The 131101-nt window shown below is 43.8% G+C and overlaps 4 protein-coding genes and 3 long non-coding RNA genes across 30 annotated transcripts in view; 3 read left to right on the top strand and 4 right to left on the bottom strand.

Annotated features, from left to right (window-relative positions):
* Positions 1-3739: 3739 nt before the first annotated feature.
* PHYH (phytanoyl-CoA 2-hydroxylase) lies at positions 3740-13005 on the bottom strand. The gene is made up of 9 exons (XM_064421801.1): positions 12821-13005; positions 10613-10668; positions 10378-10488; positions 10128-10293; positions 9475-9556; positions 8347-8528; positions 7436-7585; positions 6316-6447; positions 3740-4726 (listed from the first exon to the last, which is right to left on the bottom strand). The coding sequence occupies exons 1-9, from the start codon at positions 12917-12919 to the stop codon at positions 4673-4675; spliced, it is 1032 nt and encodes a 343-aa protein (XP_064277871.1). The 5' UTR covers positions 12920-13005; the 3' UTR covers positions 3740-4672.
* Positions 13006-18613: 5608 nt separating this feature from the next.
* Positions 18614-38965, bottom strand: SEPHS1 (selenophosphate synthetase 1). The gene is made up of 8 exons (XM_064421796.1): positions 38773-38965; positions 35633-35736; positions 31074-31181; positions 30158-30312; positions 29256-29346; positions 26300-26399; positions 24550-24762; positions 18614-19947 (listed from the first exon to the last, which is right to left on the bottom strand). Exons 1-8 carry the CDS (start codon positions 38963-38965, stop codon positions 19733-19735), a joined length of 1179 nt encoding a protein of 392 aa, XP_064277866.1. The 3' UTR covers positions 18614-19732.
* On the top strand, positions 34382-38903 carry LOC135301583 (uncharacterized). Its single transcript, XR_010363345.1, has 3 exons — positions 34382-34498; positions 36005-36041; positions 38109-38903. It is a non-coding gene; the product is annotated as an uncharacterized LOC135301583 (long non-coding RNA).
* Positions 38966-41504: 2539 nt separating the features above from the next.
* On the top strand, positions 41505-68370 carry LOC135301581 (uncharacterized). Of its 13 annotated transcripts, none has more exons than XR_010363332.1 (5): positions 41505-41636; positions 44160-49674; positions 50087-50236; positions 60195-63722; positions 67310-68370. It is a non-coding gene; the product is annotated as an uncharacterized LOC135301581 (long non-coding RNA). The 13 variants fall into 13 exon arrangements; XR_010363335.1 differs by having other exon boundaries at positions 60195-62558; positions 67310-68369; XR_010363337.1 differs by lacking the exons at positions 60195-63722; positions 67310-68370 and adding an exon at positions 59000-59178 and having other exon boundaries at positions 44160-49207; positions 49503-49674.
* Positions 56535-104645, bottom strand: BEND7 (BEN domain containing 7). 8 transcript variants are annotated; one of them, XM_064421795.1, is made up of 10 exons: positions 103439-104642; positions 102454-102510; positions 99588-99671; positions 90341-90640; positions 84512-84634; positions 81388-81653; positions 76296-76521; positions 71294-71413; positions 63181-63231; positions 56535-58426 (listed from the first exon to the last, which is right to left on the bottom strand). In XM_064421795.1, exons 1-10 carry the CDS (start codon positions 103914-103916, stop codon positions 58368-58370), a joined length of 1764 nt encoding a protein of 587 aa, XP_064277865.1. In that variant the 5' UTR covers positions 103917-104642; the 3' UTR covers positions 56535-58367. The 8 variants fall into 8 exon arrangements, 7 of the variants coding, with proteins under 7 accessions (XP_064277865.1, XP_064277864.1, XP_064277859.1 ...); XM_064421794.1 differs by lacking the exon at positions 103439-104642 and adding an exon at positions 102853-103159; XR_010363328.1 differs by lacking the exon at positions 102454-102510 and having other exon boundaries at positions 76296-76517; positions 103439-104643.
* Positions 104646-108544: 3899 nt separating this feature from the next.
* On the bottom strand, positions 108545-110928 carry LOC135301582 (uncharacterized). Of its 2 annotated transcripts, none has more exons than XR_010363343.1 (3): positions 110852-110928; positions 109518-109640; positions 108545-108649 (listed from the first exon to the last, which is right to left on the bottom strand). It is a non-coding gene; the product is annotated as an uncharacterized LOC135301582 (long non-coding RNA). The 2 variants fall into 2 exon arrangements; XR_010363344.1 differs by lacking the exon at positions 108545-108649 and adding an exon at positions 108752-108887.
* Positions 110929-115483: 4555 nt separating this feature from the next.
* The window catches only part of PRPF18 (pre-mRNA processing factor 18), a 16534-nt gene continuing 916 nt past the window's right edge, over positions 115484-131101 (top strand). Inside the window, exons 1-11 of one of the 4 annotated variants that reach the window (XM_064421800.1) lie at positions 115565-115642; positions 117046-117101; positions 117174-117251; positions 117392-117418; positions 120181-120285; positions 121531-121644; positions 123422-123568; positions 125260-125328; positions 126072-126212; positions 126645-126716; positions 128849-129004. In XM_064421800.1, coding sequence (XP_064277870.1) covers positions 120265-120285; positions 121531-121644; positions 123422-123568; positions 125260-125328; positions 126072-126212; positions 126645-126716; positions 128849-129004 — 720 coding nt within the window. In that variant the 5' untranslated portion in view covers positions 115565-115642; positions 117046-117101; positions 117174-117251; positions 117392-117418; positions 120181-120264. Of the gene's footprint in view, positions 115643-117045; positions 117102-117173; positions 117252-117391; positions 117419-120180; positions 120286-121530; positions 121645-123421; positions 123569-125259; positions 125329-126071; positions 126213-126644; positions 126717-128848; positions 129005-131101 lie in introns of all 4 variants that reach the window. The other 3 variants (XM_064421797.1, XM_064421799.1, XM_064421798.1) reach the window with 3 other exon arrangements.

Raw genomic sequence — 131101 nt, forward strand, 5'->3', positions numbered from 1 at the left:
TTAAAATGTCAAAGGAGGATTAATGTTTAATTTTCATAAATGCCCCCAGGACTGGGATATGTAAGACATATCTCCATGGAAGTGAAAGCAATGTTTGTATGCAAAAATAGGGTGAAGAAACCAAACCAGTTCCTTTGCTTAAGCTCTAGCAGTAAACAAGGAGTGGGGGAGATGGATGTATTGGAATTTGTGTGCCTCACTATTCTGGATGCTTTTCTTGTGCCAGAGGTGCACTGCTACCCTGATTCCTGAACACTCGGCTCTAACAGCAGGGAAGCTGGGATCAGTCAGGATGGTCACAGCCAGGAGATGAGGAGATACTGGCAGGTGCTTTGCCCAAAGCTGTCTCCAAAAGGGGCTTGGCCCAAACACCTGCAGGACCAGCAGTTATTGGATTTTTGGGTGAGCCTCAGCTGCAGCACCCTGATGTTTGCCTCAGACCCAGCACCTGCCTTTCCAGGGTTCACTTTGATTGTTCAGCCACACAAAGCACAACGGAATTTCTGAGCCACAGAAATAATCCAGTGCAGCCATTAAAGCTGTTTTTTCTACAATTTAATCATTATTTAAAAACAAAATAAAATCCACATTCTTCATCAGCTGTACCAATCACTTCCCATATAAACTCACACTGAAACTGATTCATTGGTTGATTTTGAGCTGAAGGATGTTAAAACCCTTAAACACATAATTAATTACACATGGAATTTTATGTCAGTATGATTTTACCAACTATATTATTAGTAACCTTACATTAACAGAGTGTCAGCCCAAAAGTATATCAAGAGAATGACTAGAAAAAATAAGTAATGCACAACTCATCATAATCTTTGATTACCTGAAGTAGCTGCAGCAATCTGATTTTGTAGGTCAGGTTTTCTTTGAAGTGCATCAGGTGTTCAGCCTTGCTGCATCTATTTTGTATTAGCATGAAATACTTTTGTAATGCAGCATTTGGGGCAAGTTCCTTACACAGGGGGCAAAAAGCACATGGATCTGGCTCCTCAAGCTCCTGCTTAGACACAGGTTTCCCATCCTGCTCTTTAGAGGTCACTTTAAAAATTGATTCTTTTTCCTTACACTACCTTTGCTCATTTCTTCCTAGCTACCTGCATTTTAAAAAAACCAAAAAAACCCAGCAACAGCAAACCTAGAGAGCAGCATCTTTGAATGCAGTGTTTGCTGCTTCTTCCTGGTATGAGCAGATCTGTATTAACTTATTCACTGCCTCTTCAAAGTCTCAAACAGAAATGGACAGACAACACTAAATGAAATGAAAAGCTACAAGCTCCAAGGCACAAAACCCTGCCTGGTGTAAGCCAAAAGGCTCGTTGGATTGATGTGGTGAGCAGAGAAGGTGCTCAGATGGGTGTTTTATAAACTGTGTCCTCTTCTTGCAAATCCTGTTATAGAAGGATTGAATAACAGCCTCTCCCATCTAAATACCTGCTGGCACAAACTCGTCCTACCTGGGTTGATTTTCACTGAAAAGATAGCAAAGAACATGGATGAAATCAAATTTGGCAGCCCAGAGGTGGGAATAGTGATGAGTAGAGGTGGATTTGCAGAGCTCCTGGGCTGATTTCCAGGGATGTGAAGGGGCTGTCTGTGGAGCAAAGATACTTCGCCAGCATAGGCAGGCAGCAAGAAACCTTATCAGCAGAAAGGCCAAAATTACTTGTGAGTTACAAGATAAAGCAGTGATTTAAGATTAGCACGAGGTCTGGAGCAGAAACTGTTTTATATTTTGCATGTCCAAATTCAATTACTTCTTTCTCCAGCTGCTCTTGGATCATGTTCTTAACATCCCTGTAGTAGCACTCTAAGCCAGTGAGGTGACAGCTGTGAGGACATTGGGCATCACTCACTGCCACTCTGATTACAAATGACTGCTGGAAAAGGATCTCCTACATCCCAGATCAGCTTATAGAGTCAAATCTACTTTGAAAAAACTGTAATGTAGTTAATTAAACTTGCTTTTCCTCCCTATTTCTCTTGCATGAAGACTTTGATCTACAGCACTAGAAGCCAAAGCTGGGATTCAAAATCCTTCCTTTGGCACCTACCCAGTGTCTTCACATCAAAGCGCTGAGCGTGCAGCCGCTGTCAGCAAGGTCAGGAGTCAGACTAAATCTGACATTTCTGAACTGCTAGTCTGGAAAATAGCACATAAATTCTGAGCAAAAGATCTTCTCTGTGTTTATTGTCTTTTACCAAGCTCCAGGAAGCCTTTGTTTCCAACACATGTGAAATGTCAAGGCAGAAAAAAATGTGTCTGAAACACTGGGGCTTCATGCAACTGCAGATGGCCAAACAAGCAGCCAGATGTCTAATTATACATGGCCCTTTTTGAAATTGGGATGCTGCTATTAAAAAAAAATGTCCAAGAAGGGCTAACATGGTTAAGCTAACCTGCAGGACCATGAAGTTAGTTGGAAAGAAAGTTTTAGATATAACATGCTGTTACATCAATTTAGGAGCACACACACACCCCCAACATGTGAACCTGAACACTTACAGCAAACCAAATTGTAAAAAACATCCCACTAAGCCAGGGCTAAACTAAACACACTATTACTAAAATAAATATTTTGCTTTTAATTTGATTCAATTCAAGCAACTTTTCTAATAGGGTAAATTGCCGCTTCACTAAAATACCCAGCAACCCAAGCATTTCAACAGCTTCTGCATTTCCCTGTCTCTTGAAGCTCTGCCTAATGGAGTTGGAAGTTTATTTCTCAAAGGTATTATTGCTGCAGAGATGTCCAGAAACACCACACATCCATTCTGGGAGAATCCAGCTTCATCCAATCGTTTCTGCACAGCAGAAGGAGCACAGCCTGCCCCAGAGGGCAGTTACCCAACAGTGTGGGAAGGAATGAGGACACAGGTCTCTTATCAGCTGGGACAGCTGCTGAGTTTAGATGATCTCCAAGGGCGTTGATGGGTTTGTTCTTCTGAAAGAGGCAATTGTAAGCTGAAACCAATAGGCAGAGGTGCACAAATTTTTAAAAACAAAGGTAAACTTCTTCCTTTTCTTCTCTTTCCTAGCTATAGTAAGAGAAACTCAAGTCTTGAAACTGGGAATGTGACACCTATAGCTCTTCTCCGTGGTCACAGCTCCCTCTGCAGTCAACCCAGCTCCACCAGTGACGCCAGACAGGGAAATCTCCATCAATCCTGTGCTGTGAACCAGACAGAACACACCAAGTTCTCATGAAAATCCCATGGAGAGGACTCAGCAGAACCAGCAGAGGGATCTCCAACTCACTGGAAATCATCCACCTGGGCCCATGCTCTCCAGGAGCTGATCAGTGCCAGGGTTCTAGAGGGCACGGGGAACCAGGACACCCAAAATCACCCACTGAGCCCTCACCAGACTTCTTGGTGTTGTGGTCAAACCAGAGGCTGCTGAGAGGTTATGTCTGGCTCCAGGTGGGAACCACAGCCCAGACTCCTCACTCCAGCACCAAGGGTGTAGGACCTATACATAACTGTGCTCAAACCTCATTTTCTTTAAAGAACAAACAAGAAAACCTAGATATGCTGCACGAAGATGAAGAATCACAAAACAAGGCAGAAGGTGCCACAAGAGCCCATCACTGCAGCCTTTGGTCCTTTTTGGGTGGACTGGGGAGGAGTGGAAACAAGCTGAGCGTTGGTGCTTTGGCCTGGGGTGTTCAACAACACCCCCAGCACGGTTTCTGAGCAGCAGCAATGACACCACACAGCCCTCAAGTGCAGTTTTGCTCTGGTTTAGTCTTTATTTCAAAAAATAGATTCTGAAAACGAAAGAATCTTTCAGAAAGCAAGGAATAACACTGTCAAAAGCAAGAGGATCATTTCAGTGTGCATCACTCCACCCTGCCACCACTGCGTCCCGGGGAGCATCCAAACACTTCCTCAGCCTGGCAGCAGCAGAAGGCACCTTTTCCCAGACCTGCCACACTCAAAGGATTCCCTCACTTCACACAGCCTTGCATCAGTTGTGCAAGGCCAGTGGGAGGCTGCTTTGTTGGCCCAGTAGCTCCCAACACTGTCAGACTCATATTTCACCTGTGCCAGAGCTGCCTGGTCAGGAATGATGCCATGCCAAGCCAAGCTTGAGGAGCTCTACCAGCAATCATATTCCTGTCCATAAACCCCATTTTCTCTGTGAGTGGCTGCTGCTTTCTCTTTAGCCACTTCCTTACACCACTGCACCCACATCTTCATCAGCTACACTAGTAACTCCCCATGTCACTGAGGGCTTGTCTAAAACTCTTTTTTTTTTTTTGGCACAGGAAAACAAGTTGGAAATACTAGAAATTCTTGCATAAAATCCTACATTGGTATAGCATCATTCTAAAGGTGTGTCATGTTAAAAACTTCTAAGAAACAAGAATGAAAACACCAAGAAAATCAAGGTGTTCTTTCAAGACTGATTTGATTGTCTAAGACACCTGCAGCAAATCTGTTTTTCTAGGTTAGGTTTCCTTTGACATACATCAGCCACCCAAGCTCAGTGCAATTATTCTGAATTAGCATAGAACGATTTTGCAGTGCAGCATTTGGCTAAGTTACCATTACAGAGATCAGCAAAGGGAATTCTGCCTGCCCAGGGTCTGTGTTCTTCCCCCAGAGAAGCTCATTCTCAGGTCCATGTTTCCCATCCTGCTCTTCACAGGGTCTTCTATAGGTTGATTCTTTCCCCTTGCACCAGCCGTGCTCGGAAGTTCCAAATATCCTTCAAAACAAAAATGAGACAAAGGAAAAGCAGCTTGAGGGCCAGAAAAAAGTGACCAGGATTCCAGTTTACAGAGATGAAAATAGAGGATTGCTTAGTTCTTATCATCTTGTGAAGGTGAAATAAGACCTGGGCACTCCTCTGGGAGAAAACTCCAACTCTGGCTAAAAAAAATCCTTAAAGCTACACAAGAACACAGAGACTTCTCTGTGGGTTTGTAAGAACAACCTCATTTAGGGGTTTGTAAGAAAAACCTCATTTCCACTCAGGAGGAGAGACTTCACATCCCTTTGGATTTCACCAAGCATCTAAATAACCCCAGGAACTGAAAGCCAAGCAAGCTGTGGCTTTACAGACATGAAAGATCAGCTTGCAAAACACAGCTGGGCACCCCACCACACCCAGGCACACTGGGGAAACACACAGAACAACACAAATCACCAAGGGTGAAACGTGGCAGCAGCTCTCAGGCCACAGAGAGCAACAGGCACAACCTTGCCAGGCATCGTCCTGGGAAAGGCTGTGAGAAGATCAGAGAAAAGAATGAGAAACAATTCTTATCTTCACTTGCTGTACCTGTTACTGTGGACATGTGGAGTGTGTTATGGAGATTTGTTTACCAAAGGGTGGTTTCTTAATTGGCCAGTGGTGATGGTGTTTGGATTGAAGGACCAGTTGGGTCCACCTGTATCGTGACTGTCTGTAAGGATGATGGATTTCTTAATAAGTCCAGTGTAATAAAGTGATTGATCAGCCTTCTGAGAATCATGGAGTCAATGCTAATTAATACCTGCCTGGGGGCCTGCAGTGACAGTGACAGTTTCCCCCCCCCAGATATTGTAAAACATGTACTTTTTAAAATAAAATTGCTGCTTTTACATCCAGACTTTACTGCTTTGATACTGGCTTTGCACACACTTGGGAACTGCTGTGGATTAAGATATTCAGAACTTTTTCACCCCAGTAAAAAGGTTTATTTATCTTTCAGTGGCTGTATCCCTGAAGAATTTACATTTGCTTTCTATTTTACTCAATGGTCTCAGTTATTCAGCAAGAGTCCATTAGTCCCATTTTTTTTTGAGGCAGAGGTATATCACTGCTGACAAACCTGCTATAGCCTCAAGTATCAACAACTGATGTGGGATTATATTTAAGCAAAAAAAAAAAAAATCCATTTGTTATTGTGATCAGGTGTGGCTACTTCTTTTAAAAGGAAAATCCACCCACCATTGGGGGGGAACTGTGAGAACTGTAGACATAAAAACTGGACAAGCACTGAATTTATTCCAACTTACAGTTTTGAATTTGGAGCAATTTTTTTATTTATAAGCAGAGCTTCTGAAGGAATTTCTGGAGATCATAGGATGTGAGGAAGCTGCCAGTGAACAAGGCATTATGAGGAAAAAGGCCCCAAAAAAGCCTGCCAGTCATGCTCTGAACATCAGGTCTTTTATCCTGCCAAGCACCTCTGCCTGGTACAGCCTGATCTGCCAAGCTAGGCACAGCAAAGAGCACCAATGTGCCACAGGAGAGACTTGGGAAAGGGAACTGACCTGGTTTGTAACAAAGGGCACTGAGCCAAGTCTCACCTTGAGGTCCACAGAAGTTGCATTGTATTTCTTCCAAACCATTTCCTGCAGCTCCTTCTCCAGGTGCTCCTGAGTTGTGTTCTTGACATCAATGTAGTGACACTCTGAGCTGGCAAAGTGGCAGCTGATGCTCTGTGTGAGGAAAGTGGGTGTCACTCACTGTCACACTGACAACAAACAACTGCTGGGGAAAAACTCATGCATTCCAGATTGTGGACACATCACTCCTTCCTTACAGATCATGCCAGCACAACCCTTCCTCCTTTCCGAGTGTTCCCTTGGAGAAACACTCTTGCTGCTGATTTCCTTCTCTTCTTCCTTCCCTTCTCCCCCTCACTGCCTCAGCACAAGCTGAACTACTTGACCCCAGAATATCAGCAGCTGGAGGGAAAACAGGGAGAGCCAGGGCTGGGGCAGACCTCTGTGCTCTGAAAGGGCTCTCAGTTCCTGCACCCAGAGGGTCACAACCCACTTAGATTAAATCCACCAACAAACTGCCACAGGGGCTGAAAGAACAAGCTACACAACAGGCAAACCAAAATAAAACAGAGCAGCCCATGCTGCAGTGCCTGGATGAATCCCTTCTGAGGGACCAGGCCTCCAAAGGAGGGCACTTCTGCCTGTTTCAGTTAAATAATCATGCATGTCAACAAATCTTTTATAGAAAAATGGCTTGTGCAATCATATAAATAAATATTATTTATTGAATGATGGAGACTCTTGTTATCCAGAGATAACAGGATACCAAGAAAACAGGGAAAAAAGGTAAAGTCCTGATATCTGGGACAGCTGAAAGGAACTTTCAGAAAAGCAAGTACAGCCAGACAGGCTTTAATTTAAACATGGATTCAACATCTAATTCCTACTCCTGTTCTGTTTTTCCCAAGCAGCTGCACAGCATGCTCTTCTTACAGAAGACAGATGTTTAAAAATAAAATAATAAATAACCAAGAGAGTGCTGAAGTATATTAGGAAGATAAAAACTCTAAAACATTCATCAACATATTCATGAACTGAGAAAGCGTTCAAAGGGGGTGGGGGATAAAAATAGAGGGATAGTTGGGTAATTTTTTTTTTTAATCAAGAATATAAAAAACTTTATCAAGAGATGTTTCCCTACCTTTCGGAAACCTGATGTCCTGTTTATCCCAGAGCCATGAATGAGCAGGGGGTGGAAGAACACTGTGTCTCCCTTCTCCATGACAAGGTGAACCTTGGGAATCTTCTCATCCTCCTCAAGTAGCCCATGGAAAAGTTTGTTGGTCTTACCCTAAGGAAGAAAAAGGCTGAACTGAAATCACTCAGAATTAGAGGAAGTGCTGATTCTCAGAGCACAGCAGGGACAGCTATGGATCTGCTTTCCCTGGAGAGAATATTCCATATGCCAAGCTAAAAATCTGACTATTGTCTACTAGTCCTTCTATCTCAAGCCTGACATCCAGAAAAAATGATACTTTCTATATTTTCTGCAGCTGGATTTGGACAATGACATTCTCAGCTGGAGAGAACAGAGAAGAGCACTGGGAAACCCCACAAGGGTGGCCTGATGCCATTGCTGGAGTCCAGCCTTCTGCTCCTGGTACAACCACACCAATGACAGCCAGGCCACAAAACACACTGAAGAGGAAGATATCACTTGGTATTTTATTCCATCCAGCTGTTTACTGACAGACTTCTCCTCTTTGGGAGGAGACAGTACACCTGCTACCAGGCAGGAACACGCTGACAGGAGGAGACAGAGCCCCCACACTTGGCAAGGGCAGTGGAAAATGTTGGCATGTGTTTATACTGTCATGCCACAACGTGCTGGACATTTTCCAGGTGAAGGTGGGAACAGAGGCAAACCTACCCTTGTCACATGGAGTGAGGTCACCCAAGAAACCCTCTCCCAAATCAATGCAAATATTTGCATAAACAGAACAAAAAAAATCACTGAAAACCTCAGCTTTGACCTGCACATGCTCCCCTTACAGTGAGTCCAAAACACACCCCCTTCCTGCACGCCCTTCCCAAGCCCTCCATACTCTCTACCTCCAGCTCTGGATAACCATGGGGCTTCAGGGCTGTCCTGTGTGTCCCTGGCTGCACGACCAGGCAGCCGTTGTCCCGGTGAGCGCTCTCCATGGCGGTCCAGGCGCACACGATGCGCGACGCAGGCCGGAAGGGGAAGTAGTGCAGGTCCTGATGCATGGGGTGCAGAAAGGTCTGCTTGTCTGCAACACAGGTTCACAAACCTCCAGCACCACCAAATGTGACACAGCCTTCTCCTTCTGTTAAACCACTGTGGCACATGCTAAGGAGCTGCTGCTTCCTGCTGGAGATGCCTGGTGCACTCAGTGCCTGCCCCAGCCCAGCCATGGAAGCCAAGCAGGTGAGCTGCCACCAGCCCAAAATGGGCCATGGTGTGGGTCACACAGGGAAAGCCAGGAGGCTGCTTAAGCTCTGTGACCCCTCAGAAGTCTCCTTTTGCTGGCCTTTACCACCAGGACACATTTTTCATCCTCATTTTGGCTGCTCTCCAGTTTTGAGAACTTTACCCAGCACAGTGTTGCACAAACCTCCTGAGCACAAAGACCTTCCAACAGCTGTGCTGTCTGCAGGCACGGGATGTACTGCTGTGACACAAACAGAATCACCCTGTCTGTGCTGCACCCTGCTCGTGTTTATTTCGCTTTCTCTTTAAAAGAGGGGGGGAAAAAAATCTCAGTTTATGGACTGCAGCCTCCACAGAGAGTCTCTGCCCCAGAGGCTCTCTTCCATGAAGTCTAAACATAAATAAATATTCTTGACGTTTTGCTTGTTATTTTTTCCCCCTATGGAAATGGAAACAAATCCACACCAGAAGAGCCTTTTATATATAATTTATGTACTTATTTGGCCATTGATTTTGCTTCTTAAATAGATACAGTTAGGATATTTCTACTTGCCTCATTTGCCATACTATTTAGACTTTGTGCAGCCTCAAAAACTCTCCTGTGTTTTCTCATCTTGTCTCATTAAACCAAGGTAAAAAGCAAACAAACCATCACCAAAATGGCTTTGTAAATTTTCAATGTTATTTGGGTTTAATTTTTTTTACAGCTTTTCTAAAACACTAACTTCAGTTCTGGCACACACACAATAATTCACCCATTTTCCTCTAATCCAAGTTTTCCTTACCAGAATCTGGAAGCTTATTTATCAGCATGGTGTGCATTGCCATGATGTTTGGCCCTGTGAAGCACTCAACATATCTGAGGACCTACAAAGAAGAAAGCATTAGGGAAAAAAAATCAGAAACATGAAAAACAAGAGGAAATATTGCTGAGGAAGCACTGGGAGCTGGATGTTTGGCTGAGGACAAGGGTACAGGAGGAGATCAGAGAGGATGGAGGGATGCAGGACACAAGGGAGGGAGGGATTGGCACGCAAATGGGAATGGTGGGAGGAAGCCAAGAGGGAAGCAGGCTGCTGAGAAGATGGGGAGGGTGCTCCCACACAGCTCCATCTGCCACATGAATACTGGCTGCAAGGCTGGACCTGCCCAGGGACAGATGTTTGCCTGGATAAAACACATTCAGAACGAGTGGCTGATCTGCCCCTCTAGCCTGGCATGGTTTGGCCAAGTCACATTCCTGACTGGCTCCACACCAGGGGAAGAGCAGCACTGCTTTAAGTCTTGTGCCCCAGCCTCCATCCATGCCCTGCTCATGCAGAACACTCTTAAAGGCTGACTTATCTTCCTTCCTCACTCTAATGTTTATGGGAGTGACCTGCAGGGTCAGACACCTCCATACAGGCTCTTCCACCACCACCACCACCCTTTGTTTTACCTCAGGCAGTGTGCAGTATCTGAACAGCTCTTCATCTTCCTGGAAGTCCTGCACTTTATTAACCACGTTTTCAGACTGACCAAACTGGGATTTCCGGGACTCATCCTTCATAATCATAACTCCTGGTGGCTTCACCTCTCTTTTGCAGATCCTTGTGAACTCCTTCCTGCAAACCAGAGGGAACATCCATGTTGGAACAATCTCCAGCTCCCCAGAGCTGTCCCCAGCCCGTGAGGCGAGTGCCTGGTACCTGAAGCGCTCGATGTCCTGGTGGGAAACGAGGCCCTTGATGAGCAGGTAGCCATTGTCCTCATAGAACTGCCTCTGCTCTGTGCTCAGCACATCGTTGTCCAGGGTGTAGCTGGGACACAGGGGGACACGTTAGCCACGCCTGGTGACCAACTAGGGGCCTGTGTTTAGGGCAAAAAGAGCTGAGCTCTGAAGGTTGTTTTGCTTTCATCTCTACCAAGGAAGATGGAGCTTACCAAAACCTCCCTTCATGAGGAGCAACACTGACTTGGGCTGAAGTAGGAATGCTTATCTGGAGTGGGAATTAAGGAATATACAACCAAGAAAATAGATTAGAACATTATCTACAGGTACAAGTCCTTGATCCTACAGTGCTGTTCATCTTAAAGGCAGGTGCTGTGCTGGACACTCAATCCACGTTCTTCTTCATTTTGTTTCCTTAATAATAAATTATAACAAAAAATATTCTAAAAATTAAAAGACTCTAAAACAACAAAGCAATAGGACTAAATCAGAGGTTTCACATTCTCATACAGTGTTCCAAACCCTCACCATCTCTCCAGTTACTGCAGAGATCAGCTCCCTTCCAAATGACAGGAACAGCAGGAAGAGAGGAGAGCTTTAGGCTTGTCCTCCACTTCAAGTAATTTCAACAGGTTTTAAAAAAGCTTTTTTTTTCCCCTTATGCAGAGACACATTCTCATCAACAGGGTAATTAAACCACACTTGCTAAAGAAGCCTCACAAGAGCTTTATGCATGGTATTGAAGTGTCATCCATAACAAAAATGAGCATTTTCATGCTGATCTTTTGGTCTGCATAGGCATGTTTGCTTCAGGGTTTTATGAAAACCACTGACTTTCCTCTACTGCTCATAAAACCATGAATGCTTTGGGAATAAGAAATAGGTTTCATCACAGCAGCTGTGTCCATGATCCCCACACCAGAAAGCTTAAACATTATCTTGTCAAGAGTCACATACAGCGGGAGAAGAACAACACATGCAAAAACGTGTGGCAAAAATGACGAGCCAGGGGGAGGAAAAGGTGCTGGGGACTGGATGGAGGACAGAGAGAAGAACACGGGGAGACCAGCTGGCAACTGCCACAGCAGGTCCCAGAGTAAGAAACCCCCAACTGAGGGCACCAGTGCTTCACACACCACATTTCAGGCCTAGTTTCAGTGAATATGGGACTCCTGATCACTCAGGCTCCCGAATGTCCACAGACAGCTGATGGAGACACAGGCACTGGCTGAACCCCAGCACGGGCCCTCCTCAGCACCTCCACCTCCCCAGTGGGGGGACAGCACACAAGGCTGCACTCCATTTCAGCACCTTCCTCCCAGGCTTTGCAGTGCCTCCTCCTCTCACTGGTTTTGCTCTTGACACTTTGCAACATTCAGAGAACAAGTCTGGGCTGCCTGGACAACTGAAACCACGAGGTGCAGATATTAAAACAAAACCAGTGAACCAATGTACCATTTGATGTATCAAATAAATCATTCTTATTAGAGTCTGTAATTTACTTTACCCACACACCTTGTTGCTCCAGCCCAGATGTGTTTTGGTCCAAAGCTATTTGCATCATGACCCAGATTCAAACACAAACAGGTTGTGCAGCACCTCTCCTTACTTCCTGTATGTTACAACCAGGGTGTTTTTCCTAAAATTTATTCCTGATTTTGTGTTCCTACTTGTGTTATGTCAGTCTGAGTCAACAACTATCCATCTGCCTTCTTATTTTTAATCAATTTGAGGACTTCTACATCCTGTTTGATCGCATCGTCTTCTATGTATTATAATTCAGAGGTAACTTGTCAGCATTGCGTTCTGAGAAAAAGTTCTTTTTTAAAAGCAACATTTATGACATTTATCCACTTAACTTTTGGAACCACGGGACATATCAACGCAAAAACTTATTTCTACCCAGTTTTCCTTTGCCTTATGTTGGCAGCCTCCAACATTTCCACCTCTGTTCCCCCTCACAAACCAAACCTTGATGTTTTTCCTGCTGCTGCTCTACCAGTCGACTCTGTACCTTTCAACGACATCTGTGACTTGCCGTGCAACTTCCCAGTCATGCGGGGTTGAATTTCTAGGAGGAAAACTCGCTGCAGGGAATCCTCTGGCTCGGTGCTGGGGGGCTGTGCCGAGATCCACATCCCAGCTGCCCACAGCCCGCGGGGCTCAGGGAGAGGCTTTGGGGCGCGTCAGCTACTGACCCCGAAATTCCACGGGAGCGCTGTCCTCCAGCACCAGGACACAGGGCAGGGCTCGCCCCGCGTGTCCCTGCCAGGCCGGTGTCCCTGCCGGACAAACCACGGGCCCACAAGGGCGCGGGGAGCGAGGGGCAAAGCGCGCCGGGCTGGGCGAAGCGGAGCCCCGACCCGCGGGGAGCCAACGCGCTGCACCGCCCCTTCCCGACCCCACACCCGCAAGGATACAGGAGCCGGGGCCGCTGCCAGCCGCGGGGAGAGGTGCCGCAGGATGGTGTCCAGCCGGGCTGCCGAGCGCTTGCCGAGCCGCTCCCCGAGCCGCTCCATGACGCCCAGGCGGCCGCCGCGCTGTCCCGGCCGGGGCGGAGCCGCCGCATGCTCAGAGCCCGAGCGCCCTCAGGGCCCCGGGTCAGCCGGGAGGCACGGCGGTGGGAAGGGCCTGAGGGAAGCCGGGGCGGAGCCGGTGCTGTCAGAGCCCGGATCCCGGCGGGCGCGGCGGGTGTGCGGGGCGGGAGGCGGCCGTGAGGGAGCGGCGGCCGTGAGGGAGCGGCGGCCGTGAGGGAGCGGCGGCCGTGAGGGAGCGGCGGCCGTGAGGGAGCGGCGGCCGTGAGGGGGCGGCGGCCGTGAGGGAGCGGCGGCCGTGAGGGAGCGGCGGCCGTGAGGGAGCAGCGCCCTCAGAGCGCCGGAGCCGCGGACCCGCAGCACCCCCGGGCGGAACGCGCCTGAGGGAGGCCAGGCCGGGCGTGCGGAGAGCTTGGAATTTTCCCTGCTGATTTCATCCTCCCACTTCCCCTCTTTTTCCCGTTCTCTGCCATCAGTGAATTTCATCAGCCCCGTGTGGAGAGCAGCGCTTGGCACAATGCGCTCCTGAGGCCGGCATGGATCGATGCCTTATCTCCTGTCTCTAAGGAGACCGTCAGAGTTTGCCTCATCCCTCCATGAAAACGTTTGGAGAGATTGTTGCAGCCCCAGTGTGAAAACAGCTCTCACACCTGCCGGGTTGTCCATAAAACCCTCGCTGATGAGCAGTCCAGGGCCTGTTCCCAAAGAGGCACCATCACAAGTCTCCTGTAGCTCCAGGCAGGCCCATGGTGACAGGGTGTGCAGCAAAATTCTGCTTACAGCTGCTTCTGGAAGTTCAGCTCCCATTCTGCAACAGGTTTTCTGGAAACTGGGGTGATGTGTTGGTGGATCAAAAACTCAGCTGTCAATACACTAAGCTTTGTGTTAGTGCTGCAAATGGACAGAAGCCAAGGCATGGGTAGGAAGGGTTTCTGTACATAACCTCTATCCTGGAAACTGGTTCCCTTTAAAACTCAGTGGCAAAACTCCCATTGCTTTAAATAAACTGCAGCAGGTTTATAAACTGCTCTGATCTGTGGTGCATTCATGTTTATGGCTCTTACAATATGCTTGGTGGACTCACTCCCTTCAGAGGCATAACAGAACAGGCTGTTCACAGAAGTGGGACAAACAAGGTTGGGAACCCAGGAAAAAACCCTCTCTTAATGATTTTGTATAGTGACAGAGGCAAGAGTACAGGCACTGTGAAGGTACAACAGCAGCAGCAGTGACAGCACCCTTCATTGCCAATAAAATCAGACCTTTGACTTCTGAGCCATAGGAAAACTCTTAGTCATATGAAAACAGAAAGTTAAAAGTCCCTCAAATCAAACTAGTGAGGGGGAACAGGAAAAAAAAAAGCAACTAGAGTAATAGCTTTATTACTGAACTCCTAATTACAACTGCATTGAAAGGCCTATATATAATTTAGACCTATGCTGCAATTGCTTTCACAATCCAAACTGAAACAGGAACCTCAATAAATCTCATCTGTTTCAAAGTTTAGGTAAAAGCCCTAACAAAGAGATGAAGCAGAATAATACTACACATGCCTGTTGTGGCATGGACCTGTTTGCAATGTAGATATTTCTTCCACAGGTACGTGTTTGGCAATATCTTATGCAAAGGTGTCTTTCATACCTGTAAAAAATGAACAAAAAGGGATTTGGCTGTACTGATTTAGGAGAACTAAGATGCTTTTATGTATACATAATACACACTTTCATAAATATATATAGAACCATAGAACATCCTGAGTTGGAAAGGACCCACAAGGACCACCAGTCCAACTCCTGAAGTCCAGCACAAGACAAGCCCAAGGATCTCACCCTGTGCCTGAGAATGTTGTCCGAAGGCTTCTTGAACTCTGTCAGCCTTGGTGCTGTGATACTTCCCTGGGGAGCCTGTCCCAGTGCCCAGCCATCCTCTGGGTGAAGAATCCTTTCCTAATATATGCTTTTTTAAACAAGAAGAGTCTCAAAACCCTCTAATATGTCTGTGCATTAAATACCATGATTCCTTTTTACATACAGCCTCTGGCAATCTCGACAGCAGTGTCACTGGCCCGCCCCGTTGTATTCTGTCACACGCCAAAGAATTCAGCAGCCTCGCCCACCTTGGCAGGAGCAGCGGGTGGCTGAGGTCACTGCCCTGTATTTGTACCCTCCCGCTGATGGATCGAACTTTAACACAACAAAAGATCGATCTGCTGGCACCACACAGGGACGCGGAGGCTGCTGTGGTGTAGCCACACCCCCGAGAATTAGAAGTGTGTGGACACCTGAAAAAACCACCCCATCCTTTGCACGTAAACAGCCCAGAGGGAATAATTTTCAAATCCATTGATAAGCATCACTGAAATACAGGCTGAATCTCATGAACCCAGGAAAAGAAACAAGGGAGAAATTTTCTTTGTTAAGGAAACTGATGGTAGCATTAATCATTGTATTAATATGGATGGCATTTAAGAGAGGCTGTGTCTTTTCAAAGTACTTTTACAGCTATGTCTGTCAGTTTCCTGAATTTTATAGAACATTTTCATACAGATGGTTTGCATTTGGCTTTTTGTTTTAATGTTTTCTGTTCATTAAATCACAAAACTAATAAAAACTAAACGATTGAGATTCCTCCAGCAGCACAGGAACATTCCTAATGCACAGTCTTATAATTTAATAAGCATCTCAATTGACTATTAAAATCCACATTATGATCAGAACTGTAATTCCAAAGATGAGGTCTTCTGAAAGCTTAATTTACTGTGGTGGGAAGTGGCAGCTGCTCCAACTCAGCAAAATTAGCTTTTTTAACTGAGATGCCAGGGAAAACAGATGTTGATGAGACAATAACAACAAAATCCACGACCAACATGCAGGTTCATTTCTCATCACCAGAGTCAAGAAGGGCTTCTATGGATGGTAGAAGGGAGAAGGAGGGAAAGGGAGATATGGATTAATCAGAGACCAGAACAAGGGGCATAGTGACAAAGGACGTGGAAAGGGTCAAGGGTCTTGATGACTTCTCTGCCTTGGCCTTTGCTTTAGCTCCTGACTGAATTCCCTTAGTTCCTCTGCTGAATTCCAAGGTTAGGCCAACCCTCATCCTAAGGAGGAGCTACTGCCAGGCTCCTCTGCAGCTGTCCCAAACTTCTCAGCTGGGGGTGCCCACCCATTCCTTATTGACACATCCCTTTGGAAATACCAGAGACAGCTGGATCCACCAGTGCTCTGAGCAGAGGGTGTAAAAACCCCAGTTGTGTTGGCTCTTCCAGTGCCAGCCCACCTTGGCAACCAGTGATCCAGAAAGGAAAAGTCTCCCTCACGGAAATGTTGCTCTTATTCATGTCCACAGCTCCCGAAAGGGATCCCATTCTCCCTCATGACCACCCAGCTGGGAAAAAACACCTTCCAAAGGGCTGAACAAGAGGGTGTTTTATTATTTATTTGCCCTTTTGAAGCACCAGTCACAGGGGCTGCAATCACACCTCGTGGTCAGAGTGCAGACATGAGCTCAGGTGGCTCTTCCCAGTGTTCACCTGACTTCCAGTGGGACACCAGTGAAGCACTGAAGATCAGCCACCATGCCCACCCACCCTCTCACTGCAGCAGTCACATTAACTTTCATTATCTCCTCATTAGAAAAGGTTCAATCCTGAGTTTAGAGCAGAATGTGAAATCAAGAAATACCTAACAAAAAGGACCAAATTATTCTGGCTTTATATACTGCCACAGATTTAAAGTGTTGTTTTTCCCTGATGCAAGGGGGAAAGCAAAACACTGAAGAAAACATCAGGCTAAAGAGCAACAACTGTTACAAATTTTCCAAAAATATATGCTGTTTATCAAATGTGTTGATTAGCCTAGTGAATATTTCGATTATTAAATGCTTTCTTTGCAAAGAAAGATTTTTTTTCCCACTCTTTTCACAACTTGGATGGAGTTCTACAAACAGGAACGGGAGCTGGTGCATGCAGAAATTCCTGTGTAAACGAACAAAGTACGTTAGGTTTGTATAAATGATTGGATGTGGCTACTAAAACCAGCTTTTCACTGTTGATTTCTCACAGCTTTTTGACACCAGCATCTCAAAACCCCTTCATTTGAGAGGAATCTCTAAGTGTCTTGCTTAATAGTGAAGCAGTGCCTTACAATATACCCTCCTACAGCTCACTGGGATCTACAATCTCAGATTTAGCAAAACAAATCGCAAAACTTCGTCAACAAAGGTGATGCCCACAGAGGATTTCCTAAGTTATCACCCACTCAGCGGAGCACCAGGAAGCGCTTTGGGATGTAAATTCCAGCCATCAGGAAGCATTGGAGAGAGGTTTTTAGATCGGCTCACCGTGAGGTTCTCGTTGTAGCTGCCTCTTGGGGCCGCGGCTGGAAATCTTGCTCCTCAAGTCCAGAGAGAAGCAGCCTCCTTCAGACACCTTCCCTTGGAGAGGAACCTTCAGCCATTCGGGGCACGTCTAGGCAAGGACAAGTGTTGGTTCCACACCTGGCTGATGAAGCCATTACCACAACTGAAAAAACCCAACAGCATCCGACAAGAACCTTCTTCTGCTGGAGGGGAATTGACACACATCCAGTGCCAGTTTCAACTACAACTGACCTTTCTGCATGCACTTCCATGTAGAAGAACTCAACTGTTCTGCACCCATTTGATTAGGGTTTTTTAAAACTAAAATAACCTATATAGATACAATCTTGCCCACGACCATAGAGAAAATGAACAGAACAAACATCACAAAACAGCAGGGGAAAAAAAAAAGAATTAAATCAGTATTTTTTGCACAACTGGGTTTTGATACTTTATTTTCAGAACTGCCATGAAATACCTAACAGTTTTTTGTTTTGTTTTTTTTTTTTTTTCCCAAAGCAAAGTCAAAAACTTGGTTACTGCTTTGAGGTTTTGTGGTGAACCCACAACTCTCAGACTTCTTTTCCAGGAAAAGGAGCGTGAGGAACTGTGTGGTTTAAGCTACTCAAAAGGGAGGAATTCAAAAAAAACACTCTAGCTTTGCAAAAGGTGCCTGTTGAAAACACTACTGAGTGGAAAAAAGATGAGCCAAGGTTTGCCAGAGATGCTATTATGAGGAAGACTGGAAATTTAAACTGTGCGTGATGCAAGACTCGATCTGAACCAGCAATTCGTTTTTTACAGATGGAAGCTTTGTAATTCCTGCTGCAGTAACAATTATCCAAGATTTTCTTCTTGCTGGTCTGAATATCAAGGAGGAAATTCCAGAACCTGGGAGAAGCTCCACGAGCAGGTTCAGCACAGTTCAGGGCAGCAGGGAGTGTCTGGGCAGAGTGGGGTCAGCGGCGAGGCTGCTCCCTGTGCAAACAGGGCTCCAGCATCCATTCCACCAGCCCTCCTCTTGCTGACAGCAGGCACAGAGCACTTGCAGGGGAAACAATTCAAAATGTTGCAGACTTGGTGCTGGTAAGTAAAATAAACAAAATCAAGTGGGTAATACACTTGGAGATAACCTACTTGCCCTCAGCTTTACTCGAGGTTGCCACTGGACATCACAGCTTGAAGAACTGATTCAAGGAATGATCACAATCATCAACATAATCACACATGCAATAATTTTTTTGAAATTTTGATTTCTCCTCTTTCTAGTGAATAATTCAGATAGGAATCAAAAAAGTTCATGCACTTATACAAGAGCAATAAAAAAAATTAAATATTTATTTTGAATAACAAGCTTAAGTTCAAGCTGCATTGTTGGCAATGTTGGTTTTAAACACAGATCACAAAAGCGTGCAGAAAATTGTATTTGAGCAAAGAACAAAATAATACTAAGAATTATACTAAACAGCTGCTGATTTTTAAAGAAACAAAAAGGCTTGTAATCACTATACAAAATATAAAATGTATTAAACACTACCATCCACAGAACAGAGGTTTATTTTAGTTTGATTATATTTAAAAATTATTTGTGTAGTTATTTATATAGTGAATTGTAAATGAATATTATACAGTAACCTCCTTTTGGTCTGCAAAACCTTTGTTGCACTATAGCACATCCAATCACGTTGCAAAAAAAAAAAAATATTTATTTGTCGTTACTATCAATAAAGAAAACAATCATTGATAATACAGTAAATATTGTCAGGTCTACAAATAATGAAATTCAAAATGACTCCTTCGACTCTGAAGCGCTTTCCATGCAAAAAGTCAGCACTTGCTGTTTAAACTGAGTGCACTACCAAGCAATGTCCAGGGTCGTAGATGCTCTTGGTAAGACTAAACTTTACAAAAAAATTTTGAAAATAAAATAAAATAATTTTTTTTTTCTTAAAAATCGAAGATTGAATGCAATCATGCAACCTCTTACTACTGGGTAACCCACTGTGTCTCCTGTCAATTTATTGCCTTTCTGGAATATCACTCAAGGCATCAAAATTAGATTCATGATAAATATACACATAATGAAAGGACACGAACTGCTATTCGACACTACGACTGGTAATGTCTGTGCTACGTGAAAGCACCTTTAAAAAGAGCCTATGCGGCAAGAGATAAGTGTCTAAAGATTCAAAATGAATCAACAGTATTGGATAACAATATAATTCTCAACTCAGAAGCTGCCTCAAGATTAGGTGCATCTTCAGTTAATGTAACAGGAAAAAAAGGCAATGGATTTTATTATTTGTATCCACTCATAAACTGACCTAAGGCCACCAGATGTGCAGACACAACAAGTTTTCTTTTCTTTTTACAGTTCTTTAAATTGTAGGATGATAAGGGAATAGATCTATTGAAAAACAAACAGCTATTTCATCTCTATTAAGAGGTGGCACCGGGCGTGGGGTTCACGTTCTGAGTGGCCACCTGTGGTGCCACCTCAATGATCCGGGGTTTGTCGATAATCCTGGCCGTGCGGTTGCCCTTCTCCACGATGCCGATGATCCACGCCTGGTGGCCTTCGCCGTATTTCGGGGACTTGATCTCGGCGCAGAAACGCGCTGCCTGCTCTCGGGGTAAGCAGATGAGGAGGCCTCCTGCAAAGAAAGAGAGCAGAGCGTCAGAACATCTGACTGAAAAGTATGTCAGCCTTGGTCTGCCAGAGCCCTACTTGGACAAGCTCTTGGTGACTTCAGTGGAGTCTGCTGAACTCCAAAGACTCCAAGAAAAGACACAGAAATCCAAGCTCTTGCTCTACTGCAAGATGTCTGCGCCTGAATGCAGTGTTTAGTTTCATATAAATGAAGCCAAATACACACAAAAGATGCTGGCAAGAGGACGTGGTATTGATGCCAACAAATGACATACTGAAACAACACCAGCATTGTAACCTTCCTCACAGGACTGCAGAGTGCCTCTACACAGAAACATTTTGGATAAAGGTCATATGCAGATACCTGTAAGCACATATTGGTGGCAGCTGATTCTGTGAGTAATCCTGTTGCCTGCAATGAAATCATTCATCAAAGCAGGGACCACTGCCCTGCTGAGAATGCAAGAGGCAGAACATGAAGCACAGGCCTGATCCAGTGCTCCCTGTGACTTCCCTTGTGACCCCTTTGTCTGACAATTTTCTAACCTTTTTAGCCTTTCCTGTAAGTTTTTTTTTCTCAGACATAATACTTCATTTACTAACGAAGGCTATCAGAAGCAGCACAGCAATGAGTTAGCAAGCTCACCATTCCACAATTAAACCCAAAAGCACTTCCAATTCTTAGAATCCCAAAGCACTGAAAAAGATAGATTGGCAAGTGAATTGAAAATGTTTGGAGAACATAGGGAGAGAGTAGATACACACACTGGAATTTGGGCACATGCTGAGCCTCACTTCTCTTTGACCCAAAGCGTTCTCATCCTCACAAGTTCTGCCTCCAGCTCTGAGCCAGCCTGGGGCAAAGGGCTGGAGCTGAGCAGGTCGCCCTGGGCTCGGGTGCCACATCCTCCTCCTCCACAGGCAACTCCTCAGCACAGTGGGTACCTTGATGTTTGCTTTTCTGGGCACACAGTCCCCTCGGTGGTGACTAAAGACACTTTTCATTTGGGGCCATGAAGAAGCAGCTAGTGAACATGAGGGGTTAATTAAAAGGGTGAGTGAAGTGTGAAAGTGATTTTCTTTTTTTAATTCTGTAAAATTTAATTCTGTAAAATTTAATTCTGAAGAAAAGTGTGCCAGCCAAAAAAAATGCCTACCTCTTTTGACATTTCAAAATAACATCCTGGTATTTCCATCAAACACAACAACAAAAACCCATAAGCTTGAGTGACAGTGGCTGTAACTACTCCAGATGTAACAGACAAATCAATTGCAAAGGAATTATGTGACATTCCCATGGAAGGCTCTAAATCCAACTGAAGTGAAATTTATGTCATGGTGCAAGTGAGTCAGGGGAGATGTGCAAGTATGGTAAAAAAAGGAAACAAGAAACAGCAGAAAAGCAATCTTCACTCGATTTTTCACACACACAGAGGCTCTTCCTGCAATTTTGTGTCACTTGTACACATACCCCCTTATCATTCTCTGTCAAGACCAAAAAAAAAAAAGAAATAAAATCACTCCCCACCTGCTGGCTACATCCCAGTCTGATCAATAATGCTTAAAAAGGCTATGGGCTACTCTCAACCAGCAGCAAGCTTCCTGTATACAGGGATTATAGTTATTTCTCTGGTACACTGACCAGTCTCTTTAACCCTTTGGGTAAATCCTTAAGGTGTTTTTTAGGCTAGTCTGTGTTCTTGGCACCCCCAGCTGCTCTGCTTTTTGGGGACTGAAAGGATGTAGATACTTGGTGGCTGTCCTGGCTTATCTTTGTAAGAACAAAAGGGTTTTCTTCTAAGAGGCTTTGAACATTGCTGGCTTTGACAAGTAGTATTTCAAGCAGGGAAGTAGACACAGAACACTTCAAAAGCCAGCCAGACAAAGCTCTGTAATTAAGAGCAGAGATACAAATAGTTCATGAATCAAAACCAAGTCCTTGCTCCTGCTAATGGCTTTCTCCGCAGTGAGAAAGCAGGATGACATCATTAGCCTTGCTTCTTGTCAGGCACTGACACAGCCCTTCTTTTCCATCCATCTGCCTATTTCCACCCAGTCTCCACAAACACCAAGCCGCTGAGATACCTCTACTACAAGAAGAGAGTCATCTGACACCATCCAAAAGTTATTAGGAGTGAAAAATACATACATGTATCAATGTCCCAAACAGAGTAACTCTGACTTATCTCTGCAAGTAGCCACTCTAACAAACAACTCATTCTTTTGAAACCAAATGCCCAGCTGCAACTTTAACCATTACCAACCAAGGAGTTCCCTAAAAGAGAGTGCAGAATCATATAAAAGTGCCATTTTAGGAGACTACACCATTAGCAAGACTGCCTGAAGGATGGACTAGATGACATAATATGTCTTTTCAACACTGTCTTTTGTCAACAGGTGCCCAGCAAATGCACATAGGGGAAAAAAACCCCAACACAATAACCTTAAAATCCATTCAAATAGTTTTCCAGTAGATTTCTTACTGCCTGTGCACTCTGCTGGAAAACATCTGTTCCCAGATGAAGAAGCTGCAGACAGAGCATGTCTAGAAGCTGAAGCCAACAGAGAAGAAGTGTCAGAGTAAGCAGAGCCTTGAGCAGCCCCAGCAGGCCTCCCCACAGCTGGGTATCAGGCACAGCAAGGCAGGTTCCACATAAATCAAGCCCAGGACAGGAGGTGTGCAGACAGCCTGCTCTGAATGCTAAGGAGCCGTGCCAGCACAGCCTGCCCAGCTCACACTGCTGACACACACCAGGCCCTGCTGTGTGCCAGCAGCGTGAGCCCAAAGCCTGGGGGTGGTTATTCAGCTTCCTGGCCAGTGTATCCACGTGGCTACGGATCTTTTGGGGATCTGGCAAACACTGCCCTGTGACAAATCCCTGTGGCCACCTCTAATGCGAGAAACACAGCACTGTGATCAAATCAGACAGATGTGTTTGGAGGCACCCGCAGTTCACCACCAACCAGATCTGTCTCACTGTTTTTCCCATCATCATCCATCTCTGCACAATGCAAGCTGCTCAGCATTTCAAAGACCTCTTGCTCTCACTCCCAGAAGAGATCCTGAAGTCAAGCATTTCCCACTTCCTGGCAGTGCATCCATCTGCACTGTTTTACATTCCTGCAGTGAAAAGAGAATTGGGTATCCCCAAGGTGCAGGACAGGCAGCTCTGAAGACGTAAGCACTTGGTTTGCAGCTAAAACATTCCCACCAACTGCTACCCAAACCTCTACTACAGCCACTCACCTGGAAGAGCACCTTGCAGTTCCAGCTCTGTATCATGCTATTTTTGGGGCTTTTTCCAAATAATAAATGCTAGTGGCACTCCAGCTATGTGGGCTCCTGGGTTCTAAGAATCTGACTGGTATAACCAACCTTACTGACACAGCTTGCCAAGCTGCCACCAGATACTTCTGCTCCCTTCTGACTGACTCTGGATTTGGAAAGGGTTCACGTCCCATATCCCGTTACACATCATCTGAGCCACACAGTCTCTGTAGGACAGAGTGTCTGCTCCAGCACAGAGGGCCAAGGAACAACTCAGCAGATCAGAGTAAGTTATGTATTCACTAGGGGAAAAGTTTATTGCTCTCACTGTGATGCTCTTTTCCAAATCTTCGACTGTTTTGCTTCAAGGGGCCCCTTCTGCTGTGAACTGCAGAGAACATGCATAATACTTCTGAAGAGCCAGAAGATGGCAGGGAAATTAAATAAGAGAAAAAGACAGATTCGTTGCTACATCTCTCCATTTCCCAAAGAGAAAGAAGAGTCAGACTAAATTAGTAAAAATAGAATTAAACAGAAGATTCAAGACAAAAGTTAAGTAGAAAGACATCCAGCAGATGACAATGATCATGCTCATCAGAGAAGAGCCTACTCTAAATAAGGCAACTTAAAAACCATCAGAAGTTCTCATCAAACACTGATGACTCTGTGGTTCTGTCCACAGCCAGACTTCCAGTGCAGTCTGTTGTACTCACTGTCACTGCAAGTGGCAGCTTTATTGAATTACTGAAGTAATAAATGGGTCAGAAAGCAACATTTATTTTTCTGCTGCTTGTCACAATCCCTGAAGTCAGATTTAATAAAAGTAAAGGAGAAAAGCTGTAAGCTATATTCTTGGATGTCTGTATGCTGTGGACAGAGGAGGCCTCAGTTGCCAACACTGTCCCACCCAACACTAAATTTTATAGTAACAAACCAAACACCATCCTTTGTTAGGCAAAACTACTGCCAGTGGCTTTGCTTTTGAGAAAACTGTGCCAGACACGGTGGAATTTCCAGATATCCACTGTTCTGGGGTTAGCAGAGAAAAGCAGGTGTCAAAAGAATTCAGAATCATCACTAACTTCTAACTGCAAACTGGAGGGTTACAGGGTTTCTGTAATAGTGTTCCCTGTGGGAGCAGAAGACATTCAGGACAGGATGGGGGTTTGAAGTCCAGCTGAAGGAATCAGCTGTGAACAGCTGTGTGGCTGCTGCTCATCAGCCTGGCCAGGTGCCAAACCAACTGTGACTCTGAACACACAGCACCAATTTGTGTTTGAAATGGAATTCTGAGGTGCAGGTGTAGGGAAGGAAGAAGGTGGCTCAGCTGTGACCTACCTGAAGTCTCTGGACAAGTCCCGTGCATGAGGCCGAACATGTTGCCACAGGCCTTGCTGACAGCAGCCATCTTGGCCAGCACAGGGAGGTTGTGGATGACAAAGGACACCTCGTTCCGCTGCTGCTTGGCAAGGTTCTGTGCATGGCCCAGGATCCCAAACCCTGTGATGTCTGTGGCTGCATGTGCATTGAACGTGTGCATGAGTCCAGCAGCTACAGGAGAGGGAGGGGGAAAGAACACCACCACATCAGAAAATACCCAATGACCAGGAGAGTGCTTTAACAATATTGTGCACAGTCCAAATGAAGTTGCATACCTTTAATGCAAGCCAGGTTGGGTTAAATAAATAAAATAAATGAAATCGTGCTTGAAGAGAACTGGAATTCACCAATAGTGCACGTAACACTTAAAAAATTCAATTTGTATTTAAGACATTAAATCATGCTGAAAATCTGTCATGGAAGTTGCATTTATGAGCATGGGCTATTAGACACGTGCTACTCATTTATACTGGCAGTCTAAAACAGGGGTTTGCTTTAGACCCAAACTTCCCAAAGCTGGGGGCCAGCGAGGTTCTGAGCTCAGCTTTGCTCCACTAAGGGCAAGGACCAGACACGCTCAGTTTTCTCACACCTCCTCCCCTGCCGCCCGGCCACGGCGACATCAGAACTTGAGATGTGGACACTCCGAGTTTGAGAGCTGAAGAACAAAGCCTGCGGCTGTGGGGGAAGGGCCCCAGCCTCCCCACCTATACATTCATGAAATTCCTGCACATTTGCAGCTCCAGGGTGGGAAACGGGCACCCGTGCATGCAGGACAACAGCACCAGTTAGGAGTATTTAAGTGTTGTTAAAGGTGTCTGACAAGAGTAGAGAATAACAAAACCGAGACCCCTTTGACTTTCTTTGGGTGCTGCCCGATAGGGGAGCAGGACCGAGTTCTTTTCCATGAGACAATGCTGGTCATTTATCTTTCCTGGAAGGCTTTGACAAAGAATGAGAAACCAGGGGGATGACATAAGAAATGAAAACTGAATAAACGGGAAAAGAGATATTTAACTATGCCTGTTCCTTCAACTGAGAAGTAAGTAAGGAAACACTTAATTCTCCACTCTGCCAAAAGATACTTTGAATAAAGAAGGGAAATCCTGGATTAAAACTTCTAGGGTAAAAGCAGAACCTTCCCTCTACCAAAATTCAAAGAAAAAAAAAATCAAAACAAAAGACCCACTACAGGAACAGGAAAAAGACAAACAGAAAAAAAAAATATATATTCCACATACGTACTCCACACTGTGGAAAACATAGTACAAGACAGAATTAGAACAAGGTAAAATTTTTTTTTAAATCAAAATTTAAATTAAAGCTTACGTAAGTTTAGAGCTTTTCCTTTTTTTATTCTATTTCAAATTCTTTTAATCTTATCACAGCCAGGTCTTCTCTATGCAAGAAAATAAGGAACAAATCCAACATTTTTCGCTTTAAAACATTTTTAACTCACTGGGATGTTACTTGCAGCACTCACATGAGCCACAATCATATCCAGCAGCTTTGTGTTTTTGCTGTATAATTACAAGAGGGCGTTTGATATTAATTTACTGGTTTTGCTAACAGTGAAGAGCAGAGAAATGGGGCAGAATGAAAGGGACATAGTGGCTGTGTCACAATTCCCCAAGGCAGTGAAATGAAGTTGATATGGAATTGAAAATACTCACAATCCCTCCTCTCCAACACACACATCTCTGCTTACCTGTCCTGTTCAGCCGTGCCATATTCATCATTGCCTCCTGATATGCCAGTTCTACATCTTCCTGTGTTACCACGAGTTTGATTTTATTCCACTTTTCAGGCTAATGGATAACATAAAAAAAATTCTTTTAGATTTTCAGCTGTACATTTTAAAGCACATCCTGACCACTTAAAAAACCCCAAACCCTTAATTAAAAATGTACCTTTTTTAACAAGTTCAAGAGGGGAAAAATATTCCAGTCTGATGTGCTCCTTAGTCTGCTGTACCTCAGCAAAGCTCATGTAAAGATCTCTTAGGCACTAAGTACCTCAAATCCTACTTTCAGCAGCTGAGGTGAGCGGAATAAACTACCCCTGGGAAAGGACTTCTTCAAGGCAACTCTGGATTGAACTCCCACAGCCAAATTAAAAAAAAAAAAACCTTTGTTGCTGGATGTTGAGATTTGTAATTTCTGTCTTCTTGGGTTTTTAAAGATTGTTCTTGATTTCACACCTGGGAACTTTGATCAGACCACTGATATCCACCAGTCCTGGTCAGAGGAATGCTTGCTAAGGCAGGATATAATCACTCTAGTTTAGGATTAAGGCAATTTCATAAGCCCCCTTTACAATTTAATACCAGCATCTTCCACCCATTCTCCAGTGTCTGGCATGGTCTCATCCCTTCACCATATTCCCATAAATGCTCTTCATTCCAGAAGGGTTTCACAACAATTTAGGAAACAGTACCTTTATAAAGTGTAATTGTTTTATTCAAAGCTGAAGTGATTCCAGATCCAGAATGAAACAAAGCAACTACTTTGTTTTTAAAAACCACACTACAACTGATTTAACTTTTTTTTTTGCAATGAAAATAAAATTACAGAGAACTTAAAGTCAGAAAACACAGGATTTTTGAGGCCACAATACTTACACTGCCATTCCATAGAGTAAATGTATAGAACAAACATCTTACTTAACAAAAGGTGCAGGAAGTACTAAGAAATGGTAGGTGATGCTACACTGGGAAGGATCATGTCTTAACAAATGAGTGCTGACTTCAAGGGGTGTAAGAGAATCCAGAAATGGCAAAAGGGGGAAAGACTCATCAGCCAAAATAAATAAATTGTTAAAGAGCAAGGAATGATGGCAGTGGGACCAGAGTTTCTGATATTAGGTTGAACTGGATCTACCAATTGAACAAAGGCATTTTTGTTTACACAAATGAGAGACCAAGTGAAAAAATAAAATGTGGCTGTTACAGAGATGACAGGTATTGATTATTCTTACTCTGGGAATGACTGAAAAAAATCTGAGCAGTCATTCTGCCTTAGGTTTCACAAACAGTTCTGAGGCTGATCCCAGGACAGAAACTGGTCGGATGATGGCAATGGAAATCACAAATTATGTGGAAGCAGAACTCAAGGCTGAAGGTAGAAGAGCCACAAACACAGGTAAGATATGAATTGGAGGAAGATGCCTCTCCACTACAGCAATCAAGATACTGGGGTTAGTCAACAGGGAATTAGGGCAGAAAAATTTGCAAAAACTTCCAAACAGGTTGTAAAAGCAAGACTGGATTTCCTCATGGGAAGGGTCTGTAGACAACAGCAAAGAATTTCTTGTCTACGCATAAATTTCCTATACTATACCCTCTCCCACACACTTTTTAATATGAAGTCCAATTCCCCACCAAAATTTCATTTACAGATGGGTTTTGTGATGGGTAATTAATTCTAGCTTCACTTTCCCTGCGTTTTCAGAAAACAAAGCTAAATAAAAGGTAGCTCAGCTACTCAGACATTTTCCTACCACAATCAAAGATATATTCTATTTACATATAATAATAGCAGTATTGATTTCCTGGCTGTCCTCATTTTTCAGACCAGGTTTTTCTGTTTGACAGTTGAGGAAATTAGTAGCATTTGAAATACGTGGAAATTCAGAATAGCCTTAATTTGCAAGTCTGCTCATCAGTACAACAAGGAGACATGTTAAGAAGATAGATTATGGCCACAAAACATACTGTGGAATTAGGATCTTGTTTCACGTCATTTTCATATCAAGATTATCTGAGGCCCTGATCCTTGTATCTGTGGAAAACACAGGATTCTGAAGAGGTCAAACTTGCTAGGCCAGACCATATGAAGAAGGAGAAAAATATTTTTCCCTTGTTGCTCACACTTCAGACACCAATGAAGTTTTAAGCTGGTTCTCTCCCACTTTGCTAACACTAGCTGCATTAATTAGAATTCATCTGACAATGCAGTGGCCAACAGCCAAACCAAAGTAGATTCCAGCTCACTCCTCTGCCAGTCTTTTGGCTCAGGAGTCCCAAAAGTAGAAAAGATGCATCTTTTTAGGGTGTAAACTGAGCAGTTCTAATTCGGAAGTCACGTACTGGGAGCCAGACAACATAAGCAGATGCCAATTTTGCAGTTACTTTTCAGTTCAGTAGTTACATTTTTGCCTGAAGAAACAGATGGAAGTATGTCTACATCCATAATGCTGCTAGAAATACTCTTACTGAATGCACAGGGCAGTACATGTGAAACGCAGATAAACTTCCATGTACACAAGCAGAAAGCCCAAGAACACAGAGAGAGCATTCTTGGCCTAATTGCCATCAGCAAGTGTTGCCAATTACTTTGGCAGGTGGAGTAGGGCATAATGTTGCCCAGGCTGATAGTCTGTTGTTCTGTTAGTAAACAATTTTGGTTATTACAGCAATGTCTGAGAAATAACTAAGAATTAGGTGCAATTAAGATGGGCTCACTAAGCACAAAATTGCAAATTGCCTTGATTCCAAAGGAATGTTGCACACAAGTAGGGAAGGCTGGAGCATATCAAGGAGGAAGGAGGAGGGAGATGACAGATGACTCCCATCTGAGCTGAACTTTGTCACATTGAGGGAATGAGGAAGGTCATCTTTATACCTCTTCCCCTCTCCCCTATTTCTTTTTTTGCAGTGTACTCACAATATCTAGCCACTGGTGGACAGCTACAGCCACTTGTGTTCCCAAGGGTTTAGTTAATACAAGCACATCTCCTGGCACTGCATTGTCTGGCCTGGAAACAAAGAATTCATATATTAACTACACAGCGAGATTCAAACATGTTATTAAGAATAAGTGCTGATGATTACATTTTCACAAACCCACACATCTTACTGCACAGTTAAAAAACTGACTAATTGCAGAATTACCCTTTGAGATTCATTGCCATGCAATATTATTGAGGAAAATGCTGCAAACTTGTTTAAAAAGTGCTAATCCTTCTTTCTTGGAAAAAACAATGCTTGCAGTCAGACACATCAAATTACACTTCTTCTTTCAAATTTTTTGAGACATAAGAGAGGATAAGGCAAAAAATTTACCTTTTTTTACCCAGGGTATAAGATATCCAGGATTAGGATCATAAACAGGTTCATTTGTATAGACTAACATGCCACAATGGGACATTCAAAATCACCTACTGTTAAATGGACAGAATGCTCCAAACACAGCAGTTCTGTAGTTCTCTACAGCCATTAACAGGATAACTGGGACATGGTTTAGAAATGTATGTATAAGTGTGGCAGAAATTTATGTTCAAAACAATTTCCACTACCTTTAAAGATTAGATGCTTAATTCTCCTGTCAAAAGGAGAACAGGATCAAAAAGGATGGGGGGGTGGGGAGAAGTAAAAGGACATTCTGTTTAAAAAAAAGCAAATATGTACAAAGAGATGTGGCATCTTGTTGAGTGCTAAGGACAAATGCAAGCAGAAGGTGCTGCTTTATTCATCAGAGACACACCACAAGATCACAACACAGTGCTTAAAGGATTTTTACTGTATCCCTCAGACCAGTGCCTTTGATTGTTTAGTGATTGAACTTACATTATAAATTCATTAGGCTGACAGACTGTCGTGGCCACTCCTCCTAAAACAATCCAGGGATTTAACACTGTTTGGCCACCAGTAACAGATGTTCCTGCCTCTTCTGCTGCATCTTTGAAACCCTGGATAATTAGAGGCATCACTTTGTCTCTTTCCTAGAGATCAAAACAGAAGTCAGAGTTCCATACACAGCAGTGCTAGTCATTACAAGACTGGTCCAAGGCTTTAACCACTCCAAACAAATGCCCTCGTGGCAAATAGACAGAAAAGGAACCCTTAGGAAGAGTCTGGCCTCCTGGAAACTGCATGTTATCCCACAGAGTTACAGTTTTACAGCTCTGTGTAGAAGAGGTGCAAAGACACTCTTACACTGAAGAAACATTGTTCAAAAGGTCATGCAAGAGTAATCAGAGTTCTGGAAACTCAGAACAATTATCCTGCTGCTGCAATCAGGTACAGCCACAGCAGAGCAGTGCTAAAAGGCAACATTTAACCAAGACGGCATTTGGGCTCCATTGACCATAAAAGCTTCAACTTACATCCTTCTAAGAATAAACGTTCCTTTTTTACTACAGCAAAACAAAAAGCAGCAAAACCAACCCATAATCATAATTTATCCAGATTGATAGATGAACTGGCAATCAAATGCTGGCCTTTGAGAGAAGGAGGCACCCCATTTTGGTGGGGATGAAGGCAGCAGATCACAATACCACAGAAAACTGAACTTTTAGCACATGACCTCACAATGCTTATGAGGCAAGATCCTATGAACTAAGCCACTCAGTAAGACCATCTCTTCTTTACACAGCTTCAAACTTTGAGGAGAAAATACACTAAATTTACACTAAAGTAAATACATTCTGAGCACATTTAGATGTTTGACTCTTCCTTCAAGAAAAAGTGTCAGAAGTCTTACCCTATCTGTCATTTTATTGCTGATTCCAAGGAGCATCAACATGTTGTCACATTCTGTGACCCCCATGGCATAAAGGTCACTTAGGACATTGGCACACGCTATTCGTCCCTGAAAAACAAAGAGAGACAAGAAAAAAAATCTGCAGCACTCTTAGTGAATGTTTAAACATTTTCCACAAGCAGTTTCCAGTGTGAGTTTGCACTCTGACACAGCTTCTTACTCCACAGCATTAAGAAACCCAGCTAGAGATGTGGTATGATCCATTATGGGCTATGTGCCCACCTAGAAGTGCAGGTATCCTTCCTTTTACAGCCAAGCAGAGAATTCATCCCAGCTGTCTTGGTCAGCACACTCTCCCAGACTCCATAGGAATCCCAGAGTTCAGACTGGATGCCCAATCTGAGAGGCTGAAGTGAAGATCAACTGTCTGTCCCTGATCACAAGCTCTGTTTACTTAACATGGTGTATTCCTGGTAACTTTATTCCAGCACAAACCTGTATATCCTGAGAGAGATGGCCACGGCATGGAACTCACAACTTATAGGAAGTTAATCCTAAAAGTACATATTGCTGAACTTGTGCATCAGAATATGCAGAAAATGGGTCCTTGATGAGAAAGATGTTTCTTCCCTGCCCTACTCTGGGGCCATGTCTGCAATGCTCAGTTTCTAGGACAGAACTCCTCTTCCCCGAGGATACAGCTGTGCTGCCAGCACACACCCACACTGGGCTGTTCCTCTGCTCTGGGGATGACAGCATGTGCAGGGAATAGAGAAGCTCAGAACTCCCAGGGACTGGATTTGCCACCACTGAGGAAGCTGTGTACTCCCACCACTCACATAGTGAGAGAGATGTGTTTATCTGTCACTTTCCAGGTGACAAGATCAAGCTGAATTTTGCTACAGCACCAACAACTTTACTGACTGTTGTGTGTACATGTGAGTATTTCCACTAACAAAAATTTGTACAAGAGGCAAAACTGTCTGCTGAAGATTCCTCTACGAAGTCAGGAAGCTGACAGGACTGAGAAGCCATCACTCACATGGCATGAGGTTAGTTACTCTAATTTTACTAAATTGATGGATCTGAGGTATGGACCCAGCACAGGTAAAACATCAAGTTTCCTGATGAAGATGCAGAACTTCCTCATACAGGGTGTGTCCTAAGGGACAGCAAGATATTTTAAAATACAGGACAAATTCTGTTGTGTTACTCTGGAAGACTCCATGCATTCTATGAAAGTTGTTTTACGTTTACAGCTGCAGAACTGTAACCAACACCTGGCTTTATGATTTTAAGTCTGTGCTTTTCATTATATTCAAAGGCAACAGCACCATGGTAAAAGCAACAACAGTCTTATTTGATACAGTTTGCAAATAGGTAATATTTTCAGGCAGTTACTTCACTTGCTCATGACATGAAACAACATCTCTGAATCACAAATAAATATAATACAGTTTTTCATAAATTTAAGAATTTTCAGTGGCATCAGGGGAATCCCTGACATTTGGAACTGGAATATCCTTTAATTTAAATTTTAAACTATTAAGAAGAGATTTGTGTACTGCACTATTTGATGGATATTAGCTGTTAAATTTCTATAGGCCTGCCATTTCCCTTTTGTGGAACTATCAAGCCATTCTCTGTTATCTTCAGTATTTACCAAGCAAACTGCTGGTTAGTGCCCTGTTAGGAATGACAGATAAGTTTTTAAAAGCATAAGGACAATACCTCTGATAGTCAGAGGTCAGTCTAATAATGCTTTTGCCAACTGCCAAAACCACTATGGAAACAAACTCAGGGAAGTGCAATTCCCAAGTCTGAAGGAGCAGAGAGAACAACACAGGGCTCTTGTGAACACCAGCCAACCCCACAGGGCTCACGGACAGGGGTCAGCCTGGCCAGGTCCTGCAGGTCACCTGCCTGCTTGCACAGTGCCTGGAACACAAAGACCTGTGTGCAATACTAAGAATTATTTGTAAGGGCAAAGGATAAAGAATCAGACACCCGTCTTCAGTGAAGGCTCTTAAAACAGCAACAAAAAGGGACCTGGATGGAAGGGGAAAGATGTACTCTCCCAAAGCAGCCAGTTCCCTGCTCCTGTACTCAAACATGTATCTCCACAGTGCTACCACAGAGGCCAGTATCCAATACTAGTCCCAGTGGATGGATTGATACTTATAATGAAACCTTTTTTTGATTGCTTGTAGCTTTTCTAAAAGCCATTTAAGCTAAATAAATCCTATCCTTGATACCAATTTTACAGGTGTACATCCTAGGGATAATTTTCCCCATGGACTGAGTGTTTTTCAAGGACAAAGTGAAAGTGAAGGAGAAAGAGGAAAAGAAGGAAGAATGATTTTGCATATAACTGCAGAACTTAGTTTTAAAATAAGCAGTATGAGAGTGAAAGCTGTTTTCTGGAGCAGAAATAGGAAGTTCAGCTGAGTCCACAAGCAGTTTTGCCTTCCTCAGCTGTTTCCTAATCCCTTCTGTCGCACCCAGCTTGGGAGTTCATTTGCACTTCTGGCTTTCCCTCTTTGCTTCCTCTCCTCCAATTAGGAAGAGATCAGATAAGAAGCTGCAGGTAAACCCTATGCACAGGGAAAGGAAGAGACTCTACATCAGGGAACACCCACTCAAAACCAGACTAGAAGTGCCTGGGTAAGGAGACTGAGGGGAAGGGCAAGGAGAGTGTGCACTGCAGGTGAGTGATGCTGGTACCACAGTGACAACAGGCGTGGGTCTGGGGACACCTGGACTTGAAGCAGGGTAGCAGTAGTGTGTCTTGAGCACAGGAGGCCAGAGCACACCCCTTTATACAGCCTGGACACAGACTCAAAATTCCCAAGTCTCACAATTCCTCTGCTTGTAACAGCCATCCATAAACCCCGTGGCAAACTGTATTTGACTGTCCTCTGACCAATGTTGGTCCACACAAGTAAGAGGTAATCTATACTGCCCCTTGGGGTAATCTTGTCCTCAAATGAGAGGTCTGAGCAGAGGGTCCAGGAGCAACATCCTGCTGGATCATCACTGGTGGTATCAGCAAGAAGGCTGGAGACAGAATCCCCACCCTCAGTTAGCTCTTAGGAAGAAATACACATATGTAAACAGATTAGGAAGTGGCCAGCCACCAGATTAAAATAAATGCCCTCAAGAATGAAAAGTGAAGGACTTGAGAGTTAGACAGCACCAAGGTTACAGCTGCTGGTGCATGTGGATCACAGCACAGACTGTAACTATGATGCAACCACTGAAGCTGGACTAAGGCCAAATTTACATTCCACTCCTACCACACTGACCTAAACCTCATCTGGGCACAGGCCCATCTATCTACTCCTGTGGCATTTGTATCTCCAAACAAAGCAACCCTCCCCCTTCACCACAGCCTTCAACACTGCCCCTCAAGTTTTTGTTACAAGGTGAAAAGAGAGGGTCTCAAATGATGAATTTGAACACAGATCTCCAAAACATTTTTGCTCCTCTGGTCCCTGACAAGTTCCCACATGACATTAAAGCAACCTGCTTGAATCAAATTTCTCAGGAGAGCTCAACAACTCCATACTCCAGAGGCCAGCCTGAGATTTTTGGCTGCTCAGTTTGCAGAAAGAGAGCTCTCCTGGAAGAGAAATTACAGGAGCTAGGCTTACATATGTGCACAGCACGTGGTCAAGCATGCTAAAAAAAAACCAAAAAAAAAAAAAGCCCCAATTTCAAACTGTGTCCAAAACCTACCAGAGAGGTCTTGCAGAGCAAACAAACTAACAGCAGCACATAAAACATTCAGTCACACCAGCAAGAAAAGCAATGAATCACATCCAAACCACAGAAAATATGAATTCTAGCACCTTTCATTTTACATTTCCTTATAGCTTTATTAAAGTATTTTTTAAAGCTCATTTGTTTCCCAGGATCTGTTCAAATCAATACTGATCACTGCCACACGTACAGGAATCTCAGCTGAGACAGACTAAATGTGACAGGAACACAGAATGAACCAAGGCCAAAGTGCACAGACCTTCCAACCAGCCATTTCTGTGTGTCCATGGTCAAGTGGAGTAGCACCACAGGAGAGCTGGTGTTCACAAGGCACTCTGAAATTGCCAGGTGCTTCTGCCAACTACTGACATTAGGTATTTCCAGTTCTAATGGGTTACCTGGTTATTTCAATACCTCAAAAAAGGCCAATTACAATGTGGTTCTGCTTGTAAATGGAGTTCATTCTCTGCTACTTCACAGGCTGCTCTCTTTCCCCCTTTTGGGCTTTTCAAACCAAATCCCACAGAACAAGAGATGAAGGGAAATCTGAATTAAAGGTGGCAGTTCTCCCAACTTTCACCTACACGGAAAGCAGCACTGCAGCATTCCTGACCAACATGGGAGATTCCAGGATCAAATTATGCCTTTCCCTCTTCATGTCTACTTAGGAAATACTCTGAATGCAATTAATCACACAAATAGCACCACACATCTAGAAGAAAATGTGAGAATTGCCATCAGGTTGGTGAGAAGCCCAAATCAGCAACAGACCCAAGAACCAAGTTTAGCCAACTTACCATCATATAAGGGTCATCCACAATAGGATAAATATAATCTGTTGTCTGGACTAATGACAAACCTCCATGTCTTAATGGAATAACACAAGTGTCCATCCCAATTCCTGCAAAGACAGAAATCCATGAGTGAGGTGGGTAACTGTGCCCTAAATTATCTGTTGCTCTTAACAAAAGAGTTCATAAAACATGTCTGAGAAATACAACTCCTAACATTGCCTAAACAGACAAGGCAAATTCCTTTGCCAGAAAAAGCACACAGCACAAGTAAGAGGGAAAAACAAGCAAAGAAAGAAAACTCCTGGTTGGAACTGAACATAAGTGCAAATGGCTGAAGGCAAGAACTAAACTACAATGTTTTTTATTCTTTTGCAGCAGCATAACAGCACATCAAAAACATCTGTGCTTTTATGTAAGTACATTTAAAGTTAAGAGGAACTAAGTACACTGATATTGCCAAAAGCAAATAGGTTTTCCTGTCACTCTGATCTCAACAAAAACACAGTGACAGTTGTGAAGGGACACAGCATCTCATAAAGGACAGAAGGAACAAGAACTCCACAAGCCACAGCCCAGGCCCTTGGTGAAAGATGATTCACCCACCTTAGCCTTGCCTGGCACAGCTGGAAGGTTGCAGACCACCTGACAGATACAGAACTCCTTGGAGAAAACCACAGCTCTGAGCACCACAACCTTTTCCCTGGCAGTGGATATTTCAAACACAACATGTGCTATGAGAACCCCCCAGCACTTGCTGCCACAGAAGAGCCCACACCAAAGGGGCAGGTGACAAATCACAACATGCTGGCTGACCACACTCCCCTGTGGATAGCCTGTGCCTGCAGCAATGGCAGGAAGCTCACCTCCTTCCTGGGCTGGCAGCAAGCTACCTGGAATTACTCTGCATGCCCCACAGGACAGGAGTCTTCAAAATAGCCCATTTTTAGGGAGCAGATGTCACAAGGGAACTTTTCACCATGTATTAATGAAACACACTACCCTAGCAAGAGCTACAAACCAGAGTTTGGCAGTGTCCTGTACAGGGATGGAACAAGCTGCTGTCATCTGAGGGGACAGAGGTCTGCCAGGCAATCACTGTACAGGTGGAGAGGATCTCCTGCCTAGAGAGGAAGGAGATCTTGCCTTGGAAGAGAACACATACTAACAAGCTCCCAAGCAGTAATTTAGGATTGCTCAAACTCCAGAGAAGCTCCCAAGCCACTATGCCTGACATCCAGTGCCTCCAGGGAAGGGCACAAGCAGTTACAGAGAAGTGGCCCAGGTGCAGGAGCTGTTTTGCCCCCAGTTCACCTGTTCACGCCATAATGCTGCAAAACCAACTCTGACAGACAGACACACCAAGGGGCTGGGATGATGGTCCTTCTGAGGCTGTGTTAATGTTCCACCAAAACAGGTCTGAATAACAAGTGGCTCTGTTCAGAGCCATGACTGATTTCAGATCCATAACAGCTCTGAGAATAAACATCAGATTAAAAAGTTTCTTACCCACAGCTGTATTTAAGTTTGCTCTGGGTAACATCTCTTGCAGAACTAAAAGGGGAGAGCTTGAACCTGCTGCTGGCAACCTCCCTCCTGACTGTATTTCAAAAGTATGATGCCCATGCACAGGTGCAAAGTTACGTGTCTATACCTTCTAAGCACAAGACATCAAAGGCAAATCTCACACCAAACTTACCCAAAGACACATTTGCTAAAGGGATGCTCATCACAAAAGCATATTTTAAAAGAGATCTGAACTCTTCACCTATTATTAACAGGTTTTCTGTTACATAGTATCACACCTACACACTGAAGGCTTAAATCGACTTTTATATATTTTCATATAGCTGTAGAAGAAAAGTCTACTAGCAGTTCCATTATTGTTTAGAGCCTGTAAGTTTAAGAGAAAAGAAATCTAAACCAAACTACTGCTGATTTTAGAAAATTGCCAAACTGAAATGCTGCTGTGAACAGCTTACTTAATATAGAAAAATACATATAAATAGCAGTTTGGGGATGAAAAAAAGATGGAAGTGTCCTCTATCAGGGAATATTAAATGATAGTGCCACCCCAGCTTCACACACAATTGCTGCTTAGATACTTCATACAAAGATCCCCATTGTTTAAGCAAGAGCATGGGTGCCTTACTAATCTCTGATTATATTCAATCTCTACCAGAATAGTGGGTTGCAACCTGTTAGCCTGCTAATAGACAATTAGCAATGTCAATATAATTTTAAATAAGGTTATTGAACACTAAACTGATAATAACTTAGGAATATCAATGGAGCATTTATTCTGAAGTTGAGGGGAAAAACCATTCTGCACTGCAAAGAGACTGAATATGCAGGGCTGAGTAAATAGACAAACAGAATTAAAAATGTCATTAAACACATTATCTACATTAATTTATCTATATCAATATTAGGTACAGTAGCTGGTATCAAAATACCTACGTTTGCCCTGTTCCCCATGTAGGTGGCTTGTGCAGGTTGTTTTCCCTTATTGCTTGCATCATTGTGCAAATATCAAAGAGAAAGTGAAGCTGGCAAGAACACAGAGGTCTTGGAAAGGCAGCCTTTCCCAGGCAGCTTCTACAGGTGAGCAAAAGAGTTAGAGTGGGGAACAAGGAAAGGACTCAAAGGAATAATGACAATTGTGAAACAATTTGCTCCCAGTCAGCTGAAGCAAGGAAGTTCTCTTGCTCACTTTCTGTGACCCAGGAACAGAGGGGAGGGAGATGGGAAATTCACCTGGGAGTCATCCAAATGCATTCATCCATTGCATCAAATTCCAAATGCAATGCATGAACATAAAAGTCTAGAAATTAACTGAGAGGATTTCAGTTTGCACAGCATCTACTGACTAATACCTAAGCATGTTCCAGCACAATGGCCATTCCTGAGTGTTTTGCCTTTGTAGTTGAGTGCACTGCAGGATGTTAAATAATTAAGATAATATTCTTGTATCCCAGATGCCAACAAATGACAGCATGAGATTCACTGTTCAGCTTTCTGGATGCTGTTCATGCATTATACAACACATAATTTTCAAACTGGTTAAACAAACCACAAATGTGATCGTGTCACCAAGTAAACCGAGCTGAAGGACAACCAGTGTGTCCAGAGCAGCAACTACTTACCCAACCTGGGCATAACTGCCCCCAGGAACTGTTCATCTTCCTGAAAATGGTTTTCTTGCAGAGATTCAAGCAGTTTCTGTAAGACATCCTGCGGCACTTTGCAGCCTGTGCCCTTCAGTTCAGTGAATCGGGTCAGACGGAAGCTCTTGTCCAGTTCGTAACTTTCTGGGTTAAAGGACTCCCGAACAGACATGGTTCTCTCCCACAGACTGCCGGCCTCTCCCACCCCACAGCAACGGGATCAGTTTCTCTGCTGATCAGTCTTGTTGAAAAATAAAAATAACAATTAAAAAAAAAAGGAACATTGGAAAGTCCTGTGACCTGCAAGAAAACGTGTTTTCCACATGGTGCAAGTGCTCGTTATGCCTGCTCACCTAAGACAGGTGTGCACATCTCACATAACTCATTTCCCTACGACTACAAAGGGATGACTTCTCATCCTACCTTCTGACATTTAAAACTATAACTCTGCCAGGTGAATCAGAGAGTTAAGTTCTTTTCCAGATATGCTGTGTAAGGTTTTCATTTAAAAAGAATCTAACACACTTACCGTCCTCATTTAACACAGAGGTAATGAAAGAAATAATAGTTCCCAGAGCACAGAGGCCAACTTCCAAAAGGCAGCCTGGGCCCTGATCCTGCAGCATGCTCAGCAGAGACATCTGTTTGCACTCAGCTCAGTGTGGGGTCATAATTTTAGCCATTAACATATTAATCTCAAAAATAGGATGCTTTTCAAATAATGGCTCTGCTTCAGTCCTGAAATAAGAAGCTGAAGTTTCATAATACACCTGTTCTCCTTGGGAGAAAACACAGTCCTGGTGTTCTGTTGGTACAGGTAGCAGAAGAACAAAGAGGCTGTATTTAAGCAGAGTGGCTCACCTACAAGCATGCCAGTTTACCTTTTAGCATGTTCACAGACAAAAAAATGCTGAAAAGTTTCTTGTCTCTTTAGCCCTTTTTTAGTCAACTAATGATATGGAAAATCAGAAATTGTCCATTAAAATAGTAATGTAAAAAGACACTGATGCAATTCATTTAATAAAATTCTTAACAATGCATGTCTAATTTTAGAACGTTTTTCCACTCTGACTCACATCCACCACACTCCAAAACTAATAAGAGGCCTAACTGAGACACTGACTTCTAAACAGGAACGGCTGTGATAAAACACAATTCATCTTTCTCAGAGAACAAGTTTTCAGGAATTACCCAAAGCAATCTGTCTAGCAGTAGTTTCTTAGAAAGCAAAGATCCTATGTAATAGCAACAAGAACAGAGTTCAGAGGCATCACTGACAAAACCTGATACTGATGGTCATGCCCTAATGAGGTTAAGCTGAAAAGAAGAATTCAAGGGACTCGTATTTGCCAAGTTCAACTTTGTTAAATGAAGGAAAGAAGTAAATCTACAGACTGTGCTGTATCTGCCCTCCATGGCACTTATTAACAAGCACATCTGTTCCATAAACCTTTGAGTCAATTTATTGTCTGTAATTTGTAAGAACTGAAGTTTTAAGTTCCCTGAGAACTTTTGATGTGGAGCCCAACTCCCCTTCACTGTGCTTTCCCTCCTTCTCTGGGAGGTGTGGCACTTATTTAAAACAAATCTTCCAAAGCCTAGGCTCGGGCAGAAATCCAAACTCTAGTTACAAGAACGTGTCTTGGATGAGCAATGAATTCAGTTCCTAGCCGTTGTCTTCCAATGCAAGACACTAAGCACTTGCAAAAAAAAAAAAAGTGTCTGGAAAACAACCTGTCAACAGAAATAGGAGACAAAAGCTTTTCAAGGAGGGGGGGGATTTTTTTTTATTTCATTCTTTTTTAACGCTTCATTCTAATTAATTCCAGAAAACTATAAAAAGCAGCTTGCCACACAAGAGAAACATCTTCCTTCATCTAACCAATAAGTGCAATAAGCTTAGCACCCCCTGCTTACTTTCACAGGGATGGATGCAGAGGCCACAGCCTACCAGGAAATTTTTGAACCCTTGAGGACTGTAAGGACACAGATCCCCTGTTTGGCAACAACTCGTGAAACAAACAACATGATTTCATTTAATGGAAAACATCCCCAGTGCAACAATACGGTAACTTTTCAAATAAAGATCTGATTAAAGCTGCGTGCAACTGTGTAATTCGCAGACTCCCATGGGAGCAACATTCCAAGTTTTGGTGACTTCGGTGGTCACAGCACCGAGCCTTGCAGAGTTCACCAAGAGTTTGGACAACTCTCAGGCACAAGGTGTGATTCTTGGGGCTGTCTTGTGCAGAGCCAGCAGCTGGACTGATGGCACTTGAGAGTCCCTTGCAACTCAGAACATTCTGCGATTCTGGCAGTCCCTGCAGCACTGCGATGTGAGTGACAAGCATCCCTCCCCAGCAGCCGACAACACCTCCTAACCCAGACGTTCCTTACTTTAAAAGAGCGGCATAATAAATATTAAAAGCTAAAGTTTAACCCTTGCCTTCCTAAAGAGCAGAGAGAGGGGAGCACAGGAGCCAAAAGGGGGGGAGGGAGGGAGAACGGGAGCCAGCTACATACCCCAAACAAACCCCAGCGCACCCACCGCCAGCCCGAGCGCCCGAGACACACGAGGCGAGGCGCTGCAGCCACCATCGATCCGGGGAATGCGGCGGGGAGCGCTGCGGGCAGACATGGCTCCGGGACACCTTAAATTTTCAGCCGCTGCCTTTAGAGGCAAACCCGGGGCCTTCGCTGCCGCTCTTTGTGCGGCCGGGGAAGAGGACGAGCAGGAAGAAGCTGCGCGCGGAGCGGCGGTGCCAGCGGCGCCTTCCCGGGGGGCGGCGGGGACGGAGCCCGCGGGTGTCCGGCCGCGGTGTCCCCCGTGTCCCCACGTGCAGGTACGGTGTCACCGGGGCGGGGTTCACCCCTCGCCGGCGGGGACGGCCGGTGGGATGTTGGGAGCAGCCACCCCCCCACGCCGACACTCCGTACCGGGGAGGGAGAGAAGCACGGGGGTGGGGGGGCAGGAATGGGGGGGGGAGAAAAGGAGGGAAACGGGGGAAAAAAAAATGTCGGCGGGCGAAAAATTTAACCCGTCCGCTGCCGGCGGCCGGATTTTTTTAAAGCGGCCGCATCGCGGTGAGGCGCTGCCCCCCCATCCCCGCTCCTTCCTCCGCCCTTCCCCCGGGGCCGGGCCGAGGGAGGGCGGCGGGGCCCGGGCCAGGCGGGCACCCCGCGCCCCGGCCGCGCCGCGCCGCCCCCCGCGCCCGGCCCGGCGGGAACGGCGGAGGCGAATTCCCCTTTAAATCTCCCCGCCTTGCACCCCCCCTCCTCCTCCTCCTCCCTCCTCAGGTCTCCCTCTCACCGGCTCTCGCCGCCTCCTCGCCCTCCGCCTCCTCCCGCGAACGGGACTCCCAGCGCGGTCCCACAATGCACCGGGCGCGACGGGCTCGCTCAGCGCCGCCTGAATAGAAAATGCCGCCGCCGGGCACGGGGGGGTTAAACCCCCCCCCCCTTTCCTCCCTTTCCCTGCTTTTCCCTCCCTTTCCCTCCCGCCTTCCCGCCCCCTCCCGCTCCCCCTCACGCCGCATCCCACGCGCGTTCCCGCGCGGGGGCGCGCGCCGCTGCAGCGCGACATGTCGCGACAGCGCCTCCCCCCCCCCCGCCCCTCAGCTGGGCTCGTGTGGGCAGCCCGGGCGTGTGTGAGGAGGGGTCTGGTCCCTTCGTGCAATCCCCGAATGTCGAGGCTGGGAGAGACCTTTAAGATGGAGCGGTCCGAGCCAGCGCTGCCGCTGTAACCCCTTAGGTGCTAAAGCTCGTCAGCCAGCGCCCGGCCCGGGCAACTCCCGAACTTCGGGGACCGTGACTCCGCCACCTGCCTGGGCAACAGAACGGGGAAAAATACTTCTTTAGTATCTCATCTGGATCTCCCCTGTCTCTGTTTAAGGCCATTTCCCCTAATTGATTAGAAATTCTAATCAATTTCTAATCCCAGAATTGATTAGAAATCGTTTGGGAAAGACCTCTGAGATCGAGTCCGGCCTGTGACCAAACCCCGCCTTGTCAACCAGCCCGTGGCACTGGGTGCTGCTTCCAGGCTGTCCTTAAACACCTCCAGGAGTGGTGACTCCACCGCCTCCTTGGGAACCTGCCCTCACGGCTAATCGTCCTTGCTATGGAGAAATTCTTCCTCACACACACAGGCTGATGTTTCCCCTGAGAAGCACGAGTCTGCCTGTCAAATTCCTTGCTCGGACACCTTCAATATGAAAACTTTGAGCTCGGGTACAATTTGAGAAATTTAACCAGAGCTGAGGAGAAATTTAACCAGAGCTGAGGAGAAATTTAACCAGAGCTGAGGAGACCTGGTACCTGCAGAGCCGGGCCCTCCACCGATGCTGAATTTGCCCAGAAACTGGACAAAACATCATATTTGATCCATGTCACACCAAAATGTTGGACAAGAAGGAAAGTGAGGGGGTCAAATGGACCTTACAATGGGCAAAATTTGATCAGCATCAAATTTTTCTGAGTGCAGAGCCAAGACTGTGGCCCCAGGGAGACAGAGCTGTCATTTCCTCAGATGCCATCTCCAAGGGGTTTGTTTGATCAGTGTGTAGCCCGTGGAAGGCTGCAGGTACCACAGCAGGAGCACTGCAATGTGGCTGGTTGTGTCAGCTGGTGACTTTTTTTACCCAGAATGTGTTTTTGAGCATGCTTCAGGAAAAATGTTATCCTGTTTTGCAGCAGGTGGTGATGGGTTCAGCACAACTCCAGGAAGCTGTGCTGTGTTTTAGTAGCCAACAGCCAGGATTGTCACAGACTGCTTGCTCAAGTCAACCCTTTTCCATCACTGATTTGCAAAGCATCCCATTTTTTCTTATGCATTTAATATACAGATCACTGGAATACAACATGTCTTTAACATGTCTGATTTCCAGTGTCTTCTCAGTTCGTTTTTCTCCCTGAAAGTGGTTTTTGTGCTTCCAAAGACTCTTTTCCCAAATGATTAAAGTCAGGATTCAGATGAGTCTCTTGCTTTATGTGCAAGACAAGTTTTCTCTAGAAAGGAGGGAATTTCTGTGTTAGGGATAGCACAGGGCCCAGATTACATTTCCAAATAGATAAAACAGGCACTTTGCTTCATGTCATTTGCAGTTAAGCACCTAATTAAGTAATTGCCTGTTAATTCAAAGATTGCTTTTCCTGCAACTGGCTTTGAAAAAGTCTTGTCTAAAAACAAGCAGAAAGAGAAAAAAAATAAACTGTTGCTTTCCCTGCCTGATTTTAATTACTCTTTTTATCTCCCAGAGATGTAGTGCCCCAGGACTGTGGTGCAGGGGACCAGAGGTGCATGGGAGCTCCCGGCACTGAGCACATTTAGGAAGTCACTAATATTTGTATAATTAATTGATTTTCAGGCTCCTCTGTGTTGCTCTCTGAAAGCATTTCAAGCTCGACACACAGAAGCTGTTTCTCAGTGAGCAGCTGTGGGGCATTTGGCTGATGGTTTTGACAGCAGAGATGAATTGAGGACGTGGCATCTGCAGTCCTGACCTGGAATTTGAACCCTTCAGTGCCTCTCCCTCCTCCCAGATGGAGAGGAGGCGGAAGATCTCGGAATCTTCTGATTGCCATCGATCTGATTTTGCTGAGCACTGGCCTCGTATCACGTCTGTGTGTTCCTTGAGAGATGATTTCAATCTGAAAAAAAACCCTGTAAGTATCTTGAGAGCTGGAAATCAGATGCTCTGATCTAACATTTCTCCAGCATTTAGCCATTACCTCTACCACGAGCACCTCATTTAAAAAAAAAACAAACCAAACATGAAGCATAAGGAAAACTGTGAGATAACATTGCTGATTTTGAGCCCTGACTTACATGATTTCCTTTCTGATATTTTTGGAGGGAAGAGGGAATTGGATCATATTTTTGTCTTTCCCCCCCCCCCCCCACATCTGTAAGGACTAGACATTTTTTTAACAGAGGGGAAAATAAAATAAATTGAGATCTCCAGGTGGTAACATGGCTGAAAGAAAACATGAATACTTGGAAATTCATGCTCATTAGTACTGGCACAGATGTGACTCTGTAGAGCTGAAGCTAACCCGAACCAGGATATAGAGATAAGAACTGCACATAATTGAAGCCCTGATTAATTAAAAGCAGTTTCTTGGCACAGACAATGATGGAGCACCCTTGAGTGGATCTGCACATGTCCCTGTGGACGTGTGCCCCAGGCCCTGCTGCCTGTGCTGGGGTGAGGCTTTGTGGGGGTGGGCAAGGGGTAGAAAAGTGGCTTTGTCAAGGAAGCCAAGCCAAGAGGAGCAGTGAGCCCCCTCTCCACTGCAGCCTCAGGTGCTTCTCCAGGGGCCCCACGCTTGGAGCAGCTGCTGGAGGAAGTGTGGCATCAGGATGGGAATCCTGTGCACACAGGGGAATGTCCTTTTCATGCAGAGTCATAAACAAACCCCTGAAAGAGTAGGGGATGGATCCAGCAGCCCTGGGGAGGCCCCACACTGCTGGAACCAACAGCTTCATGGAACATTTTCCTGGAGTCCAATAGTGGTTTTCTAGACTTAAAAACTGATCACATTTCCTTTCCTCCCTCCCTCCCAAAGGCTTTTTTGTCATCTGTGTCCAAAACCTCCAGCAGAAACTCCATGATTGGAGCAATTTGGTCCAATGCCATGAGAAGGGACTGCTCCGCACACTTTAGGAAGAGCAAAAAGGAGAAAGAAAAGAAGGTAGAGCCCTCTGTGCTGTGCCTGATCACTGATCAAAGCCAGCTGCCTCCTGTGCTGGCTTGAGGACGTGACAGATGTCTGTAGCCTTTACAGGTGCAGGGCCTGCATTTCATCAGTCTTTTTTCCACGGATGACCTGGGGTGTGGATTATTAGCAGCTCAGATTTCTTTGGCCAAGGTGCTTTGTTGTGTACACATCCGGGTTAAATCTAAGCAATATTTCTGATCCATGTAGGCTTCTGACTCAGTCCTGCATCTTTGGTGTTTACAAAATGATCAGAGTTTGAACTCTCCCTGTTGTTTCTTAAATGTCAGCAGAATTTTTTTTTTTTTTAATAAAACAATGCAGCCTTCCCCTGCAGTGTTTGTGACCAAGAAACTGTGGCATCACAAGAGCATGAGGAAATACTGGCTGATTAAAACCAGGGTAAGAAATGACAGCGAAAGTGTTTGTCTTCTTTCTTTTTTTTTTCCCCTCATTTCAGAATTCACAATGAAGTGGCTGGTAAAATGGGACCAGCTGGTTCAGCCCCACTTGGGCTGAATACGATGTTTAATGTGCTGAAACTACTTCCACTGGCAAACTTTAGTGTGATAATTTAATTTCTCATGTAAAGCACATCTCACAGCATGGCTTTTTCCCTACCTCCTTCTGTTTTGACAAAGTAAAGTAAGTTTGGGCTATTGTTGGTTTTCTTTGCCTTGTTTTTTGTCTTTTTCCTGCCTCTCATTAATATACAAGTGGTATTAAATAGTAATGATGCCAGTATTGACCTCTGCTGTGCCTTGCTGTTGGCTCATTTTTGCTTCAAGGAGCAGATGTTCTCTGTCTTTGTTTTCTGTTGCCAAATGGGGACTTTGCCCCTTTAACCTTTGATAAGGTGCTTTAATAATCTCTGATGTGAGATTTTATCAAAAGCCAAGTAAATCATACCTGCCTGGCAGCTTCTTTTAAACATTCCCATCGTGGTTTACAGCAGCTCAAGAAAGTGCAGTTTCCTCTGTGTTTTTGCAGGCTGTATTTATCCCCTGCACCCAGCTGAGCATCCTCCATGGAGGGAGCACCCACGGCAGGGATCCTGGGGTTCTGCTCCTGGATGATGCTCCAGCACCAGACCCTTGCCAGCCTCCAGCAGTCAAACAGGGTGATGTTGTCTGTCAGGGATCTGTGGGTCTGACTAGACTCGCCTGGACCCCCTTTTCCATCAGTTGCTGAGGTGGAATGGGGAGGTGGTGTCTACACAGCTGCTGCTGGGGTCTTGGTGCTTGTTCCCTTGCTGTGTGCCCAGAGAGGAGCTCCTGGCTGCTTTGGCACCAGCATTTAAACACCACTGTGCTATAAAGCTGCTCCAACCCTTCCTATGAAGAGGCACCCTCACAACATCTGTCTCTTCCTCATCCCTTTTGCAGCATTTCATACTTTGTTCCTGCACTTGGCCACCCCAAAAGCCACAAGGGAAAGTCCACTTCCCAGTTTCTATTTGTTTTTTTTTTTGCCCAGAACCCTACATGACTTGTACAAGCAGCCACCATCCCTGGGGTGGGTAGGCTGAGTTGTACCTCAGGTGGAAGCATGCCTGGCTCTGGGAAGCCTTGTGGGCAGTTTGGGAAGGTGGCATTTTGTGTCTGAGAATGCCTGTGTGCTCTCCCATGGCCTCTTGCAGCATTCTGCTTCTGCTGAACCCCTCTTGGATTTACACACATCTCTGCAAAACTGCATTGGATTTGTTATTCCCGCCCTGCCTTTGCTCTCTTGGCCTGTCACATCCTCACGGTGTCACATGAGGGGGAAACATTTCATCAAGCCCCTTTGTTCTGCTGGTCTGGGGCAGCAGGCACAGCACAGCTGCTCTTTGTTACTGGCCACCACACAGAAAATAAAACAATCACAGGGGCCTTGGTGAGGCAGCAGCCTCTGCCACCCTCTCCTCAGTGCCACTGCCCAGCCTGTGTGGGAACCACCTCCTTCCCCCTCCAGACCTGGAAGTTCACCTGTGCTGACAACACCTGCACTGGGGACAAGCCTCGTGCTTTATGTTCCTTGTGTCCTTCTCCCTTTGCAGGGCTTCGTGTCCCTCAGCCACATCCCACCACACTGAGCCTGGGCATTCCCAAATATTTCCCACTTCCTTTGGCAGGGGTGTGCCCTGGGCAGAGCTGCTCCTGCAGTGTGGATGGCAGGGACACAACCCCATCCCCACCACCATGGCCTTTGGTCCCAAGCACAGCCAGCTTTTCTGTGCTGGGGTTTTCCCAAGGCTGGAGCCTGTAAATAATCCAGGAGTGTCTCCTCCTGCCCAGCTCTGCACTCTGCTCCCTCTCTTTGTTTCAGAGTGAGCTGTGTGGTTCTGCCAGCCAGAGCTGCAGCCACCTGATACAGGCTCCCTTGGGATGAGCCTCCAACACTGACTTCCCAAATTAGTCTGGAGCGATGGGTGCAGCCGAGCTGAGCCAGCAATCCTATTCCAGCTGCTGGCACGTGCCAAAACATCTGCCTGCCTGTGCTGTGCTTGTTGATGGAGCTGTGAGCAGCTCCCAGCATGTCATTTGAGAATATAAATTGAGTTCCTCTGAGCTGGAACCACCTGCTTCAGATAATTTCTCTGGCAAGGAGTCTTCTTTTTCATCATCCAGGATTTTCCTGCTTTCCTCTGCTGCCAGCTCTGTGCAGTAGCTGCGGGGGTTGGTACTGATGGGTGGGGATTTAGGTGAATCCAGAGGGGAAATGTCCTGCTGCCAAAGCACAGCAGAGGGCAAATGTGCTGTTTAAACCACAGAATTTTAGAATCCCTGACTGGTTTGAGTTGAAAGGGACCTTTAAAGTTCATCTAGTCCAAACCCCTGCCATGGACAGGGACAGCTTTTGGTATATTGAGTTTCTCAAGGCCAACCTGGCCTTGAACACTTCCAGGGATGGGGCACCCTCAGCTTTTTGAGATGCCAGGCACTTGATCCCACTAAGGCTGGTGGGATGCACAAGCAGGGAAACAAACAGCTCCCTGGGAAAACAGGTGGCTTTTGCAAGGAGCAAAATGACCTGAGCAAACCTGGAAACCAGGGGTGTGGGAGTGAAGGATACTGCTGCTCCCAGCTTCCCTTTTCTATCCCTAGGGTGACATGCAGCCAGCCCTCCAGGTCTGTCCCTGTCCCTTCTCCTGCCCCAGCAGTATCCATTAGCTGAGTATGTAATTAGGATCCCCTAAACACAGCTAAATTGTTGTCCATTGAAACAAAGCTGAATCCCACCCAGAATTATGCCAACCAGGCACTTAAAACTTGAGCAAATGGGGAAAAGTGGTTTATATGGGAAACAGGTGTAACATCAGCAAAGTGCTCTCAGAGCTGCAGGTGAGCTGCCCTGCAAGGGACCAGGTGTGCCCAACACCACCTCTCATCTCCTCGGGGATAACCGCTCTGCAATGGTGTGTTTTCCCCGTTGGAAAAGCAAAAATAAACCAAACCCAAGCCCCTGAGCAGGGCTGGGTGGTTTGATCTCCTTGAGGGGTTGGATGTGAGTGTGTTGCCATAACAGTCTCACAGCAGAGGAGGCTCTGAAACATCTCTCCTGCTCCCAGTCCAAGCTAGCAGGAGGAATGAGGATTGCTGAGCCCAGAGGCAGTGGCTCCCCCAAGAAAAAACTCCTGGAAAGCCCCTGATTTACATACACCAAGACATGCAAAGGCTGTTTCAATGGAGTAATGGATGCCTGGAGCTGCCAGGAGGTGAGACCCCTCTGGTGGGACTGGCTGGGATGTGGGGGTGGATGGAGGAGGCTGTCAGGGTTCCTCATATCCCTGTACCCCCAAATGCAGCCCTGCACTCAGCAGATGCACCTGGTAGTAGTGGGAAGTGCTGTAATGTGGTGTTCCACATTCTCCTAAAGGGCTTTCCCCCAGCATTTAAAAGTAAAACCCACAAAATCCCACAGGGAGGGAAACGATCACACATTAATTCTTCCCATTTCTCCATTTCTTTCCCATTCCCTGCATCCCACTGCTCCTCCTCCCCTCCCTGCAGCCAGATTTGAGTGTGTTTTCCCAGGATTTGTGCCCAGCATTGGCATTAAGTAAACTCTCCCCAGCAGCATCTGCCTTTGCAGGACCTCACCCTTGGACAGCGGGATGAAGCTGTGGAAAGGGACAAATGCTTGGAGCGACCTGGGGGTCCCTGGGGAGAGACATCCCTCCAGGTGAGGCATTTCCCTGTGCAAAGCCGGCTGATGGCAGCGCCTGGGGGAGGCAAAGAGCAGCAGACAGCCCCGTGCCGGCTGCTTTGATTTCCACAAAGACAATTAACACCCGCCCGATGCAGCTCCATTCCAGAGAGCAAAGCAGCAGGAAATAGCTGCTCTTCCCAAAGGCAAAGCATTGCCCCAAGCCCCGTCTGCTGCCAGCTTGAGTGATCCCTGTGGAGCCCTAGGAGTCACAGCAGAGCCAAGGCTGAGCTCTGTTTTTAACTCGGTTTTTGATTTAATCCAAGCTGCAGAGCTGCATCTCGCTATGACCAATATCCTTAGCATTATCCATATAGCTAGAGTGTAACTGATGGGTCAGGGAATAGATGTGTGCTCCAAAAAATGGAGTTTTTCCACTTTATTTTAGGGCATAAGCTGCTGTGAATGTGGGAGCATGAGGAGTGGAGGAAGGATGGATGGATTGCAGCAGAGGAACAGGGAGCTGGGGCTGGTCTGCTGCTGCCACTGAAGCTGCCACCAAACATCAGCTCCATGTGCACCTCCTGACACTCAGCAGGTAACAGTGGGGCCAAAGAAGTGAACCCTTCCCATTCCTGCCGCTTTGGACAAAATCCATAGGCACTGGAATGTCTCTTGTTCACAGAATCAGAGAATGGTTTGGGTTGGAAGGCGCCTTTAGAAGTCATCTGGTTCCAAACCCTCTGCCATGAACAGGGACATCTTCAACTAAATCAGGTTGTTCAGAGCCCCACAAAGCTGACTGTGAATGTTTCCAGGCATGGGGCATGTACCACTTCTCTGGGCAACCTCTTGCAGTGTTTCATCACTTTCATTATAGAAAATATTTCCCTTCTATCAAGTCTGCCATCCCCAAGGTGATTTCTGTGGTGCACAACACAGGTGGTCATGGTGGTCCTGCACTGCTGGTGGTGCCATCTTGCATCGCACCCTCAGCATCCCACCTGGGTGGGACCATTGGCATGACAGAGACAGGCAGGGTTTGATCCAAGGGAATTCCCACTCCCAGGAGGTGCCTGCAGTGCTCATGAGAGTCCAGATATCTCATTGAGTGAGTCACCTGCTCCTAGAAGCAAATACTGTGTGCAGTTTTGGGCACCACAATATGAGAGAGATATTAAACTGTTAGAGAGTGTGCAAAGCAAGGCCACGAGGATGGTGAAGGGTCTGGAGGGGGAAGCTGTATGTGTAGGTGCTGAGGTAATTTGGTTTGTTCAGCCTGCAGAAAGTTGAGACCGAGGGGAGGCCTCGTTGTGCTCTTCAACATCCTCACGAGGGGCCGTGGAAGGGCGGGCATTGAACTCTTCTCTGTGGTGACAGTGACAGCACTGGAGGGAATGGCCTGAAGTTGTGTAAGGGGAGGTGAGGGTGGATAATACAAAAAGGTTCTTCACCCAGGGGGTGGTTGGGCACTGGAAGAGGCTCCCAGGGCAGTGGTCAGAGCACCAAGCCTGACAAAGTTCAAGAAGTGTTTGGACAATGCTCTCAGACACAGGGTGTGACTATTGGGGTGTCCTGTGCAGGGCCAGGAGCTGGGCTTGATAATCCCTGTGGGTCCCTTCCAACTGAGCATATTCTGTGATAGTATTTTAAAGGTGATCTTGAACAGGGGACAATATTCCAGTGAGTTATTGACTGAGGAGGCACAGTTTGGGGTAAAAAATTGCTTATAAGTTCAGCCATTTAGGATATCAGCATTAGTTTTGCTTCTAAAACTTCCCAAGTGTGAGCAAGAATCACCTCACCCACCCACACTCACTAAATATTTAGTCATTTTTAACAAGTTAAACAAAGCCCTTTGATTGGATTTATGCTAATGGCTCCTCCGTAGGCATTTCTGATTCATTTACATTTCATTTTAAAATTGCCTGTGTACACTGCTGATTCTCACCAACACCATTAGCAGATAAAAGGAACAAGTAACGGGTCACAGACGCCACAAGATGGCAATAGTTGAAGAGCAATTTGTTTCTGGAGGAAGAGATCTGGGGTTCTGGCTGGGAGGGCAGCGCTGCTGTGCATTAACCTCGCAGAGGGGTCTGTGGCCCACCAGAGCAGAGTGGTTCGTGTGGGGGGTGGGTGGGTTCACCTCCCCCCCTCGCAGGAGGATGGAGAACACGGGAGAGCTGCTCAAGGTCGGCCCAGCCGCGTTCTGCCTCACGGTTTCAAGGACCAAAACTTGCAGCATGAAGCAGAGAGGGTTTGCACGCCCCGGCACGGAGCCTCTGAGCCCTGGCTCTGCATGCCAAGGCTGGGTTTTGCTGGGTCAGAGCCTCTCAGGGGTGTTGCTGTGCCAGCATCCTGTGTGAATCTGCAGCAGCTGATTTGCCAGGTCAGGAGAAGAGGTCTCAGCCCCACAGCAGGCCTAGATCCAGCACAGAGGTGTTTCAGTGGGTGGGAGTGTCTCTGACTCTGTGACGGGGTAAAGTCTGCGTGAGACAGGCTGCCACCTGATTTCTCTTCAAATGGTGTTGGATCCTGTACGACCTACAAGCCACAGCAATGGGGTTCAGGCTTCTGTAAGGCTTTTGATGTGGTCATTCCCCATCACTTTGGCCTTGAGATGGAGAGGTATGAGTTTGATGGAGGGGCTGTTAGGTGGATAAGGAGCTGGCTGGATGGTCATGTCCAAAGAGCTCAGTCACATTTCATGCCCACATGGAAACCAGTAAGGAGTGGTGTTCCTTAAGGGCTTGTACCAAAACTAATATTGTCATCAGCAACACAGGCACTGGTTTCTAGAGCACCCTCAGCAGGTTTGCAGGTGACACCAGGCTGAGTGGTGCTGCTGATGTGCTGGAGGGAGGGGATGTCATCCAGAGGGACTTGCACAGGCTTGAGGAGTGGGTCTGTGTGAACCTCATGAGGTTCAACAAGGCCAAGTGCAAGGTCTGGCATCTGGGTCAGGGCAATCCCCAGGGACACCATCCCACTGGCATTGGTGCTGGGGGCCTGCATGAGGCAGGAATCTCCACTGCTCCAAGGCCTTCCCAAAGGGACTTTAAATGAGGGGTGGGAGATGATGCACCATGCTCTATGAAAGGCAGCAGAGGAGCCATGTGGGAGCCCATTTGTAATGAATGTCAAATGTAAAATCTGTGTTAATGCACTGGTGTTTGGCACTCTGTGCTGCCCAGGAGATGAAGCTGGGAATGTGATGCCCTGATGAGCAGAGGATCTAGGAAGCAGAGGTCTCAGAGCAGTGCTCCATCTCTGGGATGCAGCACATCCATGCCATTCCTTGAGGGCTGGCAGCAGCACCTGGGTGTGCAGGGTGGCCATGGGCTGCTCAGGAGCCTCTGTCTGTGTTTTAGCCCCCAGGGGATGGAGTGAAGGCAGCAGGATCTCCAAGCAGGATGGGACTATGTGGTGTCAGATCACATGTGGTACCCTGGACCAGAGGGACAGAAAGGACAAATCCACAGCGAGTCATCGACTGTCACTGATGCTGTTCTGTTGTCCAGCCAGACCGTGGTGATTGGGCAAATTTTATGCAGGCAAAGGTTACTTCTAACCCTGAGGCAAACCCCATTCCCTGCAGGGTGTCCAGCCCAGTCTTGGCTCTCCTTACAGCATCAGAGCAGTACATGAAGAGATGCAGAAAGTGGATACCCCACTGGTGCTGCCAGCATCAGGCCAGGGAGGTGGAGGTCTGTCAGTTTTGAGGATGGAGCCATCAGGAAAGTCAGGAAAACAAAGGGTGGATGATGTCACCATTATCACCAGCCAAAAAGTGAGGCAGGGCCTACCACAGCTGTCAGGAGGCAGGGATGTGGCAGTGGGGAGAGCTGGGCACTGAGGGCCTGTGCAGGAACTCAGGAAAAGGGAAATCAGGAGGGAGCAGAGGTCCAGCTAAGAGCAGAGCAGTTTACACACATCCCCTGTGCCGTGATGAATGGAGACATGAGATACAGTTGGTGAATCCTGAAATCTCTCAGGATTAAATGATTACATTAATCTTTTCTTTCTCTAAGCCGTGGTAATGGCAGTAGCCACATGCTGGTTCCAGTTCAGATCCATCCCTGCTAACTTCCTGGGGACTCCTTGGGGAGCTGGCACAGGGTCACGCTGTCCTGACACACAAATGCCCCCTCATCCTTCTCTAGCTGACTCCCCTTTCACCTGGTGATTCCAGGGCAGTGCTGGGCATGGCACAAAAGTAGAGCAGGGGTCCTGTGGTGTGGCAGCATTGCTGCCAGCGTGGTTTTTTAAAGTCTCCTGGACTGATTTCCTTTGCTGGAGTGCACACTCAGTCTGTATGCTTTGCTGAACCATCCTGGGGCAGGAAAGATCCTCCAGGCCACCTGAGGGTCAGTGGATGACAGAACTATGTGGGCTGTGGCTTTTCCATCCACCCCAACCTGTCCAGGAAATGACATTTCTCCTGGGTGTGCTGGAGATGGACACGGCCAGGGGACATCTCTGCCCATGGTTATGGTTGCCACTCCAAGGTGGCCCTGTGGCCAGGCTGCAGCAGGAGCCGTGGGCCACCATGGTACTCTGACCTGTCTCTTGCTGGACACAGGTGGATGAAGCTCTTCACCCCATGCTTGTTGGTAGCTTCAGGGCAACGGTGGTGTTGTGAACACTTGAACGTGAAGTTACTGCCCTTGTTATCAGCTGGGTGTAACAACATATGCATGGAGGGGCTAGAAAAAGCTGATGGAATTATTTAGGTTTATTTTTTAAACCCAGAATTGATGTTTACACACTGAAGCTAAATTATTTATACACATAATGTTACAGGTTTCACATCAGTGGCTTTTATTAGCAGTCAGTGGATGAGAAATCATACCTGACCTACTTGTACAAACTCCTCTCGTGCCTCTCTATGATGACAGCGTGGCAGGAAGGAGTGAAGGTGCTGAAGGTGCTTACCCCAGCCCAGCTGTGGGGATGCTCAAGCAGTGGGAGAGCCAGTGGGGGGAGAAGAGAGATCTCAGCACCTCCTACAAGGCATTTTGCTGCTTTAGGTTTGGGGGAGAACATGCACAAGGGGGTTATTTTTGAAAAGTCTTGCAAAATGCTGGCAACATCTGTTTCTCCAGGAGGATGTGGCCCCATGGGGTTTTTCCTAGGACTATGCCCCCCTCCCTTCCCCAGTGAAGGAGAAATGTGCTTCCCAGTGAGGCCTCAGCAGAGGGCAGGCTTTTTGGGGAGAAGGTTTCTCTGGAGGAGGGGTGGCTGCATCAGGACCACCCATCCCTAAACCACTCTGATATGACAGAGTGTGTTTCCCCCAAAAGACTCAGCCAGCCGTTTCTAAACCAACATGTCACAGGCACTTGAGATGACTTTCTTCTTCTCTCGCAATTAATGCATTTTTTATAAAGCCCAGGCTTCAGTTTCCTTTCATGTTACCAGGAGGATATCCTTTTTCCTCTTCAGCTTCAGAAGGATTTTTTTTCACCCAAAGTATTAATCTCCAGTGTCCTGTACACAGGACAGAGGGATGCACTGGGCCAGCAAGGTGGCAGGAGCGTGGCTGGAGCTCAGGTGTGGGTGCTGGCAGTCACTTGCTCCATCCCAAAGCTGTTCCAGCAGCACACAGGAACATTTCTTGCTCATAATTATACCTTAAACTCAATTTAAGGTGCTCCACTTAAGTGTTGCAAAGAACAGTGTATTAACTTGGTCCCTGTTTTTTAAAACACAAGCCAAACAAAGCCACGCTTTAACATCCTGGGCTGTATCAGCAGGACCAAGACAGTGATTGTCCCCCCTGAACTTGGCACTGGTAACATCTTGAATCCTGGGGACACTTTTGAGTTCCCCACCACAACAAAGACATTGAGGTGCTGGAGCATGTCCAGAGAAGGGAGAACAGAGCTGAGGGGCTCAGCCCCGAGAAAAGGAAACTTAGAGTGGCGTTTCAGTACTTAAAGGGGGCTTGTAGGAAAGACAGAGAGGGACTGTAGGGGCAGGACAAGGGGCAGCAGTTTTAAACTAAAAGAGGGTTAGATTTACATTAGCTATTAAGAAAAACAATTTTACAATGAGAATGGTTTACAGTGAGGCTCTGTGACAGACTGCCCCAAGAAGCTGTGGATGCTCCATCCCTGGAGTGTTCAAGACCAGTTTGGAGGGGCTTTGGCCAACCTCATCTTGTACAAGATGCTCCTGCCCATGGCAGGGGCTGGAGCTTTCAAGGTCCCTTCTACCCTAAACCACTCTGTGATCTGTGCCCGAGATGCTCTTTCAGCACCCCCCAGAGGGGAGGGCCTGCACTGGCTCCTGTCACACCACAGGGATGCAGGATGAGCACCAGGCTTCAGCCGATCTGAGCAGCCTCTGAAATGTGAAGGAAGCTCTCTTGGGACTTTTTACCAGCAGTGTCTCCATAGTGCTCCCTGTATAAAGCCAAAAAGGTGTGGTGAGCTGCTGCTTCACTTCACTGGCTCCTTGGAATTGACAGAAGATTACCAGGAACATGTTTTTGCAGGAAGTATTTTCTAAGGCTAAACATTTGATGAGGGTGTGATAATGAATTACCAAGCATATATCTTTGCAGCTACTCCAACCTGTGAGTATTGGTTTGTCCTTCCTGTGTGTTGTTTCCATAGAAGCAGAGCTTAACCTTTTAAGAGCAGATTATAAAGGCACCTAATTCAATTAAAATTAGACTTCAAGCATATCAGTTTGTAATACTCAAGAGTTATTACACAATTGGATATAGATGTTGTTGTGATTGGCAAGGCCAGTGTGGTTTCTGGCTGAGCCAGCTGGAAAAATAGCATCCTGGTGGGAACTTTCAGGATTTTCCTATGTGTAGTCCACTGGTGGCAAAGTAATTCCTCTAAAATATGGGAATCCAGCATAGAACACAGGAACACACATGCAATTAAAGTTATTTATTGTAGGTTTTCTTTTCTGAACTGACAAAGAGGATTTCCCAGAGATCGGTAACACGACACAATGTTATACACCATTTCACAACTAGTCCCTTGTCGCTTTATTAAGAACATAGTAATTTAAAAATATCTAAATATTTACATATTAATAAAACATATATACAGAAGATTGAGACATTTTTACCTAAATATGGAATGATTTTTTTTCTTCTCTCTAATAAACCCTATAAAAAGATTTCTGAAGAAAGTCTGAACAGTAGTCACAGTAAGTAAACACAAATGCAATCTTCCAAATTTACAAAACGCTGATTTCATTGCTGAAGGGTTACAACACAACGGACTGGTGCCCCCTGCCCAATGCAGGCAACTCCAAGCCATGAAGGAAGGAAAGACTCAAAATTTAAGGTTTGCAGTGCACATTCAATCTATTCCACAGTTTCAGAGAGAACATGGTCATTCCTAAAAGTCCATGGAAGGCGGGCGGGGAACAGCTGGGAGCCTGGTTTCTCAGGTGCCAACAGAACAAACTGTTCATGTTGGCTTCAGTGTTACTTGTGGGTATTCTGTGACACCTGAGAAACAGGCATTAGGATTGTTAAAAAAAGAGGTTGAGCGTTTTGAAAACCATCCCACTCTGTAATAGCACTTCTGTTGAGACACTCAAAGGCCAAGTAGTTTCCAAAAAATAAAAAAGTACCTAAGATAAGATACACATGGGAATGGAAACACAATGGCAAAGGCTCTAGCAAGCTCTCCCTCAATTGCAGGACACATGCTCAAACTGCCTGGTGATCAATAGGTGTTGCAGGTAAGACCTTCCAGATTTCTTTGTGACATTTTTAAAGTGAATTTAGTGCTGATGAAAGGTGCAGAAATGAAGGTTTGCAGGGAGGGCTGCACACAGTTTTACCTTAGCCCTGACCTGATCATTTCAGTGTCTAAGAAGGTAGTGCAATTTCTTGATCAATTCACTTGTCTTAACTGCTGAGATATCAATATAGTACCAGTTGAAAGGTGACTGGTATTGTTGTCAAGGACAGTGGCTGAAAAATCACAGTGAGGAGACCCTCTTTTTAGAAAACAGAAAATTAATACATTTGAGGTGATTGAGCAAGCTGGGGGCAACAGTGAGGGGGAAATGACCACCTCCAGCAATCTGCACTACAAAGATGTTCAGGAGCCATCCCACTAGGACTACGTAGGAGAAATTGTTTGAGGAATAGCTTCTCCTTGCTATAACTAGGAACTGGGCACTGCTGGGAGAAATCCTGCTTTATTCCCTCCTAAACCCAGAAAGGACTTTTTAATCAGAGCTGTGTGTGACTGGTCATTGGTACCACAGCAGCCAGGAAAGGAAAAGTGGGTCTGCAGAAGCAAAGAGCTTCACCAAGTCAGATGCTCATTGAGCCCCCAGGGTTCATGGTGGAGAAAGATGCCACCCTGGTCCCTGGGGGCAATAAGAGTCACAACTTCTTGTGGTTTAAGATGAGACACTGCTGGCAAGCATACAAACATGTGGACAAGTACAATCATGGAGGAGAAACACAGGCAAGAGAATGACCTCAGAGTGGGTACCCCGCTAGTTCAGTAATGCATGGGATGTGGAGGGAAATCATCTTAATTAAGATGAAGAACAATGAAGCAATCTGGTGGTTTCATTACTTGAGGTTACATGGAAAAAACATAGACTTGTAAGAAAAACTGTATGGATGCCCACGTCTTGTAGTACACTGAAGTTCTCGTGCTGAGCTTGCAGGAACATTACTCAAAGGAGAGGATGTTTCTATCGGCTAAGAACACTGATGCAGGATGTGAAATTCAAACTGAAAAATCTGGGTTTGCATCTATCAGATGGTCTGTGGTGTCGAAAAGGTTACCTGAAGGGAGAAAGAGTTTGAAGGAATCAGTTAAAAAAATATAAGAATTTAAGATATCAGTAATTTGAAACAAAAAAAAAATAGTATTTTAGAATTATGGAAATAATGTATTCGAGTTTTAATTTCAATTAGTGATGAGGCTGAACTGCTGGTGTGCACACAGGCAGTGCTGCTGAATTCCATTTAGAGTAGAGCTCAATTGGCTAAAGAAAAGCAAATTAAATAGATTTTTCTGAATACAAAATTTGCCAGCCAAGTTTTTCACACAACATACAGTGCAGCCCACTTCAGATGTAAAGCGCTCCATTAGTCTTCAGCACAAACTGCACTGCTCGCTCACCCCTTTGAAGTTTAGGTTCTGAAGAAGTGAAAAAAGCACCCCATGAATTTTAAACCTTGAGTACATACTTTGGGATCTTATTTGGTAAAAACCCCCACCACTCCACAGCAGTCTAAATGCATATAGGAGAAAATATATAAATATATATATACACACACACCTATAAAAGGTGCACTGTGTGATTGTATCCCATCTTTTTAAAAGCCCTTTAAGAATGTGCTTTTTCTAAACAGAACAATGAAAAGATGGACAGAAGAATTACAACGAGGGTGCTAAGAACACAGGGCAAAGAGAAGACAGACATCAATCAGCCTGAGAGGCAAATACATCCCAATGAAAAGGGAAGACTCATACAATCATGCATTGAAAGGATAAAGATTTATATTACAATAAAGGATTTATATTTAAGGTTTTGGAAAAGGTTTTTTCTTTTTTTTCTTCTTTTTTTTTCCCCCAAGTTTCATTTTCTTGATATTGTATTTCAAGAGAAAAGGAGACAACCTATATAGAATTGGATTGTTGCTGTTTTCTTATCATCCGTTTCTTTACCAAGAGATTGCTCTCATCTTTTCACAAAGCTGTATCACCCCTAGACCTGAGGATTGGGATGTCAGTGTTTCAGCTTCCGTTAGGGATATCAAAATCCTTTCTCATCTCGAAATTAACCCCAGTGTGGAGAAACTACACAAACTCCCAGCATGGCTGTGGTCCCAAGCAGGGGTAAGGAGTGCTACCTCATGGTCCTAAACCTGCCTACATCTTTCCAATCCAATTTACAAGGTGAGGATTCAAGAAAAGGGTGTTGCAGCTGGCTTACATTTGTTCTCACATGCAGAATTTACGGGTTGTGCCTTCCTTTTGTTTTTCTTTGAAACCACAAAATCCCAATGCTTTGTGTAAATTGTACACTGAAATAAGATGAGCCTTTTCACAATACCAGCTTACACAGAAAGGCTCTAAAAGGTGCCACATCCTCATCCTGATAAAGATCTATCTCACACCCTCCAGGTATCCTGTATCACCAAGAAACTAATCAGCCTTTCCACTGAGCCCACGATAATTACCCCCAGAGCTGTCTGATCTGTCTCAGCTCAGGTCTGGACACAGCCTGCAGCTTTGGTTAGGTGCAAAAGCTGGAACTCTCTGAGACCTGAGCTTTGATAACATTTGTTAGGGACAATTCTTCAAGTATTTTCTTGAGATTTATCTGTCAATGAACCAAAGTTCCCAGCAAGTTTAACTGCCACAGTTCTTCCAATTTACTTTAAACACCCTTCAATCAACAGCCTCTAAAGCCAAGGCCCTCTTACTATAGAGGGTGATTTTAACACAGGAGCATCATTTCTGCTCAGGAGTGCTAAAATATAATTGGGGAAAATGTCTTCCTTAGCTTTATAAGGATGTACTAGCTTCATTATTTTTTACCAGGCTTTTGAGCTCCAAAAGAGGTTTCTGAAAACAAAGCACCCTCTGCTCTCCTCAAATCCCAGGACTTTGCAAGTTTGTGGGCACACAGGGAGCTGGTTCAGACCTGGCTGTGGGCACTGGCACCAACTAACTGCACTTGGAGCCTGGTCCTGCTGGCACCAAAAGAGAGACACCTCCAGACACAACGGCAGCTGACCTGGCCTTCCCTCTGGAAGCAGCTCTCTTCCCACCAATGATGGAGACAGTTGAGAGCAACCACACCTCTGACTGAGGTGTCCCAGATGAAGTGTCAGCCAGAGGCTATAATCCAAAATCATACAGACTGAGACATTTCAGCACTGACAGTCCACATGCACCCAGATCTCGTTCACAATGTCAGTAGTGTCACAGGCAGGACTGACAGAGCTGCAAAGGCAGATTCAAGGCATCTGAGTTTTCCCTTGTTTTTTGGCACCAATGCTTATCACTGATTCTAATAATTCTCCCTGGGTGCTTTTGCTTCACAGTTTGCTCAGTTATGGAAGATCAAGAGAGGAACTGTTCGTGGATAGCTCCCATACCCCCACATCTTTTCTCCTCATCCAGTCTCCTGCAAGATCCCCTCAACCAACCCAATTCACTCTGGTTTTATTACACCAAAGCACCAGGTTAACCACCAATCACAGAGTTACAGGATCATTTAGGCTGGAAAAGATACTTAAGATCCTGCACTGCTGAGTCCACCAACAACACATATCCTCAAGTGCCACATCTACACATCTTTTCAATACCTCCCAGGACCGTGACTCTACCACTTCCTTGGACAGCCTGTTCTGGTGCTTGACAACACTTTTGGGGAAGAAATTTTCCCAAATACCTAAGGCCATGATTTATCTGATATTAGCTGTCATCTGCAGCCAAGGCCCATCGCATGAGGCTCTGTACAAACACAGTCAGAGAGACTTTTCCCCAAAGATTTTTCAAGCTAAACAGAGAAGACAGCTGAATAAATTGCACACAGACTCTCTTTAAAGAACCTGTCAAGCACCCTTTTGTAAAACCAGCTGTACTAAAATAGGGAAAGACCACTGTAAAAATCATATTCCACCTCTTTTGCTACATTCCTTGATACAAAGCAGCTATGTTTTGGCTCTGTCTCATAATTACTGTCATTATAATGTCTGTGTATCACTTTAAATAATCTGCTTCCAACAACAGTATGAGATTACACAGATCTGTCCTATAAAGAGGCACTGGCACACATATAATAATGGGTGTGAGTCAAATTCTTGGCTCACAGCCTATGAGCATCACCTCCCCCCCAGTGCAAACTGCAGCATGGTTTATTTAGGCATCCTTCCACAGGTAGTGTGGAGCAGTACACACCACACACAACCATTTCAGCTCCAAAGCTGCATGCATGGATGCTCAAAGGTGTACAGGCAAGCAGACCACAAGGGTGATCTGCAGTGGAGTGGAAAGGGAGTCGCCTCCTCTACCACAACCATCTCACCGTGTTCATCTCCATCCCTGATGTACAACCCAAGCAGTGACTACAGAAACTGCTCCAAGAAACGTACAGCAAGCTGTTAATTCTGCTCCTTGATGTGATTACCGGAGCAATGAAGAGATAACACCACATCGCATTAACAACCTTTATTAGGGTCTTCTCACAGCGGAATTGCTTCCCTCCCTGATAAAAGAAACCAACAGGATGTTGCTTGGAAGGGACCTTTCAATGCAGAGCTTCCTGCATCTTTCATCACAGCCGTCCCCTGACACGTTATTCAGCGGCTGGCCAGGAAAGCAGGACGGCGGCTCGTGCTCCCAGCCCCCCCTGGGTCCATGCCAGAACCAGACTATAGCTGCTTGTGCTCCCAACTGGAGGCTGCTCCTATTCCTTAGTAACTGCACGTGCTCTGCCAGCGCTCCACGGCTGGCAGCTGCTGCTCCAGCACACAGCAGCGGGGTGTGAAAGCTCCTTCTCCAGCCCTTATGCAAGAGAGATTAGGGAGTCCTGGCATAGGACACAGATGCTGTGATGGTCACCAGTAGTCTCCCGTCCTCCCCACAGCTGTCAGGTAACGTGTGGTGTGCTCAGAAACCCAGTAGCAGCCCTGTCCTGCTCTTCCAGCAATGGCATTGCTGAATCCCAACCACCCTTTGTTAAATGAAGTAACACAAAACCGCACTATAATCAATGATGTTATTCATCTGCCCAAGATCCTCTCTCCTTTGGGGACAAGAAGCAGCATCTCAGTGACAGTACAGACTCTGAAATGCAGGGAAATGACCATCTCCCCAGACTCTGGCCCCACTGGATTTTCAGAGGATGGCAGCTCAGCTCCTATCATCATGGCACCTACTGGTGGACCAACTCTTAAGGTGAGGGTGCTTCAAATTTCAGTCTTAGTCTGGTGAGACTGGTGATTTCAGCACCAAATTCAACAGTGTGGAAAAATGTTATTTCCCAGTCTACACAGCTGCACGGCCAAGCTGCTGCATAGCAATTGTCAGGCTTTTAAGGCAGGGTGGCTGCACTTCAAGAATAAGTAAACTAACACTTAACTAGTATGTAAATATGTCTGCAACCCTTCTGTGAGTCCAAGATATTAAGGCTAATACCTCCAACAACTCAACAGATGTGACACTACAAGTGATTGTGTCTGTCCCTACCAATAACTCTGTAAAGAGATAAAAAATACTCCCAGAAATATCAGGGATGAGCACGAGTCCATATCTGGCATAAGAAGTGTAACTTACAGGCCTTATTAGCTTAGCTGCTCCCATGGACCTTGAGGTTTTATGAATATGAAATTGAGGGGAAAACTGTAAGATTCTGATGCATTTGTTTTTTAACACAGACCATTCAAAACTTTAGATAGCACAGTCCTGTGTGCAATTACCCAGATGTACATGGCAAGTCAGGATTATTGAAGAATGCTTCTGTGCCATAAATAAACAAAAATACACATGGAAGACTGATAAAAATTTTAATGCATTTTACCTGTTTGTAGTAGAGAAATGTCCGGCTTCTCATCACAGTCAGTTGCCTCTGCTGATTACAAATATAAACAAGAAATCTCATTACTTTTACTGAATATGGGAATGGGATTAAAAAGCTACAGACTGTGAAGTGATTTTGCATTTTCTATCCACTTTCCTCAGCTGCAAATTCGCAAGTGCTCTGTTAAAAACTCACTGCTTGGAGGAAAAGGTCATATAATAAAAATGCAAACTTGGAAGAGGGAGTTGGGTATTAAGAAGCAATTGTGCCAGTAATGGGATGGAGTAACACTTGTTCTTTTTAAGGTTTCAGGATGTCTGTATGATAACAGGAGTTGTGATCACTTGATAAAGTCCCAAGAAAAGTCCCCAGCGGTCCTTAGAGGAAGAGCTTTGCAGGCTGGAACTCCCCCCACCGACAGTCATCCCATGCCTGCAGGGAAAGGAACACTCCCATTTCTGCACACAAACTTCCCATGACCACAGGCAAGCTCATTTTGCAGGGGACAGATTTACTAGGGCAGAGTGTCTTCAAAAATGCAGGTGGGTGCCCAGTGTAATTAAAAAAGCACGTGACCACACTGGCAATTAATGTGTATATACACACATGCTTTCAACCCACAGCTTATGCAAGAGCATTTGACTTAATTTGGCCCACGGTGAAGGGAGGCTAAAAGCCTAATTTGTTCATTTTGTGTTTGCCAGAGGCCAAGGGAATGCACAGACATAGCTTGCCTCACTCAGCAGATGTGCAGGGACTTGTTAGGCTGTAGTACCTGGGACATGCATGTGAACCCTGAGTAAATCAAAGGTGTGTAACAGGAAATCCGTGCCTAACCTAAACAAGCCCTATTCAAAATCCTATTACCTTTGTCTTTTGGCACTGCAGCATGATATTTAAGGCCTTTGAAGCACAATGAGATCTTTGAGGGCACTTCAGCAAATGAGGTGTGGTCATACAGGACAAGCCCATTATCACTGAATCACAGAATAGTTTGGGTTGGAAGGGATCTTAAAGGTCACCCAGTCCAACCCTCCTGAAATTAGCTGGGAGAGAGCTTCAACTAGATCAGGCTGCTCAGAGCCCTGACCTTGAATAATTCCAGGGATGGGACATCCAGCATCTCTCTGAGCAGCCTGTGCCAGTGTTTCAGCACCCTCATTGTAAAAAATTCTTCCTTACATCTAATCTAAATCAACCATGTTGTAGTTTAAAATGTCCTATGAACTACCTTGTACAAGGTCTGTGTGGTGGATGTGTATCTGCTCACATCCATTCACTGCACAATATCCACAGGGATCAAAACCAAGGCTGCAGATAAATTAAGCAACTCAGCTCACCTCCCACTCGAGACTAAGCTAACTGTCCTGATCATCTTTATCATGGCTCTGCATACGAGGATGTTCAGTTGTTGCCTTCATGATGATAATGTCTAATCCAGCTCCTAAACTACATGAGTTTTCTAATGTAATCCATCAACCCTTGTCTCCATCCCTGGTCCAAGAGACTGCTGTCTCTCCCACATGCCTGGATGTCAGGTTGGTTTTTAGCTATATACTCTCAGTTCTGCAAAATTAATTGAACCAAAGAAAACATAAACAAACCCTAGTATCAGGCAGCTTTCTCCCACAAAAGGTTTAAATGCAAAGCCCTGATAAATTCATGGCACAGACCTACAAGTGAGTCGGTGCCTGGAATTGAGACCTTTCTCTGCTTTCTGTGAGAATGTGGCACCCTGAGCAGGAACAAATTCAGTGCCTGGTACAGCTCACTGTGAAAACCTTGAATTCTGGAAGGGACAGGGGGCTCACTAAGTGGGAAGGGATCACCTAGGCTGGTTTGAATGTGGACCAGACTAACAGTGGTGGAAGGACTGGATGTGCAAGGGAGGAGACAGCATGGTGCAATGAGAAGCCAAAAGTCAGCCAATACACGGATTAAAAATTCATGTCAGTCTGAGGTCAACTTCCAGCAATGCTGTGAAGAACTACCTGCACCAGGTGAGTCTGTGGCACAGAAACTCAGCATACAAGGGACAAAGCTGCCCCTTGGGTAGAAGGGAGCCAAGCTATGAAAATGGGGGAAGCCAGATCTGAGTGCTGGCAGTGGACTGGAGAGCCTCCCCTCTGTGAATATCAGGGGTGGTGCCAATGGGCTGCCCACTGTAGTGACAGCTTTTCTAGAAATCTCTGCAGCAATTTGTGAAGTAGCTCCAGAGATGTGGTCACCTTTCTGCCTAACTGCTCTTCCTACACCAGAGGAAAGCAATAATACAGAAAGAAACAAATGGAAACAAGGAACTTCCAGAAGGTAAGGACTGTAGAGTCCTGTCCTGTCTCCAACTCTACAGAACCTCTACAGAAGTTACCTGGCCATTTTAATCTGGCCAAAGACTGATAAATGAGGTTCAGTTCTCCACCAATTGTTCCAGTCTCATTCCTCATGCCAGCACAAATGTTTATACAGTCACCAAGATCAGATCCAGTTAAAAACTGACAACATGGCCACAGGAATGCCTGTGCCAGCACTAGAAAGGGAGTGGGAGCACAGCAGATGCCCAAAGAGCTACTCACTCTTCCCAGCAGCTGCCAGGATTTGTTTTATGAAACTGGATGTGTAACTGCACCTCCAGGTGAAGTACAACACAGGGGAATGGCAAACACCTCGACCTCCTAACATGGATATAAACCACCAGTCTCTTACATGTCATTCCAAGAAGAAAGGAAGGTTTGCCTTTGACAACCACACCCACAGGCTGCCAGCCAAACCTCACTGTCTTGGGCCAGCTTTCAAGACAAGGCAAGCAGGAAGAGAGCCTACTGTGGGAACTCAGAGCCTCTTCTCTGTCCTTTGCTTAGACAGAGTGCACAGCTCTTGCAGAATAATGCTGGTAGTAATTTCCTTAGATTCCCCCCAAATTGTGCAGCTTCTGAGGTACATGTCTGTCTGTTATGTGTACACTTGCTGCTTTCCTGGAAAGAAGCACACACATGCTCAGGGCTGGGAAGCTGAATACAGCAGTTACTATTTTTATTTTATTTTATCTAAAATACTGGCCACAAACACACTGTACACACGCTGGACTTCATCCTACATCTTTCCTGGCCCTGTGTGTATTGCTAAGAAAAAATCAACCCAATCTCTTGCAGCACATAGATGTTGTGTCAAAAGCAGAAACCAGGGAATCAGAAGGCTGAAGAAAAACAGAAAGAAGAAAAAAAATTCCTGCAAAACAATGGAAGCTACAGTTTGAACAAGGACATAGGAGAAAAAGCATAGTACCAGAAAAAAAATAATAAATAAGCATATTTCCAGGAAAAAAAAAATTCTTCTTCCCCACTATTTTACACTGCAACAAAGTAATTGTTGTTAATTTTAAACAACAATTCAAGGATGAAGCACCATGGCACACAATTTATTTAAATGAATCTTGCCTCAACATTTTCAGCATGTTTTTCAAAATTGCTGTGTTTTCCTTTAAGGAGTCAGGCAATCCCAATGTTCCAGGTTATGCACAAAGTAATCACTTGGCATGAACAGCTCCTAGCCCATGTACTGTGGCAGGGTTAGAACAGAATCACAGCATATCCTGAGCTGGAAGGGACCCACAAGGGTCATCCAACCCCTGGCCCTGCACAGGACAGCCCCAGGAGTCCCACACTGTGGTAATTTACATATTAGTGTTATTACATATTACCCCCAGAGCATCAGCTTTCCCATGGACAGCCGCTATGGAATAATGGCTCAGGGGCTCTTCAAAACATAAAAAGGGAGGAAGAACTTACTGTGGGAGATGTGCGAACCCTGACCTGCTGCTTATTAATGGATGGAGAGTTTAGTAATCAAAAGGCTCGAATGCAGTGCCTGCACAGAGGTGACAGGAACAGCCAGTCAGCTCCCTCTGATTTTACCCCTTTTAAGATCTCTGTGATAATGGCTGACTGTCTCCCTCTGTGCTGCCACTGGCAAGGCCACCAGACACCTGCTCATGTTCTCTTTTGCAGGGTGAAGGGACCACGCTGGGGCAAGCCCAGCACCGTAAATTATGAGGCAATTTGCATTGTAATTCATGCTGCTTTAAGAGAGGAAACCCATGCACACGCACTTCCTTTGATTTCTTTCCTTCCAGGACAACTTTGCACCCCATCCCATCCACCAACACGGTTCAGCTCCTCTTCTGGGAGAAGACAGACCTGGCACCATGAAGCTGTGCTCCACTCTGCTCTGTTTTGGCATGACATGGGACCAGTAGTCAAGGCTGAAGAATATTATCATACTCTTTAATTTTAATTATAACATCTGTTTGTAACATTAACCTCGCAGTCTCTTCTCCCCTTTGTGACAGCTAACTTGTGAAATTTTGAAAAGACTGAACAGGGCCAATAAAAATTTAATGCCAGCGGCAGCTTTATTCTCAGATCTAACAAATAAAAAAGCCCTACCCAAGTCTCAGATCTCAGGCAATAATCTAAAAGAACTAAGAAAAAGCTGAAGCAAAATAAATAAATTAAAAAAACAGAATATTCCTAGCTATGAAAAATATTGTCATTGATTCAGAACGTAAATGAATTTTTATTTGGCTTAGGATAACAACCTTTCAAAATCTACACGGGGGAACTATTTTCTAGAAAGCAGAATTTTTAAGTGTTTTTTTTTGATTAGCTTTTGAAATAAGGAGCTTTTTCAGTCCCTAATTCTAGGAGATGAGCCAAATATGGTAAATAAGGTTGAAGCTGAGCAGCATCTATGATCTAGTGATCATAATTTCATTTAATTTGGAAACACTCATGGGAGTGCACCCTATAGAAGGGGCTACAAAAAGCAGATCCACCCCAGTCGTTTGATAGAATTCTCTGAAATTATTACTGTAATTGAAAGATAGAGCAGGATTTATGTTTTCAGACTGAAATAATGTTTCACAGGATAAAGTGGAGAGGGCTGCTCATGAATGCAGTGTCTTACTGTCTGGTTTGAAATGAAAAACTCATCAGAGGACATACTGAATGGCTTGGGGGAAGGCAAGCAGGATGAAAAGCCTGTCCCTCCTCTCTTAAATACTTCTGCTGTTAAAATTTAGTCCAAAACAGTGCTGACTAAAATGTTGTCTTGTGACCTCTGAAATAAATGGATCATCTTAAGCTTTCTCCATATAAAGCCTGTGCATTACAACAAACCAGGAACTGATGTAGATAAACAATGAGATCAAGCACCAGGGAGACACACTGGGTCAGAAAGTCCTGGGTGAAGTTACATAACTGGTGGCTCAGATTTGTTCTTTGGGCACCTGAGCCTATCCCCACAAGATCAGCTGGCATGTTCCAGTGAGCAAGTGGAGACAAAACTCAAACCTGGGAGTATGGACATAGGACACTTGATCAGCTTCTGCTCCTCTGGCCACAGGCAGATGGGAAGAGCTCAAGAGCTCAGCCAAAAGAGTGTTGAATCCCACATCTCAGTGGCTGCAAGTCCCATAGTATTAAAATACTTAAAAGCCAAGGTTTACAGCATGAAGTCCTGGAAGAATGTATCCCTCCATGTTTGCCCTCCCCTCCTGGTTTGGTTTCTGCAAGTTACACACATTTTTGGTATGGTTGCACAATAAATAGAGAAATTGTGCATAATTCCAACATCACTAGATCTGTATCAGGATAAAGCTGCTGAGGGCTGAGAGACTATCCTACCAAACACCACAACATCCTTCCCTTGGTCCTACAGACCTCCCCAGGCATCAGCTAACAGCCAATGCTGGACACAAAATACGGAGCAGATGGATCTGTTGCCTGGTCAGCTCTAGATTCCTCACATCAGAAGCTCACAATTGTACCATAAAAGTACCAGCAATCTTATTTCAACAACACGAGGATGTTACTGCAACCAGCTGTCTGCTCCTGCCTCTCTGCTCCCATCTACTGTTTTGCCGTCACAAAGGCCTGGGGAACTTCTTTCTTCAGTGCAAGGTGAGGTTGGGTTAGCTACAGCCACCAGAGGAGATGGCAGGGGCTGGAAAGGTGCAAGTGGTGCTGTTCAGTCACTCCTGACACACTGAAAACAGCATGTCTGCCTCTGGCCACATTAGAGAATCTGGGGCACTTCAGGGATTGGCCAGGAAACAGCACCAAAAAAGAGCTTTTCTACCAATCTAGGTATTGTGCAGGGTTTTTTTCAACAAATAAACTCGAGAGGCTGCTAGGTACACTGCTGTTCACTGTGCATCCACATACAGGTGAACAAGTTACCTTCCCTCTGCAGCACAGACAGGGGAGCCTATCTGATTCTGGCACACTACTCAGCTTCACTTATTTTCCTTCATAGTCTTGCTAGCTTACATACAATATCCTCTGCTTAGATTCTCCCATCCTGAGCAAGGACCAGAGATATAGGTGGCCCCATTTGAAAAGCAAAAGCTGAATGTCATTGTCATTTTAATTAATATCCTGCAGAAGCAAGAAGAAAAGCAAATAAAAAAGGATGAAAGAAAATAAAAATCAAAACAAAATCAGGTCAATCCTCTTTCCTGAGGGATCTTCTGCAGACAACCCAAGGATCCCCACATCCTGCACTGCACCCTTCACCTAACTGTAGCCTGACATCCCACTTCCACCCTCCTGTCCTGGGGAGGCCGAAAGGCAGCTTTGGAAGGGGCAGAAAGCAATCCTGTTGTACAACACCAGTAATCTGACACTGCCTTTAACGAGATTATCTTGTATCCCTCTGTCCTCCCTCCCCCAACACACAAGAAACCCTTTTTAAGGCCAGTGCTGGTTTGTTTCTCTGCCCTGGGAAGCTTATGCTACCAAATAATCTGCACTTTTGTCCTCCCCCTGCGTTATTTCTGTCTCTGGGTGTTTCTCATTTTCCTCTGTCTTATGCTTTTCCCTCCTGGCATTAATAACGTTGTGGAGAATGATTTCAGATGCCAGCCTAAGTGTGTGTTTCAGAGATGCAGCTTTGGACAGAAAAGGTTGGCCCTGTGAGACAGGGAGTTGGAGAGGACATTTCCTGCGGTCTTGCTCACCACCAGGGACCACAGGGTGAGCATCCCCTGCGGAGCCATCAGGTTTCCCATCCCATGGATGCTAACAGGCATTAATTAATTAATTAATTGTGGTGATGGGCAGAAGGGAAGAGGGGAAAAGGCAGGCAGCTAAATACAGTAACAACAAAGGACTGTGTTGAAGGAGGTGGCACAAGTGAAGTGCCTCAGACAACAGTGTCAGATATGCCCAGAGAGAGACAGGACAGAAATACAACCCTGAGAGAGCCTTAAGGAAACTGCAGGCTGAGAAAGGGGAAGTGAAGCCTCGTGTGGAGAAAGCCCCTTGTAGGACTGGAGGGATGAAGATGGGAAGGAGACTAGTTATGGCTTATAAGGTAATTACATGTCTCTTAATCAGTAACACTGCTGTTCCAAGAACCCTTCTGGGGATTTCCAGGCTGCACATTCATGGCTGGAGCTGGGGGCTCAGGAGCCACTGTCAGGGTGAAAGCTCAGCACTGAGCTCGCTGCAGGCTGGTCCCAAGCATCCAGGTTATCCCAGCCCAAGCTGAGCAGCTTTGCTGCAAAACCCTGCCTACATTACCTGTCACTGCTGGCAAGCTGCCTCCCACGTATTGCAGAGCCTTGCTGGCACAACCAGGGTGGGTGGCTGGGTTTTCTTTTGGTTTGTTTTGGGGCTTTTTTTTCTGATTCTTTCACAAGGAATGTGAGAAGACTCATCTATTCTTCCAGACACATACAGTTTAGAGGGAAAGGTCAGTTGGGTTATGCATTAACAGTACAGTCAGTGGCTTGTCAGACTAAATAACACAGAATTAAAAAACTTCTACCTGCAACCCTGGATGGATCAGCTAATTTCTGGGAAGAAGAGTTTGGATGCTAAAGGAAAGCAGGCAACATTTGAGAAACACTCAAACTTAACTCGCCTGTAGAGACAGCTCCTAAACCTGCTACCATTCCAAACCCACAGAAACCTGCTAAAGTGTTAGAGTTCTAATTTTCAGAGAATGAACAAGTACAACTCTACAATCAACAGGAAAAATACTTCTGTGGATATAAAGGCTGTAAGCCTTTTTAATTACACTCACATGTTGTAATTCATATTTTTATACATACCTGAGCCTCTTTTTAATCGCCTTCTTGCAAGTTTAATTTGATCCTGAAGAATCTGGACCCAGTCCCTAGGACCAGGAAGTTTATCCACATGGTTAGCAGTGCAGTACTTTTCTGTAAAGACTGAAATAAAAAGATACCACTTTTTTGACATGTGCCACCAAAAATGGAGAAAAGGAGATGGGAGAGGGTGTTAATCAAAATATATGAAATTATTCAATTATCAAACAGAATTTTAATGGCCAAATGTAGGATTGTGAGAATAAAGCCCAACTCAGTGTATCACAAGTTCACCATTCAGAAGTGACTTGGCTGCATAAATATCACAGGAATGACATCATTACTATGCCTAAAAGTCTGTCCCAGAGAAATGTTCTACACCTGATGTCTTCATGAGATTCACACAAAATGATCACAGAAAAATAACAGTGTACTTAGAACTGAGTCTCAGATGTGGCAGGCACTTTTTAATGCTGCCTTCCATATGGTACAGGTAGAGAGCTGAAGATCTGGTCATTTGGTGGCCTCTTGGTCGGGTTCCTAAGGCTGCAGGAAAAGCTGTGAAAGAGTAAAGTCCTACCACTGTGGAAATCTCCACAGTTTTTATACTGCCAAACCAGATGGAATAGAATTTTTATAAAGCTACTAAAAAAAGAGGCACTATTACTGAGAAAAAAACAATATCCTACAGGTCAAATTTTGTGTTTTGTAAAAAAGGTACAGAGAGAGTCAACATTATCTTTAAATCCATATTTACAACAAACCTAACAGTGTTATACCAAAAATATAGAATTACAAATGGAGTGAAACTGATGCAATTGATTTTCATCATGCAACTGAGAGGTATGCAAAAAATAAAAAAAATAAACAAGTGCAGAAATAGAAAAAATATTCTTGCTGTTAGTATTGCTATTGTAGACTTGGTCTTGGTCAGAGGTCTCAGAGCCCAGTAATGTCCAATTATGAGTGGCAAGCAAAGTGAGAAAGCTGGTCCCAGATCAAGGGATTTGTAACCCTTGAAAATAAGTATCACTTAATGGAATCAGGAAACGTGCAACAAAAAAATGGGAATTTAAGTATTTTTATACACACTTTTGAAGCAGCACTACCTGCTAAGTATAAGAGAACCAAAAGTAATCTCCCCCTCCAAACTCCTTCCACGCTAACAGCTTCACAAAACCATGGTGAGGCAGGCATCATCAACACCTTGCAGTGCAGTCTGATCTACAAGGACATCAGACCAACTCTGAGGGCTGCCCACTCAAGTCAATACACCCCCACACATTCACAGTGTTTGATTTGCAACAATCATCATCTTTGGGAAGGTAGGAATAATCTTTCCCTTCTGAGTCCATATGGTATCTGACACAGTGGACACCTGATGAACGACTTGCAACTCCTACTTAAAAACTGCTCAATGTGTGGTTAGACAAGTAACAACATGGACAAAAAGGAATGGGAATGCAGCAGCAAGGAGGCAGGAGAATTGGGACCTGCCCTTTCCAGTCCACCCAAGCTGTATGGTATTAACAAACCCTCTGCCAGAGAAATAGTGACTGGTTTGAATTCAAAGGGGACTTTAAAGACCATCTAGTCCAACCCCACTGCTATGAGTAGGGACATCTTGCACTTCATCAGATTGCTCAGTGCCCTGTCCAAGCTGATCTTAAACACTTTCAGGGATGGAGCACCCACAGCTTCTCTGTCAAACTGTTCCTATAGTCACCATCATCACCAAAAAGAAAAGGCTTCTTAATGTCCAACTAAATGCACCCTCTTTCATTTTAAAGCCACTGCCCTTTTGTCCTGTCACTACAGGTTCTGGTAAAATATCCATCCTCATCTTTCTTACAAGCCTCTTTTATATTATTATTATATATTTATATTATATTAAAAGGCCACAATAAGGTCTGCTAGAGCTTTCTCTTCTTCAGGCTGAACTACCTCAAATCTCTCAGCTGGTCTTCACAGGAGAGGTGCTCCAGCCCTCTGACCATCCTGGTGGTCTCCTCTGGAATTGCTCCAACAGGTCCATGTCTTTCCTGTGCTGGGGACCCCAGAGCTGTCTGCAGCACTGCAGGTGGGGTCTCACCACAGTGGAGCAGAGGCACAGAATCATGACCACAGTTCTTGTGATGCCACCTGGGATATAGCTGACTTTCTGAGCTGTGACATTGCTGGCTCATATCTAATTTTTGTCTAACAGTAGCCCCAAGTCCATCTCTGAGAGCAGGGTTGCTCTCAGTCCCTTCATCCACCAGTCTATGCTGATACTGGGGACAGCCCCAACCCAGATGGAGGACCTTGCACTCGGTCTTGTAAAACATCAGGAGGTTCACATGGACCCAACTCCTCCAGCCTGCCAAGGTCCTGGATGGCATCCCTTTCCTCCTGTCACCAACCACACCACTCAGGCTGGTGCCATCTGCAAACTTGCTGAGGGTGCCCTAGAAACCAGTGCCTGTGTCATTGATGAAAATATTAAACTGTACTGGTCCCACTATGGATCCCTGATGGACACATCACACTTGTATCTGAACACAGCTCACTGATTTCTGCAGGGAAGGATTTTACTAGCTGAATTTCTAGTCAACAACCCAAAGGAAAAATAAGTGCTTCTGACTAGTTTTATTTTTTCATCTTTTTTTTTTTTTTTTTTCCCCCAGTTCTGAGTGCAAGACTCACAAGAGAAGCTGACTGCCCAGGAGAAACACTGCAACTGATACAAGTGCCACTGAATACCCAAAGTCAAAAGAGAGAATTGCTCCCTGGCTAATCATTCTGTTGCAGAAGCATTAAATTACTTTTAAGGACAGCAGTGAAAATGTTTTCAGACAGGAAGAGTGATTTTCAAGCAAACAGTCCCTCCTTTAAATTCTCTGCCCATTTTTGTCATTAATGTAGCCTTTTGTATCTCTGTCATGGAAAAGGACTAAAAGTGCCACTAAAGGATATCTGGGCACGTGGTAGAAGAATGTCCTAATGATAATAATGCAAACAACATGATGCTGTTCTTGTAGAGATTTCATACTGGCTCAGTTATTTCTTGGAATAAATGAAACCACAGTGTCTATAGCCCAGCTCCTTGGAGGGAAGAAGGGTGCTATTGGAGCCAGACTGAGTGAAGACCCACAGGACGTCAGACCTTGGCATCTTATTCCATCACAGATTTAGGGACAGGCTTCCCTATCAGGGATCAGGCACTAGCATTTGGGCAATACTGTAAATACCAATAAAGATCACTGTTATGGCAGTGGTACCTAGTAGTACCATCACAGATTAAACTTTTCTGTTGGAACTACAAGTCCCTCCTTTCTTCTCTTAAACTCAAGGGAAGAGGTTAAGCCAAGCCTCAGAATTTGCTCCACTAGTACAATCTTAGCTACTGAGAAACACTGCTCTCTGCAGTGTGTACCAGCTGCTATTTTAGTAGTCCTGTTGCATTTACTGTAAAACATTTATCAAGTGCTGTCCAAATTAGAGTGGCTTTTTTTGAAGTAATTTTGAACTCCTCTTTCTTTCATTTAACTTATTTATTAAAGCTTTTAAGAAACAATGAGATACAGATAGAGGGAGTTCAGACGGATTTTTGCAGATTACTGAGCTCAAGAAAAGAAGGTACATAACAGTGTTTGTGATTTAAACCTAAATACAAACACAACTGTAAGAAAGTCTGTCAGCTGCTCTGTAAGACATATTAGGACTATGACATAGGCACAGCATACACTTTACTGCAGAACTGCACAGATGAGTGTCCTCTGAAGGCCCCCATGCCCAGCCTGCTGCTCAAAGTATGGCCAACTAGATAACTGTGTGTGGCCAGTCACACTTTGAGTATTTCCAGGGATGGAGGTCCTGCAGCTCCTCTGAGCCCCTACTGCACTGCTCAACCCTTATGCTGAAAATGCTTCTTATCAAATTGCACTTTTCCATGTGTTCAGTGCCTCTTGTGCCTCTGAGAAGAGTCTGACTCCACTTCTCCACATCATCCCATTTAGGTACTTGTGAACAGCAGTAGGGCCTCTCCTGAATCACCCTCTCTCCAGTTCTCTCAGCCTGCCCTCATTTGATACTGCAGCAGGGAAGTGGTGAAGTCCTAAGTCTTGGTGGTCCCTCCACTGGACTCAAGCCAGTTTGTCAATGTCCTTCTTTCATGGGGAGAGAAGTCCAAAAGTTGGCACAGAGGTGCCTGCAGAAGATTTTCCTGCCTCCTTTTGCTGCCAATGGACTCACAGAAGCTCTTCTCATTGCCCTGTGTCTAAGTTAGCAATCTGTACCTGAGAACAAATCACAGCCTCTAAAATAAGCTCACTCTTAGAGCTTATTTTTGGCCTGTCTTTTGATAATGTGGGTATTGTCCCTACAATATCAGGTTTCAAAATAGAATTCAGTTCAGAAGCTCTGGCCTAATAATACCAGCCCTTTATAAGCTGTCATCACAGAGTTTGAAGGTACATGTGCTCTTCTGGAAGCTAGACAGCAGTGACTGCTAGGAAAAATCAACCAGCAAAAGGTGCTCACACCAAGAAATTTGCTCCCCCAAGATAAGGACCACTGTACTTATGAGCATCAAACTCATCTCATGCCAGTATTATCTTCCTCTATCTCTCCCCAATCCAGCCAGCAACTACTGAAAAATTTACAGAGCAGACACAGTCAAATACAGTGCAAGACTCAGAACCTTGATTGAAGTGTATCAGTTACACTGTCATTATGTTTTCAAGATTTCTTTGCATCTCTGATATCTGGGGGAAAAAAATAATTATCTTGCATGAACACTGAGTTTCCAACCTTAGAGCCTGACTTCAGAAACCAGGATCACTGGCTTAAAATTAACACAAGCTGTCCCCGTAGAAGCTATTTTTAACAAGTGAATGAAAGGGAATAAAAATAAGACTGCATATTTTAATAGACCTAACACACGTCAGAAATTCTAATCCCCTTACACTCTCCTTAGCTGAGAATATGTTCTAATTACACATAAGAAAGAAAGCAGAAAACTTACCTTTTATTGCACCCACAATATTTTGGTCTAGTCCTTTCCGGTTGTCATTGAGCCCTCTTTTCCTTTTGCCATTTGGTAAAGAATTAGCCAAAGTCTTGTCATCAAAAAATGCACAGACCAGCTTCCTAAAGAGCAGACTTCCTGAGCGAGTGTAGTTTGATAGTATAGAGTCCAGCTGTGATTTTGGCATGAAGACATCAAAGCCTTCTGCAAGTTGCACTTCTGGCTACCAAAAGAATACAAATGTTTTAATTAAACGAGCATTCAAAGACATTATTTAACTTCAATCATGCATCTGGCGAGACTTTACAATCACTTCATCAAACCATGAATCTTTTCCCAGCTATTCAGGACCACAGCAGCCTAATTCATTGAAATCAAACTCCATCAGTGAATAAGCACCTTAAAAGGCAAATCAAACAATCACACTCCTTGTCTAATGTCTGTAAAAGTTAACAACTACTGACATCATTTCTAGGCATACAGCTAACAAAAAGGCAGGAGATACCTTTCAATGTTGGGTAATAATGACAAAGCACAGGATCATGGCAGAGCAGCACTCCAAAGTGATGCTTTTTGAACATTTATCTAACCATTTAATGGACTTGTTTCACTGCCAAATGCTGTGAACGAGTGTGCTGTGGGGCAGCCAGGCACTTCCAGGAAGCACAAATGCAGGGATACTGGCCCAATCCGTGTGGCTTCCCAAGAGGGAAGATATGGCCCACATGAGTATAGGCAGATGATGAGTTCGAGGTTGCCCCTGGAGCCAGCACTTGCTGGGCATCCATTTGTCCCTCCTTTCCATAGTCCCAAAATGCATGTTTAGAAGAGGATGATGTTAGGCAGTTTATTTCAGTACAAAAACCCTCAATGGTGAATCACAGGGATTTAAGTGACTGCCAAGGTGAAATGGAAGGGAAGAAGAGAAAAGAAAATCATGCTGTATTTCACAAGAGTTTTCTCTCAAGTACACTGAGGGCCAAAATAGACAAAGGCCTTTGAGGAAGTCCCCTTACCAAGAGTCTTTTTGCTGCCCCTGTCTGTACATATCAGAAATTACATGAACACCATTTGCAGAATTTTTTTCTGTGAGTACCATACAATGCTTATGGTAAGACTTCTTCACAGAATAATCACATATCTAGAACACACATTGGGAATAAACTAAAATTTTGATAATACTGTTTAGAAGTTGGCAAGGAGGTAAAAGAATCAGTGATCATGATGTGAGGAAATAAGCCAATATTACAGCCTTGCTCCTAAGTACTTGCCCCTTTTTCCCCCTACATGAAATATATTCAGCAATGCTGATGCATTTTCAGAGAAGTTTACAGAGCAAGAGCAAATGCCGTCTCCCATCATATCACCTGCAAACATCTTGAGTCTAGACAGAAGAAGGGCTGCCAATCTCAGAACAATTTGGCTGTGTAATTCTTTTCCCATGGATTTCTAAAAAGCAGCATGGAGAATGTTGCAGCAAGTAGAGTATATCCAAAGCATGTACTGTCATGGGATATGGATATGTACTGAGCAATAAAACTGAAGATTACAATGATTTAGGTAGTCAGGATGAAGAATCTTAAAATATGAAGAGAGCAACAACAACAACAAAATTCTAAGAAGCATGTAGTTCCTCAGCTTGTTCTGGATGAAAATTTGGATTTTTGTCTCAAGAACTTTGAAAATGCTGGATCCAGCAAAACAGTCAGTTACTGACATTTGACAGTATTCCAGTGTAGGTGGGTTTAATATGTTACTTCTAAACTTCTGATGACAGAAAAGATTTTCAAGAGTAAATAAATGTGGGCCAAGTTTACAACTTGAGAAAAATTCTACTTCATGTAAATCAAAAACCAGAACGCAGCTGATATGGTGATGAAGGACACCTGCCCTATTCTGTTTCTTTGGTCTTGTGATAGCCATCTAAGATGACCTCAATGATCCAGACACCCAGGGCAGAGAAATTATAGAAACACAGAAAAATTTAGATTGGAAAAAGCCTTAAAGATTATTAAGTCCAGCCATTAACCCACCACTTAACCATGTCCCCAAGTGTCACATTTACATATCTTTTAAATGCCTCCAGGGATGGTGACTGCCACCACTTCCCCAGGCACCCTGTTCCAGTGCTTGACAACCATTTTGGAGAAGAAATTTTTCCCAATATCCAAAGTAAACCTTCTGAGGTGCAACTTGAGGCCATCTCCTCATATCACTTGTTAGTTGGGAGAAGAGATGGACACCCACCTGGCTATACCCTCCTCTCAGGGAGTTGCAGAAAGTGATAAGGTCATCCCTGAGTGTCCTTTTCTCCAGGATAAATATCCCAGCTCCATTGCTCTTCTCTGGACATGCTCCAGACCCTCAGTGTCTCTGTTGTGAGGAGCCCAAAACTGACACCAGGATTACACCAGGATTTGAGGTGAGGCCTCACCACTGCTGAGTACAGAGGGACAGTCACTGCCTTGGTCCTGCTGGCCTAGCTGCTGCTGGTACCCTCACCAAAAGCCAGTTGTTCCTGTGGTACCTTTTCTGAACCTCTTACTTAAAACCCAAAAAGCCAGAAGGATCATGAGGCCCTGCTATTATCTTCTCTATTTGTATTGAAAAATCAAGTGAGTCTATCTCTTCTCTCTCCTCTCCTCTCCCTTCTCTTCCCTGGTCTTACCTTAGAACACCTGCATTACACTTTGGCAGGTGCACCAACCACCCTGCAATACAGCTGTAAAATACATTTCAAACCTTACCATTGTACCACTGTGGAGGAGTCAGTATTATTTTAGTTTTGATTGTTTTATTCTTAATATAGCAATCAATTTGTTTATCAGTGAAACGGTTTGGAGGCAAAACTATGATTTATTCTTGCTTTTCTTCACTAGTTAGCTATTCTTAATCAAAGACAATCAGTAACCATTTGAACTTCATGATCACTCTGAATGTAATTTCTCAAAGAAAAAGCACTTATTAATAGATAATGATCATGGCAAAGAGGAACTGGAGGGTAAACTATTTGTGAACAACAAAATAAAGAAGACCTGAATGCTAAAGGCTTTTGCTGTGCTAAAATTAACAATGAATTAGATTTAATCCTAGATATTTTAGTAGGTTGTAATGTGGAGATTAAAAATTATTAGGATATAAATGAAATATTACAACTGTAAAACAACACAAGTTCAACTAGGAGTTGTAATCAGATAATTGCATTTATAAAGCAGGTTCTCTGATCCATGGTCCAGATTGAGGGCTTGTCTCACTGAGACATTTTCCACCTCTGTATGTAGCAGTATTTCATCTCAGCAAGTCTGGACTAACTGCACTGGTTTTGGCATCCCTGATTTTACAGCCATTAAATTTGGATTCTTCTTTAAGTTCAATAAATGTTGGCAAAATAGCAGTGGCAGCAGTAGTGATGTATGACACAGCACACACTACAGACAACCTGTGGAATATTCTCAAGGGAACATTCATTTATGGTGCTTTGTAAAATGTCTTTCAGGTTTTTTCAGGCACACAGACATGCTGGTTGTGACCACAGCAGAGATGCTTATGAAAAAGTAGAAAAAGATAATGCTGCCATTCATTCTCAAAGAAGTGACTTTCTTAAGTCTTCTCAAAATATTTAAGGTCACATTTTATTTTTGCATTAAATATATCTGTTTTCAGAACTCAAATGTTTTCTTTCCACAGACAAAACAAAATCAATTTGTGTGTCATGGGGTTCTGGCTCCGTAAATTTAGTCAAAAAACTGTTGTGGCAAGCAAAGGCTCAAGCATGGAAGGACAGATGAAGACCTGATTTACGAGCCAAATGTTTTCTCTTTTTTTCCTTAGGTCAAACTGGCAACTACAAAGAATCGTGTCCAGCGATGAAACACATTCATAAAGCCAAATTAAATTCCATTGCAAGCACAGAACTGTTTTCAAAACCGTGTTTCAAGCTGACAAGAGTGCCACAAGCAAAGAAAAATTATAAGCACAAATTGCATACTGGAGATAAATTACCAGTCCTCCCCAAACCTTTACCTCAAACATTATGAAGCTCAGTACTACAAAAGGAAACCCTCTGAAAAAAGCATCAAACTAGTTACTCTGTATCACTACACTGACTCTGTGGCATGAGACTGCAACCTAATTAGTGGTGTGGCTTGCATCTCTGTAACTGAATTATCCTGACTGCTCTTTTTTATTATTAGTTCCCTCTTCCAGAAGGATAGAATATTATCTGTTGCATTGTTTTCATTTACGCTTATTGATACGGAATTTAATTATGTTTTTCTAGCTCATAGTACTTAGGAAATTGGAAAGAGCCTGCTCAAAATTAAAAATATATTAGAGGAATTAATGAACAGTTTACTCGTCGGTGAACTGGTTTGGATGACATCAATTTGGACATTAAACAAAGCCAATTATCCACCAGAGACATGGAATTTCTATCAGTGTGTACATGAATCAAGAAAACATGCTTACTGCAATTTTTTATGGGAAAAGTGCATATTCTTAGAGTGGCAAATTTTGGCCGTTTTAGTCACACTAACATCATCAACAGTGCTGAGGCCCTACTCCAGCACACAGAGCAATCAAGACCAAATGACCCAATTCAGCAAAGACTCAATATGAATTTTTCTAGAGATGAGGAGTCCCCCAAAGTCAGGGGGACCAGAAAAGCAGGAAAGCACCTAAATACTCCTTGGCAGGATAAGGACCCATGTGTGGACTACATGGGCTCATCAGCAATGATGGGGCTGTGAATGCTTTACACACCTTGCACTTTTCATGGCTCCTCATCTCAACCGTGGCTCTTGGCATTGGGAGAGATGAAGAACAAGTTTCCACTGAAAGCTCAAAGAACAGGAGCCTTGAACTCAAGCAAAAACTTCACCTTTGTGAAAGTTGAAAAAAAAGACCCAAAATCTCATAATGAGCACACCACACATCGAACCCTAACATCTCCATTCACTCCTACCCAAGATTTGCTTGTTCATTCTAACAAAAAGTGGGAACATGCATCAATATCACTTGAGTACTGATTCTCCTGAATGAGTCAGTATTTCAAAATCTTGCGACCCTGCATATTAAAATTTTAACTTACATCTGATGAAGTTGATTCAAGGATAATTCCAAACCCTGAAACAGGGGTCTCTGGCTTCAGGGGGGGTTCAATTGCTTGCAGACTTGGTTGTTCTGTGTTTGCTGTCAGTCTCTTCTCGTTCTCTGGAGAGCTGGGTTTCTTATTTGTGGAAACTGCTTCAACAACTTTGAGGGGCAGTTTTCTCTTTTTATTTCTCTTTCTTGATATTGTTGACTTCTGTGCACAAATCAAAGGAACAGGAGGCTGCTGTCTGTTTTGAGTCCCAACTGAATGAAAGAAATTAATGCATTAATTTTACAGACAAAAGCCCATGAATATCCACACAGATGCACCATTAAACTACTGACTCACTGAACTTATTTTCTAGATAAGTGATGTGATTTTCAGGGCTGCTGGTGCATGGGAAACAAATAAGTTTTATCACCTTTGCATAATTTTCCAATCTGTACAATGGGGATAATGACAGTGAGCTCTGTGGTGAGGCTTTTCAAGCCATGCTGATGAACAGTATTTTAAGGAAATTAGGAATATACAGTTCTTTTGCCTAGTGCCCACTGGATGGCTGGTGACATGAAGCACTTAAGTGATGATTAATTTGTGCGCCCTCTAAGTGACTGAGAATCTCACTCTTTGAGGATCTCTTCCTGATAAAGTAAGATAATACAAGTGCTAATGCAATTACAGTTATTTTTATGACAGTGGTCTCCAAGTTAATTAGCTCAGCAAGAACATTTCAAGTACTATTATGTCAAGAATGAGTGAAAACACTATTCAATAGTTTAATTTCTGAGGGAGAAGAAGTAACCCAAAGTTCCATCAGTTTGTTTTGCTCATACACAAAAGCTGACATGTATTACCTCTGAAATATAAGAAACCATATTTTACATTTATCAATATTTTGCATTTTCCGGTATCCACAATCATTTATATAAATTAAGGCACAAACCCTGAACCTGTACCAATACAAACAAGCCCCCCCAAGAAGGATGCTATCAAGATACCATTATGTCTGTGGATAAATCACTAAGATCAAGGTCAAAACAAACAAAGAAAAAGCCAGAAGTGTTCTACATGCAGATCAAACTCATTAAGATGAGCAGGCTACAAAAAGTCCTCATCTACAAAGCTTCAGGAAGAAAACAAACCTCAGACTATTGTTTATTAAATATTTCTGGAATATTTCATTTCTGGCAAGGATTTACAAGACTGTGATGTGTAGTTTATAATTAAGACAGTAGGGTGTTTGAATACTAAAATTAGTCATTACACTTTCACTTACAGGTTTGAATTTTAGTTTTTTTTTCTTTTAGCAACAAAAATGCCAAATGATTTCTTTCTCTGCAAAACTGTAATTTCAGAAAATATTAAGTATTCCAAGTGAATCAAAAGATTCACGAATTAACAAAGGTACTTACTCTGTAGATACATAATAAATAAGAAATGTTCTGCTACTGAGGAGTCAGCTCTTTTGGCATAGACCCCAGTTTTCTAACTCTCACTCACAAGCCATTTTTCAATCACCCATGTGATTTCAATGAAATAAATTGGTGTGATTGCATAAAAAAATCCCATGTACCAGCAAAAATTGTAAAACTGGGCTTTTGTGTTCTTCTTTGTAAACTGATGACTTCTAGAAAAGCATTTTTATGTGTGTCAACTGATATTACAAAACCTGTCTGGTCGTTCCCATCACTCACTCAAACATTATACACCGTGGAGACAAGGAGTTTAGTCAGCCCTTCACTCCACCCATATTTCAGTTAATTACTCAACACTCCCTTTTCTTACAGAGGTCTTATCCAGCCTCTCCACAAGAGAAGCTTCCATGGCTCCAGTCCCCATCACTCATGCTGGATGGGCAAGTCAGCTGACAAAATCTCCAACATCTCTATCTCCTCATTAGTATTAACACTAATTTTTAGGCAGCACAGAGCCTACAGCTTCACATCAGCCTATGACAACTCTACCTACCACGTTCTCATTATCCTGCTGGCTCAACTACTCCTCTGGCTCTGCACTGCTCTGTTTCAGCTCCCAACCTAGGAGAAAACTAGACTCAGTAATTTCCCCCAGTGAACAAATTATTGCTGGTATACTGAAAGCTGCTACTTCACAGCACAGAAGGGTGCAGGCAACAACATGCAGCAGCTAGCTCAGCTGAGACTACCACTGAGCTAAAAGAGGTTTGAATGAGGAACTAATTGGTAACTTTCAGCTACCTCCAAATTTTAGTTTTCTTACCCCTAAGATTAGTGAACTGGTAAGCAGAACACAGGTGAGGTTGCATTTGGCACCCCTGAATCAATACACTGTGAAAACAAACTGCACATGGTTATGGCATATTGACCTGCCCACTCAGCTCTCATTACGTATCTGATCACATTAATTTAATTTTATTTTCAATTTAGCCTTAAAAGGCTACAAGATAAAATCCCACGTTTCAGGTAACAATCTGAAAAGCAGAAGTTTCATTTCCAAGAAACGTGTGAAAATTTGACTTTGACTGGTATGTCAGGAGAGCAGGAAACAATCCAGGTTTTCCTGAGTGGCCACATGTCACAGTCCTATTTTCAGAAAAATCCCTTCTGTCTTGGGAAGCTGAGAAGCTTCAGAGAAAAAGGAAAACAACAATTATCTGATTTGCTTCTCCTGTGTTTTGCTGCTATGGAATGTGTTTGGATATTGTTTACCAACAGGTGGTTGTTTCACTGGTTTCATGTGAATTGATTTGACTCAATGGCCAATCAGGGTCAAGCTGTGTCGAGGCTCTGGAAGGAGTCACAAGTTTCTTTATTATCTTTTTAGCATTCTGTAAGTATCCTTTCTGTATTCCTTAGTATAGTATGGTTTAGTATTTTTAATATAATACAGTATCATAAAATAATAAATTAGCCTTCTGAGAACACAGAGTCAGATTCATCGTTCCTTCCCTCATGTGGGAAATACCCACACAAACTTTAATCCCCTGGACCATTCCCCAACAGGAAGATCACAGTATCATAGAACAGTTTGGGTTTGGAAGGGACCTCCAAAGACCATCTCATCCAACACCCCTGCAACAAGCTGGGCCATCCTCAACTTGATGCTTGTCACAGGAATGCACACACAGGACTGGTCACTGTACCTGCTTGCAGCTGCATCAATTTTCTCATGGTCTTGAGCTCTTGAAGAATTGCCTGCAGGGTTGACTGGCAATTACACGTACAGCAGTTTGGTCCAACTGATGAATTCACCATTGGAATTTCTCCTGAAAGAGAGTGGAATGAAATGGGTGAGATGTAAGCCGCACGAAATCACCCAGACAACAACTGGCAGGTGTTTGAAACTATGATCAATATGTCAGATTGTAAAATCAGATCAAAAGCATGAAAGGAAGTAGTTTTCAAGATGATTCCTTTTTACAGGAAAGTTTTTACTCAATTACTAATATGTGCAATTATATTGAGTTGGGATGCAATGTTACATGGGCTGGAGAAGACTGCTCAGAGTGTGAATATAATGCACTCCTCACAGCAGGGCTTTCTATTGTCAGGCTGGTTCATCTTGAATAACAAAAGCACCAAACCTCATTACAAACATACTTATTTTATCACACACACAAAAAAGCCCATCTCCTGGAACAGTCTTACAAAGAATGAAGACAGTCTGTGCAATAAAGGTTTGTACTGTACATAAAATGAGGGTCTAGGAATTTTTAAACTGCTTGAATCTTACAGGTGATTCTTTACCATGAGAAGAAGAGAGAATGAAAATAAAATACCCTACTTGGAGAAAAAAAAGTCCCAACAACAGGACAGAGAAGAACCACTGATGATGAAAGCTTTCAAATCTGCTCTTCTGTTTGCTAGGGTGGGATTGTTTTGTATGGTATTTTCCACTACTGTGACCTACAAGATAGGCTTTCCAGAGTTTCCCTTTGAAAATTAATACAGTAGTTTAAGAGATTCCTTTTCTATAGTAATTCTTATTAGTGTTTAACTGAACTTACATAGTTCTAGTTCTAGCCCTCAGCAGTGCTTTTATTAGTGCTTTCCTTTGCAGAAATTTTCCATTTTTTGTTCTGAATTAGAACAGCCTGTAACAGCTGAGGGATTTCAAACTTTGCAGGATAGTTGTATCCTGCACTTTAGCTTAAGACAGCTCTATCCCATGACAGCTATCCCTAGCTGCAAAAAATTCAAAAAAATTTCAAATTTCAACAAAACACCTAACAGTATCTGGTTGAAGCTGAGGCTAGATGGGCACCTCCCTTCCTTTCCAAATGTCCTTACAGTCATTTAAACTGATGGCTATTTTACTGCTCAAGACTGCAGGAGGAGGGATGACCATTTCAAGAAGATAGGTACAAATGCACCTAACAACCTCATTTGGTGTCACACGTGGACTTCAGCCAGTGTATTTCCCTTTTCCTTCTGTAGCCTGACACTTACCAGTGCCCTTTAATCATTACCTAGCTAAAGTGAACATAAGCAATTCATTTAATCTCCACTTACAAATCACCACGTTTTTTGTTATTACTTCTGCTTTCCTCTGAGGCCAAACCAGGTTATTAATACCTTTTCAGGTTTGGGTTGTGTTCCTTCATCAGAGATCCCTGATGTCAGACCCACACAGATCCCCTGACTTCAATCCTCATTTGAAATAACTGAAAATCTGGCCACCACCAGGCACTTGTTCTCTGCCTCCTTCCATAGAGTCCTTCAGACCTGAAGCAACATCTACCAGACTTGAGCAAACTCATGGCCACACTCCAAAGGTGAGCTACTTGTAAAACTAAACTAATGCATCACTTAAAGACAGCTGACATCTTCTGGGTGTCACACTCCTCTTTTCCTCAGATATTTAGATACTCCACACTACTGCAATTACAAATTTTGGTATTTTAAAATATGGTATTTTAAAATTCATACATGAATAAAATCTGTTAAAACTGTATTAAGATAAATGGAGTAGTTAACAAAATCCCTACAAATCTAGCAAGTGCAAATGCAATAGAACCACTGGCTTTATCTCTCAAAGGTTTCAGTTGCAAATAAAATGATTTTTATACTAAAAAGTTATTTGGAAAACAGGCTGAGAATCTCAAAATCAAACAAAAAGGTTTCTGACTCAGCAGGACTCTGCCTAGTTTGATCTCACCCTTCCTTTGTACACAGCCTATTCATTGGAAGTTCCTTGGGGCATGGATGGGATTTTACCTTTTCAATGGTTCATAAAATGTTTAGCCCATTGTTACAGGTACAGAGTAAAAAAAAATGTTATCTTTAGCTTTGCAGCAGATTAATCAGAATCCCTCAACTTGGCTCCACCAATACCCTTCACCTACATGTTTTAAGTAGATGAATTTCAAGACAACTTATAATTCAGCACCAGCATAACTTTACCTTTCAGTAAGACAGTGGGAGCCCCAGAATTTAGAAGAGTTTCATTAACAGACTAATACAAAGTAAGACCATCCTTCCCTCAGTCCTTTCTCAGCTGTTTTAGACTAAAAGATCCTTGGGATGAAGCCTGTCCTTTCTCTTGATCAGAATTCAATATTCTAGAGGGCTTCTGGAAGTGTTTTCTTCTAGAAATGACATCTGAAAGACTCTGGGGGGAAACAGGGTAGGTGGCTTTTGTTTCCTTCTTAACAAAGGCTCTACATCGTGGTGAATTGCACACGAAAACTTGAGCGAATTGTACCAGTAAATACCTGTGCATCTTTCCTGTTGCAATGTAACATGTTCCTAATGAAAACACACAGGCACACAGGCTCCTGATGGAAAACCACAGGGTCTATTTTCCCATTGAGGCATAGGGGATTTACTTTATAATCCCCATTAGCATTGATAGAAATTACCCATGTAAATCTACCATAGGTACTAGGAATGGGAAAAGAGACCACCAATATTTTAAATCAAAGCAGGGTTCTACTAACTCCTTACATATTCATGAGGGTTTTTTATTTTCTTTCTATCCTCCCTCCTCTGATCAGTTATTGTGTTGTAAGAAATATCTAGTAGAGTGTTCTCAGTCATTGTTCTAAGCACTATCTTTATCATTTTTAGAGGACAAAAGCAACCCTTTTCAACTGTTATAAATCAATTTTTAATTTTAAAAGGAGATCAGACTTTTTATTTTTATGAAGGAGTCTTTAAAGAGCCATCTCCCTCTCTTTTGGAAGCTGGCCAGCAGGCAAATTTGATACCTGCCTGTGTGACTGAGAGAAGGAGATGACACAAGTACACGAGCTGCTTCCCCCATTTGAGCAGTAAGTAGCCCAGGACAGTGTTTTTTCCAGCTGGATCTGCTAAGAGGGAATTCACTCACTGTAACTAACATTGTTACCAGTTTATAAGCATGCAAGAACTACCCAGTGAAAATGATCTTGATGCAACCCAAAAGCAATTCAGCTTTTGCTGGATTTGGTACAGAACACAAGAAATGAAACTCAAGTGTGAGTTTACTGTCTATAACAGGACAGACATGGTGCTCATTGTTTGTAGTCCCAGGTGGCTTCCACTAAAAACAGTGGCTCACAGATGTCTACCTAACACCCTGACTTGTGGAACCACCACCTCAAATCTGGTTTGGAATAAATCCCTTTGGTTTTAATGTATGTTCCTACTCTTCCTTCTTTTGCAGCAATGTCTAGGTTTGCCCTGTTCCTCTTTTATTTTTGTTGATGCCTTAAGTTTTAGCTCTCACATTTTTCAGGTTCTGTACTGCATTAGTATATAACTCTGAAATTCATATAGAGTGTTAGAAAGTTCTTTTCACAGGTCAGTAAGGCAAAACAATCCTTTCACAGCTCCAGCCCCCAAAAAGTATGAACAAAAGCAAACTGGGGGGAGCAAAACTGGGAGAATGTAATTTCATTACCTGAAGCTGTGATTGGACAATTAACCCCAATATGTAAATGAACCAAACTTATGAAAGTGTGAAAAACTCATGATCCATTGTCCACCTTGGGTGTAGCCTCAGCCAGGCTCTTGTACTGCCCACGGTGTATCTTTTGAAGGCCTTTTTAGTAAATACCTACTTGATTTCTCTTACTCTGTCTCACTTCTGTCCTAGTATCCTCTCCAGGCATCACTGTCAATAGCTTTCTCGTGAATGTTTTCTATACCAGCACCTATTAAACATTCATTCCAGCCTCTCCTTGAACCACCTTACCCTGTCTGTAGATAAGTATACCACTGAGATGGACTTGATGTGTCTATTACATTCAAATTTGAGCAATTCAGATGGCCTACAACACCCATCTTCATTTTTTATAGAGTATCCATCCACAGTGGATAGAAAGAGTTTCTGAACTCAGATCACCTACTAGAGATGCCTGAACATCTCCCCAGTGATGACCTAAGCCTGACAGCCCCAGGTAATAACATTATGTCTGGCAGTTTTGTTCTGGTGACTTAAACACCACAGTAAGTACCAAGGAGGGAGTAATCTCTCCCTTCAAGTACTGTTCAGCATTTCTACACCCAGCTTTTAAGAACTTTGTCCATCCTCTGAATAACATCTAAAATACTGAGTTTGATGCTCAGGCTCTCAATGCAAGGGATGGGGTTGGGAATCAGGCTGTTAAAATGCCCAGAAGAGCTGTGCCCTGGGTGAGGAGTAGTTTCAGGGCTTACTCGCTGCTCAGAAATGCATCAGAAGTTTTTCTTCCTTAGAGACCAGGCTTTGGAGCACAAGCAGCAGCCAGGATCACAACACCCCATCAGAGGCAGACACCTCAAACCCAACTGCTATGCAGATTGTCTTTTCAAAGGCAGCCAGAGGAGAGGGCCCACACCCTCCTTTATGTAATAACCCAAAAGATTGCATTCCTTTCAGCAGCAGGACAGCTGCAAAGGGAGGTGCCTCCCGGGGTGCTCCCCCAAGGGCTGGGAGCCTAGGCATTTCTCCTGTACAGCCCAAGAGGTTGCCCAACCTGACCCTTCCAGGTCCCATAGACCACTTCAAACCTGTAGGAGATCATAAGTCAACTGAATCCTGCCTCCACATACAAAAAAATCAAAGCTGACATTTTCTTGCATATGGGGCCAAATCCTGTCAACGCATTTTAGCTCACATGCTGAATCAGGCCCCTGAGGGGATAGAGGTGCTGCTCCACCTACTTTCTGGATTTGGGAACAAGGCACCTAATCTATGCAGGCTTGGGCACTTCTGTGCATGCAGAGAACTGTCCCTGCCAGTGCCCAGGGCCTCTGAGGACAAAGAAGGAGATGTGTGATGAATTTTGGGTCCTTCCATATTTAGAAGATTGTTATGGTGGGGTTTTGATAGCAGAGTTTTTTAATCTGGCAACAAAACTTCCATTCTCTGGGACTTACTAAGAAAAAGGCATAGGAAAAATTTTAAAGGCACACTGCCATCTACTTCAGGGCAGAATTCTCTGCCAATACTAGATTGGCCACACTCTAGAACATGCCGTTCATAGGTAGAATCCATCATCTCTTTTCTCCAATAGTCTCATTGGAATAAAAGCCTAAGGCTGTGATGGAATTTTTGTACCTGCAGTTCAGTGGCCTGAACTGTTATAAGGCTGATGCCATCCCCTTATGAAAGGCAGTAGAATCCTGCTCCACAAGCGGTGTCACAACAGTGCTACATTACTCACAGCAAAGAGGAGTGGTAGAGGTTGACATTTAATTAGCCATGAATTTAATAACAATGACAAAAGCTGTTTTAGTAAGTACTGTATAGAAATTAAGCTTGTAAAGGCATTGAGTAATTCTATCCTAACACCATTTTAAAGGCTAAGACAGATGGTAGCAGAATGTACAGTGCCCACTTTCACACCTTTCTGAAGTGATAACTATGTGCTCATTTTGTAGACTCTGAACTGTAACTGCTTTCAGTGCAGTGGTACAACAAATCATCACAACAAAGGCAGATATTTAGCAGAGAACAAGGAGGGGGGAAAAAAAAGGCACCATTCTCAGTGTCTAACAGGTCATACCATTGGATGCCACAGTTCGAGCCTGATTTTGGAATGTTTTGGACCGAGTTCCGTATTGCCCTGAAAAATGGCTGGCCTGGGGTGATAACTCATTCCATGCTCCGCTCTGGGACGGATGAAGGCTCGCCTGGGACTCCGCAGGGGGATTCAGGCGCTGGGCCCAGGCTAAGTCTAAATCTTGGGGCTCCTCCTTCAGTTTTTCTCCTTCTTTGCCAACTCGTTGATAGATTCTTCCAGTGCTGTCATTCAGTAATCTTCTCATCCCTGTAATTTGTTTTTTAATTTCCCGGCTTTCATCTCCTAATGAAAACAGAGCCACAGTTACCACTGTAAATTAGCAAAAACAGTAATGGGTAGCAATTAGTGGTTTTAGATGCCAATAAGAGTTGGAGCAAATAAATAAATAAATAAATAAATAACAACAAGAAAGAAAAGGGATGGCTGAATGGTGGTTGGGATGTACCAGGCTATGCCTTCACACAGCCATGGCTGACAGCTCTCATGCCTGAAAGACCTGCTGAACTTGGCTTTCCTGATGTTGTTTCTAAGGCTTTGATGAGTAAGATTATTTTTTTGCCAGAAGGAAATAATAATAGCTACAGCAATTTCAAATAAACTGTCCTTTTAAGAGACTGATCCTATTCAGGCATTGACATCAGTGGATATTTTCCCTGAGTAAAGCCCAAAGGATCAGAACCTTTATGTATCAGTTTGCTGTATGCTGAAGGATAGATCCTACAAAAAAAAAAAAAAAAGCACAGAAAGCACCACACCACACACATGCAGAACAGTACTGCATCTATTGATTTTAATGAATAGGATTAGTTCCTTATTCCACAGAATTTAGTAATACTGGATTATAGAGGAATAAATGAAACAGTAGCTAATATGTGTGTAACTGCAGATAGCTGAATTGCTGGACGTCTTAAAAATGTAGATTCTAAAAATAAAATGAAAATATATACCAGAAAAATGTGACTGTTCCAAATAAATTCAGGTCATTTAAATAATAAAAGTTACATACTTAATACGTCTGTCACCATTTAAGTATTAATTTTACATATGAAACTGCTGATTGCACAATGAATAGATGTGTTTTGGGCAGATAGTAGCTGTTTTGCTTGTTAAAGCATACATTACACTTCATGAGTAATAAGGAAGTGTTCATTGCCTTTTCTGAAGAAAGAAGCTTCTGGTTTCCTTACTGGTAATAGAAAAATCAAATATCCTAGGCAAATGTCGTAAGTAAGATCTAGAAACTGATGAATCAACCTTCCTTTATAGAATACTTAATAAAATAATGCCTGGTATCCTCTACTCAATTTATATTCCTACTTCCCTAAATAAACCTATTTTTGGAAAAGCAACTGTACAAAGGAAACTTTAGAAGAAAAAAAAACCTACTCTCCAAAAGTCCAGGATGCAAGGTAGGCCGTCTCTGGTTCAACAAGGTACTTGAAAGTGTCCTAAATTTCCAGGCATGTGAACAATTTTATCAACTCAACAGCATCACTCAGTTGCCTAAACTTAGGTTCACATTTAGATAGCAGCTAAACCAGACAGCTAAAAGAGCAGCAAACCCCCCCACCAACACAGGCCAAGCTCAGTGTGGCTGGGACTGCTGCAAGCCTGGTGTGCTGACCACCCAAAAAAGGGAGGTTCTGTTCTAGGAGCAGAATAAGCAGAAGGGGAGAGGAGCTGAACAATGTGCTCCAACCTCTGCTGGATCCCAGCATCTCCTGCTTGACCTGGTGCACCGGTTCCCTGGGCTGGTGCCAGCTGGCTCCAGCCCACCCGATCCAGCCAGGAGAGTGGGCGGCTTGCAAGAAAGCTCCCAGTCCAAACTTAGAAAAATATTTGCCAACCCCGTACAGCAACACTCCAGCAGCATTTCCACTCCAGCTAACGCGGCGAGAAAAACCCTCTGCAAGGAAGTTCTGCACTGTATTTATTTATTTTGTTGGTTTGCCTGCAGATTCATGTGTGCGGGTGTCATTTCATTAACAGTAACAACACCAATTCCTTTAAAATGACACTTTTTGGCCCCAGCCCAACCAGGGCTTGACTGTTTGCAGTTCCCAACCTTGAAAGGCTGCAGAGCAGCACTGGACTCCAGTTACTGAGATACTCACAGCCGTACTCTGCACGCTGCCTCTCTCCTGTACATGGCTGTACCTGTCCCTGTCCCAGCTCCAAACGTTCCCACCATGACACAGCCTGGAGCAATCCCTTCCTGTCGTGCCATTTAACATTATCCTGGGAGTTTTAAGTTGGCGATTTGGATTTGTACTCAATGGCAAAATGTATGTGAGTATCAGAACAGCTTCCCACCCACCTCCTCCTGCTGGGTGCAGGGACTGTGCTGCGTGTCTGGTCGGGTGACACGTTGTTAGAAAGATTAAATTTCCGTTACCCAATTACATAAAATATTAATGTTAATTGAGCTTATTCAGCCTTGATTCTGTTCCCTTGTTCCTTTATATAGGAGTCTTCCTATACAGTGACATGAGCATACTTAGTTCCAGACAGAAAAAACCACTACATTTATGTTACAATAAACCCTGAACTTGCACCCTACATAAACTTATTTTTTTGATTAGATAGATCCTTACAGGGAGATTCACCCTTTGTAAGCTTGTTTGTTGGGGTTCGGCTTTTCTTCTGGGATTTTTCTGTTTGTTTTTTGTTTTGTTTTTAAAATATGTCTTCCCTTTTGCAAGAAAGCACATTAAAAACCTACAGGCTATAAGCCTGACTTAGTCTTCAGTGCAAGTTTACATCTCTCCTCTTCCAGTCATGCCTTTTCCCAGCTTTTAGTTTGTAGCTGACCAGCAACAGCAGCATCCTCCCCACAGGAGTGGAGAGCAGATGATGTTACACCGTCTGAATCTGCAGACAGGTGCAACACCAGTCACAGATTTAACTTCTTGCTCCCTGGTTATCTCATTTGACTATTAGCTCTGGAGCCCAAGGACAGCATTTTGTTATCAGTTATTCCACTGCTGATAATTTTCACAGATAATAACCATGTAATTTAAAAATGAAAAAAAATAGATGGGGCACAGAGAAAACACAACAACTCAAATTAGTATGTCCTGTGGAAGAGCCAGCCTTCTTTTAAATGCTAAATAGAATAACAAAGCACTGGAAAAAAATAGTTTATTACATAGAAATCTGCATTATCTATCTGTGCAAAGCTTTCTAAAATAGATGCTGAGGCCTGAGAAGAGTGGTGCACACTTCAGCCTCTCTCTGTGCACATACCAGAGCTCCTCACCATTTCCAAGGAGATGGGGATGCCTCAAAGGCTGCCTACAGGATTTGCCATTTGGATACCCCATGTAAATCCCTGGGTTTTATCTGAAACCATTGAAGTTACTTGCAAAACACTAAGATACTCACAAAATGCTACTCAAATAGAACCATGGCAAGTTAGAGCCCTATTTAGGAACCTGTATATAGAGAGATCAATTGTCATAACAAAAACATATTAACAATTTTTAATAATTACTGTTATAGTTGTTTCCACGATGGCCCCTTACAAACAACCTATTTTTTTCCTACTTGACCTGACTACAATCTTATAAAACAACAAGAAAAGAAGCAAAACGCAAAACAAAGCCCTTTAATAAATGCTACACATAAACAGTAATTTCCTCAAAATTAATTTCAATCTATTTCCTTACTGAAAGTCTACAGGACATAAAAACTTCCTGTTTCGAAAGATGCAAGAATGTTTAAAATTACAAAGGAACAAATGTAAACCAGAAAACTGTTCCAGGCTGCAGTAGCATCCACGTGCTAAGTGTGCAGCTGTCTCAAGCAACAGGCCTGTAAACAACTCCAGTTAACAACATATTAATGATAATTTATTTATTGCACTCTTCGCTCCTATGTGCTGTCCATCTTTTCACTACTATGTTTATTAAACTTAATATTTCACATTGCCTACCAACACCTTGTTACATTTTCCTGAACAGTTTATCAAATATTATCATAGCACTGCAAGCAATTATAAAATTATATGTGACTGTATTGATACGTTCAATCATTAATTTTATCCCAGTATCACAGAGGTGGCAACCATGTCTGTATTAATGTGTATGTTTTAAAGTGTATAAATGGGTGAGCAGAATTAAAGTTGGACAAATGTCTGTATCTGATATCTCCTTCCTTCGACTCACAAAACCAAATAACCATTCATACCATTCATGTTCTCTTTGTCCAGTATTTTGCAATTCCTTCCTTCATTTTTAACATTTATGTTTCTCATATATTTTGAGAAATATTCACAAGATTACTTTGAAAATATAATTTTTCTATTAATTATTGTTTAATTTTATGTTTTTTGGAGAGATGAAACACCTATGGAATTTTTTCCTTTGTCGAACATACAAATAGAGAGTTTTCCTGGATCAGGCTGCTTACTGAAGTTACTTTTATCTCAGATTTCCACCTTTGTGCCCAACTAGGCTGAAATTGGTGGAGCTGTTGCGAGGGCAGGCATGGCAGTGACAGCCAGAGAAGCACATGTGAGCTGACAGCATGAACCAGGTTTGTATGGAAACAAGGCTTCAGAGGTGAGAAAAAGTGGAAGTTGAAGCATATGGCGTGAAAGCTCAACAAAAAATAATAAATAAGTGCAAAGGGTTATATAATGAAGCATATTAAACTGCAATTTATTAGATGCCATTTGAATGCTGCCCTCTCTGGAAGGGGGCCAGCAAAACTCGCCTGCTGTGTTTGAAGACTGTAAAGGGCTGATTCAGCTCAAGGAATCAGGAAGCATGTGCACACAGGGCACACGTCTCCACTGCTCAACCAGGCTGAACTCACCAAAACACCTTCTGGAATGTTACACAGTGTTCAGGTATTTCCATCAGAAACAGTTATCCTAGAAGGAAGCTCAGCATCCCTTCTCAGCAAGAACTATACCCACATCAAATCATAATTTTCAAAAATCAACATATTTTTTGGTCACTTTGTACCACAAGTCATCCTGAAACAGAAAGTTGCAGAGATCAGCATGTGGAAAACAGAGGATCCATGTGCATGATTCCTTATCAGAGCAAAGGTCTCCTAAATCATGTGGAATCTTACTGCGACTTCTCTGTGCATAATTGGAATTGGGCATCCATGTAACTAAACTGAGGGGTAAACACACACTTCCCAAAAAAGTGATCCCAGGTCTTTGCCAGCCCACAAGATTCTACACTGAAGAAAGAACACAGGCAACAACATCCTTGACAAATTAAAAACCTAAACCCCAAGTCAACGGGGAGGGCAGTGGTCATGAATGGTCAGAGGGTCACACAAGCAACACGAGTTACAGCTGGAGAATTTGACTCTGCTAAACTAACATGTGGAGACACTGAAATTGTCTAAGTTGAGGCATCTTAGCAATGCTCTAAAACATCACCTCGAAGCACTGTCCTGTGTTCATGTCACCACACAAAGCACTAGAATTAGATATGCAGGAAAACTGGATCGCCCTCAAATCAGACCTCTTACTCACAAAGCACTGAAACAGATGGTTTGATAACCCTGCCTAACTACGAGACAAACAAAGTTATTAAACCCCACAAACACTAATGTAAGCAAAGAAATTTGCAGAATCAAAACCAGGATCAGACCCTGAGACCATGCAGGCTTTTGGGGTTACTTCCCTGGAAACTGGGTCATACCAGGTGGCCCAGCCACCACTCCCACCACAAACAAAGTAAATCTTTGGAAGAGCCTGGTGAAAGAGTTTCAAAACACCCAACAGGAGAAGCCACAGAAGCCCAAGTTACACACTTTCATGCCACGCTGTGTCAGCAAAATCACTTGGGAAAGGACAAACAAGCAACTGTTCAATAAATGTATATATTAATGGGGTCATATAATTTAAAAAGTAATAATAGAAACGCATCAACTTCCCCCAGTCCTTGGAAATATCCCAGGCCAAGACCATGCCTTAGCCCCAAAGGGAAATACTTTACCAAGTTAGATCATTAGAGAACACAGATACATAAACTTTTATGCAGTCTTAATTACAGAAGCCACTATTGCAACAACCAGACTTGGGATATAATCCTATTAACAGTAACACAAGTCTGTGAAGTTACTTGTTAAGTCAACTTCTTCTCTGTGAATAAATTGCAAAGGATATAATTTCTGGGACAGAATAAATTCTTGAAATTAGTGAGTAACTTATGCATTGCTCCCCTGCTCCAAGAACACATTATTTATTTTTACCATGACACAGAGAAGTTATTAATCTGCTGCCTCCCATTTCAACAATGCGAAATGCTGTAAAATGCACAGACACCTGCATTACAGTACATTTCAGTTCCCCTTTATATCAGTCATAAACATCTCTGTTTTGGACATCTCTTCAAAACAAATGCTCCAAGCACACTGTGCGTAGCATGCAATTTTATGAAACTATAAAAGTTCTTCACTGTTAATTACACAGACAAATGTCTCATCACACATTTGATTACCAGGATAATATAATTAGTTTTCTGCATTAACCTTTCAAACACAGAGCCTGAATTTCAAGTTGAAAGTATTGTAAAAACACTCAGTCTGGAAGTATATTGTATTTCTACTTTTTTGTGTTGGTAATAAAAATATTAAGACTAAAAAAAACCTATATGGTGTGTACAAAAGATTTTTTTTTAAATAGACAGTGTAAGTTTAATCATGACTGTCCACAAGGTGTACATAGTCCCTTCAAGAGCCTGTAATACCAAGTCTGGGCTAGCAGCCCTGTGACTTTACTGAAAAAACAGAAGTCAGATCTCTTTTAAATTTCACCCATGTTTGAGGTTTAAGCATTTCACTCTGGGCTGCCTCCTCCTTCTCAGGCTGAGCAGTCTGTCCTGGTACCAGATAACTAAGCCCTTTCCTTCAAAACAAAAGACATGCCAGTCCTCATTCACAAAATATAGCAGTGATATTCCACATTCCCCTGGAACTTTGTAAAGACTGTGGTTAGCATGTCCTTCATCTACAAAGATGAGACTTCTTGTTCATCATCTTATCAGAACAAAGGACTGGGGGAGAGGACAAGCCACCACATCCCCACTCCCAACACTGCACTACATGAGAAAACTTCCCAAGCTCTATTCAGATAGCAGTTGGACTCTACACCATCAGAGGTCATATCCAGTACCATGTTCCTTTAATTGCACTGAAGCTTTCTCCAGTTTTCAGCCTACATTTACACAAAGCTGTATTGTGCCCATCTATGCTGGTGCAAAAAAGACCATCTGGGTTCATCGGGTCTTTCTTGACGTCTCATCTTTATTTTATCTGTATTTTAAACAAACTGGATTCTTCTGATTTACTCATTTATCCTAGCAGCTCCCCTCTTCTCAACAGCAGTTTTGAGCTAACCATGCTCAGCTGTGCAACAAAGGCATTTCCACATCCCATTCATCCTAAAGCTTCACTCATTTATAGACTGCCACTAACATTTTACCTTCCCTAAAGGTAATAGTTTCAATGCTGTATCATAGCATCCATTCCATACTAAAGGCTGCATTCACGCTGAGGTTTCAACTGCTGATCCCATGAATCACTTAAACTGGAGAACAAACTTGACTCTAATTCACCAAGTTGGAATAAACATCCTTCAGAGATACATTTTGGCATAAAGCAGTGAAATCAAGTGAAGCAGTGATTATACCCTGACTACACCTGATAAGGAAGATCCTTGATAGGATTCACATTCTTAAAGGTTAAATTCTGACTGACTCTGAAATAGGTGAACTTGAGGCACTTAAATGCCAGAACACTTTCAGTCACAATGAAAAGCTGGACTTACTAAAAAAGGAAAACCCAAACAAATCTAAGGACAGCACAACCAAGCCAAAATCAAGATCAGTGGGTCTGACTCGCAGCACAAATGTCAGAGCACAGACTTCTGCACATCCTTGGAGCACCTGGCTGATGCCTAATTCTTGCCAAAGCTTTTCATGACTCAGAGTTGGAAGAAAAAGCATTTCAAGTAAACCTGTGGTGGAGCTCACTCCATCAGGTTTATCAGACTTCACCAAAAGTGCTTACAGAAAATGAAATCCAAACACAAAGCACAGCAGTGGCCTTTGCTTCTCCCTGGAAATGGGTGTAGGGAAGGAATGCTTGCTCAAATGGTGAAAAGCTGAGAAGGCAGCTCCCACTCCTGTTTTAACACATCCTCCTATTCTCTCTCATTTGCTTGTGACCTCTAGAAGAGGATGTGGCACTATGAATTTATAGGAGACAAAGGCATTCTGCATGCAGAGTAACTTCAGGTGCCAATCCCCACATTTCAATGCTACTTGCTGGCTCCAGGGGGCAACACACACAGGCTACAGAAACCTTAAATCACCCCACAAAAATGTTCTGGCTCCTGGTGCTGGAAAGGAGAGGCAGACATTCCCAAGTTTCTTGGTGCAAAGGCATCTGCTTTCTCCAAAGCCTGAACAAAGTGCTCAGAGCTCAAAAAACTGGTCCCTCCTTCTTTGAATTTAGCCTGCCAAATCTTTACCAAGAGGGGCTTTATCCAGGTGAGGTCCTGGATGCAACTGGAAAGGGACAGAAGCAGGAAAGGAAGGAGCACTCTGCAGCTGAGGAGTTACACAGGATAAAAAGCACACAAGAAAGGTAAAGGTTCACTGATAGCCAGGCTCTGATATGCTGTAATACATATCATGCTGCAGACTCTATATTACTTCTGTATTTTCTTTACACATTTTCAACTGTTGATTTAATTTAATTTTGCCATGCCAGGATTAGCAGGCGAGCTCCAGAGGTGAAAGGACATTACATTAAGACAGCACATTAATCCTCTATCCCACCCAAGGCAGAAGCAAAACCAAACAAATAGCAGCTTCCTGGAAATTGAATTTCTGTTATCCAGATGTCAAAGATGTAATACCCCAATTACACAAACTATTGCCAGTGAAGCATGCCAGGGAATATGCAATGTAAATGGGGTGAGCACAGAGCTGCAAAACTGCAGAGTCAGCATCTGGCTCTCTGAGTGAGTGATAATTAGCACTGTGTGTAGACACTAATAAACATTTATGTCTGAAATTACAACTTTTAGCAGTGTTAATAAAGGATATATTGGCAATTCATAGAATAAAAGGGTCTTGAAAAGAACGTCATATTAAACAATGGCAGGCGCTTTCTGTGCTTGCACAGAGGTTTTTTCCTCCCTAATTGCAAATGGCCACGCAATGTTGCTCGAAAATTAATCAACACAAGCACATACCTAAAAAAACTGGTTGTGTTTCTTTGGTCTCCCCATTAACATCATTGCTGTAGTCAGAGATCTTATATATCTCATGATGGTAATCTGGAATGAAAAACGATAAAAAAAATTAGAATTCAAGTGATCTGGAAAAAATGAACACTGAACACATAGCTACAGTTTTACTACACAATTTATCAATATATCTGCAGTTTATTTCATGTACATCAAATTAACCACAGAAAATGTGCTCTGTATCAACACCTCCTAAAAAACCTTTGCTCACAGTGGAGAGACTCAGCTCAAATATTTCACAGATTTCAGGGAATAGCTACGCCTGCCCTAAATTACTGTGTTCATTTTCACAGCAAATTATCCCACCAGATGCCAATTATCTGGCTTCTTGCTTTACAGAAGGAAAGCAGATTTATAATGAAAACTTTACCTTCCCAGAAACCAAGGCAAACTTTCAAACTTCACCTCAGTAAGGAATCAGCAATGTACATCAGGGCTGCACTGCTCAGCTGGCTTGACTCATACTGATGTCACTGGCCTCCCAATGAAGAAAGGAGGATCAGTGGGTACTTTAGGATATTCACCTATAGAAATAATTAATGCCTCTGATGACCTGAAGAATTAGCACTGGCATCTCATATACAGAGATGTTATAAGATATTAAAAAAAAAATCACCACTGAGTTTCTATTTTAAATAGAAGTATATTTTGCTGTCAAGGTCTCTGTTGTAACACCAGGCAGGTGTTCACTAAAACCAGAGCTTTGTTTACACAGAGATAAATAGTAAATCCAAGTAAAAAAAGAAGTATCTAAAGGCAGCTCTCCTGGATGCTATTTCTGACTCTGATATTGGCACACACTCTGTCCTTCAGTAAACCACTCAAGACTGAACAATATATTCAGTGTCTTGAAAGAGCCACCTCCCCACCTCACTCCTTCCATGCCCTCCCAGTTCCCAATGCTCTCAGCTACTCCCTCCTTAAACTGGTTTTATGTTTACTTGCCTCACAAAAAGTGAGGCAGAGATTAACTCATGGAAGGGACTTTGGGAGGATTCACTTAAAAGGTGTAACACAAGTGGAGGGTGGCATAAGCAGCTCCTGCCACAAGCAGCACACCTGCACCTCTGACCAAACAGGCACAGGACTGGAAAAGTCTCCTGGAAGTAATTTTTTTGTTAGGTGCTGTTTATTTGTACAGCAGAACTGTCTCTAAGGCACAAGAGAAGGAACAACCCAGTATGTAAACTAAAATTGAGCCTAACACAGCAATTCTAGAGAATGAGAAGGGCCTGGAAAGAAAAAGAGGGGGAAACAACCACACCACAGAACTGGAGAGGTCAGCGATGAGGCGCTGCACAAAGGATTCCTCTGCTTCCCGCGTTCCTGAGCACGCCCAGCCAACAAAATGGGTAAAGGTGAAGCCTGAGATATGCCATAAAAGAAGCAAAAGCTTCTTTTATGAGACTAAACTGGCAGGATTTATGCTGCCTTCCATGGTCACTAGCTGTCCTGTTGAGCAGAGGGTGTGATGAAGTGGCTTGGTGGGCACCTAATGGCCAGCCAGTCGGGGTCTACCTGCCACACTCTGCACCTTCATCCTCCCAAGGACATCCAAGATCTGTGGAAGCAAGTAAGTGGAAACTAGGACTTAAATGACTTACAGACTCATGGTCCTCAGATATACAGATTACACCCAGTTTCTTCTCTAGCACTTACTTCCCTGTACACCCAGGTGGTCACAATATTCTTCTGGTCTGCAGCTGCTGCCTTAAAGTCACCACATCTCACCCCAGAAGTGGCTGCATTTTAGCACAGCAATGGACTTTCTCTTGATTTGGTCATTATTGATCATTGTGATAAGGTGATCAAAGTAATTTTTGGGACAGAATAAGCATTGTATGGGCACATATCAATAGCAGACTGATAATCAATTCATACAGCATAGCCTTTTCTCTTTGGTTTCCTATTTCTGCCTTGGATGTCACAGTCCAGGCACTGGAAAACTGTATCAATTTCACAACAGTAAACACTAAACTGTGACATTACAGAATAACTCCTGCAAGAGGCAAAGGCCAATTACAAGAGACAACTATTTATACATAATTATCTTTCTAATCAACTGTGATAGAAAAGAGTATCAGAGTGCAGACTCACATACAAAACCTAATTTTTATCTCCTCCATTCTCAAAGTAAAAATACATCATTTTCTCTGTAGCATATGCTTTTAGTGTAGCTTTGTATTTGACTCTCTACATCCAAAAAGGGACCACAGATAAAATATTATTAATAATGTACCGTCATAACTGGATTTACTATTACAATAAGGTTAAATAGATTGTCTCATACACTGAGGCATATCTAAACCTGTAAGAAGTGGCAACTGGGATTGGCAAAATACCTATTTCTGGCAAATACTCTTTTTACAGGCCCATTAGGATGGAAAGAAAAAAAGAAAAATTTCAGTTTTCTTCTTCCACATTTTGCTTTCACCACCTCCACGCTCCAGCCCAGTCATGCACTAACTCTGCCTCCAAGTTGGGAGCATGTTCAATACCAAAACCCCACAAACCAAACCTGTTCTCTGTAAAATTACAACCTTGGCAGTTTGCTAATGGATACAGACCTCCAGTGCATTTCAGACACGTCTGGCAAGTCCCTGCCCCTCTAGTTTTAACAGGGACCATGTGTGATGCCCCAGACCCCCCCCACCACCATACAGAAGTCATTTACAATTCCCACCAAGTGAGCCTATTTGCATCTTTGAATTTCCTTGCTTCAAAGGTAATTTTGCAGAGCACTCCTCAGACAGCACTCGTGTGTGAGTCCCCCTTTTCACCAGCGTGACATTACACCCCAGCAGTCACCTGCCTTGAACTTGGCATGCAGGACACACACAGCGTTTCATGGAGATATTCCCGTCCAATACTTGGGAACACAAAAGGAGAAACGATCTCGAATCAAATCCATCAGGGCAAAAACAGCTCACGGGCGGGAGAAGGGATAAATCCCCAACCAAAATAAATCCCTAGGGCTGGGAAGTCCACCTGTGAAAACGCCTACCAGCGGCTCTATCTTTTTTCCCCTTTAATTAAAGAAAACAACAACAAGAAGACTGAAACACAGAGCTGTGCTTCTTGCCCGACATGAATTCAGATATTTCTCCCCTCACGATCCCTTTTAAAATATCCTCTTTTTCAAAAGCAAACACACCCCGAGCGAACAAGTTACACGCCAGCGGCTCTCCCCTGCCCACGTACAATTAATTACCTGCGTGGATTTTTAATAAAGCGATCTCGATTCAGCTTTTCTTTGAAATACACGGATGTACACAGCCGAGGAGAGGAAAAAAGCCACCCCAAATACAATAAATCCACAAGAGTTGAATACTAAGGAGGTCTGTCGCTGCTCAAGTGTCATTATTTTTTGCTCTCTTCCCGATTTTATCTTTTCTCCCCCCGCCCAAGCAGGATTCACCACGAAACACGATCCAACTTTATTTTGTGCAAGGTCTGCTTGGAAAAAAATAACACGTCCACCTGAGGTGGTGGGGGGGAGGTCTGAGGTGGTGGTTTTGCAACAACACGTAACACACATGCAAAAAAATAATAATAATTAAAAAAAAAAAAAAAAAAGAGAGAGGAAACGGGAAGGGGGTGAAAGAATTAAAAAAAAAAAAAAAAAAGGCGTGCAATGGTTTCGGGGAGTTGGGGCAGAGGATTGCGGAGTTCAATACCAGAGCCGGGAGGGAGCGGCGGCCCGGGGGCGCCGGCGTTTCATAACGCCCCGCTCCCCCCGGGGCAAAAGTCGGGGCTGCCCCCGGCCGGCGAACAAAGCCCGGCCGCCCCCGCCTTACCTTCGTTGACCAGTTTAAAGCTTTGGGATTTCCTGCTCCTCTTCCTCTGGGCGAACTCCATGGTGCGGGCAGGAAGGAGCGGGGCGGACACAGGACCGAGCTCCGTCCCTCCGATCAGCAATGCACGCGGGGGTTGGGAGAGACGGCGGCTCCGGCGGCGAATAAAGGGATCCGGGACAAGTTGGCTCCGGTCTCCCCCCCGCTCCCGCCCCGAACTTTGAGGAAAAGCGGGGTGCGGCGGGGGGAGCCCCGCGGGGGCGATGCCGCCGCCTTCCCCCCCGCCGGCTGCGCGGCCGCGGCCCGGCGGCGAAGGGCGGCCCGCAATGGCTTCGCCGCCGGCGCCGGGACCCCGGTGCCACCTGCTGGGGGAAGGAAGGCGGCGGTTCCGCCGGCCGGGAGCCGCCGCCACCCCGGGGCCGGCCCGCCGCCACTCGGCCCCGCCGCGGGCTGAGGGCGAGGGGCTGAGGGGCAGCGCCATTTTGTGTCCCCCTCCCGCCGCGCTCCTCGCACACGGGCACCGGCGCTGCCCGCTCGGCACCGCGGTGCTGCCCGCGGCTCCCCTCAGGGGCTGAGCGGGGGGAACTCCTCGTGTTTAGCGGGACCGGGCCAGGGCCGGCGGGGAGGGGGTTGAAGTTGGCGTGCGGAAGCGGGTAAACCTCAGGAACTGATGGCAACACCTGTTTGTTGCCGTGTTTTACAGGGATTATCGCGGCGATGCGTCCGCTGGTGCCATGGACCGAGGCCTGGAGAAGAGCGCCGAGCCGCCAGCTGGGCTGAGCTCTGCCAAACCTGGATCGCCTTAGCAGGAGGAAGGGAGTCCCTCGGCCAGAAACTGGATCGCCTTAGCAAGAGGAAGACAGTCTCGGCTCTCCAGAGGAGCGAGATTTAGGGCGTCTGGCAGCCCTCCCGACGGTCACCGTGAGGTCACTGCAGCCATACGGCTGGCCCAAACACAGCTGAAATTAGTGCTTTGATTTATTCACCACTTGACGCCTTCAGCCACACTTCCAGTTTGCTCACTGTGCTAAATTCACTGAGGGTGGAGTGTTTTTTTTTTTTTTTACAGCCGAGAGTGCTTTTGCCTGTTGCCTGTAGAGAAAGGACCCAGGCGTTTACAGTTATGACTAGTGATAACTGCAAACACAGCTCCGATCTTCATCTTGTGTTTTACATGTAGTCAGACTGTGTTGTGACAAGGAGAAGACTGTGTGATACTTGCATACGCCTACTTGAACAGATGCAAATGCAGATCTTGCATTGGTCTCCTCAGAGTACCCAGGAGAATCCCGTTAGCTCCAGTAATATTGACCGACCCTATCACTCGGAATAATGATATAAAATGAGCAGGAGGGTAGCAAATTGAATACTAACAGTAGTGATTTGTATCCTAACTATCCTACATGGACGTAGTCTGACCTGAATTCTTCAGTGCAAGGTGCCATCCAGACACCACACAGAGGGTATACGTGGTTCTGAAAAGAAAAATTGGGAAATAGCCTTAATGGTGAAGCAATATCAGAAAATATGCCTAATGGTAAAATTTATTATATGCTGGAAAATTAAATTCACGAGGGAGGTTATGGAAACCTCACAGATTGGGTAGGGGTGTAATTTTCTATTAAATTGCTAAGTGGAAAATCCCAGAGGCAATCAGTATGCTACTTTTGGAATTTTCCTAAACTTCTCTGCAAGACTTTATGAAAGGAAACTGGGCTAACGTACTATTTAAAATCCTGCATTATATATTTTTGGGAGGATGCTGAAGCAGCAAAGGTAGATGGATGTCATATGCTGTTTGCTGGATTTTGTGGGTCCAATTAATCTCTGGTACAGTGCAATGAAGTCGGATCTGAAATGCAGCAGCAGTGTGCCTAAATTTTTCCTACAAAAAGAGCATTTTCTCCTTCCCCCGCCCCTCCCCAAACAGTGCTGATTCCTGTCTGCTAACTAACTTTATTTACAGGACTTACATGCTGAAACTCTTGTGTTTGCTCTCATCCTTCCTGGGACAATAGGAGAATTTTTATAAAGCATAAGGCCCTCATTTACAGTTCAGCTCACATGATGAGCGTTATCCTGCATTTGCCAAAGGAATGTGCTACAAAATTTTTTTCTGTTTTTCTCTGTTTCTCAATTTTGTGAAACATTCTGGGATATAATTTCTGAAAATATGATGGCAATGTTTTATCAGCTGCTCTCTTACTGGTTTTAGTTCTTCCTTCCCTGTGCTGATATTTTGCTTAAAGGGGCACCCGTGGTTTTAAATGACATTTCAGTCTGGGCAATGCAGTTTCCAGTAACGTTTTCCAACAGTTAGCACATGCCTTTTCCACTGATATTTCTCATTTTCCTTTTTGTGAGTTAGAGAGATCCATCCTTTTCATGCAGAGTAAGCCTGATGCTGCAAGCTAGCCTAATTGTGGTCGCTCAGATGAATAAATCTTTGCAGCTTTCATTTCTGAAAGTACGAGCCAGTGTGGATACCACAGCCCCGATCCTGCCATCTCATCTGCATAAAAGTGAATTAGAAACTAGGACAAGGTGACTTTAGGTCAAAGTCTTGTAGTTATCCATACAACATGTAGGAGGATTCGCTAGCTGGAAGCAGCTTTCTGTCCTGCCCTGCTGGTGCTGTCTCAGTGGGACTTAGAAAAAGCTACACAAACTCAAAGGCTCCCATGTACAGGGAGCTGTGAGCCTGTTTTTGGGCATTTTGGGGTGGGCATCCTAAAACTGGACTGGGATCATCTGCTCGTTTGTCACAAGCCACCATTGCATTATTCCAGCTGGAGAAATGGAGAGATGAAAGTCCTCTTTATCCCGTTAGAATGGCTGCCTTGTGTCACCCTGGATAGTCACAGGCTGCATCGCTGTGGCAGCCAAGTGACTTGGGATAAAGTGCACACTGGCTCTGGGGAGCAGACAGCTTTTAATTTCATCTTTTATTTCAGTTTCTGTCTCGGTATCATGTTGTTATATATTAAGAACCCATAGGTCATTTTTTTTCTGGTGAAAATATTAAAAATTCTGAGCATTTTGTATCTATTCATGAAAGGTTTCAAAGTATTTCCTCAAACCATTAACTGAGTAATGTGTTTTTCAAAATGCCATGAAATTAGCCAGCTAAATAAGGGCTTTGTCTTGCAACATGTCCCAAGTCAGTATGATCATCCCTGATGATTCTTAGTTAACATTTTATTAGGCTTCAAGTTACTTTCAAATATCCCCTTCCCGTTCTAACTGATAGTAATTTTCCCAACAATTTTCTGCTGTACTTTTCTTTTTCATTTCAGATCATGAACTAATTGATTAAATATAATTAATCTAGTAATATTTCAGTATTAACAGCAGCAGTGCTCTTCACACAGGATGTCCCAGACTTTGTTTTCAGGTGTGTCCAGTTCTTGATAATATTTTATTATTCAGAAGTAGGATGGTATAGGACAAAGATGACTAAAGAGTCCTAGAGCTGAGGAGAATTAAATAAGTGTACTAAGAACCACTTCAGCTTTTCAGTTGGAAAAATTATAGTGGAGAAAGTCTCCTAAACTCAGTGATTCGATCTGAGGCCTAAAGTCTAATGTCAAGGAATTCATGTGAGGCCATGTGAAGTGGGCAGAGGCTGCTGACTGTCACATTAATGACACCATGATCACCACTCATCCTGCAGCCCGAGGTTCCGTGTGGTATTAGGAAGCAGGAGAAGGGTGAAGAGGTAAATTGGAGAGCAGGAGCTGCACAGGTGACAGGTTAATAGGTGAGCTATTTTGGTCAGTTATGTGTAATGAATGGCACTGAGGATTTTATAAACTGTAGGTAGTGTTTCCAGGGGTGGTTTTGAGCTCATGTGACACATGTGGGCAGTACTTAGCTGACAATGGGCCACGTTGTGCTCTGCTGTCTCACTACAAACCTTCCCTTTCAGCAGGCTCTCAGGCTGGCATATCCCAGGACTGGGTCATTAGAGAGGAAGGTTTCTGGATGTCCTGAAGAATTCTGAACTCAGGAGTGCAGTTTAACTTGTTTCCCAATCCTCCTTAAGTTTTTCCTGACCATTTGAGTCACAGTATTGACATTTCATGTCTCTGTCCTTACTCTTTCTTTTGGAACACAGCTTCCAAATGCTTTCTTGTCCATCCTGCTGCTTGTTAATCTTTCCCATATAAATTTTAAAGAAAAAAACTACAGGACAGACCAGTGTTTTCATCTGTTTTCCAGCTCAGAGAGACCAAAACATTCCAGAATATATCTGAATCTATGTACAAAGTGTTCTTTGTGTGTGCAGTCACAAACCTTCTGAATATTTCCACATCAGAAGGCAAACCTTCTAAACATTCCCATATCAGAATGCAAACCCCCTTTTGACTGTAAGGTTGGACTTTCCCCCCTCTTTGTGAATTTATGTACAGCTTGGACTAAGATTGCAAGAGGAAGGGTACTGCATTCTAAGAGTCAACGCTTGATGGTCATCCTCTCTGATCCAATACTTGTGGGATAATTGGATATTAAGTCATCCCTAGGACAAACCAGTGCTTGGATTTGAATTCTGGGAATGGAGAGGAGACCAAGGTGTCTAAGCAACAGATGTGGTTGAAGGATGAAGAAGAAAAGATCTCAACAATGCTCTTTTTATGAAAGAGGATGTGGAAGAGTAAAGGACATCTGTCCATATACATGGACGTTTTCTGCTTCTCTGCAAGATGGAGAAACCATGGGCTAAACTAATTTTGCCCTTACAACCCAAGTGCTTCAAGGCAGCTGAGGACAATGTGAGTAGGGCTTGTTATTTTGCTAAAAATTTGAACTTTCCTGCTATATAGAGTAATAGTGCTTAGAAATTTTAGTCTGGATGTGTCTTTACATCACTACGACCTCTGCCTAAGAGATGAAATACAAAGCCAGGCTGGTGCCCTCAGAAAGGGCACGTTTGAGCTTTGGATTCTCCCAGAGCCAATGTCAGTAATGCCAGGCCAAGCACAGCCGTCAGCAGTCCCCGTTCTGGTGCATGCTGCAGGCACAAATTGCAGCCAGCTCAGCTCAGGGTCCAGCAGCCCAGTGAGCCCCCTGCTAGGGAGAGTTCCAAGAGGGCCGTGCTGCTAATCACTCCTTCATTTTTGTGTCATGCTGCTAATCACTCCTCCATGTTTGTGTCAGCTTGCTTCAGCCACAGCTGGAGGCAGATGTAAGAGTGCAGCGATGCAATCGCTGGAGCTACGGATGGAAAACAAATGCAGCATCAGCTGCAGAACAAAAGCATTTAACACCATTAGACAGCTCCTTGGGGCTGTGGGGTGAAGCCCAGGCAGCAGCCATGCTCCTCCAAGTCCTGCCTGAGCCTGATGTGGGGATGTTGTGCTGTGCTCCCCAGCCCAGCCTCTCTCCCTTTCCAGCTTGCCACAGGGACTTGCTCTCCATGTCTCGATTCTGCCTTGATCCTCTTCCATTCCTCCTGCCACACATTAGTAAATGCACTTGCAGTAAAATCAATGGGAGTTTGAAAACTAAAAGTAATGTGTGCTTTGGTATGCTACTAATCCACTTATTTGGATCCTCTTACTGCTCCTCTGGGCTGCCCTGATCCTCTCTATCAGCCCACCCAGCTGCTCTGATCTGCTCTCTAAACTTCTGCCATGGCTATATTAGCATCCCTGTCAACTCACAGGGCTGCTGCCTCGACACCATCAATCCCCTCTCCCAATGAGAGTTTCTCTACTAATAATCCCTGTAGCTCAGAATACTGATGCAAACTAAAATAAATTCATGAAAAGTTGCTGCATCTCCTGCTAAGATGTTCTATTTTCCTAAATGTTTTCCAATATTACTTATATTTCAGGCCGGTGAAATAGCTTCAGACACATTCATAACCACCTGCCTGCTTTTCAGTTCTAAAAAATAAAATTTCATTGCAAGGTACAATGGAGTTCAAAATCTACTCACACATGCACTTTTTAAAGAGAGATTATGTGAGTTTTAAATCTCTGTCAGGCTGGAGACTGACAACATCTGAAAAAGGTGCTTTTATTCAGCAGTAAGATACATACAGCAGCATTTTCATTAATGTGACCCCCCCTGGATTTACCTTCAGAGATGTGTAGATACTGAAGACTCCATCACCCGTTCAATCCCTGACCTCTCTGCTGAGGCAGCCAGTGCACCTGCATGGGCATTTTCTCTGAGATGGACACATCCTGCAGGGATCAAACTGACAACACAGAACTATGATAATTTAGTAATAGCTTTGAGAGATTTCTTGCCTGTGTTGAATAGAAGCTAATGAACTCAGAAGTACAATACTTTATGCTCAACCATTTATCTTCTATATGCATTAAAGTGGAAGAAAAATAGATGTTTTTATGTGCTTTTATACCATCCAACAAGATCTATTTGGTGTTTGGATGGTGTCTGTTAATACAGCTAAAGTGTCTCAACCCCAAGGGATGTTGAGTATAGATATTCCTTTGGGGAAGGTTGAAGAAGGAGACATATGTATGGATCTAAAATGCAGTGCATGCAGTTTGACAACACAGTCTGCATTTGCAGGGCTTAGTCCTGTAACTGCACCTTCCCTGGAAAGACTTTGTTGTTTGGGTATGTGTAGTGCAGACTGATGCTGGGAGTAAGGATGTTCAGTGCTTCACATCATTTGCCCTGCACTGCTGGAGTGCTAGAAAGAACAGCTACAAAAATTCCAACACCAGCAAAAAACCAAAACCAAAGCAACAAAAAAAGGCAGCATGACCATTTTCCTCCAAGATGTTTTGGATTCTTTAACAGCCACAAATGGCCACTGCTGTCAGAAAAGCGCAGTCTCCCTAGTGACATCTTGGGACTGATTCCTTAGGGACTCTGATGACACAGTGCCATTAGCTGAGCTATGAATACTGTTCCTGAAACAACAGAATTTTCATCAGATATCTCACATATCAGCAGTTTGGCAATAATTAGCTGTTCTTAAATGCAAAGCTTTTTAGAAGCAACAATGAGTTTTTTACACCACCTCAGATTTACAGATAATAAAGCTGGGATAGGAAAGACTTACACATCCTAAACAATGCTCATAAATATTGCCTTGTCAAAATCAGAGAATAATTAACAGCCAAACAGTTACTTCAAGTGTGTTTCTAAAAACCACACTAGCCTTACTAACCCTAACTATTTTAACAGTGCATTCCAGAGGTGTGTCCTGGCAGACAGGAGTTGCAGGGGTTGACTTACCACAAGAACTAATCAAGTGATACTTTAAAAAGCAAAACAAATCAAATTCAAATGCCACCTTCATGATACACAGATGCCATACACTTTGGAAGACTTATGTTTGTTAGAAATGTGGGAACCTTTTTTTCTGCCATTTCCTCCCCAGTGAGCTTTCCTTGTCTTTGCAGTGGGATTTGGACACCTGTGGTGAAGCACTACCTCCAATTTCTTCCTCAGCCTTCTCTCTAGCTGAGTGTTTCTCTGACTGTGGCCTCCTGGAGATCGTGTGCTGTTTGGAAAGGTGAATGAGGAAGTGAAAGCCCAGAGTGGCTTAAATTGGCTAAATGGAGGGGATGGGCCCATCCCCAATGTCAGGGTTGCAGGGAAGTGCAAATTGCAATCCTTAGCAGCAATACTAACACGTCTGATAGAACCTGGAGGTGCCTGTAGATGTGACAAGGTGGAGGTACCTGTAAGCAAAGTAGATGTAGGGACAAAGAATGGGGAATTGGGTGGGTTAATCCCTCCCAAAAAGTTAAGGACTACTTTAATAAAAAAAAGAAAAGACAGACTGGGTGCAGAGCTCCCTTTGCCAGAAGTGGACATAGTCATGGTGTAAAGGCAATTTTATCCAATGTCTTTTTTGGTATAGTGTTTTGAAGATGAATAAAAGGAACCATGTACTTATCTAAAAAGGGTTTCCAAGAATCATCTGTGCCCTTGTTACTTGAAATGAGTTCTGCAATCTTGGTCAGCTGCAAGGCATCAGTTCTGCCTCCTGTGTGTGAGTGAAAGCATATGCTGGCTGAACTGGGGTTTCCCTTGTTCTAATATAAAATAGATAAGTGAAACTGGATGTCCATAAAGATATGACCTGAAAACAACTAAATGTAAACTGAATACAACCACTGAGAGCAGCCAAAATTATTCTGATCCCTTTTACCACTTTGGCAAATAGATGACATCTGGGTTATTTGAGTGAAACTGGGTTATTTGAGCTGCCTTCAATAATCTGTCTGTAGGCTGACAGTTGGCTTGCAGCAGATAAAGCTGAGCAATCACTTCACCAGCTAGAAATTGGAATGAAACACCTCATGTATGTTTTAAGCTTCTATTTCTACTGCTTACAAGGCTCTTACGAGTGTTCCAAGATTTTGAATAACTTCTAGATTTCCCTTTCCAGTCTTGATTTCATATTTAATGTTGTCAAGGAAATTACTTCAAAGTAACTTTGTGGTTAACTCTGTGGGGTTCCAGAGGTCTGCAGAGACCTGGATCTAGGGCAAACATGGGTAACACTATTGCTTCCAGACCCAAGCTCAGTTGCTGGGTGCTCTCAAGACTCTGCAAATGGTTTTGGGAGAGCTTAAAGGCCTGACTCCAGCCCTGACAGCAAACATCATATTTATTAATCACATGAGAGACAGAAATACACAGCCATAGTGGTACCAAACCAGCAGGACTGCCCTGAAAAGCAAAACAGGAGCAGTAGAAAACAAATAGTCAAGCTTTGGATTTATAGCAATGATCTAATTGACTTTAATGACTAGAGTAATGCCATGTGTGATGAACTGATAATTTGAAATACAGCTGGAAAAGCACACATTTCACTGTGTTAAAAATATCTTATACAGTGATGTCATCTAAGGGATCATTGCATGGATGAAGGACTGGCACAGGGAAGGAATTGTCTGCTTTCTCAACACAGTTAAACAGTTTCCACTCTTAGGGCTCCTCAGAATGATGGAGACTTGGAGAAATCCTTTTGCAGTGTGGAGGAACAGTTTCCATGATGTGATCCAAGGATGAGATCTCACACTGTGAGCTTTCATGAGCACCATGAGTTTGTCCAGTGGAGCTCCAGTACCCACCCTAGAGCCAAGGAGCACATGTGAATGGATGGAGGCAATGGAGGCAGTCAGAGGATGAGAGATCCATACCGAAGCAAGCAGGGACCACAGCGAATTGCCAGCACAGATACTGCCTCAGGAAAATGGTCTGAGGAACACAGGAGCTTTGAACTGTGTCAAGACCCGACCCAGCCATCTCAACTATCCATGTCCCTCAGAAAATGCTGCCCTGACCTCACAGCAAAGAGGAATCAAACAGATTTGCCATCCTGGAGATCAGACAGGAAGCAAGAGTGGATCTCTTCATGAGGTGCCAGTGAAAGAAAAAAGATATCACCTCTTATAGATTAGAAGGTTTTGTAATCCCCTCAAGAAGAGAAATCTCAAATGGATGGATGGCACCAATGGTTTTTTTTTCCCGTCTTTCCTTTTTTGGGGGGAGATATTGGTGAATGTCCTCAAAAAACCAGAACCATCATAACTACATATTTGCATGCATACAGTAACTCTTTTGGAAGATGTAGTACTCTGGAGATTGCCACTTCTTGTCCATAGGACAAGACAAAGTCTTGATCACAGAGAGGATTTACATTACAGGATGCTTTGATTTGGAGGCAAGAGAGCACAGAACCAGAAGTACTGGAAAAAGAGCAATTGTGGAAAGTTAAATCATCAGTAGTAATGAACTTTTAGGGAACTTTTAGAGGTACAGCATTACTTTCCAACCTTGCCAAAGTTGTTTCACCAATGTAATCACCAACATAATCAGCTGCTTCTTTGACCCTTTCACCTCTCCCTGACACCTTATTTATTTATTTATTTTTAAAAACTGGGGGAGCTTTGGTCTAAGAGTCACCTGAGAGTAACTGCATCTTTCTCACAAATACTGTGTGTGAGTTGGCTTTCCTCCTTGCTTTTGTACTGTCTTTAATTGAAATATAATGTCTATCATGGTTTAATCCCCAGTGGTGCACAGGCTCTCAGTTTTGCCCAGCCACAGAGGGATGTGGGGGAGAGAATCAGAAGAGTGAAAGCGAGAAGACTTCTGGATTGAAAGACAGCTAAATGGGAGGGCAAAGGAAGAAAATAATAATAATAATAATAATAATAATAATAATAATAATAGTAACAACCAAATACACAAAACAAGTGATGCACAATGCAATTGCTCACCACCTGCTGAGCGATGCCCAGCCAACCTTCCCTCAGTTCCTGAGCAGCAGCCCCCAGCCAACCTTCCCCCCAGTTTATACACTGAGTGTGATGCCACACAGTATGGAATATCCTTCTGGTCAGCTGGGGTCAGCTGTCCTGGCTGCCTTGTGTCCCCCAGTCTCATTGCTGGCAGGATATGAGAAGCTGAAAAGTCCTTGACTTAGTATATAACTAACTCTGGTTAGCAAAAACGAAAGCATCAGTGTGTTATCAGTTATTCTCATACCTGATCCCAACCACAGAACTGCACTAGATACTAGGAAGAAAATTACCTGTATCCCTGCCAAAACCGGGCCAGCGTCAGACTGCAGCAGGAAATAAAGCAAGGTCTAAGGTGTGGGCTCTGGAGTAAATGAGGGGGCAGCTGCCACTCTGATACAAGCATCTGGATTTGTTTACTATAAAGTGCACTCCCGACTATTCCTACAGCCTCCTGACTTATGCCCTTACCCAGTGTGGGCATTCCCCCAGGACTCATACAGAGACATTCTTGGATGCCATCAGCATCAGATGTGATATAATTTCCTTTTAGAGGAGTGTAGGAGGCCTGTTCCTGCTTCCTCATTGCAAAGCAATTGCATTCAAGCCTGAGGCAAAGCAGTGCACGACTTCTAAATCCAGAACCCTCCAGCCTGGGGTTAAACAGCCCCTGTAAACCACTGTGCCATCCTCTACAAGGAAGAGACATGACACACTGCTCAGGTTATCCAAAGTGGGTGAAAAGCCAGTTGTGGTTAGAGCTCTCCAAAACAGCAACTGAAGCAATGGAGAAAATGGGGAAAGACAAGGAAGAAATCTGCGAGGACCTAAAGGTGAAAAAACACCTGAGAGAAGTTCTTACTCATTCTTCAAAGCTTTTCTGGTTTTCTGGACCCTTTGGACTTTACAAGCCACAAGACGGAAATAGCAGGAGAAAATCAGATAAATAAGGAAAACAAGATTTCTTGATGTTAGTATCTGTGTCACAAATGCTGAGAGGCTGATGACAAAAGCATTTAACTCTGGGATGTGCACTCTGAGGAGCTCAGTCCCTTCCAGCTGCCTGAAGGAAGCAGATACCAGATCCACAGGCATCCCGCCTTCCTACATGGCATTTGCACCCGTGTGCCTGGCCAGCAACCAGCCTCACTGAATCATTTAGGTTGGAAAAGACCTCTAAAGCATCAAATCAAATCATTAACCCTGCCAAGTCCACCAATAACCACATCCCCACATCCCACACCTAGAGATCTTTTCAGTTCTGGGACTGTGACTCCACTTCCCTGAGCAGCCTGTCCCAGGGCTTGGAACCCTTTTGGAGAAGAAATTTTTCCTGAGGCCATGATTTATCTGATATTAGCTGTCATCTGCAGCCAAGGCCCATCGCATGAGGCTCTGTACAAACACAGTCAGAGAGACTTTTCCCCAAAGATTTTTCAAGCTAAACAGAGAAGACAGCTGAATAAATTGCACGCAGACTCTCTTTAAAGAACCTGTCAAGCACCCTTTTGTAAAACCAGCTGTACTGAAACAGGGAAAGACCACTGTAAAAATCACATTCCACCTCTTTTGCTACATTCCTTGATACAAAGCAGCTATGTTTTGGCTCTGTCTCATAATTACTGTCATTACACTGTCTGTGTATCGCTTTAAATAATCTGCTTCCAACAACAGTATGACATTACACAGATACTGAAGAAACCTTTCCTAATATCCAATCTAAACGCCTCCTGGCACAATTTCGGCCATCCCCTCCCGTCTGTCACTTGTCACTTGGGGGGGAAGGGACTGACCCGGCCCCGGGCCGCCGCTCCTCCCAGCCGCCAGGGGGCGCCGCGCGGCGCCGCGGCCGCCCCGGAAGTGACGGCGTTGTTTTCCTGCGGTACTTCCCGAGGCCGCCATGGACATCCTCAAGCGGGAGATCAGCAGGAAGCGCCAGCAGCTGGAGGAGAAGGAGCTCCTGGGGGTGAGGGCGGGCGGCATGGACACCCGGAGCCGCCCGGGGTGTGGGAGCGGGGGAGGGCGGCGGGGTGAGGCGGGAGCGGCCCGGGCTGGGCCGGGAAGGGCGCGCGGAGCGGCCCGGGGCCGGGTTTCCCAAAGCCGGGATGGGATCGGGCAGGAGCCGGGAGGAGTCTGGGGGCGGGGGTGCAGCCTGGCTTCAGCCCCGCTGTGTTCCATGGGCTTTTGGGGCTGGTTTGGGTCATTTCGGGCACCGAGAGATGGGAAAAGGCAGTGCGAGCTTCGGTGAGCAGGGTGGTTTCTGTCCTCCCCACAGCCGCGATCTGGCCATACCCGAGCAGTGTGTGTGTGTGTGTGCCGAAAAACCCCATATCCAGGGCAGGGTGTGAGCTGTGTGTGTGTGCCTAAAAACCCCATATCCGGGCAGTGAGTGTGTGTGCCTAAAAACCCCATACCCGGGCAGTGTGTGTGTGTGCCGAAAAACCCCATATCCAGGGCAGTGAGTGTGTGTGCCGAAAAACCCCATATCCAGGGCAGGGTGTGAGCTGTGTGTGTGTGCCTAAAAACCCCATAGCCAGGGCTGTGTGTGTGTGCCTAAAAACCCCATATCCGGGCAGTGTGTGTGTGCCTAAAAACCCCATACCCGGGCAGTGTGTGTGTGCCTAAAAACCCCATATCCAGGGCAGGGTGTGAGCTGAGTGTGTCTGCCTAAAAACCCCATATCCAGGCAGTGTGTGTGCCTAAAAACCCCATATCCAGGGCAGGATGTGTGCCTAAAAACCCCATATCCAGGCAGGGTGTGTGTGCCTAAAAACCCCATATCCAGGCAGGGTGTGTGTGCCTAAAAACCCCGTATCTAGGGCAGTGTGTGTGTGCCTAAAAACCCCATACCCGGGCAGGGTGTGAGTTCTGTATGTGCCTAAAAACCCCACAGTAGAGCAGAGCCCCTTTCAGGGGTGTCTGATTTTGGGTTGTGGCATCAGAGGCTGAAGGAGGGAGGTGCAGGCTGCTGTATGCCAGGCAGAGCGTGAAGGAAGAAGTTGTAGTTTGTACTAATCAAGGAAAATGCTTTGGGGTGTCCACATTTCCCAGCTGTTGTGTGTCTGGAATGTCTTTTCAGGCACGTTTCTACAAAGCTCCCACAAGCAAGCTTATAAAATGCTGTGTAGGAAGGTGATCTCTGCCACCTCCTTGATTTAATGTCAAATGATGTGTTCAGTGTGGTTTATCTAAAGAGCCTGGCCTGGTTGTGCATGTCTGAAGTGAAGCTTTACACCAGAGAACACCGAGGCTTTACGTGACAAAAAACTTGGGTTTTCTAAAGTGCTGGCAATCACTTTGTGCTTTAATCACTTTTTCATTCTGCTTATGCATGTATCCTGCAAAGTAACTCTGTATTGCTGATTTCAGAGGTGCTTCCAGCTAGGCATCTCTGGGAGAGGATGTAGCTGAATTCACCAAGCCAAGTAAGGAAGTTTGAGCCATTTTTGCTCAGCCATGCAAAAGTGTGAACTGGTTACAACTCTCCTCTCTTTTAGGGCAATAAGAAGTATTTCAAACGCAGTGAGTTAGCTAAAAAGGAAGAGGAGGCCTACTTCCAGAGATGTGGCTACAAGGTATGGAAATTGTTCTTCCAGGACTTGGTGTGTTTATTTTGAAGTCTGCTTTTTTTCTTTTTTTTTTTTTTAATCAACGATATCAATGTTGTTAATGATAATTGTTGTTCTTTGTTCAATCTGTTAATGTTATACATTAGCCTGTAAATGAGAAGCCACCTGGAGAGGTATGACTTTCCAAAACCATTTTCAATGCAGGAAAAGATATGCATGACATACAGCTACTTAAGTTTGTGTTATGGTTTGGCTTTTGTTTCTTTTTTTTTTTTTGTTTGTTTGTTTTTATTTGTGGAAAGCATGAAGTGGCTCGGGATCAAAGCTTGTCTTCCTTTCTTATTAAATTGTGCTGTTAGGCATGAACACTGGATCTGATACAGCCACCTTCCTCCCCTTATTGAGAAAAATGGATACATTTGGATAATTTTATCCCATCTTCGTTGTCAAAATGTCCAAAAGAAATCAGTATAGTGTGGGTGTGCATCAAAAAGATCTGCCAACTCTCCCAAATTTGTATTTGGGTTTTGGCCATTAACCACCCAGCACTGAAGCTGTGCAACAACAGCATTTATGTTCTTGCTGGCAAAATATTAGAAACAATTGGTAACCTCGGGTGCATTTTGCAACAAATGGGTGATGTGGAAGGCTTTATCTGCCTTGTAATGGTGTCAGGGCAAGAGTTTAGTGAAATGGAAAGAATGTTGTTGTCTTTTACAAGTGTGTGTGCCTGCCTGCCTGCCTGACGGGGTGTCTGGGAGGGGGGATGCATTCCCTGGGGAAGACAGTTTCATAATCCTGTTTGCTGTTAGAGGGCACAAATAGGAGCTTTGTTTTCAAGTGACCTTTACCCAGTTGGTGACTTATTCTGAAACCTTGATCTGCTTGTGCACATTTGGACGTCGATGCCAAAACGACTCTCGGAACGTGCAGCTAATATTGAAGTCATGGGAAAGCTCTGAATGCAGCTGCTCTCCCAAGTGCAAATCCCTGCCTGGTGCCTTTTGAGCAGTAGCTTGAATTCTTCAGAACCTGCTGTGGTTAAACTGGGGTTACCTGTGCTGCTGCAGCACCAGTTTGGGTGTGAAATGCAACCCCGACAATGGTTTTAAAATAAGTTACTTTGTTAAATTTAGTATCTTTTTAGAGCCTCCCAGATTTCTGCATTGGTTCTCTACTGTGTTAATGAGACATGGAACACAGACTGATTTCCTTTTAAATGCAGGTGCTTTTTTACTTTGCTTAGACTTTATAAGTTGGAATAATTTCACTTGCTTGAAGAAAGCACTGAAACAAAATAACAGTGGTACAGATACTGCTTATAACTTGGAGTCCAGCTGACAGAATGGATCAAATCTTTTTTTCCAGTGCTGCTGTCTCTTTATGATTTCAAGAATGTTTGTAAGTTAAAATTTGTATGTATCCTCCTGCTCTGGGACTATATTTAAAAAAAAAAATTTAAACCATAATTTCCATATTTTCTGTCCCCTGTCAATTCCTCCTTCTCTGCATTGATAGAAATTTTATTTTCCCCCTCCCTTTATGTGTTAAACATTGATTCAGTTGTCTTTCCCTTGTTCATTCCAAACATCTATATTTGTAGGATTGATTTTTTTCTGTGTTTGCTAATACAGCATTGAGTGTGGATTTGTACGTCTGAAATTGCTGAATCTTGTAGCTGAAGCCCCAGGGGTGGATCCTGCCAGCCACACAGAGTCACACTGACACCTGAGCAAGGCTGGCACTGTGTCCTGAAAGAATAAAATGCCTATTAAAAAATAAAATTAAAATTCTGTCCAGTACCTTCTTTGGATTGATCAACCCAAATACAGGCTGCCCATACACAGGGAATGCTGCAGGCTGCTCTAGCATTCATTGGATTGTTTCCCTTTTAGCAAGTACAGAAAGGGAATTAAGAAAAAAACAAGATATGAGTGAGCACTGAAGGTGTTTCCTTACTATAGGAATATTACCACCAGCAATCTGCTCCTGCTGTCAGAAGTGTTGCATTTGAGCTTATACAGGGAGCTGGAGTTACATGGCTGCTGTCTCAAAGTAAATTGGATCAAAGAGTTGTTGTGCATTATTAAAATACTGAATAATTAAGAAGGGATGCTCTCTTTGATTCAGGGACCTTCTTTTAGACTAAGAGGAGTTGTTAAAGATATCCTGTTCCTATGAGCAGTTGTGTTTTGTTGTTTTGTTTGTTGTTGTTGTGTTTTTTTTTTTTTTTACCTGTAAGAAACTGGCAAGGTTGTTAGAGAGGTGCATTACCTAAAACAAGGTTGGGGAGGTTCATTACCTCTCAAAACCCAACAGAAACCGTGGCTCACTGCTCACTGTGCTCAGCCTCCTGAGGCTGCAGGTAATGAACACTGTAACTCACACTGACCCTGGGAGAGGCAGCCCCACTCTCACCCTGCCCTGGGGTTTCCCTTCCTCTCCTTCTGTCTGTCCTGGGGAGCTGGATGAGGAAGGGAAGCAGGCTGGGAACAGTACCAGTATTTGTGCTTGTCAGAGTATTTTCTGTTTGAATAATTTCCCCCTTGCGGTTCATCACACATTGGTGCAAATGGTCTTGCTTGGAAGAGAAGGATGGAACAGGGGCAGGAATCAACAGGCAGAGGGTGGATTTGCTATTTTTGGCACCAGTGCTGGCATCTGCCTGCTGAAGTGACAGCCAAACTTCAGCAATTGTCCTTTCTGTTTGCTGGAGAGACTGCTTCCTGCAACCTGCAGAAGTGTTAGTGCTTGATACTATCAAGAACTTTTATTGTTTTGTGAGATGCAATTATGGACCATAAAGCTATGAAACTGAAGGTTTATATTGTCATAGGAAAGTCTGTGTTCCAGAGTTCTGTATCTTGTCATCATTTCTTGTCAATATGTGGGTTTGTTTCCATGGCACATGAGTAACTTTGTTTGTTGAATGTAGGTACAGCAGCAGGAAGAGGAGGAGAAACCACTGGCTACATCAAATCCAGTGCTGGAACTCGAACTGGCAGAGGAAAAGTTACCAATGACTCTTTCCAGACAGGAGGTAAAATCAAAAACCATAAAATGACTCCTTGAGTTTACAGCAGGTGCACCTGGAATTCCTTGTTAGGGCTGTTTCATCCAGTGAACTGTACTTTTTATGGCAGTTTTATTTAATAAGCTTCCATTTTTGCAGTCAGCAATTAATGATCATCTTTGCTTATCAGGGCTCTGCTGTCCAGTTGAATGCATAGGGAGGTGCAGATGGGTAGAGCCTCTTTGTTACAGGAATTTACACAGATTTTTATAACATTTTACAGATCTTTCAGAGAGATACTCTGAATATCAGCATTATTCTTGGCTAGCACTGAAGATGGCATGCTGGCTTTTTCCAAGATTTTTTTTTTCCCTGAGCTTCTTTTCTTTGTAACTTGTTGGTCTGAGCACAAATTTAGAAACCAAGTTTTGGAAGTTCACCTTAGCCTCTAGAAGAAACAGTCCTAAAGCCAGAGCAGCTGGGATGTTCTTTGCCTTTTCTAAGGATAAAAATGCCTGTCTGGACTTAAGTTCACAAACAGATCCACACCCCAAAGGAGGAGCAGGAAGTTCAGAAGTACGGAATACACTCTAATCTTGGAAATACTGAAATTCACAGCTGAGGTCATCCAAGCATGCCACACCTCCCCTTAATTTGTCAGGATATTCAGGTTTTTACAGGACTTGTAATGGGGTTTGTTGGTTTTGTGTTTGGTTTGAGGTTTGAATCAAGTCAAGGGAGGCTTTTTCACTTCTGTTATATCTACTTTTAAAGTAACTATCCCATTAGATTTTAGGACTTCATATTTCCCAAATGCTTAATGATGGGGGTTTTCAGCAGATCATCTCATAGCTGTGCTGGGACAACCTGCAGCCCAGTTTGTATTTTTATTGCCAAGTCAAATAGGTGAGTGAGATTATTGTCAAGTTCCTTTGTGATTTTGAAAGTGGTTTTTAAGCTCTGCCAGAGGGATGATTTTTTGTGTATTTGTTTGAACAAGTCAGAGCAGGAAGAAGTTTGGCTGTATCAAACAGCCTGGGATTTTATGCAGAATTTGGATTGGTAATATTTGGAATGACCTTTCACTGAAATACCGTGGGAATTTTATATTTAGATTGTAAAGTGTCTGGAACGTTTTTCAACTGCTTAAAATATTGCCATTTCCTCTCCAGTCCAGCTCAGCTTGTTATTCTAAGCAAAGTAAATAAATCTGTCATTCTGGATTTTATTTTGCTTCCTTTATGCGTCAGGGAGTGCTTTGATTCTTTTCAGGTTATCAGGAGGTTACGAGAGAGGGGTGAGCCCATCAGGCTGTTTGGAGAAACAGATTATGATGCATTTCAGCGGCTGAGGAAGATTGAAATTCTTGCACCTGAAGTGAACAAGGTAAGCCTGGCTCTTAGGTACTTATTCACGGTGTAAGTAACCCTAGACAAGTTACTGAAAATCATTTTCAGTAACTGTTCATTTTCAGGAGGAGGAGGTTAATAGACATCCAAGAGAATATGTGTTCTTACCTCTTTTTTCTTTTCTTTTTTTAAATTTGCTGAGAAACTATGTTAAATATTGGAGTTTTATTCACAATTACAGTTAAGTTACAGAGTTCAGTTCTAGAAACCTACCAGACCCTTGTCACTTGGAAAAGGCCTTCAGGTGGCACTAATACCCCAGCTTGTTCTGCCCCTGCTTTTTAATGAGCAGAGAACAGTCATTTACTGTTAAAGTAATCCTCTGTTTGTGATGATGTGCACTCTTGAGAAGGCACAGGTGAGTAGAGCAGGACTGCATACTTTCTCTCTGGGATATAAAAGATTTTTCAAATCCCTGGATTCCAGAGCAATAACTTGTTATGGAAGTGTCATTTTTCCCTCTTCCCTTTGAAATAGCCGTGAGCTCAAAAACTGACTTGAATATATAATTAATTTATTCATTTTATCTTAAGAAATGATCAGTTAAGGAGGAGACACAATTGAGGTTTGTTTTACATTCACCGTTAACCAAATTTACAGCCTTACTAACAGAGTGACAATTTGCATTTTCTTCCCTAAAATTTTCTTCCCTAATTTGTGGCAAACTGAATTGTTTTCAGTGTCTTTCCTGGGGCTGCCCATAAAAGGGAAACCTTTTCCTCTCCAAGTCTTTAAAATAAAGATAAACAGATCTAGAAATAAAAGCTGTGCTAATGAAAGCTTCCCCTCCAGTGACATCTGTGACAGGAGCAGGATTAGGAAATAGAGAGCCCATAAATAGGGTTGTGCTGGGTTTTTGGTACGTGTTTCAGTCACTCCTGTTGCTGTCTAGGGGGATTCTGCATGTTGCTTAGTCAATCAACCTTGTGGTTCAGACATTTTTAGAGTAACTAAATGATTAATAGAAATGCTCCAGACAGCTAAGTGTGATGATGGAAGAGGGGAAGTAACTGTGCATATCCATTCCCTGTGGAGTGGCTGAATTTGTCTGAGGGTAAGAAATGTCATAGTGCTTTATAGAGCTTTATATTTTATGTCTCATGATGAGAAGGCAAATCCTTCAACTGTGGTTAAGGTGAGTTTTGTGTTCTATTTGAAAGAACCTTTTAACTTTATATATGTGGTTTTAATTCTGGTTTTTTTTAGTCACCTCTTCTAAAGTTGAGGGTTTTAAGCAGTGAATCTATAGTAAAACATTCTGCTATGTTTAAGTAATTTGTAATAAAAGGAAACAACATTATTGTTTTATGTCTGGCACTGAAGGAGTGAGACTTATTTACATCTTTTTTTCAGGGCAGGTGTGAAGACTTGTAGAACTGATGATGGTTATGGTCTGGTTTTCATTTGTTTTGGGGTGGTTCAGTGCATTGCTTGGAGAAAATGACTTGAAGAAAGTTCTAGAGGCTGATTCCATCCTCCAGGTTTTTTTTTGGTGAAAATACTATAAAAAGTATTTTTCATGGGTATGAGCGCTTGAAGTTCATGCACCTGCTTTTTTTAAGTGCTGAAGCACAAACTGTTGTTGGAGTTCAGTTAAATTCAAACAAGACTAAACCCTTATGTGTGTTTTTACAGAATTTGCACCTTAAACAGAAGTTAGATGCTCACAGTGACAGTGCTGAACTGCTTTTATTTACTTGAGGGTTTTTTAATAAACCAGTCTCTCTTTTTTTTTTTTTTCCCCTGTTTCATAGGGCCTGAGAAATGACCTGAAGGCTGCTTTGGATAAGATTGATCAGCAGTATCTGAATGAAATTGTGGGTGGCCAAGAAGCAGGAGATGATGACTCCCAGAATGACCTGAAAGTCCACGAGGAGAATACTACTATTGAAGAACTAGAAGTATGGGATAGGTCACAACTAAGGGGTGTCAGATGTAGTATGTTGCTGTGAGGAAGCTTCAGGATTGTTTAGAAAAAGTTGTCTTCGTTTCAACAGCTGACTTAGACATTTTGAAGTATTCTTAAGGAGAAAATTTATGTTTCCAAGCCTGGAGTTGCACTGTAGATGCCTACAAGAGACAAATGAAAACTCAAGTGGTCTTTGTTTACAGCACTGCATCCCAAAGGGGACAGGCATTGCCTGCAAAGATTGTGATACAGTAAAGATTCATTCTCCAGGAATTTCAGAAGTAGAGCATTTAATTCCAATAGATTACCTGGTCATAAATGCCAAAGCCTTTCCAATGAATATTTGAGAGCGTAATAAGGTCCAATTAATAAGTACCAATTAATTTTCCCTATACAAGAAAGAAGGACTCTGAAAAATAGACACACAGAACATCTAGGATAAAAAAAAAAAAAAAAGAGCATCAGAAGGAGGCAGACCACAGGAAGTATTAGTGCAGACATAATGTGTCCCAAAAACTTGAATGCTGAATGCAAATGGCTGCTCTGTTGTGAAAGAATCCTGTGGTGTTTGTGTGAGTGAGTGGAGAGTGAGTGCCAGGAAATGCATTCAGCACCTGGTATTTGAGGATAATGTTTTGAAAAGCACATTAACTTGAGCTGAAGACTTTTACCCTTAATCTTCAAAACTCTTTGCAGAAGTTAATCTTCATAACATCCTTCCAAAAGTGTGTTTAAGAAATAATACGATTTATAACTGAAAGCTGAAGTGAATACATCATTATTAAAAAATAGTCTGGGTTTTTTTTTATGGTGCCAGGGGTTCTGGTTTAAAATAACTGCAGTACCAGAGTGGATAGTAGCAGTATTGGAGCTGCATTTTCTTGATCTGTTAGCTCTCAAAATAACCCCTTTTTGTGTTAGTAGGGCAGGCTTGGTTTGAGCCATGCAAACAATCTTTTTCTAAAAAGTTTGAAAACATTGTGTCTTAATTTTATATTACTTTAACTGCATTGCCTTGAGCATGAAGGCTTTCATTGAATTTGACTCCAAATCTAGGAGATTTTTAAAAATAAAACTGACTTTGGAAACATGAGGGCAATGGAAATTGATTATAAATGGAACTATACCTAGTGGAAAATGTTTATAAAATTTACTGTTAGTATTTACAGTTTTGAGGTTTTGGCAGGACGGTGGAGAATTGGAGCATGCAGCTGGGCTTTTTTAGTGGTTTGTTGCTTGGTTTTTTCTTTTTTTTAATTTGTTCCCCCAAATTCACAGTTGCAATTAAATGATAAAGAGCCCCCAGTACATCAGAGAATTGAAATAGCATAACAAAATAATTAGGTTAATTGATGGCTTTGGGGATCTCAAAAAATGCAGTGCACCCACATTTCCCCTTAATGCAGTGCTGTCAGACAGCTGCTAATTATGCCAATAATTTAGTAGTTAATGATCGAAGAATTACTGTTGCATTGACTTTTCAGAAATATATTGCCATTTTGATGTAAATGTTTTTAATAGACTAACAAATTTCAGTAGCATTTGTTTCTGTTTCGTGACCAGTGTTTGGGATTTCTTGTGGAATTTATTGCAGTTTGTGGTGCAGTGAACCCTGCTCTGCTGTGGTGGTGCTGGCAGACTAGACAAAATAGAAATAATGGCCCTTTTTTCCCCCTGTTCCAGGCTTTGGGAGAATCTTTAGGACGGGGTGATGATCACTATGATATGGACATCATAACAAAGTTCTTGAAGGTAACAAACTCTAATTATTCTGTACTTGTGTCATATTATTAATGCCATGCAGATACATTTCAAGAATAGAAGGGTGGGTTTCAGCTGCTTGAGAGGAAAATCTCACATGTTATGTGTAAGATGTGGGTTTTTTGAAATGCTTGGCACTCCACAGCCTTTGTTAGTCACAACAGTGACTTGTGCCAAATCTGGGAAAGAGCTCTTGGGAGAGCAGCATTCTTCAAAATCTGGTCCTGCTTTTCCAGACAAAATAAATACGGTTTTGATTTTTGTGTGATATTTGAGGCAGTTGTCTGTAGCTGCCTCTGTGTAGTACTGTGGCATCAGAACCTTTGGAGGAGTTTCCTTGGAACAGTGCAAGCTGAATTGGAATGTCACCTGATACTGTTAGTGAAATTGGAGAGTTTTAAAGGAAGTCCACAGGTTCAAGTGGATGGCAGGAAATTGTTTCCTTGTTCCTGCCAAGAAACCTGTGTTGCCTCTCAGCCCAGTCAGCTGGTGCCTGTGTAACTGTTGTGGTAATCAAAGTCACAGCAAGAGCTGAAGCTTTAATTTGTGTGTGTACATTTAAGATAAGAGAGTTGTTCCTGTCCCTCCTTGCCTATCCTTCTGAAAAAGGTTTTACCTTCTTAACTCAGATAAAAAAACCTCACTTTGCCTTGCTTGCTTAGCCCTGTCTTCTGTCTGATGTGCCGGGGAGTCACTAGATGGCACCATGACACAGATGTGCTTGCTCCCTGCAGTTCCTCCTGGGAGTTTGGGCCAAGGAGTTGAATGCCAGGGAGGACTACGTGAAGCGGGGCGTGCAGGGGAAGCTGAACAGCGCCACGCAGAAACAGACCGAGTCCTACCTGCGCCCGCTCTTCAGGAAGCTCCGCAAAAGGGTGAGCCACCTCTGGATGCCTTCAGCCTTGCTCTCCAGCACCCAGCACCAGGGCCCTTTCCAGGAGAGGGGATGAGTGGATTGGTGACAGTTTCTGTATCTAGAGCTCCTGACACCCAGCTCTGACTTTATCTCGATCAGTGAAATCTGCCCACTCGCTGCTTTTTTAGCTGTTTAAAGCAGCACCTGCTCCCTGGGTTGCAAACATGACAGAAAATTGGGGTTGCATTTTGCACTTTGCCATCAGCTACCAGGTGTAACCGCTTAACCTCTCCTCTTCAGATCCTGCATCTGAATAATGAACATGTTTTCCTTTGTGCAACTCCCCAAGCAAGGGTAGTTGCTAAACTTTGCATAAATGCTGAGTAAGATGATTTTCCTGAGCTGCTGTTCTGAACTAAATGTCTTTTTTTCTTCCCCCTCTCTCCTGTAGACACTTCCTGCAGACATCAAAGAATCAATAACAGATATTATTAAATTTATGTTGCAAAGAGAATACGTGAAGGTACGTTTGTTTGTACTTTTCCTTTTGTCATGTTCATGCTGTCTGGTTGTAAAAGATTGAGTTTATTGCTTCAGCATGCCCATATTTTTTTTTTTTCATTTTGAAGATGCATAGCTGGAAATATAACATCTATCCCAACAAAATGAAAAATGGCTGTGAAATGTTGGGCTCTAAGTAGTGTTTGATCCACAGCCTGATCTTTTGAGGTTCATGAAACTGCACAGCTTTGTAAACATGTAGAAAATTTTTCTCAGAGATGGGGTATATTAAGTTGCAGAGGCATTCCTCAAGGGGAAACCTGATGTTCTAAGGTTAAATGAAGGTATTGAGTACTAATAGGGTGTTGATGATTAATTAATTAGGAATTAATTGAGTTATTGAATATGAGGCACTGTCCCTTTCTTTGTCTACACTCACGTTAAGTGGCCTGGTAAGGTTGAGGTAAGTTAATGAGAAGATTTTTTTGGATGAATTCTGCTCACTGCAGGAGGCAGAAGTACTTTGGGACACAAGATCAAAGGCAGTATTAGATTTTATTTGTAGCTGTCTTCAGAAGTGAAACTGAAATACCAATAGCATTTGCTGAAGCAGCTTGTATATGCAGAGGAAACTGAGCTGTCTTTTATTTGTGCTTTCTTTAAATTTCTAGTCTTAGTATTCTTGTGAGGATTTGGCATAATTTGTCAAGTAAGCAAGCAAACCTGCTTTCGATGCTGAAAAAAACTTTGTATGGCCTGAGGCAAATTTAATCCAAAATCGTTTAGAAGCAGAACCGAACATGTGGGATGTATGGTAGTGGGATTTTATTTTGAAGCATTTTGTTCCTCTTGGTTGTCATCATTATGTGGAAATTCCCTTTCCAATACCTTCTCAAACTAATAAGCATGCAGGAATGTGGTGTATCTCTGGGTTAATCAGCAGTGCTTCTCTCTCCTGGAGGTGCTTGCCTTTAAGTAAACTCCACAGAGATTTTGGATGACTTGAGTACACATTTGGATGTTTTGTTGTTTTGTTTTGATTTTTTTACATTAGGCTAATGCTTTTACAGATACTCACATTCTTCTCAATTTTACTTGCTAAGTGACTTGTCTCTTTTTGCCTGCTTTTGTCTTCTGTCTCTTTTTGCCTGCTGCTTGCTTTGTGCACCCTAGTGAATACTGTCAGCCACAGATTTTGGCTGCTTTTTTAGTTGAAAAGCTTGTAAGATTTAATTTTGAAATCAACGTGTTGACAGCAGGCAAAGAATGCAAGTTGTCCACTCAGCCTTAATTAACCCTGGTGTGACAGTCCTGCAAGGGTCTTTAATTGCATGTTCACATACTGTTTCATCACAAAAGTATATTTAAGTCAGCAAGTAGGTATTTCACTAAGACTGTTCAGATTCTGCCTCATGCAGGTGATGACTAAGCTCTGTCCTGTCTGCCACCCCTGCCTTGTTCATTATTCACCTCCCAGTTTGTTCAGTGCTAGCTGGAAAGAATCTGCACCCACTGGTCATGATTGCTGCTTCTTACTGTCCAGTTTCTGAACACGAGGTGATAAATGAACTCTTTATCAGTGAGTTTTGTAGCTGCTCTCTAATAGAGAAGGAATGTCCTGTTCCACATCCTTCAGGTTTTTTCTGTAATTGTATCTGTCACTTACTGGTTCTCAGTTGTTATGGTGGGGTTTTTTAAGCTCTATACTTCTCTTCCTTTCTGCCTTTCTTTCTGTTAATTTTCCCTTTGAGTTTTATCCCTGTTTTTCCCCAGAAATGTTGTCTGTTACAGCTTTAAAACAGTATCTCCACTCTTGATGGGGAAATTCCTGATTGATTCACTGCTGCTACTGCTCTGGCCTTCAGCATGGTTACAAATGTAACCTTATTCAACCAGAGATGGTTGGGTTGAAAATAACCCCAGTAAACCTTAGTTTTGGTCAAGATAACCAGACTGCCTTATCCAGTTCTTTTTTTTCATAAGGCAAAGTTCCCTCAGAGTTCCACGTGGGCAGGCGCGTTGTGCAGTTGGGTGATACCACGCAGTGACACCAGATCAGGGACACTGGAATGGGGTTTATCTGCACCTGGCAGTGCAGAAATGCTTTGTGTGGTGCAGCTGCTGTGGTGCTCAGTGGTGCCCTTCCCTCCCCAGGCCAACGATGCCTACCTGCAGATGGCCATAGGGAATGCTCCCTGGCCCATCGGCGTCACCATGGTCGGCATCCACGCGCGGACCGGGCGCGAGAAGATTTTCTCCAAGCACGTGGCCCACGTGCTCAACGATGAAACTCAGAGGAAATACATACAGGTAATGGCAGCTTTGGAAATCCAACAGGTCTGCTTGTGTAGGGGGGTCTTTGAGAAACGTCAGTGTCATGGTAACATCAGGTGACGTGGTGGAAGGGTCCCAGAAATGGACAGGTTTAGTTTGTTTCAAGCATAACATCCAATTAACAGTAGCTCATCCAGGACCTGGAGGCTCTTCAGTAATGGGCCAGGAACAGTCTAATGGGTTTTTCTGAACTGCTGTGATTCTGCATGAACACCAAAGCAGCTGTGAAGACAGCTTGATTCTCCTGAGGCCTCTCACTGCTTAACTTGTGCTTTAAACATGCCCAGAATTTAATACTGTAAAATTCAGTCCTTCTGACTACTTCAGCAACTAGATAAATGCATTCATTAATAAGTTCAGGAACCCGGGCTCAGAATTCCAGGCTTAGTTCCTCCTGGGCATCTTCATACTCATGTGGACTTCTGGTTGTGGAAATAACAGCAGTGCTGTTTTTCTACTCTGCCCTTTCCACACAGCAGGTGGACAGGTCGCAGGAAACAAGCCTTCTCTTTTGGTATTTTTAAATGTGTTTGGCTCTTGCCAGTTGCAGTTTCATTGAGATAAAAAAACCTTCTGGTTAACTCTAAAGCCTCCAGAGCAGCATCATGGAGCTCAGAGCTCCTGGCAGGCAAGGTTTATAAATGTCTTCCTTCTTCAGCAGCAGCACTCCTGTTGCTTTTCAGCTTCTGCAGATGTCTGCAAGGAAATTGCTTGCAAAATGCAACTTCCCTTCTGCTCTGAGTCTCTGTAGTTGGGCTGCAGTTAAAACCTTTGGTTTCTCTTCAACTCTAGTTTTTAATAGCATAACATGAAAGAATATCATTGTGAAGACACAGGGGGCTCCAGACACTACAGAGACAGCAAATTAAATTTGACCAATTATTTTGTAAGGTGAAAATTGGAATGTGGATTATGCATCTTCAGAGACAGGCTCCAGTTATGCTTGGAAGTATTTAATGGATGAAATAGTTTTAAACTAAATAATGTTGTTGTGGTCTGTGTTCATCCACGTGTCATAACGGTGAATAATTCATAGAGTCACAAAATGATTTGGATTGAGAAAGACCTTCAAAGACTGTCAAGTTCCAGCTCCCCTGGCAGGAGAACCTTCCAGACCAGGCTGCTCAGTAATTGGCCTTCTCTGTCCATTTGCCACTCCTGGGCAGAAAGATCTCTACTCTGGAGTGTTGCTTGGTCTCTCTTAACACAACACACAAAACATAAAACATTGCGGAAGATGTGTGTGATCCCCAGTTTGTCCCTTCTCTGCTTTTGGGGCTCTGTTGGCCAAGGAAATTCTTGAGTTCATCTTCCCACTGGGAATTCCATACCTCTGCTTCTAAATTACTCAACTCACTGCAGCAGCAAGACAAAGTTGGTTTTAAACATGTGTGTTCTTCATGTTGGTTTTAAATATTGGGTCTTGTTTGACGAGTTTGGTTCAAACTGGAGCATGGGGTGTTTATTACTCGTGCTCCCAGCAGCTGCATGAAGCAAACACGCTCCTGGTTGCAGCACTCTGGAGTGAGAACATCCCAAACAAGGAGTCCTTATGGTGCTGGGACAGACTTTCCATGCTTGTCTGCATGAGAAAGGCCAAAGCATCATCCTGTTGAATCATTTTTCCCTGAGTGAGGAGCTGCCTTCCATGAGGAGAGTCTCATGACAGGGACATGACTCTGCCATCTTGGAGTACAGTGTCACTGCTAAATTACATTTCTACCACAGCAGCTGGCTTTCTTCTTTGTTGGACTTTTCTGTGTGACTTGAAAGAAAATAATCACAGGGTTCCTGTCATGTTGGTTTTTGGCAGTTGATGCCTTGAAAGAACTGAGAAGTCCACATTCTGCCTTTCTCCTTGATTGCCTCCTTTTGCCTCTGTGATATCCTGTGTCCACAGTTCTCCTCCTGAGAAGTGTTCGGTTCTGCAGCTTGTTTTGAAATTGCTTTTTGCTCTTTAGAATGAATTTTAATATTCAGCTTTCTTGAAAATATCTTTAATTATGATATCATTTGTTCCCTTGGTGATAGAGATTAAAGAATTAAAGAAGGGAATGAAGATTTCCCTTTTTC

The sequence above is a fragment of the Passer domesticus genome, chromosome 5 (genome assembly GCF_036417665.1).
Source record: "Passer domesticus isolate bPasDom1 chromosome 5, bPasDom1.hap1, whole genome shotgun sequence".
Classification (NCBI taxonomy): Eukaryota; Metazoa; Chordata; class Aves; order Passeriformes; family Passeridae; genus Passer; species Passer domesticus.

Coding starts and splice junctions, on each gene's coding strand:
- SEPHS1 (XM_064421796.1), bottom strand. CDS start 38,965: ATGTCTGTTCGGGAGTCCTTTAACCCAGAAAGTTACGAACTGGACAAG. Junction 35,737..38,772: donor GGCAGTTATGCCCAGGTTGG/GTAAGTAGTTGC, acceptor CTGTCTTTGCAG/GAATTGGGATGGACACTTGT. Junction 31,182..35,632: donor TGGATGACCCTTATATGATG/GTAAGTTGGCTA, acceptor TTTGTTTTTCAG/GGACGAATAGCGTGTGCCAA.
- PHYH (XM_064421801.1), bottom strand. CDS start 12,919: ATGGAGCGGCTCGGGGAGCGGCTCGGCAAGCGCTCGGCAGCCCGGCTG. Junction 10,669..12,820: donor TGGCAGCGGCCCCGGCTCCT/GTATCCTTGCGG, acceptor TTCCCACTCCAG/ATAAGCATTCCTACTTCAGC. Junction 6,448..7,435: donor GGACATCAGGTTTCCGAAAG/GTAGGGAAACAT, acceptor TTCCTCACACAG/AGCATCAGCTGCCACTTTGC.
- BEND7 (XM_064421795.1), bottom strand. CDS start 103,916: ATGGCGCTGCCCCTCAGCCCCTCGCCCTCAGCCCGCGGCGGGGCCGAG. Junction 102,511..103,438: donor CTTTAAACTGGTCAACGAAG/GTAAGGCGGGGG, acceptor TGTGTTCCCAAG/TATTGGACGGGAATATCTCC. Junction 90,641..99,587: donor AACACAACCAGTTTTTTTAG/GTATGTGCTTGT, acceptor TGTTTTCATTAG/GAGATGAAAGCCGGGAAATT.